The sequence below is a fragment of the Pelodiscus sinensis genome, chromosome 5 (assembly GCF_049634645.1).
Source record: "Pelodiscus sinensis isolate JC-2024 chromosome 5, ASM4963464v1, whole genome shotgun sequence".
NCBI classification, from domain to species: domain Eukaryota; kingdom Metazoa; phylum Chordata; order Testudines; family Trionychidae; genus Pelodiscus; species Pelodiscus sinensis.
The window spans coordinates 107,990,522-108,134,700 of NC_134715.1; the positions used below are offsets into that span (position 1 = coordinate 107,990,522).

General features: G+C 42.3%; 2 long non-coding RNA genes across 4 annotated transcripts; one reads left to right on the forward strand and one right to left on the reverse strand.

Moving 5' to 3' along the window:
- Nucleotides 1-22,931: 22,931 nt before the first annotated feature.
- On the reverse strand, nt 22,932-37,293 carry LOC142829478 (uncharacterized). The gene is made up of 3 exons (XR_012903903.1): nt 37,253-37,293; nt 26,236-26,456; nt 22,932-24,721 (listed from the first exon to the last, which is right to left on the reverse strand). It is a non-coding gene; the product is annotated as an uncharacterized LOC142829478 (long non-coding RNA).
- An 81-nt stretch (nt 37,294-37,374) lies between these two features.
- LOC102463868 (uncharacterized) lies at nt 37,375-82,485 on the forward strand. Of its 3 annotated transcripts, none has more exons than XR_012904362.1 (8): nt 37,375-37,411; nt 47,430-47,543; nt 48,504-48,580; nt 60,967-61,068; nt 64,207-64,354; nt 66,330-66,404; nt 66,945-68,459; nt 82,013-82,485. It is a non-coding gene; the product is annotated as an uncharacterized LOC102463868 (long non-coding RNA). The 3 variants fall into 3 exon arrangements; XR_012904361.1 differs by lacking the exon at nt 82,013-82,485 and adding an exon at nt 68,966-70,625; XR_012904363.1 differs by lacking the exons at nt 64,207-64,354; nt 82,013-82,485 and adding an exon at nt 68,966-70,625.
- The last annotated feature ends 61,694 nt before the right edge of the window (nt 82,486-144,179 follow it).

Here is a 144,179-nt window from a genome sequence, read left to right on the forward strand (position 1 = left end):
TCTTGGGCCACTGTGGAAAATACTAGTTATCTTCCTCACAGATGAATACAATGTTCAGCTAATATCTGTGATATTATTTCAAAATAATAGGTTTGCTGTGTAGGTGCTCACTTTGTTATTTCAAAACAATGCTGCTGTGTAGATGTGCCCAAATAGAGGTTTTGCTCATACGTAAGTTAATGGAAAAATTGTTCTTCCTGGGCCTGATCCAAGTGCCAGTGGAATAAATGGCTTTCTGTTAACTCTGAAGACTGCCATTCAACTTAGTGGGCTTTGGATTAGGTCCCAAGCATCTAGCTCTGGTTGCATGTGAATGAGTGTATTCATTCATTCATTCATTCATGTGAGCAAGTGTATGTGGTGGGCAAGTGTATTTTCTAGTGATAATTTACCACATTCAGCTAGTGGCTTTCTCCTATCTAGGCCTGAGTTTCCCCATGATTGTGATATTTACCTTTCTTTGCAACCAGCTTGATGATCCTTGAATGAAAAGTGCTCACTCAGTAAGAGCAAAGTAGTATTGTTAATTACTAATGGTTCATATTTTTAAAAAAATCAGTCTTCCACTCAGAGAACAGAAACATTACCATGTGACCAGTCAGATACCACAAATACAGAATAATCAAGCTCAGGGGAGCCTACAGCATGCATGGACCCCTGGGGAAGAGGTGTGTATCTGTGTGGTGCAGCTCTGCACTCTCGGAAGGTGGTAGAGGTTGACTGGGTACTGTGGCATGTCCCTTTTTGAGCCCTCAGAGCCATCTAGAGCGTATGGTGCTATGCTGTGGTGGCAATTTAAAGATCCAGAACATCAGCCACCAACAGCCCTGGTTCCTTTTGAATTGCCAGACACTGGGTTAAACGCTCCTTTTGTTTCTCTTCCCCTTCTGGCGGGCCTGATCAAAGTAAAGATTTTGTCAACAACCCTGAGGCTGAAATATATTTGCACGAGCTGTAAAACTATTATGAATAATGTCAACAGACCTACTATATTTAAATCTGCTATTTAAAAATGATCATGGAATTTGGGAGACTGTCTTGAACCCACACTGTTTCGTGTTTGCTACTTTGTGTATCTCAGTTTTTACTGTAGTACCTTATACCTCTTACTGGAAATACAATCAATCTAGCAGAGCTGCTGTTTCATTTCAAAAGGTTTCAGAACAGGATTCCCCATCTATTAGTAGAAAGTCAGCTATCCCACAGAGTCATTCTTTAATCAATTCAAAAAGGGCCTTCCATAGAGAGCTAAAAATGCTTTTGATTTTATTATAATTAATTTCTCCACCACTGTTGAACACATTGAATAAAAAAAATCACCTTTTAAGGCTATGGAAGGATTTTTAATATTTTATACAAATTAACAAAATCTGCAGTTTGGAGTATTTTTGGTGACAAAAATTTTAAAAAGTAAGCACCGAAATGGTATAGAGATGGGCATTTCCATGGTGCTAGATTTTAATAATTTTTAGTAATTTTCTTGCCCAATAATCTCTAGCTTTCAGATCACTGCTGCAAGGGCAGATCAGAATTCCCTAAGGGTATGTCTACAGTACATCACTATTTCAAATTAACTTAATTCGAAATAGTTAATTCGAATTAAGCTAATTCGAATTAATGCATCTAAACACAAAAACTATTTTGAAATAGCGTTTTGCTATTTTGAAATAGCATGTCCACACTGAGAGGACCCTGAACCGAAGTTAAGACTGGCTGGAACCAGTGCCGGCAGAGCATCAGGTTAGGACTTAGCGTGTGGGGCTGCTGCCTGAGGCTAACTGAGCTCCATGCTTAAAGGGACCCTACCCCCACCCCGGACAGACAGTTCTCAGGGTTCCCCACTTGCTTGTCTACCTCGATGAGGGACAGCAAAGCAGTCCTGTGTTGGAGTGCCCTGAGTGCCTGCACTCGGGACACCACAGCACTCAGTCACATGGAGCCAGAGCTGCTCCTGGGCATGCCAGTGTGTCTTGTGTTGTCTTTGCCATCAACCCGGCTGCACTTGCTGAAGGCTGCCATCGGAGGGGGGGGGGGGGGTGAAGTCCATCAGGGGGCTGTCAGGATCCAGGAGGCCCTGCAGGAAAGCGTCCACCCCGAGGAGCCCTCAGATCCACCCAGGTCCTTCCTACCGGGTGCTTGTGCCCCATTCCTCCCTCACATCCTTCCATTTACTCCTCCCTAGCCCCCCTTCCTGATGTCAAATAAAAGACACGTATGTTCAAAAATAGAAACTGGGTTTATTGAACAAAACTGGGGGATGGATGAACCTCTTGGGAAACTGGGAAAAGGAGGTGGGAGGGTGGGAGAGGGGAGGGGGAAACCTGGGAGGAGGGAGATGGAAGGGGGAAGCAAGGGGAAGAAGGGGGAGGGGAAACTCAGGGCCCAGGATTGAGGGTCTCGCCAGACCAACTTGATTTTCATGCAAACCTGCTCCTGGGTTTGCATGTGGCCTTTGGTGACCAGGCTGGCAGGTATCCTGCCATAGACGGCCACATTCCTCCATCTACTGCGGAGATAATGGACATTGGGGGCATCCCCCCCAAACCTGAGTAAGGTCCATGATCTCCACCTTGGACCAGGAAGGCGCACGCCTTCTGCAGCCCCTGTCAGGCTCCTGGGAGCTGGCAGACTGCTCCTGGGGAGTGGTGGAGGGCTGGCTGCCAGTGGCTTGCTGGCTCATGTTTTGGGGCCACTTGGTCAGGGGCCCCAGTGGCCACTTCTGGCTCTGGGCTGGCAGGCTTGGAGCTGGCACAGGCACGGTGGCCAGGGTCTACCCCTTTAATGGCTCTGGAGCTGGGGGAGAGGAGAGTAAGTTTTCCTGGTTGTGCCCAGAGTGGCCACCATGGCTCCCTCGGAAGGGCTGAAGGCCCCCTATTTTGAATTAAGTGTCTACACAGCACTTAATTCGAAATAGCTATTTCGAATTTGGCGTTACTCCTCGTAGAATGAGGTTTACCAAATTCGAATTAAGAGCTCCGCTATTTCGAATTAATTTCAAAATAGCGGCTTGCATGTATAGAAGCTATTAAAGTTAATTCAAAATAATGGCTGTTATTTCGAATTACCTTTGCAGTGTAGACATACACTAACAGAGCTCTGGTCAAAACACTATCCACTTATTTCTGTGGCTACAGTTGGGTGCACTACAACTTGGCAAAATAGACACTAATAAGGATACGTCTAGACTACATCCCTCTTTTGACAGAGGGATGAAAATTAGATACTTCAAAATTGCAAATGAAGCCGGGATTTGAATTTCCCGCACTTCATTTGCATATTCACGGGTTCACCGGATCTTTCGAAAAAGGCTTCTATTTTCAAAAGAACCGCGTATAGACTGTGATTTCACTTTCGATATAGCGATTTTTCGAAAGAGCGCCATGATGCAAATATGCAAATGAAGTGCGGGAAATTCAAATCCCAGCTTCATTTGCAATTTTGAAGTCTAATTTACATTCCTCTGTCGAAAGAGAGATGTAGTCTAGACACACCATAAATCTGAACAAATCTGATGTATATAACTATGACAGCAGAATCAAAAGGAAACTTTTCTTTTGAAGATAAAAATGTCACCTGAGTGACAGTGGGCCACTGTGTAGCTCTAAGCTGCTTGAGTAGCATTCTGTCAGCCCTGCCAATGGGGAGAGGGGAGACGACAAAGGGGCAATTGTACCAGGGGCTGGCATTTCAAAGGGACCTGGATGTTCTGGCCACCGCTGTAGCTACTGTGGCAGGGGTGACAGATGGAGCCCCGGTCTCTTTGAATTGCCTCAGGAGTGCTGCGCCACCCTATGCTACAATGTGCTGCAAAACACAAAACAATACTTCCTAAAAATAATACCTTCCCTATCATAGGACTTGGTGCTGATCCATGCAGAAGTCCCTTAGTATAAGTTGTGGGAACTGAGCACTTCTCAGGATATGCCCCTCTCCTACCTCATAGGATTAGGCCCTGCATTTTTTTCCAAGACTAAAAGTGAATGTATATTATTTATAACAAATGGTAACATTTTATTTGGGGCCTGGTTTTGTTTTATTACACAGTACCAAAAACATTTTTTTTTAAATCAGCAAGTACTCTGTTTTACATTATAGCTTTGTTATAACATATTTGCCTGTCCCTCTGGAGAACTAATCCCAATATTTACCAGCATCCCAAAACTCACTTTACCTACTTAAAAGAATGATGTGAGTCACATTTGGTGGTATGGCAGGAAGAATATGACCTGAGAACTTTAGTACCAGGTTTAAAAACAGAACAACATTTATGGTTGATTTACAAACACTTAAAAATGCAGTGGAAACGCAAGTGCAACTTTGGCTACCAGAGCACTTTTGTTAGCGTTTCCTTTTATGTTATCATGCCTAGAATTTAGTGCTTTTTATTAAACTGGGAGAGCTGTTACATTTTGACATAGGAAAGGAAAATAATGTACTTTATGGCACTGGTATGCACATGACCCGCATTCCACAATAGCCTGGATGACAATAAGAAAATGATGAAACTATAATCCTATTTATTGTTATCTTATTGATGTGTGCAAAGATGCTGCCAATGACACCTAATTTCTCTCTGCGTCACAGGATGATCCCTGTTGTATTCTTTCCCAAGCAATGCTTTTTGTTAAAACCCATGCCAAGATCTGACTGTACTACCAAGCCCACAGAAAGCCTAGATTCCCTGCTGCGAGATGTGCTCAGTGTTGACAAGTGCTTGGAAGTAAGCACAGAGCTGCAAGTGGATACTTTTAATACAGAAAGTTAAAGTTATGGCCAAGTTTCTGTTTAAATTTCAACTGTTCTAAAAGATGTAACAGCCATATGGTTAATCAAACTGCTTTGGTCTGCCTCATAGGGACAGTCAGCGAGAGAGATTTTGGGTGCTTTTGACCAAGAGATACAGCACCTGTGGAAAAAACAGCTTTGATAAATTTTGGCATCATGTTATGCTGACTGACAGAGATAAAACCAGGGCTCAGATCATTACATCGGGAGCTCAAATGCTCAAGGGCAACCACCAGCCTTCAGGGGAAATAAAATGATAACGTTACAGGCGGCCCCTGACTTGTGACACGATCGGTTCCTGGGGAAGCATCGCAAGTCAGGGCTTTCGTATCTCGGGTGGTTTCCTGTATTTGAAATAGAGTTGGATTCTTCTGTTAGGTATGCCAAGGCTCATGTGCCTAATGGATTACACTGAGCATGTGCAGAGCGAGGGGACAACTATCTGGAATATTATCTCTACATCAGAGTAGCTGGGTGGCTTCTTTACTCATCTAGGGTATGTCTACAGTACCCCGCTAGTTCGAACTAGCGGGGTAATGTATGCATACCGAACTTGCTAATGAAGCCCGGGATTTGAATTTCCCGGGCTTCATTAGCATAAAGCCGGCGCCGCCATTTTTAAAAGCTGGCTAGTGTGAACCCCGTGCCGCGCGGCTACATGCGGCATGGGCTAGATAGTTCGAACTACGTAGCCATTCCGAACTATCTGTACTCCTCGTGGAACAGCTAGTTCGGAATGGCTACGTAGTTCGAACTATCTAGCCCGTGCCGCGTGTAGCCGCGCGGCACGGGGTTCGCACTAGCCGGCTTTTAAAAATGGCGGCGCCGGCTTTATGCTAATGAAGCCCGGGAAATTCAAATCCCGGGCTTCATTAGCAAGTTCGGTATGCATACATTACCCCGCTAGTTCGAACTAGCGGGGTACTGTAGACATACCCTTTCTCTGTACCTGGCATTATATGCACAGACTACATTCATATCCCACCTCATGACTGTATCATGGCAAGAAGATCCCAGTAATCTGTGTTAATGACAAGAACAATGCAACTGAAATGATGCAGACTGGAACCTTATGGTACACATGCAACTCTTTTATTTGATAACATACATGGGCAGGGTGGGCCTCAGACTTAGGTCTCTTCATGTCACAATCACAACTATTCCAAGCTGCTGTACTTTATTTCTTCACCCTCCAGTACTGCTATGCCTACCACAGTGAATGCAGCTGGCGTGCATGCAGATAATTCCCAGCGCCTAGTGTCAGCTCCAGGGGTCAGAGTTAAGATGTTTACCGTAACTCTATTTTCTGGTTTTTTAAATTTTGAGTTTTGCTGAACTTAGAGTTCTGACAGAGCCCAAGCTATCCCTCGGCAACCTTAGCTTTGAATTACTACAGGTTTTGGCATTTAATATGTATATTTTGAATCAGGGAGCTGTATTTCAGAATCCTTGTTTACTTGTATGGCACAGGGGTGACATGTGAACGAGGTCGGAGAGGGCATAGATTCCCAATACTGTGGGTGGTGGGGCAAGTGGCCAAAGCCTCTGGGCAGCCCAGGGGACTAGCAGGGAGCCTGGTGCCCACAGCAGAGGAGCCCCCCACACACACACCCCCCTTGCCTAAGGGTTCGCAGAAGCAATGTGGTTCCACTCCCCCAACTCCTAGCTACATCACTTGGGCACAGGCAGGACTGCAGCCTCCCTGTACTCACTGGCGGGAAGTGAAGCAATATACCTGACAGCTGGGCAAATGAAGCAGTCTGTGGCCATGTCACTCCACTTCTCCGGCTCTTACCATTGCCAGTGAGTATGGGGGGCTGACCCCTGCTGCTGGTGTCAGGCCCCTGCTAGCCCCCTGAGTGGTGTTGGGGCTGGGGACAGAGGCAGAGCTGTGGTGGAGCAAGGGTGGCAGAGGCAGAGAGAGGGTGGAGCAGGGGAAGGGGTGGGGCAGAAGCTGGGGCGGGGGTTGTCTCAGCCTTCCCCTGAGGTAGGGGTAGCACAGGGAGGAGTCATGGGGGGAATCATGTGGCCAGCGTCCTCTCCATATCCTTCCTCCCCAGTCAATCCTGGTGCTGCACACTGGGCCTGTGTCTAGACTACACCTCTCTGTCGACAGAGAGATTTAGATTAGGCACGTCGCAATTGCTAATGTGGCATGGATTTAAATATCCCACGCATCATTAGCATAAATATGGCCGCCACTTTTTTTCAAAACTGAGCTTTTTCTAAAAGAAACCTGGCAGTCTAGACACGGATCTGTTGAAAATAAGATCCCGTATTCCTCACTGCATGCTCTGATTTCAAAAGATCCCGTATTCCTCACTGCATGCTCTGATTGCCCTAGTGGAAGCCATAGCATGCATGCCACGGAGCCGGACCTGTTGCACCCCAGTCACTGGCTCTTAGACCTTCTGCTTCTCCTCCCGCTGCAGTTAATGCAGGCTGCCCACATGGCATTGCAGGACCAAGACCAGCAGCTCATTCTGAGGCACCTCCTCACCTCTCTCTGTATGCTGCTCATGCAGCACAGCCCTTCCACCCTCTCCTGTCCACCCTGCTAGGGAGAGAAGCCTAAGAGATGGGGGCAGGAGTGGGGGCAGGAGCAGAGGCTGGTGCAGGAGGGACTTGGGAAAGAGTTGGTGTGGGGTGGAAGCTGCTAGACTGTTGAACTGAGGCGACCATGTGGTTGATAGTGGAATTGTATGCTCCAGGTCTGCTGTGACAGCTCCTGCCAGGTGGTGCAGCACAGCTCCAAGTTGGCATCCCACCTTTGCTCCTTCTTCTCAAGACACCACTGCAGGGCACACAAAACATAAGAACATAAGAACATCCATTCTGGGTCAGACCAAAGGTCCATCCAGCCCAGTATCATGTCTGCCAACAGTGGCCAATGCCAGGTGTCCTAAAGGGAGTGAACTGAACAGATAATGATCAAGCGATCTCTCTCCTGCCATTCAGCTCCACCCTCTGACAAACAGAGGCTAAGGACACGATCCCTTACCCATTTTGGCTAATAGCCATTAATGGACTTAACCTCCATAAATTTATCTAGTCCTCTTTTAAACCCTGTTATAGTCCTAGCCTTCACAACCTCCTCAGGCAAGGAATTCCATAGGTTGACTGTGAGCTGTGTGAAGAATTACTTCATTATATTTGTTTTAAACCTGCTGTCCATTAATTTCATTTGGAGGCCCCTACTTATATTATGGGAACAAGTAAATAACTTCTCCTTATTCACTTTCTCAACACCACTCATGATTTTATAGACCTCTATCATATCCCCCCTTAGTCTCCTCTTTTCCAAGCTCAAAAGTCCTAGTCCCTTTAATCTCTCCTCATATGGGTCCCATTCCAAACCCCTAATCATTTTAGTTGCCCTTCTCTGAACCTTTTCTAATGCCAGTATATCTTTTTTGAGATGAGGAGACCATATCTGTACACAGTATTCAAGATGTGGGTGTACTATGGATATATAAGGGCAATAAGATATTCTCTGTCTTATTCTTTATCTCTTTTTTAATTATTCCTAACATCCTGTTTGCTTCTTTGACTGCTGCTGCACACTGCGTGGATGTCTTCAGAGAACTATCAACAATGACTCCAAGATCTCTTTCCTGAATAGTTGTAGATAAATTAGCCCCCATCATATTGTATGTATAGTTGGGGTTCCTTCCTTTTCCAATGTGCATTACTTTACATTTATCCACTTCTTACTTGGACTCCTGTACCCCTTATTATATGAGGAGTAAGGGAAGTCAGAGTTAGAGAGCTTATTTCAAAATTGGGAGCATCTACACAGCACTTATTTCGAAATTGAGCAATTTCATAGCTTATATCAAGTTAATCCCTGCTGTGTAGATGCACCCAATATCTATATCTATATCTATATCTATATCTATATCTATATCTACACAGCAGGGCTTAACTCGAAATAAGCTATACAAATTGAGCTACATCAATTGTGTAGTTTATTTCGAAATAGCTTATTTCAAAATTGGGAACATCTACACAGCACTTATTTCGAAATACAGCACTCTTTGTCCAACTTCCCTACTCCTCGGACTATGAGGATGACAGGAATCAGAGTAAGAAGTCCTCCAGTTTGACAGTATTTCAACATTATTTCAAAATAACTGCCTGCTGTGAAGACATGGATTAAGTTATTTTGAAATAACACTAGTTATTTTGAAATAATGTTGCTGTATAGATGTACCTAGAGTGTGTATAGTGATCAACATGCAGCTTATGTGCTAGTATATGAATGTTTTATATATTACTTTATCTACCAGTGCAAGCAATACTATAAACCTAATTTATCTGTTAATATTGTGTCTGGCAGGTCATTGTCCAGTTGGTCCTCCACTAATTTCTCATGCTTTTTAAAATTTTATTATGCCTTACAACTATTGAAAGTACCATTTGAGAAACATATTTCAGTATAATGGATAATAAGGTAGAAAAACCCTTTTCAAGTCAGATTTGCACATAACCAATTTCATTCTTTTGCAGATTTGCCCTGAAGCAAGTCTCTTTAGCTACGGTCTTTGTCCAGAAAGAAAATACCACAAAATTGTTCGAAGTACTGAGGTTTATGGAAGTGATCTTGTAGTCTTGACTTATTCTTATATACGGCCTTAGTATGTCATTTAAAATATTGGGCAGGCAGAATTATTTTAGGAGACAGGTAAACATATTTTGCCTGAATGCAATTAGGATTCATAGGTTCCAAACTGGACCACATATTTGAGGTTTTCTGAGATTTTCCTTATATTTTCCTAATCTTGATACAGTCCACACCTAGTTCTTGGATGAAAGCTTGTGTTTAACTTCCTGTTTCAAAGCACAAGCTCCCTCCTGGAGTGAAACAACAATTTGTCCTTTCTGTGATAGAAATTATTTGAGAACTGCTTGCTGATGAGCATTCTAGTCCATATACATTTTCAGTCTGGATGACAACAAGTACTGAAATTATCTCGAAGGAAAGAGGAAAACAAGGAGTAGGGTGGCCAAAAAAAACCTTTGATAACTTACACATACATATACTCACACAGGCTGTGCAGAAGGCAGAGGGAGGAAAAGGAAAAGAAACAGCCTTTATTAAACACAGGTGTTGTGGACATGGATCAGAAAGGAGGACATTATTAAACTCAGGGGGTGTTTAAAAAGTTATAAGGCTATGAGAAAAAATCCTTTCCAATTAAAATAAAAAGGAATCTAGGGGTTGTGAAACAGTACCGAGGGTGCCAATGACAGAATTTTCTATTTTTGAACTTTTTGAAGTCATGTAATGTAGTGTTGCATCAGATTCTTCATTATCACCTATTCTTTCAGCATAGTATAGGAGAGTCACATAAAACAAGCCCATAGTGTCCCGGGCTGCACTTGCTGCAGAGTCCTGTTCCGTTATCTACAGAACCCTGCTATCGTGGTTAGTGATCATATGATGCTTCAAAGTTGAACAGCAAAATGTAATTGATAATTACAAGTGTTGGATTATAAAATCTTTGGAAAGGATCCTGAGGCTCCCATTTGTGGGTGACCATATACTAATGACATCTCTTGTATTATTCCTTCCAGCTGATGCCCTGGAGAGTAAGAGAGTTGCAACTAATAAGTTAGCAATTTTTTTGGTTAATAAGAGCATTCCCTTGAGCAATTTCTGTTTCTGATGGCGGTTCCACTACACATTTGCAGTGCCACCTGTTCTCTTGCTGTTTGCTGCTGTGCAGTGGGCAGAAGGGGGTTCAGTTAATTACACCAACTTGTGCTGTCATTGTTTTTGAGGATGCCTTGTCTAAAAAGTGATTGTGCTGCTGTTGTGATGTTTGGTGTGTCATCCTCACCAGGCACAAAAGGTGTCAGAGGTGGTAAAAAAGTAATAGCTCTTCCCATTGACACGCTGACTCCCAAATTAGGACCAGACCAATTAAAAAAATGTCTGATGGTGATGTACATTGTCCACCACATCATCTGTGTGAAGTACAGTACTGCAATAAAGCTGATTCTCTAAGTGAGCTCTGTGCATATCTTGTTACCCACTTTTCAATGTATGATACACCTCCCTTTCAGAATCTGATGCTAGATTGTCTCCAGCTATAGAAATTAGGTTGTTAGTTCAAGGTATAGAGACTTGAGCTTTTAACTCTGGAGGTCCTCAGTGTTCAACATTTGGTGTCAGCCAAGATTGGCGTGCATCACAATATTACAGCAACCTAAGCTGGGGTAGAAACATTTACTATTAAACACATCATCCCTATGATGTCATTTCATAACTGTTCAGTCCAGCATAGACATCTGCTGATAAGAAAAATGTTGGTGACACTGTAGATGATAATAGTGATAAGTCTGAATTGTCAGTTTATAACCCTCTTTGATGTCAAAATGACACCCCAGTAACATCAGTACTCAACTAGGCACATGCCATGGTTTTCCTTTTCTGCTTGGCTACGTCTAGACTGGCATGATTTTCCGCAAATGGTTTTAATGGAAAAGTTTTTCCGTTACAATCATTTGCGGAAAAGAGCATCTAGATTGGCATGGACGCTTTTCCTCAAAAGCACTTTTTGCGGAAAAGTGTCCATGCCAATCTAGACGCTGTTTTGCGCAAGAAAGCCCCGATCGCCATTTTCGCCATCGGGGCTTTTTTGCGCAAAACAGTTTTTAGCTGTCTACACTGGCCCTCTTGCGCAAAAACATTTCCGGAAAAGGGCTTTTGCCCGAACGGGAACGTCAAAGCATTTGTGCAAGAAGCACTGATTTTGGACAGTAGAATGTCAGTGCTTTTGCACAAAATCAAGCGGCCAGTGTAGACAGCTGGCAAGTTTTTGCGCAAAAGCGCCTGCTTTTGCGGAAAAACTTTCCAGTCTAGATGCAGCCCTAGGCAATACTGATTTTATGCTCTCTGCACAAAGATTGCTTTTTAAAAGACTTTGAAACTTTTTCTGTTATGACAGAAGATTCTGCTTTATAAGGACTCATAATGAACATAGGTTGATTTGATCACATCAGGCATTGGATTCTAAAGACACCTCTGTTTCTAGGAATAAAGCTATGTAGCAATTTTATCAGAATTATACTGATTCTTAGAACAACATTTTATGGAAGAGATTTTTGAAGGCTGGAGAAGAGTGTTTTTCTCTGCTCGGTGAAGACAGAATTGGGGGTCTGAAATTTCTCATCAAGATGTTTGCTCTTGAAATTCACTTGATAATTACTTGGAAATGGGACTTTGAGTTGGAATAGGTTAAGAAGATGGTATTTGGATTGGGGAAAAAATGGCTACTGTCAAAGTTTAGTAATGCTAGTTGCTGGTACCTATCCATATATTTGACCAAGGTGTTTCAATTTGTGCTGTAAGATTGGTATATTTACATTTCATGGTGAATTAATTGTGTAACATCTTGACATTATAGAGCAAGATAAATAGTAATTGGAATAGCACCAGTGAACACAATTCTTACTGCCTATCAGTAAAGGTAGAAGAATTTCCATAGACTCCATCCAGTTCCTCTTTGCATGCTATGTCTTCTAGTAAATGGGTAATTCTTAATACTTCAGAAATTGTATCGGGAAGTGGTATTTCCTTGGCACCATGTAATAACCAATCTCTTAGCTCTCTTGGCTCTCCTTCATCCAGATTTGCTTCCTGAATGGATACGTTGTACAAAATCAGATTGATTTGGCATACAGCAAGGTACTCCTGTAGTCTTAAAGAAAGTCAAGTGCCTCATTAAATATTTTGCCAGTTCTTTTTCTGAAACAGCACTTAACTGCATGGTTACTACAGCCATTACAGTCCCTGTAAGTGCTGCAATAAATTCCCTGTCACCTGAATGGGAATGTTTATGTATTAGAACAAAAATTAAGTTTCTATTACTGCTCTTTGCAAAACAGGTATGCTAACACAAGTAGCTTAGGTTTTTGGGAAAAAAGACAGTTGATATATCTTTGAAAATGATGCAGCCAGTCAGGCTTTTGCAAGGAAAAGGTAATATTGATGGTAGCATTCCTGAATAAAAGGGTGTTTTTTATGGCTGGCCTAAAGTGAATATCGATGTTAACTTCTGTATCTGAATACTTTCAACAGTATGGAGCAAGGCAAACTTATCTTTTCTTTGGCAACCTCTGCAGTGAGTATGAAGTGTTGTTGGAGTTGTTTTGGTCCCAGTACAATAGAGAGAATAGGGGCATGTCTATACTTACCAAAAGATCAACACTCCAAAGGTCAATCTAGCATTCAATTTAGCAGGTCTATACTGGTATAGACTGACCTGTTAAATCGAATGATGAGGGCAGCCCTCACCAGAGTCCAGTACTCCTCCTTCTGCAAGGAGTGAAGGAAGCTGATGAGAGCATTTGCTACTATTGGCCTCCTCCTGTGTGGATACTGCCATGGTTCTGCTTAAGGTAAGCCAACTCAAGCTATGCATTTTGTGTAACTGGAGTTACATACCTTAAGCTGACCTTCCTATTCTAGCATAAACCAAGCTAAGGTACGTGAGGTAATATCGTTTATTGGACCAACTTCTGTTGCTGAAGGAGAGGGACAAGCTTTTGAGCTTACGCAGAGCTCATCTTCAGAAAGCTTGACACTCTTAACAGCAGAAGTTGGTCCAAAAAAAGATATTACCTCACCTATCTTGTCTCTGTATAGCAAGTAATCAGTTATATGTGTGGAGCTAGATTTCGCTTCCTGCTAATCTTCTTTTGTGACTATTCTGTAGCATAAATAAATGTAAAGGAGCAGGAGCAGCTTGCTGGGAAAAAGTACTTAGGCATGAATTTTGAGAGGCACAGCATGGAATCTAGCCCACAGACAACAGATCACAAAACAAAATCCAATACATTTAGACCATGGTATTTTTATAATGGATAATAATATGCATAGTGCTCATGGATTTTACAACAAAAATGTTGACTCAATAAAAAATGTACTGTGAAACTGGAACCATTTTTCATGGGGAGACAGTTTTCTTTTAGGCAGACAGTTACCAACCCAATTAGAGCTTTGTAGGTCAAACCTAACACCTTAAATCAACACCAGAACCACAAAGCAACCAGTGATTTTTTATGGAAACTAGGTTTGATAATGCACTTAACAAGTGGACTATGTGACATTCTGCAAGAGTTTATGTTTCTGAATGGATTTAAGGAGTTCAGAGAGGCAATTATTAATTAATTATGTACTTCTATAAAGCCCATCATGATAGCATTGGAGTGCTTTACTTTGCATATAGCCTGGCAAATCTGAGGGTCTATGGAAATGAACCTCCATTTCCATTTAATTTCAAAGCTTATTTTTCATCACTGTGGAGGTTGTAAAGACATTTTAATATAAACATTATAAATAAAGCATTTTTGCAAGGCTTTTGAGAACTTATTTTGTAGCTTTGCCACTGAAAATGAATGCTTTGTCTTAAAAACAAAAAAAGATTTAAGGGTCTATTTGCAGATTGCTTGTTGGACCTCCCTGCAAGTAACCCTCTCTATATAGCCAAAGTTAGACTGGTGGCTGCAAAAATCCAGCAGCCAACATTCTAACTAGCCTGTTTTGGCAGAATTGCATACGTCAGTGCTTATTAGTGTATCATGATGCTAGCTAACCATACAGCTGTTATTGAAATTCCTAAAGGGCTTCAAAAGCAAATTAAAAATAGTAATTTGAACTCAGAATTCATTGGCTTCATGAAGATTCCAGATAAAACATACAAGAGAAGCAGCGTGATTCACTGCTGCTTTACTATAGTCTTATACAAAGAAAGCGGCGAGGAGACCTGTGGCACCTTATAGACTAACTTTCAGTTAGTCTATAAGGTGCCACAGGACTCCTCGCTGCTTTTGCAGATTCTGACTAACACAGCTACCCCTCTTTATACAAAGAAGTTACTCTAGGTTTGAAAATGTTTGGACCTTCCAATAAAATACACCGTGCTGTAACTGCAACGAGCTGAGTGTGTTTAATTTCATTTGGCTTACTATTCACATTTTATCTTCTATTAGTTTGCTGTATGTACAGCTGTCAACGGCTATGCCCTGTACTGTGGATATAGACAAAAATATGTCTAAACGTATAGTGGCATGTAAAGTACAGACATTGTATGCCAGCCATCATGAGTAGAAATAGCATTTTAAATGCTGAGGAATGGCTGAGGTGAGTAGAATGCTCTACATACCTGGACCGTCGGGGAGATATCCTATACAGCTTGCTACATGTCCAATTGGTGTCGCCCCATTTGTACTGTTAGTTTTAGCAGAATGGTATCCCATTGCCTCCACATTGTGAGATTTTTTCCAGTCTGGTACAGTGAAAGTCTCATGGGGGAGGCAGTGGGGAAAAGCTCATAGAGCTCCTGCCTGCCAGAGCCTTTCCCCATTGCCTTCCCTCTGATGTAGCCTTTCACTGTTATATATGGCTGCACACCACAGTGAGTGTGCACACAGCTTGCTTTTCACTGTGGTGTGAAGCTACGTGTCCCCTGAACCCTGCTGCAAGTGCAGACAAGGTCAAAGCTGGCCTGTTAGCCAAGTTATAAGGCTTACCTATTTCTTCTATTAGAAATCAGTGTCTGGATTTTTAAAACATAAACTCTGCAAGTGCTACAGTCTGAAAGGTAGCAAAAGAAAGTTGTCAGTCTGAATGAACATACATTTTGGGAAAGACTATTAGGAGATGAGCAATGGAACTACAACAGTTATATTCTTTAAAAACCCTCATCTAAATTAATTTCAGATGAGTTCCTTTCCTCACCCAAGATGGTATTTTAGTTAAGTGGAAACTTTGCAGTATCTGTCTCTTTAATTTATCCAGGAACTTATATAGTCTTTATTACCTTAGTATCTGAATGCTGCACAGCTATTTCCCTATCAAATTTCTAGATATATAAGATTTAGGACAGAGAGCTATTTTTACCATTTTACATATAGGGATCTGAGACCCATGAAGAGTAAGGGCACACCTATACAGCAGAGCTAAAGCAAAAATAAACTACGCAATTAGAACTACGTCAATTATGTAGCTTAATTCAAAAAAGCTTATTTCAGCTTTTGGTATTGTCTACACAGCAGGAAGTCCAAGTTAGAGTACTCTTCCTTTGACTTCCCTTACTCCTTGTAAAATGAGGGTTACAGGAGTTGGAGTAAGAAGTCCTCCAGCTCAATATTATGTTGAAATAAAAGCTTGTAGTATAGACATGGACTATGTTATTTTGGAATAACTAATGTTATTTTGAAATAACGCTGCTGTGTAGACGTAGCGCAAGTGCTTTGTCTAAAGCCACAGAAGTAGTCATGGGCAGAGTTAGAAATAATGCCCACATGTGGTGAGTCCCAATGTAAAATCTCAGCCTCAAGACCATTCTTTTGTGAGCACTCCTTTCCATCTTTTGATAAACAGTTTTACTGACATTATTACTTTGTATGATACAATCTACTGAGCAAATACGGTAATTTATCATTCCCTCTTTCACTTTGAATATACATAACACACATACTCACTTATCCCTCATTCACAGAAACTGAACTTAATGTCATCCATTATACCCCATTGTCCATGGAAATCAAAGGACATTATTATGCTTAGATTAAAGAAAATTGTCACTGTAAATCAAGAAATATCACCATAAAATGTCAGGACAGCAGCCAGATTTCTTTTCCTGTTTATGGAAAAGATATTAGCATGTCAGCATTAAACAAAACGTTGTCAGTATATATCTGCAGAAATAATACTGGTGTGAAGCTACATCAACACATCTTGCATCAAGCCTGTGAAGTTATGTGGGATATAAACACGGAGGCAAAAGATCTACCGTAACTACATATCTATTCAGAAGACTGGAGGAGGCCGATAGACTTGCTGGGCTCCTGGGCAAGAGGGGTGAGGGATGCTCATGGAAGGGGAGAAGCCTCAGAAGGAAGAGGCAGGGCTGGTGTAGCCAGTCCTCAGTGCTACCCCAAATGTACTGCCTGGGGCTCTGATGGTGACTTAAAGAGTGTGTGGCTCTGGCCACTGCCACTGCTGCAGTACTGGTGGCCAGGAGCTCCAGGCTCTTTTGAATTGGTGGATCCTGTGGCAACGGCTCCTTTTGCCCCACATGCTGACAAGCCTGCAGATGACTGGTGAAATAATGAAGATAAACTCTTATCAGTATGAGCATGTTCCACCATTATAAGTTGAATGTGTGTAACTATTCTGTACAACATTTGAACTCTGATATTGCTATTCATTTATAATGAACCATACGAAGTAATAGGCTTTATAGTAATGGTGTAATTGTCAGAAAATCATGTGCCTCCATCAAAACCCTTAATAGTTGTGGTGATGGCTCATCATTTCTGATTATTTCTATGCTGCTGACCCTGGTGATAAGCAATGGGAGTTAATAGAAAATGAAAGTTACAGGAGAAACTTTAATATCATGCAGGGTTCAACCTAACAGTACCTACAGCAGCTTCGATAAAAGTGCTATAGCAACTTCAGCTCAGAACTTTCTTGCTTCTATGGGTTTATGGCAAATCATTATTATTTTGAGAGAACTTTATTTTAATAATCATGCTTATACATCTGCTAGACAAGTATAGCCCAGCCTCAGTCATCCGTGAGTTTTCGGTGCACAGACAAGACAGCATATAGCATGCAATATTCAAATACTGTGGCTCAAACTGTGATCTCATTTGTGCACGAGTTGGAGTTACTTGTGTCTATCTGAAAGCAGAATTTGGCCTTAGGTGCATAGTAACAGTGGAACACTATAACTAGAGAAGGTCCTTCACTTAATACGGGCAGTAGGATTTCATAAACTTATGACATTTGTTCAGTCTCAACCTGCCTCCGATGGATTTCTGTTGGACTGAAATAAGCCTTCACCTCTTCAGAAACTGTTGTACTCACTCTACCATTCACACACTGGGTCTGTAGAGGGAAGGGATTCTGGGAACTATACTCTTGTTCTGTTTCTTAAATCCTGAGGGTCATTTAAAACATATATGATGTGCATTTGAATTTAAACTAAATAATATAAATTGGAATTGGATTGTCTTTCAGTATTACCCTTTTGTTTGTAAAATTGGACATTCTGCGATGAAGTTGTAAAGAGAGAAAAAATCTGGTACATTGTCTTTGGCTTTGTGATAGTGTGGGTGTTTCTTGGTTTCAGCCCATCTCAGCTGTCATCTCCTGGAGTTTTGCTCTAATATTTGGCTTTGAACAAATTAGATTTCAAAATGAAAAGGAACCAATATGAACCAAATTTCCCTTGCTTTTGTTTTGGAGCCATGCATTCCACCCAATTTTTATATGGTACTCTAAATGAACATTAGGTACTCTTGAAAATGGATGGGTTCACAGGGAAGGTTCATGAACCTTAGTGAACTATTTGAACATATTCTGATTTTCCCATTTTGTCCTGAAAGATAAAATTGGCCAAGTTTCTTGAGTTTTCACTGCAAACATTTCACATGGTGATCTTTCATCTCTTCTCCAAAGAAGCATCCAAAAGAAACAAGTGTATTGCTATATACATTGTCATAAAGGCTCATTCAAAGGAAATTAAAGATATATTATTCAACCTTCACAAAAGTAGAAAAGAAACTTGAATATTGTATCCTCTTCTGGGCACTGCATTACTAATGATATCGATGAGCCGGGAGGCGTTTAGAGAAAAACAATGAGATGGAGGTATTTGTTTATGAGGAAAGATGGAAAGAGCTTAGGAACTGAAGTGGATGAGAATGGAGATGTGAGTCTACAAATATCTTAAAGATGTAAACACCAAGGAAGAGAGGAAAAATAATTTGATACATGGGGATATAATTAGAAGTAATGGAATTCAATTAAGAAAATAAACTTTTCTGAACAAACATCATGAAAATCGTCCTGTTCCTAATATGCATGGGGCAGTGGAAAAGTTTCTCAAGGGAAGTAGTGGAAGCCTCCTTAAACTAAACAAGACAAATTCCACACAGTAACGGCATATCTACACCAGGAAATTATTTTGGAATAACTTATTTTGAAATAATAACTCCTGAAATAATAATTTTGAAATAGCATGCCTACACTACAGGATAACCTCAAAATTATTCCAAGGTGGGCTTCCCTAATGTAGATGTCCTGTCTTGATTTAGAGCCCCTGGAATCACTGGAAAGCATATAACTTAGAATGGCCCTGATTTCAAAATAGCAGAAGTGGAGCATCTACACATGCCTTATTTCGGAATAAAACACAGGACTATGTAGCACTTTAAAGACTAACAAGATGGTTTATTAGGTGATGAGCTTTCGTGGGCCAGACCCACTTCCTCATCACCTAATAAACCATCTTGTTAGTCTTTAAAGTGCTACATAGTCCTGTTTTTTGTTTCAGCTACACCAGACTAACATGGCTACATTTCTATCATTATTTCGGAATAGGCATTATTCTTTGTAGAATGAATTTTACAGATTTTGGAATAAGCGTCCCATTATTTTGAAATTATTTCGAAATAATGGAATGGCTGTGTAAACACTCGCATAGTAATTTCAGAATAACAGTCGTTATTCCGAAATAACTTTGCTGTGTAGACATATCCTTAATATGGACATGCTACCTTGACTTAGAGCCCCAGGAATCACTGGGAAGTAATTACTTTGAATGACTCTGGGGAGCAGTTATTTAGAAATAGCAGCAGTGTAGCATCCACACTCCCATTACTTAGAAATAACTATTTTGAAATAAGAGTTATTCCTTCTGACAAGCAGGAGTTGTTATTTTGAAATAATCATCCCATTATTTGACGCTCGGCTTGTTATTTCTAAATAAAGGAAGTTATTTTGAAATAACTCCTTGAGATAAATCAGGGCTCAGGGAGATGGACAGGATGATCTTATTGTTTTTATTTTCTCCATTATCTGATAGGAACTAGAGGGAAATAAAAGACCAATCATTGCTAAAATATTTTGTTCACATGTGCATATGTGTGTGTGAGGGGTGTGCATGTGAACATAGACTGTCTTATGAGAAAAAAAATTGGAGAGGTTGTGTGATTCCCTTTAGATTTCATCTTACTAAATCCCCCTTGTTAAATTTTCAAACAAGCACTTTTGTGTTTTCTCCCAATCTGCCCCTTATGCTGGGGATAAGCTCCCTGTGAACAGTCACATAACTAACTCATTATTCACCTACAAAACCCTCCTTACAATTCTCCTTTGCCATAAGGTCTAAGCACCAGACCACTACCTGTTGTATGGACCATGGTATTTCTACATATATCTGTTGTCTCTTGGTTAAATTGTATCAAGTCTCTCTCTCTCTCTCTCTCAAATACAAAACAAAACAAAAAACAACAACAACAACAAAACTGGGACTCTTTTTGTTCTGTGTTGGTGCAGAACCTAGCACAATGATCTCCACGTTCATTAATGGGGCTCCCAGGCACTATGATAATAGCAATAACTATAATCAACTCCCTACAAATGATATTTTACAAACAATTCTTCGTAAGTTTTCCTGTTATCAAAGCACAGCTTAAACATTCTGCCTGAAACTGAAGTAGTTCTGTCAAGGCTGTTCCCCACTCTGGCATTTCAAGTGCAGAATGTGGGGGCCCACAAGAGACCTTAACTTCTGCTTAAAAACACAGATTCCCTGAGCATGGGTGGTTTGCTAGCACCACTCAAGTAGGGGGAAAAAAAACCTTTTCTTTTTGAACCCAGGAAGATTCACTTGGGAACTTCTTCCAGAGAGGTACCCCAAATTCTTTTACCACTAGAGAGCTTAAAGACAAAGAAAACAAACTGTAATCACTGCTAGCTGACCTCTCAATCTTAAGCATGCATACACAGAGCTCCTATTACCTTCCAGGACACATAAATCAGATCATAGTCTTAAAAAGGTGGTTGTATTAACAAAACAAAAAGATATACTTGGTAAAGCATACTTGGTTGCTAGGTGATAGAGAGCCACTGAGGAAAACACAGTAAAGCACTGTGACGGGGCACTATGGCCCCGCACTCGCACCAGGGAGGATCTTGCCCCGTGGCCCGAATGAGTGCCACCTCTCCAGCACTGCTGCACATGCTCCCCCATGAACACCAGGTGATTTAAACCCCAAGCTTACGGCTGCCCACGCCACTGGGAGGGGCTCAGGACAGGAAATGAAGCCCCAAGGCCCTCCCCCTGTGGGAAGAGGCAATCACTGGCACGAAGGGAGAACCCATGATAGGGCTGGACCGTGTAGGCTCTGGGACGTGGGAGCCCCACGACATCCCATCAGGGATTGGAGAGATGCCCAACATACCCAGACCACAATGGGAGCAGAGCTGAGGATGCCAATATGGGTGAAAAGGCTGCACCCCGTCGGATGGTGAGCAGCAGGTGGGGTGTCAGTAGGAAGAGGCCAAGGGTGGGGTTAGCCAAAGCGTTTGGAGGGTTTCAGTGTTTCCCCCCACCAACCAGGTAGTGGCTGTTGTCCCTACCCTTAGGGCCCGGGACCAGGACCCAGTGGCGTGGGCACACCCAGGTCCCCCTACCTCACCGTGGGTGAGTTGAGAGTGAGAAGCAACTACCCCGCAAACTTGTGGGGAAGTGGTAAGCTAGTGAACTCCTTAAGGGAAAACTAACCTGACAAGCACAGAAAATTGCTTTCTTGGGATTCAGCGTTAGTTACACTGTCATGGGGGGACACATGGACTCAGTACAGAGGAATTTAACCAAACTACCAAAGAAAATCACCTGATCTAATTAAACATTCCCTATCTACTCACATATCCATACTTCGAAGATCCAGTCAATTTCTAGATATGGGTATTTCTTCTAGACATGAATATTCCTGCCTGGTTTAATTCGTCTTCCCCGCCCTCCCCCCTTTCCCCCCCAGTTCCAGGTTTAAAGTCTCTCTCTCTCTCAAAAACAAACAAACAAAACCCTAAAAAACAAAACACAACGATAAAGCAATACCCCTTCTCCCCCCCCCCCAAAAAAAACAACCCTTCAGCAGGCCTACTCCCTTTCAATTCAGATCTCAACACTTTACACTTTCTTCCCATTGGTTCTCTTGGCTCCCTGTCAACACTTTCTGGTTGCCTATTTTTCTGGGTTTAACCCTTTAGTTAATGAATGCTGGGATGTTTAGAAAAGGGTGGTACCAAGCATCACAAGCTCTTAATAAAATCTACATGTATTTGGATAGAGAAGTTTTCTAAGAACAAGTGAAATGTAGTTTTATTAGGATCTGAGAGTTTTTAAAAAGCTTTTACTGATACCTTTTTAATGATTACTTACTGTTTCCTCCTCCAAAGTTTTAAAATGTCATCACTTTTGCTGAAAAGGGAAGATGTTGCATTCACGTGTCTTTTGACAGCATATACCAGGGATAGGCAATAAAATACCGGCAGTTCATTAGAATTAATTTCTGGTAGGTCATATTTACCTGAGCCTTCAAATCGCAGTTCTCTTTGGCCATGGATTGCCATTCCTAGCCAATGGGGGTGGTGGGAAATGGTGTGGACTGGAACACTGCTTCCCACAGCTCCCATTGGCCAGGAATGGTGACCCATGGCCAATAGGAGCTGTGATCACTGGTACCTGCAGAGGCGCAAGTAAATACAGCAATAAGGGCCCTCCAGGAGCTGAGCCTGGAGGACCAGATCCAGCCCATGGACCAGTATTTGCTCACCCCTGGCATATACCATACTGATTTGAAGAGAACGCAGCAGCAACAATACTTTGCAAGCCTCATAAAATAACAAAATTATACAAAAGGGTTTTTCCAGTCAGTGGTTCCTCATCAAACATCTCTGCAGCTTTGGAATATATAAGAATAGAAGCAAGACATGAAAACAAAATAATCAGTTGTGAGGCTATAAAGCAGAATACATCTCTGCTGTATATGTAGGGAAGGAAATGTCACATCACTATGCCAAGTTAGCATGGAAAGCAGATCATCGATTAGACCAGCCTTCTATAGAAAGTGTCCACTTGTGGCAAGTTGATATATACTGTTCTGATTTGTGGAGATAGGAAACAAGAACAGTTCAGCATCTTAGCATGAAATGAACTGGGAAGATCTGTCTAACCTCATTCCTTTTCCTCTTCGAAAAAAAAAATACAGTTTAAGCAGGAATAAGATGCAACATCTAATTTGTTTTTTAAAATAAATTTAATTTCTAATAGTTCAATAGATCTTCATTTATTTGTTTAAGAAGAAATGTGTTACCTTTCACAAAAAAGCATATGAATTTAATGAAAGTGTAATATTCCAGATACAATGTTGCCAGTGTGATCTTATGCAGAGGTCATACATTTCAAAGTAAATTTAACCTTCATTATGTTAGAAATCTCTGTAGATTTTTTAAAGTAGCTGCAAATCCTCAGTGCAGAATATAAAGCAACACACTTCTTATTAGGGAAACACATTGTTAATTTGTTAAACAAATCACACCTGGTTGCAACTTAGACCTCACTGGTATGCTGTTAAAACAGATCTCTTCACATGTAGTTAGACATTATATCAAATAACTTGCCAACATAGATTTTTTCCTTGGATCTTGAAAGATAATAACTTATACATACTCAGGAACAACAGTATTTGAATGACAATTATTTTCAACATTGGTTTTTGACAGGGACTCCTAATTATTATTCTCAGGCAAAAATCTTCATTAAGCTGGAGTTAAGGTTATAAATATTTATCAATTATTAAGGGGAAAAATTATTGTGAGAACACTAGTTTCACACTAACCCAAACTATAAACAGTAGCCTGGTAATTCAAAACTAAGGTTACATTCAATGCAAGCAAAAAAGTCTCAAGCAATTTAAATCCTGCACAATTTAAAACAATCATATAATCTTAACTATGTCCCTGCCCCTTCATGTGACACTGTGGGTATGTAAGATCAAAGCATTTTGCTAAAAGAGATTTAATGGTTGTTAAATTCTTTGAAGACAGTTGCATACTCAACTCCACCAAATCGAGTGTATTTGCATAATTTGTTTGGAGAATCGAGCACATATTGAATCCTTGTCTTAATTTAGGACATATATTTCCAGGATCTGGCACTTATAACCTGCATCTCTAAAGTATAAGTTATCTAAAAGTAGGCTCTTGAGTCCATAAGCACCTAAAAACGTGGCCTGACTATTAAAAATACCTGTGTGCTCAATAACTTCCCGTGTCTTAAGTGACAGCTGTTGGGGCTCAGTGCTTTTGAAAATCATGACACTTATTTGGGCTCCTGAATTTAAACTCCTACTTTAACTTTAAGGAATTGTGCCCCCATTTAAACTGCATTTCCTATCTCTTCTCTGTTACACAAAGCTTCTCCTCCTCCTCCGCCCCCAACAAATAACTAAGGTGAGGGAAAAGATACCTGTTGTACAGAATGAGAAATTTACAAGCACATAGGAAATAAATAAATAGACACTGCAAAAGCATGATGTTTCCAGGGTAAAGCTAATCTACTTTATCAGACCGTGACTGAAAACAATGAGACAATTGCTGAATGATATATAAAATAAAAATGAGGGGCATATTTAGGGTATGAAATGAATTCAGTTTTGGGATCTTAGCCTATTTTCATTTAACTGAACTGATTAGCGCATTATCCATTCAATCATAGAGTCTCCAAAAAGAACATTAAAATTTCATTATCTTGCTTGGGTATTTTGCTTGCATATCATTGTTTTATGCATTGATTTTCACAGAGTGAGATATCAACATTTTTGATCTAATCTGAAAATATGGGAAGTGTAAAATGGTAATTTTTGCAAGACTGACAAAAATATGAAATTAGAAAACTGCTAAAATATTGCATCCAGAGTAGCATTCTATTGAACAAGATACACTAGTTTACTATGGTATCTTATCATAGTTCTCCATATTTTGGGGTCCTTTGGACTGTCCTTCACTTCTGTCCAGTCGGGATGGAACAAATCCAATAGCTTAAGGACTGCAGATAGGAGTTAGCTGAGGAGAAACGTACAGGTGACTGAGCTGGTTTCTATATTGTCTCTACACAATGTGTAACAGTTGGGGGGAAGGACTGTGGACTGTGGGTTCATGGGAGCTGGACTAAAGCATAAGCCCATGTTCAGGGCTCCAGCTCCTGGAACGATATGATTACATCATCTTTCGTTAGGGATAAAAAGTCTGCATGCAGCCCTCATGCTTGTGAAGGAAAGCTTGAAAACAGAACTGAGTGCAGAGTCATTTTCTTGAGTCTGCAGACAGCCTGGAACATAATAACTCTGAAATGTGTGCTCCTCAATGAAGTAATAACTCTAAGACTCACAGCTTTGAGGAGTCCTACCCACTCTAGCAGGAGACTATGGCTATGTCTACACTGCACAGTTATTTTGGAATAAGCTATTTCAGAATAGTTATAAGTTATTCTGAAATAGCTTATTTTGAAATAGCACGTCTACACTGCAGGGAAGCCTCAAAAGTAGTCTGAGGTAGGCTTACCAAATGTAGATGTGCTATCTCTATTTAGAGCCCCACAAGGAATAACTTAAAATGGTCCTGGTGAGGGGCTATTTTGAAATAACAGAAGTTGTGCGTCTACATCTTATTTCAAAATAGCTATTTCAGAATAGGCGTTATTCTTCATAGAATGAGGTTTACAGAAGTTGGAATAAGCCATCTCTTATTTTGAAATTAATTCAAAATAATGGAATTGCTGTGTAGATGCTCGCATAGTTATTTTGGAATAATGGTTATTTCTGAATAATGGTTATTTTGGTAGACACACCCTGGCTACGTCTACACTGGCCCCTTTTCCGGAAGGGGCATGTAAATTTCACCAGTCGTCGTAGGGAAATCCGCGGGGGATTTAAATATCCCCCGCGGCATTTAAATAAAAATGTCCGCCGCTTTTTTCCGGCTTTTAAAAAAGCCGGAAAAGAGCGTCTACACTGGCCCCGATCCTCCGGAAAAAGCGCCCTTTTCCGGAGGCTCTTATTCCTACTTTGAATAAGTAGGAATAAGAGCCTCCGGAAAAGGGCGCTTTTTCCGGAGGATCGGGGCCAGTGTAGACGCTCCTTTCCGGCTTTTTTAAAAGCCGGAAAAAAGCGGCGGACATTTTTATTTAAATGCCGCGGGGGATATTTAAATCCCCCGCGGATTTCCCTACGACGACTGGTGAAATTTACATGCCCCTTCCGGAAAAGGGGCCAGTGTAGATGTAGCCCCTATGTGTAGCCAGAGCATAAGAATGCAGAAGACCTTGTTCACCCACCAAACAGACAGGCGTATGCTGATAGGCTAATAACTGGCTCCCCATCAACATTTCCTGGTAGTAGACGAATATAAAGTCAATAAATGCAGGCTTTGTGCATGGCTGTGCAGAGGTTGGGTGAAATTCACCATTAAGAAATACGTGTTGTCTGGTTTAACACTTTAATTCAAGGGTTAACACTCCTAAAATGCACATGCAGCAGTGCATTCTGGCTGATGGATCTTTGCAAATCCAGGCTATTTACCTGTGCTGATGCTGAATGTTGTGTCCTGTGCAGCTGGTGGTACAGCACAGCAGAATTCAGGGAAAGAGGTATGGTCAGCCCACGCAAGAAACCATCTGTCAATACTGTACTTGCGACTGCCTGCAGAAATAGCATGTGCGCTCTGGGAATATCCATCATGCATGACCTCTTGATTGAGGGGGAAAATCCATGGTAACTGATGGCTTTGGAAATTTTACATCCTATAGTGAGAGAAAAGACTCAATGATCTTTAGCTTTTTGAAATTTCACCACCTCTTCTGTGGATGGGGCAAAAGCCAACTGACTAAAGTAACAATCACTCTACCCCATTCCAGAGTTCCTCAGCGCTACCGGAGTTTCCAGTTCACAAATCCTTTGCACCCAATGCTTATATGCTGTTCTTTGGCACAGCTGTAAATTATGGTTTGATCAGATAGTAATTAATCTCACCATGACACATCCTCGATAAATTGCTTTTCTGTTCCCTGGTAAAGAAAATAGGCAAACAGAGCTCTGCATGAAGTTGCATCCAGGTTATCTTCTAGGCCTGTATTAATGCAGAAAAAGCAGGATTCTTGAACTCCCATTTTCACCCAGATTTCAGGTAAAGGTGAATTATGGACAATGAGATTTTTAAAAATAAGACTTTAGGAGCAGATTTCAATGAACCAGATGATGTACAATGGAACAAATCATATTTAAAACATTGATCAGTATGACTCATAACTTTGTGCAGGACTCTAGGGGTACGTCTACACTACAACATTAATTCGAACTAACTTAGTTCGAATTAGTTAATTCGAACTAAGCTAATTCGAACTAACGGATCCATACTAAAAAACTATTTCGAATTAGCGTTTTGCTAATTCGAACTAGCATGTCCAGACAGAGTGGACCCTGAACCGGGGTTAAGGATGGCCGGAAGCAGTGCCGGCAGGGCATTAGAGGAGGACTTAGAGCGTGGAGATGCTGTCTCAGGCTAGCTGAGGGCTGTGCTTAAAGGGTCCCGACCCCCACCCAGGACAGACAGTTCTCAGGGGTGCCCCGATTGCAAAGCAGTCCTGGCTTGGATTGCCCGGACTACCCACACTGGGCACATCACACCACTCGGCCATCAGACCGGCTGCACTTGCCGCAGGCTACCATCTGCGGAGAGGGGGCAATTGGGGGGCTGCAGGAGAGCTTCCATCCCCAGAAGCCCGCAGAGCCAGCCCAGTCCTCCCCATCGGGGGCTCGTACCCCATTCCTCCCTCACCTCCTTCCACTTACCCTTCTCTAGCCCCTCTTCTTGATGTACAAAATAAAGATAACATGTCTTCAAAAATGGAATCTGTCTTTATTGAACAAAACCGGGGGAGACTGGGAAAAGGAGGTGGGAGAGGGGAAGAGAGAGGGTGGGAGAGGGGAGGGCAACTACAATGATGAGGGGTTGGGAACAGGTCCCATATGAAGAGAGGCTAAAGAGACTGGGACTTTTCAGCTTAGAAAAGAGGAGACAGAGGGGGGACAGGATAGAGGTCTCTAGAAGCATGAGTGGGGTGGAGATGGTGCATACAGAAAAGTTCTTCATTAGTTCCCATAAAGAAGGACTAGAGGACACCAAAGGAAAGGAATGGGTAGCAGGCTTCAAACTAGTAACAGAAAGTTGTTCTTCACAAAGCAAAGAGTCAACCTGTGGAACTCCTTGCTGCAGGAGGCTGTGAAGGCTACAACTAGAACAGAGTTTAAAGGGAAGTGAGATCAAGTCATGGAGACTGGGTCCATAGAGTGGTATTAGTCAGGGGGTAAGAGTGGTGTCCCTGCCCAAGGTTTGTGGAAGGCTGGAGAGGGATGGCACGAGACAAATGGCTTGGTCACTGTCTTCGGTCCATCCCCTCCAGGGTTCCTAGGGTTGGCCGCTGTTGGCAGACAGGCTACTGGGCTAGATGGACCTTTGGTCTGACCCAGGACGGCCATTGTAAGCTCATGGCTCAGGGTCGGGGGTCTCAGTGGACCCCCTTGATTCTCTTGCACACCTGCTCCTGGGTGGCCAGGCTGGCAGCTCTCCTGCCCTAGACAGCCACTTTCCTGTGCCTAGTGCGGAGATCGTGGACGAGGTCCACGATGTCCGCACTAGCCCAGGTGGGTGCCCACCTCTTGCGGTCCCGGGCAAGCTCCCGGGAGCCGCCAGCCTGGTCCCGGGAAGAAGGGGAGGGCTGGGGGGCATCGGGTGGGTGGCTCGATCCGTGCCAGGTGCAGGGTCTGCTGGCTGGGTGCTGGCAGGCTTGCACCTGGCACAGGCACCGTAGCCAGCCCGTGCCCCTTTAAGGGCTCCGGGGCCGGGAGGGGAGCAGACGAGTTTCCTTGGTGTTGGCCAGAGTGGCCACCAGGGAAACCTGGGAAGGGTTAGCCTCCCACTAGTTCGAATTAAGGGGCTACACACCCCTTAATTCGAACTAGTAAGTTCGAACTAGGCTTAATCCCTCATGGAATGAGGTTTACCTAGTTCGAACTAAGCGCTCCGTTAGTTCGAATTAAATTCAAACTAGCGGAGCGCTAGTGTAGTGCCTATGAAAGTTAGTTCGAACTAACGTCCGTTAGTTCAAACTAACTCTGTAGTGTAGACATACCCTAGGATATGGAAGAAGGATTAACAGGAAGGCAATTAAGATGGGCCCTAGCTGTGCAGTTCGCATACCTTCAAATATCAGGGTTAATAGGAATCCAAGGATTTGGTTCAGATAATCAGAGGGAGAAATTCTTGACTTAGTTTTCCCTGAAAGAAGAGATGTCTGGTTTGGGCACATGTAGCTTAATAATTTTATGGTTTGTTTCTATTTTGGAGCATGCGGGAATACTGCAACTTTAAATGTCTGACAACTCACCTTGGACCCACAGATAGCCTCCATTTTGTTATCAGACTCACTGCAGCTTATTTCGGAGGAGGTACATGTATTGTGCACTAGTGTTCATTTATTTTCTTTATTGTTGTTTTCCTTACTGCAAAGTAAGTCACTCAGATAAAAAGCATCTGTCTGCTCTTTCTCTAAGGAAATGCAACAACTGGAAACATAACAGTGTGGGAGCAGCTAAGCAATATATAGCTTTTTCATTTAAGATGCTAGCATTCTGCAGAGCAGTATTTGGAAAAACAAAGGGAATGACAAATGAAAATTAAATGGAGGGGGAAGGCAGAAAAAGGGAGGGAATAGGACATGTTGAAAGATAAATGGCTATAAGCCCAAGGGTTATGAGCACCATCTAACAATAAATATACTAGGAATTAAAAAGGTCACTGTGAATAAGAAAGTGCAAAAAGTAATCAAGGATTAGAGAGTCAGACATAGAATTGTGTAAAGAATGAGGTCCTGGAGTTAAGGGTATAAGTACTGATAAGGAAATAAAAGCTTCAAAATGAAGGGCAGATTGAACAAGAATTTCAAATGCTTGCATAATAAAATATGCTACAAGTATATAAGGACAGAGAGGTCATTGGGAAAGAGTGGAGCTGCTAAAAGCAACAATGGTTGACATAAGGGGTCAGATCCTTGGGTACAGACAAACTACAGACAGTGCAAGTGAAGCTTCATGTGCAAAGGTGGATAAAAGTTCACCTATGTACGCCCCTGCTCCCAGGGTGGTTGGGTGCAGGTGGACTGCCTCTGAATTGGGAGGACTCTAGGCTTTGGGGATCCATTGCTCTGGACTGCCTGGGTGTGTCTACACTGCACCGTTATTTCGAGATAACTAGCATTATTTCAAAATAACAGTGCGAGTGTCTACAGAGCCATTCAATTATTTTGAAATAATTTCGAAATAATAGACAGCTTATTCCGAAACCTGTAAACCTCATTTTACGAGGAATAAAACCTATTCCAAAATAGCTTTTCAAAATAAGGCATGTGCTCACATACTACTGCTGCTATTTAGAAATAGCGCCTCACCCGGGCCATTCTAAGTTATTCTCACCAGTGCTTCCTGGGACTCTAAATCGAGATCGCATGTCTACATTGGAGAAGCCTGCCTTGGATTAATTTGGGGTATGTCTACACTACCACCATAGTTTGAACTAGGGTGGTAATGTAGGCAACCGGAGTTGCAAATGAAGCCCGGGATTTGAATCTCCCGGGCTTCATTTGCATATTGCCGGGCGCCGCCATTTTTAAATGTCCGCTAGTTCGGACTCTGTGCCCCGCGGCTACATGAGGCATGAACTAGGTAGTTCGGATTAGGCTTCCTATTCCGAACTACCGTTACTCCTTGTTCCACATGGAATGAGGAGTAACGGTAGTTCAGAATAGGAAGCCTAATCCGAACTACCTAGTTCATGCCGCGTGTAGCCGCGGGGCACGGAGTCCGAACTAGCGGACATTTAAAAATGGCGGCGCCCGGCAATATGCAAATGAAGCCCGGGAAATTCAAATCCCGGGCTTCATTTGCAACTCCGGTTGCCTACATTACCACCCTAGTTCAAACTAGGGTGGTAGTGTAGACATACCCTTTGAGGCTTCCCTGCAGTGTAGATGTGCTATTTTGAAATAAACTATTTTGGAATAACTATTCCAGAATAGTTTATTTCGAAATAGCCGTGCAGTGTAGACGTACCCCCTGAAGGTTCCATTCCCGTTAAAAGAGAATGTTTAAATTTTGGAGCTTTGTTCCCAATGGGAATAAAATCAAATTTCAAAATGTCAAAATCCTCTCTGGAAACTGAGTTACTTTTTCTTTCCAGGTCTAATGATATTTGTCCAGACAAGGGACAGGTTCAGAAATCTAGGATTCCAATCAATCATATCAATTAATTTTAATGGCAAACGGTCCTTAAAAACTTCAGAAAAAAACCCTAACCAAAAGCCCTCTTAATATGAGGAGCTCATAGGTATAATATTCTGTCCTAGGAAAGTTTTTGAGGTAGTACCCCATGCAATTAGAGTTGAGTGCATAAAAAACAGGCTTTGAAACTTCATGTCTCAGTCCTTTGTGATGATTAGTATAGAATGGAAGAGAAGCAACAAATGGTGATTGCCCAAGAGCGACTCCTGGATTAAGTTTGTTCATTCGATACATCAGTGACCAGAAGTAGGAAATATACAGAAAGATAATACAATTATTGATTACCTGAAATAGAAAAAAAGTGGTGGAAAATACTTTGATGTGCAAAAAAGTAGATATAAGATTTCTTATATCAGGAAAATGTGTCTAGCACCGCACAAGGGAAATAAGAAAATGAGGCCACATTTAGATTCCTGTATTATGAAGGAGTGTACAGACCACCTCAATTCTAGCATTTCTTACCCATAGGCTACATCTACACTGGCCCCTTTTCCGAAAGGGGCATGCTAATTTTAAACTTCGTAATAGGGAAATCCACGGGGGATTTAAATATCCCCCGCGGGATTTAAATAAAGATGTCCGCCGCTTTTTTCCGGCTTGTAGAAAAGCCGGAAAAGAGCATCTAGACTGGCCCGATCCTCCGGAATAAAGTCCTATTCCGGAGGATCTCTTATTCCTACTTCAAAGTACTTCAAAGTAGGAATAAGAGATCCTCCAGAAAGGGCTTTATTCCGGAGGATCGGGCCAGTCTAGATGCTCTTTTCCGGCTTTTCTACTAGCCGGAAAAAAGCGGCGGACATCTTTATTTAAATCCCGCGGGGGATATTTAAATCCCCCGTGGATTTCCCTATTACGAAGTTTAAAATTAGCATGCCCCTTTCGGAAAAGGGGCCAGTGTAGACGTAGCCATAGAGTGTCTCAGCCAGATCTAGTGCTCAGGACCACAATCCACAGTCATGAGTTGAGAGCCAGCTGGGCCCAGGATACCAGGAATTAAACTGGGTCAGGATGGATCACAGCTTCCAGTGCCTTCTCCTAGCTTATGTAGGGCCTGCAGATCAGTCACCTGATCTGGGATTCTGCCAATAGGACCTCAGAGCCAGAGCCTCAAATTGAGGCTGGGCTTCATGAGTCCTGGGTAAGCCAGTGTCAGAACAGAAAGTTGCTGAGTGGAGAGTTGGAGCATGGCTAGTCCTATGTGCTCTGAAGGCCTGAGTATGTGGTCCATGGGTATCATTGGCTTGCTTGACTTTGCAACCTTGACATATTTCTTTTACTGTAGTTTTTTGTGTGTGCACTTTACATTAAAGGCCTGATTCTGCACACATACATTAGTGTAAATTAAGTAACTCGTCTAAGGTCAATGGATTTACTTTGATGTAAGTGAGAGGAGAATTGGGCACCTAAGTAAAGTTGTGCTAATAACTTTTTTTTTTCAGTTTGGTGGCCAAATAGGTGAAAAAATATTCATTTAAGTAAAATGACTAGGGTTCTGGCCAGCTGAAATCAAAAGGTTTTAAGTTGTTAAAAATGTTGTTAGTTTTTAAAATAAAATTGAAGGAATTGTTGAAACAAAATACCTTTCCAAAATGAGATGTTGAAATGTTGAAATGTTGTGTTTCAAAAATACCAAAATAAGCTCATTTGTCACACATTTTTTTCCTTTTTGTGGCTGAAATAATTTGAGAAAATTGACCTCAAACTGGGGGTATGTCTACACTACCCCGCTAGTTCAAACTAGCGGGGGTAATGTAGTCATCCGCAATTGCAAATGAAGCCCGGGATTTGAATTTCCCGGGCTTCATTTGCATGAAGCCAGCTGGCGCCAATTTTAAATGCCGGCTAGTTCGAACCCCGTGCCGCGCGGCTACATGCGGCACGGAGTAGCTAGTTCAGATTAGGCTTCTAATCCGAACTAGCTGTACTCCTCGTGGAATGAGGAGTACAGCTAGTTCGGATTAGGAAGCCTAATCTGAACTAGCTACTCCATGCCACGTGTAGCCGCGCGGCACGGGGTTCGAACTAGCCGGCATTTAAAAATGGCGCCGGCCGGCTTCATGCAAATGAAGCCCGGGAAATTCAAATCCCGGGCTTCATTTGCAATTGCGGATGACTACATTACCCCCGCTAGTTCGAACTAGCGGGGTAGTGTAGACATACCCTGGGAATTGCTTTGGCTGACCCTAAAGGTTGACCTTTAAAATGAAAAAGTTTTTTCACAAAAAATGTCTCCCAGCTCTATGTATCATGTCTTGTGCATTGACTGGGACAACAGCAGGGCACCTATTTCAACTAAAGGTTTGAAAGACTTGCTCATTACTTTGAAGGAAACAAGGATAGAGAAGTACAACTATATCATGGAAGAAAAGGGCAAGACCTACAGTAAATAGGTCCTTGACCTTTTTCTTTTTGAACTGTCTTTCTTTCCCAGTGAGACCATGACAAATTTTGGCTTTTCCTATAAAAGCCATTCCTCTTGTTGCCTCTCCCTTTCCTCAGTTACTGGGATTTGATGTTATGTTCATTGGCTTGTGATGTGATGTAGTCCCTAAAGTAAAGGTTAAACGGGAAGATTTTTTTTCTAAGTCTAAAGAAAACAGAAGGAACAATCCTATATAGAAACAGAAGGAACAATCCTATATAGAAACAGTGTTTGGTATGAGATCACCTTAATATTCTTCTTGAAGAAAGGACCCTTTTATTAGTGCTATTCTACATATGAATCCAAGCCTGACGTGAAAAAGACAAGTATGGCAGAAAAGAGTTTTCAGAGGTACCACAGAACAGAGCCAGGAGATAAATAATCACTATATTATGATAGGACAGTCACACTTGGAATATTGAAGGGTATTTGTGTGAATCAAGCTGAGGATAGAATCAAAGAACAAATCAAGGAAGTATCATCCTCTCAAAATAGAGCCTGCAGATGATCTCTTTTCCACATGACTCTGACTTCTTCAACACATTAGCCTTGGTGGTGTTCCAGGGGCCCATGGTGGTGGAGCCAGCAGAGCTCCCCACACCAGTCCAGCACTAGGGTTGAGAGCTAAGGGGGAAGGATTTAGGGGGGAGGAGGGGCCCCTTACCTGTGTCGGTCACTCCCTTCGATGTGTGGCTGCCCCCAGTGGCCACTCTGCAGTACAGCTATCCTTCACGCTCATTGCCCCCAATGGTAACTGCATAGTATTGTGTCCCTCTGATCAGCCCCCTCCCTTTCCATGTTATGGAAAACAATCAAATTCCAGGTATATCCTGTTTTCCTGCTACAATCAAATCTTAACCTTGTTTTAAGTTAGGACAAGAGGAAGCTGCACACCAAATTTGGTGGTCCTAAGGGTTACTGTTTAGGAGGAGTTCTTGAACAAAAGGACTCGCAGACAGACGGATGGACTCACAGCGAGCCAGACACCTCTAAAATATAGGCAGACAGACAGACAGATATATAAATGTGCTGACCCTGTATTTTTTCTTCTTGACAGCTCAGCATTAATAACACTTACAATGCACTCAGAGTCAATATAGTTAAGGTTAGTTTACATTTCATTGATACTTTTCAGAGTTTTATAATTCAGTTTTTTAAACATTTCAATTTAGTTTGTGATTTCTGTATGTGAGTATTAGAGTACTTATTTAAAGTACAAAATATTGGATCATAGAAGTTAAAAGGTGAAAAAGACCTATTAAATTGTGTAGTCCATTCTTCTGCCGATGGAGGATTGTTTGTTCCTTATTGTACATTTTCAGCATTGGTGTTAATATTATGTCCCAAGTGTGAAATTCTAAAGGTTTTCATATTATTCAGTTAAAATGTTTCCATTAATTCTACTGACATCCTTAAACACACCTAAATTCCTCTCTCTTCTTGGTGTTTAAGCTGAAGTTATTAATAATGTTCCCTGTGACATTGTTTAGTGCAGGGCAGCCAACAGGGTGTGTGGGGGAAAGGGAGCAGTTGCCCCAGGGCCCAGCAATTTTAAAAGGGCCTGGGGCTCTGGGCTACTACTATCACAGCAGGAGCAGTGTCTGGAGCCCTGGACCCTTTAAATTACTGCCAAAGCCCTGCACAGCATGGTCTGGGCATTGCAGAAAGCTCGCTGGGGGAGTCTAGGCACTAACCCCACTCCTTCTGCTCTTTCTGGGGCCCCTGGAGCTGAGACCCTTCACATTGTCAAGGCCTAGCAAAGTCTGTCACCAGCCCTGGTTTAATGTCTATACATATAATACACATAATCTTTCCTTGTAAGTCAGTCAAAGATGTTTCAATGTTGGGGAGATATTTTTCTGATTTTGTTTTGTTTTTACAAAAAATTAGCAACTTTGTGAAATCAACATGTATTCATCAAATATTTAAATGTTGCCAAATTTATATCTCCTCTCCCCCAAAAAAGTTTCAGTAAAAAACTTCATTCAGGTCCATTCCTTACACTAATATGCAGTCCCAACCACTTACTAAAGTATCTGCACATCGTTAGTCTTCTATTAATTTGAAGATTTTTTACTGTCTTCACCTGATACTATACCAGCAATGACTTTACAATGAAAATTTTGTACATTACTTTAAAAAAGCAAGTTAGACAACAAGGCTAAGTCCTTCTAATGGACACAAATGGGCAGACTCGATCGGTTTTTGGAGCCCCATTGATTTCAGTATGCCCCTGTTGATACTTTGAAAGGTCAGGGACTATGCTAACAGTCTGCTGTAAACCTACATACACAAGGAAACTGGGAAGTGTGGTGGAAAATCCTGCCTTTTACGTTTGTGCCTTTCCCCCTGATGGCATGTTCCTTGCCCTTAACAGAGTGTGAGCCTGGATATTTTAGCCTTTGCTGTGATTTACTTTAGCAGAGTTAATGATACATAATTAGTATTTTGTTGCTTGCTGAATCTCTTGTCTTTTTGTTCTTGTCAATATTTTAATGAGTCCAATTAACGTAAAATTTTAATCTATTCTGATCTGAAGTTTCAATAGTCAGAGAACCTTTTTGATTGCTGCTATTCTGACTATCTGGTTGTATTGTTCTCTGTTATTTGTTGGACTTTCCATTTTGATATCAGCTGATAAATGCAGTTCAGGGAACAAAAAAAAAGCACTTTGTTGATTGTCAATGGATACAATAAAAATTGATTGTGTTCTTATGCTATTTTAACACATGGAATTTTAAAAATATTCAAAAAGTCAAATGTTCTATTAGTATTTGGCAAAAATATTGAAAAGAAGAAAAGGCAGCATGGCCCTAGTGTTTTTATGTATGAGGTGTAGAACAAACCATACAGAAATTTCTCTTTCTGACCTAGCCAATGGATCTTAGAAAGGATGAAAATAGGCATGACTTAAATAATTTGAGTACCTTTCAGGCCATCATCTGCAACAAGTATTTCTCCAGTACTTTCTACAGATAGCAGAGCTAAATTATGTATTAGGAGTTCAGCAAAGGGCACTTCTCTGATCCAAAGGCATCAAATGCCTGCTGCAAAAAATGGAGGTGATAAAACTCTTTGGAAAAGATTACAAAAATATTATAATGGGATGTATTAGGTAATCTAAATGTAGGGGTTATTGTTGCTCACCGTATGCCTAATATTTATGTTAGGATAGCATGCAGAAGAGAAAATTGTGATGAGTGCCCCTTTGTATTAGGTACTCAGGTCTGCATGGTATGCCCACATAAATCCCATGGATCCAGAGAATGACCCATTCAAATTCCCTATGCACTCTGGCAGTATTTTGAACTGAATTGCCTGTAGAAAGAAAAATCTTGGGAGCAGATGAGATTTTATTAGGTGCTTTAATATATAGATTAGATATGACACAAACTTTTCAGAAACAGCATCTTTCTCAGATTAGAACTCTATGTTTTAATCTTGTTTTTGAAAACAATGCGGGTACAAAAGAAATATTTATTAACTTTGTAATGGGATTAAAGAGAATTGAAAGAGTGTGATCATTAACCCAAGGGATAAACGTTATATATCCAGCCAGCATTATCCAAGCCATCATTCACTTGGAAAACCAATTTAAGTTAAGCCTTTTTTAATTGCTTCTCTGTGTACATTAACTCAAATCAAGGAAGGGGCAGAAGCATTTATTTTCACTCTGCCAGATTTTTGTTATGAATCTCTATTTTTTTATGAATATAATGGACCTGAACAGATATGTCAGTCTCCCAATCTAAATGGCCATGTCTGGTCTAGGAAAATAAGTACCTGTATTTCAGCAACAATCTTGAAAGATGTAATTGGGTTGTTAGACAGGATTCTGGAATTTTTAACGCCATGTCACAAAGAGATTAGTAGTAAAAATACCTGTGTTCTGTTTATACTGTTGGCTTAGCACAGTGCAGCTGCACTGTTGCTGCAGTACAGGTATGAATTTTTCTTGCATAGCTATTTGCAGTATGAAAGTCCTTGACTGTTCACCCAAGCGAGACTGTTCACGTGACAGAAGCATTGTAGGGTTAAGCTTTAAGCTGATAAATATTGGGACTATTTTTAAAAATATTTCAACTAAAAGCTAAGTCATTAAGTGGGAGGATTTGCCTCTCCTTGCCCCCCGCCTCCTCATTTTTTCATCAGCCTGACAATCTGATAACAGAAGCTACCCCTGTCCCAATAATGCTGGTGATTCTTCAAATCTTTGGGTGTCGTTGGGTACATTTTAACATCTTTATAATAAGACCTGGCTAGATGAGAAGAGGCAAAATAACTAAATAGGAAGCATTATTGTTAGTATCATTAGTAACAGGGCAGTGCTTATGGTAGTGGTGGGCAGCCTGCGGCCCACGAGCTGCATGTAGCCCATCAGGGTAATCTGGTTGTGGGCTGCGAGACATTTTACTGATGTTGACCATCCACAGACATAGCCCCTTGCAGCTCCCAGTGGTTGCAGTTTGCCATTCCTCACCAATAAGAACTGCAGGAAGCGGTGGCCAGCCTGTCCCTGAAGCCCTTTTGCCTGCAGACACCACCCCAACAGTTCCCATTGCTGGAAATGATGAACCATGGCCACTGGGAGCTGCGGACAGTCAACATCAGCAAAATGTCTTGCTGCGTGCAATTGGATCACCCCTAATAGGCCACATGTGGCCCTCAGGCTGCAGGTTGCCCACTACTGACATACAGGATCCAACAGGTATCAGGGCCACATTGTGCAAGGAATTATGCAAACACATAGTGAGAGACATTTCTGGCCTTGAAGAGCCTGCAGTCTAAAATCAGTTATGTCCAACCTTATTATACTGGTGGGCCTCATAAACCTAAGTACAACATTGTGTGTGGGCCAAACAGATTCTATGGATTAAAATTACTTGTATTGATTTATATTTTATATTTAGCTTGTTTTGTATGTATTTAGATTGATTGTTTCTATCCATGGTGACTATTTACATACTTGTTTAAATGAAATTGATGTAAATGTGAAGACAAAATGCTGGTGAATCAGATGAATGCCAGTATATTGTGCAAGCAGGCTGAGAGCTTTCTGAAATGTTTTGGTGGTCTGAGTATGGTCCCTGGGTAATAGGTTGGGCACCTGCTCTACATATACCAGTGGTTTCCAGATTTTTGTATTGGTAACCCTTTCCCACAGTAAGTGTCTGAGTATGACCTTCCCTTATAAATTAATTAATTTAAGTTAATTTAATCTATGTTGATTAAGTGAATTTTATAGAAGCTTGGGACTATCAGCCCCATGTAGGTGACAAATTATAACACCCCTGTAACCAACCTGCAATTCCCCTATGGGATCATGATCCCGTGCCCAGTTTGAGAACTTCTGTCAGACAATGTGACAGGGTGCATTTGCCCCACACTGGATAAGACAGGGTTAATCTTGCAATTAAGGTTGAGAAAGCCCCACCTCTTCTGTCTTACTGGGTATGATCCAGATGCACACATATTAAAGAGAATGGCTTAGCTCAGTTGGGGCAGACAGCCAGAGGGAAAAGATGTGCACTGCCTGCTCCAGGGAAGTTACCACAGAACCCAGGATGGAGATGCCAAAACCCAAACTGAATGCAGGATGCTTCCAGAGGACTTATGGAGTTGGGTGGCAGTGAAGAGTGGGCAGTCCACTGACCAGGGAGGAGAGATGGAGGCCTGCACTACAGATGTGTGGATGGCACCAGGAAATAGCCTGGGGAAGGCGACAACTAATCTGGAGAATCAGCATGTTTTGTTAGGAACTTTTCCCCTTTGATTCAGTAGCTGGAGGTACAGCAACTAGCAGGACTCTGAGATATTGTTTGGTGGAGAGGAAGGGCTTGGCCCCTGCTGCCAAGGGGATGTAACCCCGTCCCCTGTCTCCTGCCTCCAGCCATTGAGTCACACTGCTATATGAACCAGAGTAAATGTATTGATTCTGGCTATTGGACCACACTGCCCTGTGAATGGGGAATGAATTTACTGACTTTGTCCATTGGGCTGCACTGCCCTGCATTTTACTGACTGGCTATTAGGCCCTACTGCTGCACTACTGAACCTATGGAAGGGACTGGGGAGAACAAAGCACGGAAGCATGGAATTGTATGTGCACTCCACAAGGGAGATGGGTCCACTTGCTCTGTACTAGGTGTGGTGTTCCCCAGCCTTGTCACAGACAGACTCAGGGTGCAAGGGGAAACAGAGGCACAGGGAGGAGATATGACTTGCCCAAGTTCACAGAGTGGTAAGTGGCAGAGCTGGGAACAGAAACCTGTAAATCTAGAAACCAAAAATTGAAAAAATGAAAGTTTTAGTTTGCAAAAATTGAAACAAAATGTCATTTTAAGTCAAAGGTAAGGAAGTTCTTCTATTTGCTTTTTTAATAATCCATTGGAAAATTCAAAGTGTTTTGACCATGAAGGAGATGGGGTTTGCAATGAGCTCCATTGTGTAATTTCATTGCATGGTTCTAAATAGCTGCTGTAAAAGCTTCACTCTGCATTTCAATCATGGCTAAGCAATCTTATATGTATCACTTGTAAACTGTTTTGGGGTCCTTTAAGGTGAACTGAGCAATATAAATATAGTGAATCATTTTCATATTTGGGTGGAGAATATTGTGGACCTTCAGCTTCATCTCTTTCTTAGTGTACATATTAGGCTTTGAGACTCAAAGACCTATTTTCACAGATGCAATAGCCTTTCCTCTTGTGGTAGAACTGGGAAAATCTTCCAGGTATTTAAATTAATTTTTTATCTGAGAAAAGAGACAGTCAAAAAGCTAAATTTTACCAGTCTCTTTTAGGTGCAAAAGGTCCCACAGACCTCTGCATAAACTATTTTCCCTTTGTCAGCATATCAGAAGGTAAATGCTGAGAGCTAAATCTTGGAACTGCTTGTCTGTGGAACTTTATGGAATGCCTGTCAGATGTTCTGATTCATTTTTAGGAGTCTGAAGTATCACAGCTATAAAAGATTTAAAAGTTCAGAACAGATCTATCCACTCCATTCAAAGCACTGCATCCATTTCTTAACAGTTTACCTGCCCTTCACATGCCCTCTGAGCTCAAAACTGGAATTGGCATGTTAACAATGAGCAATGCATCAGCATTATGCTAATCTTCTCCTGTATTCACCCCCACCCGACACCCTATGCCTTTCTGCAGAAGTTCTTTGATGGTATACTGTTCTTAAAGAATGCAGACAGGTTAAAAGTGAGGTAGAGGCATCTGAAAGTAGCAAGGAACAGCAAACAGATTGTATCTCACACACAGACACATATTTACAAACTAGCCAATTAGCCCAACATAAAACAGGATTTTCAGGTCTCTCCTCCACGTTGGTCTTCTCTCCTGAACCTCCGGTCTCTTGCTCTGTCTGTCTGTCTCTCCTCCTGCTGCCTCCCCCCACTCAGCTCTCCTCTGCCTCCTGCCGCTCTCTCTGTCTCTCTCTTTCTCCTCTCCTCCCCCTCCTGCCTCTCACTTGGCGGACCGCGGAGCCCAAATGCCGTTTGGGCTCCGCGCTCCCCGTGCTGCATGGGGAGTGCGGAATCCAAACGGTCGTTTGCGCCACTTGCTCCCACGCGGCAGCCCGGCAGAATGGCGCAGAAATCAGTCAAGGGAGGGCGGGGTGGTGATATTCATGTCCAAGGAGCGGGGCCTGGAGCTGCTGTCACGCTACACGTCGCCACTCCGCCCCCCTTCACCTCCCGCCATGGCGCTTGGTTGACTTCTGTGCCGCTCTGCTGGGCCGCCGCAGGGGAGCAAGCAGCGCAAGTGGCCGTTTGGGCTCCCCCATGGTGGCCCGGCTGAGCAGCGCAGAAGTTAGCCAACTGCCACAGCAGGAGGCGAAGGGGGCCACGAATAGAGGTGGGATGGTGATGTACACGGCCGAGTCATGCTCTCTGGCCTTGTACATCACCACCCCACCCCTCTTTGCGTCCCGCCATGGTGCTTGGCTGACTTCTGCACCATTCAGCCGGGCCGCTGTGGGGGAGCAAGCAGCACAAGTAGCCATTTGTGCCCCCCGCTCCCCATGCAGCGGTGCTGCATGGGGAGTGAGGGGCCCAAACGGCAGCTTGCGCCTCTTGCTCCCACGCGGTGGCCCAGCTGAGAGGCGCAGAAGTCAGCCGAGTGCCACGACAGGAAGCGAAGGACGTGACTCAGGCAACAGCGCCACCCAGAGGGAACAGCCAGGGAGGCAAAGCACCGCCCAGAAGGTCAGCCAGCATTTCAGCGTTACAGAGTCACAGACATTGGGCTACTATATATATGATGCAAAATACTCCTGCTTGGGGTAGTGCAGGTTTCTTGTAATCCTTTTAACCATTGTTTCTCTCATTGCAACTCCATGATTGTATGAGTAGCCACAAGTATGGTCAGGTGACCCTAGTCTTAAAAGTGCTATTTCTGTTGTTTTCAGGCTTTTCATTTGAGACTCTGAAAGGATTTCAAATGCAGATTCAGTCCCCCTTAGAAATCTATTATCTGCATATATTGTTGAATTCTGTTCAATTTTCAGACTAAGTCTTTTGCAGACCCCTTAAACATAGTCTTCAGGCCCCAAGGTCCACAGGTAACAGGTTTAGAATCACTGTCCATTTTATGACAACAAGGCTGTGGGCCAAGTTAGTTTTCCTTTCATGGTGCAGACATCTGTCCCGCTTGCAAGACTGCAGGATGTAAATTTGATCCCTTTACTTATCTTTAGAGCTGTTATGGATTCTTCATAAGAAATAATGAAAGTCAATTAGTGCTAGAAATCGGTTAAAAAGGATGCACACAAATAATTAGCAGGCCCCCTTAGCCTTTTGCACAAGAGCTGTCTTTTATTTAGTGTGAAAGTTGCTGTAATTTCTGGCAGTCACTCCGGTGATGTTGAGTGCCTGTATATTTCTGTTCTCTATTCACTTTGTGGGAGATGTTTTGGAATGTGAGCCTCCCTAATGACAACCCCTTTGAACCAGTCTTGTCAAGTTTACTTTTTTAATAGCGGAGAAGTAATCTTGCTGCTTTCAATGGCAGCAACTCTCTAGGCAACTGCTGAATTCATAACGATACAGATGGTGCCTGCCATTTCTTTTTTCAGCACCACACTGCACTACTAGTCTGACATGTGGTACTTGTTTTATACCATAATGCGGCAGCTGGAGACACTTTTCTTGGAGGTAAAAGCAGTGTTGCTTTCGTTTTTTTCTTAGCAGCATTGAATTTTTATCCACCTGCAGGCAAGATTTATTTTTCCTTCTAAGGTGGTGGAGCTCATAATCATGATCTGATTTGAATTTTTTGGCATGGTGCCATTCCCTCTCTGACACTATAAACTGGCATGGCTAAGCAGCCTTCCCGTGATAAACAGCAAATAGTACAAACAGGCACCTAGATAGCCCTGGACAGACTGCAGAGAAGCCATGTAAAATGTTTAAACAGAAATATCACCCTTTGGATTGTGCGTCTGTCCAGTGATGTGGCTAATATTTAATTATACCAAATTAAACCAAAATAGTCCTAGCTACTAAAATAAATAAATTAAACTTAATGCTTCTGAGCAGAATGCATTTTGTCCTTGTCTAATCTTTCCTGACAATCTCTGATGTGCTGTTGACTGCAGCTGGAAAATAGACTGAAGCAAGAGACTCATGTGACTGAAGTCCAAAGTGCAAGCATGTAATAATTATAAAGAAAATTCTAGTTTCTTAATCTCTTACACACAATCCCACTGTAATTTCTTGGTCGGAGGTTGTTTGAGTCTCTGGATGTTGCTGCAGTGTGTTTTTCAATAGTTATTATAACAATGTGATAGCATAAGCCAGCTTTTTATGTTTAAGTTCCTATTTGTTGGAAATTTTCGAGGTAGTCTGGCACTAATGAATGGAACGAGAAAACAAAACATGACACAGAATAAAACTCGTAATAGAAATACCAGTCCTCATTCTCAGTGATGTACATGTGTTCTCATCAGGTTACATGATGATCTCCAACAAAGACAGGGCCAGATTCTGATCTTAATTGTATTGTATGGAGCTGGACTGACTCCTTTGTCTTAGAATTACATTCCATAAGATCTGAAATCAGCACTTCAGGCCATGACTTTTAATATGTGGAAAGGATTTCATATTTAGCACATCATAATAATGTTCCTTTGGAGCTCAGAATTCAGAACAGCACCGAATTCTGGGATATATTTCCTCCGGGGTATGGCTGTGAGTAGACCCTGAGCAGTGACAGTGGGTCTCAGCACAGAGCTTAAGAAATACTGCTCTTACTTGCAGCCCAATCAGCATGAAGCTGTGGTCCATGTGATATTCTCAAAGCCATACAGGAATAGGTTGAACCTCTCTCATCCAGCACCGTTGGGACCTGATTGGTGCTGAACCAAAGAATTTGCCGAACCCTGGGAGGTCAATATTGTCTTGCAGCAATACCAACACTTCCACTGCTTACTGGGCTCTCAGAAGACATTTGGGGTAAATTAGAGCAAAATAACAGCACTGAACACCTAGAGCCAGGACTGGAAGCTGAAAAGAACATTTATGAGTACGGGAAACTTGGCCACACCCATGGTAAGTGGACATCTGACTAACTAAAATCATGTCAAACTATGGATGTTGCCAGACCAGAGAATAGAGTGCTGGATTAGAGAGGTTCAACCTAGGGTATGTATGTGGCCCACATAATACACAAAGAGCTGTATATGAGGCCCAAAATGGTATGCAGGTTGAGAATCACTGATCTAGAAGACCCTTCCAGCAACTGCCTTAACCCACACCAGTGGCACTCCTTCCTGAAAGTTTCATAACTTGTCAGATTTGAGCAATATGCATCTTAACATAGATTTGTTCTTGGAGCAATTAAAAAACATGTTCACCAATAGTTGTCTTCAGTACATGTGCATTGGAATATTTCAAAAGCCTGTTACTTAACTACATATACGAGTACAGAACTTAGTTGAAGTCTTCAGGAAAGGAGTGGGTGATCACATTAGCCTGTTAGTGCTAGATCAGATAATTTTCTTTGTTTTTGTTGCATAAATAGAAAAAAGCAAACACACAGATCTTTGTTGTCAAATCAGATTCAGACTCCAAAATGGATTCCAAGTCCTGCTCACATCTCAGCTTGAAAGGTTATGCTTTTATCCCTATGTATAAAGTGAGTGCAGTCAGCAAAATAGCACGTTTTATCAGTTCTCTGTGAAAGCCCAGTGTGGTGGCTGCTTGTACGTGGAGGTGCAGGAGGTAGAAAGGTGCATTTCTCTGCTTGGTCATATGCTTTGTCTGAATGTAAGCTACATGATCATTCTAGCACTACTCACTGCCACAGAGTGACTTTTGTGTGAGCTCAAATCAGAAATAATGGTTAAGGAGAATTTCCAAAAAACCAACCATTGCTTATTTGTCCCATTCCCATACTACTTTCAGAATTCAGATGAACAAGTTTATAGAATTATAGACAAGGGTAACAGGTCGTTTCCATCTAGCATTTAACAACTGGACAGGCATGTTACACTGAGTTGGATTTTTTTTTACCGTTCTCTGAAGCACCATGCTTCAGCTGCTGTCAGAGAAAGGGTCACTGTAAGACTTGATGGACCATTGATGTGATATGAGATAGCAAATCTGCACTTCTCAGCTTCCTCCTCTTTTTTGCTGGAAAAGGAGAATAACGAGGGTGACTGAGAGAGAAACAACTGAGGAATCCCTGTGAAATTAAGAAAAGGGGAGGTCAAAAGAGCAGAAAAATGGGGGGAAATAAAATGCAGGGAGCAGACAAAACCCCCTCTTCTATCCTTGTATTTCCTGTGTAAGAGATAGGGAGTGCAATAGGGTAGGGACAGGGTCACGTAAGTGGAGTCAGAATAAGTTATTTTTATACTGGGGGCTCAATTTTAGCACCCTTAATTTGTGTAGTGCCTTATTCCACACAGTTCTAGAGATTTCAATGGGACTTCTTCTAGAGTACGGTACCATTCAATGGGAGCAAAGGCAGCAGGAGCTAACCTAAAAGTACATAATGGGCAAGTGCAAAAGTAAGGACTCCACAGGATGTTATGTAGTGTGTCTGTGTGCACACGTACATGCATATAAAATGGCAGCGACCTCTGAACTTATAAGGACAGTATACACCAAATAGGTCTTACATTTTACAGGCTTTTTTACTGTGAGCAGACTTGGGAATACACATATTTGAGGTCAGTAAGTATAGCTTCCAGACAGATTTGGAAGCCTTTATCTCACATTTTTACCAGGCTCCCAGAGTGGCAAAATTAAAGGGCTACAGGCCTTAGTGAAGCTGAAATACTGATCCAATGGAATGTTAATAAGCAAAGTCAGAATATTGTTCAAATCAAGAAACATCATTTGCTGTCGGGAAATATAAGACGGAGTCTATGTCAGCTACTATTAGACTATACCCATTTGTATAAGAAATGTGATTTGTGGGGAAAAAAAGCACTCATGTCTGTAGTTTAAAACTAGTGATGTGATTAGGTTAATGCTTCATCTACCAATGGTCAAATGTGCTTTTTGAAAAAAGGTTAGGTCCTCTGAAAATCTTGGTCATTAGTTTCAAAATCCATTATAGCAACCAACATTCCCTTACCATAGCCAAGATATTTTTAAAGCTTGCTATTCTTTTAACTCTTTAATTAGTGTTAGTTGTCTTTTAAATTTTTCAATCCTTTCACTTAGATTCTTATCTCTCCATGTAGTTTAGTCCTGTTGTTGTGACTTCAGGCTAGCTATTCAGCACTTGGAGGCCATGCTTTATCTTCATAAATTGTGTATATATATATAATTTTATTCTGATGTATTATTTGTTGAGCACCAATCCTGTGCTGAGCATTGTATAAGAAGAAAATGGAAAAGTTTGTGCCCGAAGAAAGCTAAATGGATCGACAACATGGAAGATCCACAAGATCGTAATAGCATAGTTTAGTTACATATATATGTCTGAGTTAATGTTTTTCCTATATGTGATTATTTAATGTTGCTGTAGGGCTGAATTAATGAGCTACCTGTATATAACTATTTAATAATGTTGGGTGGTATTATTGAGTTACATTAGGTTTAATAAATTTTAGAGCATGTAGATCTTTCTGAGCAAGTGTCTTTTATGATATGTAATCTAGAAGACTTACCCAGATTGCTCAGTCCTTCAATGCAGTGGGCTAGTGATGTGGGAGGTGCAAAGGTCAGAGCAGGGCTTTGGGATTCTTAGTGAGCAGGAGGTTGGGGATCTGGGTGGTGCAGGAGTCAGGGTGGTGGTAGAGGAGAAGCTCAGGGCAAAGAGCTTGGAATATGGTGCTTGAGGAGGGCCTCAGAGCAGCAAGTCCGATCCAGCATGGCTTTCTCTCCACTCTGCATGGCAGGGGCTTTCTTTCTCCCACCATTGTACTTGGCTGGCAGGTTCTTCCTCCCCACTGCCAGGACCTTCTTTCTTCCCCACTATTTTACTGACTGGCAGGGAACTTCTTTCTCCCACCCCATTCTCCCTGGCCAGCAGGGGCCTTTTCTCTCCCCTATCCCTTCCCCCCACTCAGCTCCTCTGGCCAGCAGAGGCCCTCGCCCTTCCCTACCCCCAGCTTCCCCACTCAGCCCAATGGTCAATTATATTATAGTTTTTTCTGGACTCGCTTCCCTCAATGGCTACTCTCAGTATTGCATTTCTCTTCTCTGTGCCCCCTTACTTTCCATGTTAAAGAAAACATTCCCGTTCCCGGCACTTCTCATTTTCCAGACACAACCAAACCCTGACTTTACTTTAAGTTATGATAAGAGGAAGCTGTATACCAAATCTGGTGGTCCTAGCTCTTACCTTTTTTTAGAAGGAGTTCTGGAGCAAACAGAATCACGGATAGACAGATGCACATTTCTAAAATAGAGAGATAAATACAATATTGTTTAATTTTTATGCATTTCTGTTTTTTTCTCATCACTAAAATGGAATTTTTGAATCTTGTAAAACAGTGAGAGTCTTCTGAAGGGATGTGAACAAGTTGAGGATGCATGGCTGGCTTACAGGAATAGAATGCCTTCCACTGGTTTATTGACTTCAGAGGGAGTAAAGTTACGCCTTTAAAAGTAAATGTTTTAAGAATTTCACTTTCATTTTTTTTCCTGCACTTAAAAATGAGTAACTATATTGTTCAAGCTTTAACAAATTACTAGAAGTGCAACCTTTCCAGTTGCTGGTAACGGGACATAGAAGGCCCCATTCCTGCCTCATGCCTTCCCTCCAAGTCCCCATTCCTTCTCAGCCTCTTCCCACCTCCATCACTCATTCCTCTTCCCCCTTCTCCATGCTCACTGCATCATCTTAAGGAGCCTGCCCACAGATAGAAGGTGGCCCTGACTGATCAGGGGCTGCGGATTAATGATCCAGCACCTCCCCTCTGCCCTATGGTGACCAGACTTTTGGTTCTGGTACCATTTTAGGATTGCAAAGCCCCTGTCTGACCAGACTTTCAGGTAAAAAACTGGGCACCTGGCAACCCTTAATGACAGTGGGACACAGAAGCCAAAAACCTGTGGGTATGTCTACACTACCTTCCTAGTTCGAACTAGGAGGGTAATGTAGGCATACTGCACTTGCAAATGAAGCCCGGGATTTGAATTTCCCGGGCTTCATTTGCATAAGCGGGGAGCCGCCATTTTTAAAACCCCGCTGCTTCGAACCCCGTGCAGCGTGGCTACACGGGGCTCGAACTAGGTAGTTCGGACTAGGCTTCCTATTCCAAACTACCGGTATACCTCGTTCCATGTTCAGAATAGGAAGCCTAGTCCGAACTACCTAGTTCGAGCCCCGTGTAGCCGCGCTGCACGGGGTTCGAACCAGCAGGGTTTTAAAAATGGCGACTCCCCGCTTATGCAAATGAAGCCCGGGAAATTCAAATCCCGGGCTTCATTTGCAAGTGCAGTATGCCTACATTACCCCCCTAGTTCGAACTAGCGGGGTAGTGTAGACATACCCAGACTATCTGGGAAAAACCAGTGGCTACCTTACATCTGACATCAGCTGTGTTCTCTCCTCCATAAATTAAGCAAATGTAAACCTGTGAGCCGGAACATCAATCAAAGGAGTTTTCCATTAGAAAAAGGTGCAACTACATGGCCTTCAGGTAAGTTTGTTGTCTGCTAGTCTGTGTGTGTTGTGTGTTTGCTGGCTTGCTTGTTACACATCTGCTTGACCAAAGTTTTTAATGTGGTCTGTTTTGAGGCTGTGTGTTAAGCCAATTGGCCTGTTATGCTAGGCTAGGCTAGGCTGAGATCTTACTGAAGAGACTGTAAACTTCTATGCTTCCATTCCTAAACCCTTTAGAATCCTTTGACAAGATGGTGTACTCACTCAGGAAGAATGGGGGTTTAAAAAACCAGCTCCTAAACCAGCAGAGGAAGTAACAAAGAGAAGCAGCAAGCAGGAGAATTCTGTAAAGCAGTTTAGAGAGGTCAGAGTCAGATACACCTAGCTAACAAACTCTCAGCTTTGGCCAATAACCCGAAAGAATAAACAAACACAAATCATTCAAGAGTAAAAATAATGCAGGCATAAGTTCAGCAGAAGAGTTTATTACTTCAAAGTAGGAATAAGATCCTCCGGAAAAGGGTGCTTTTTCCGGAAAATCGGGGCCAGTGTAGATGCTCTTTTCCGGCTTTTCTAAAAGCCGGAAAAAAGCGGCGGACATTTTTATTTAAATGCCACGGGGGATATTTAAATCCCCCGCGCATTTCCCTATTGCGATTTCAAAATTACCATGCCCCTTCCGGAAAAGGGGCCAATGTAGACAAGCCCGTCCAGTCCCCTGGCCTCACAGGAGGATCCAATACCATCTAGACCATCCCTGATGTCTATCTAACCTGCTTTTAAATATCTTCAGTGATGGAGATTCCACAAACCCCTTGCCCCCAAGTCAATGTATTCCAGTGTTTAATCACCCTGACAGGAAGTTTTTCCTAATGTCCAACCTAAACCTCCCTTGCTGCAATTTAGGCCCATTGCTTCTTGTCCTATCCTCAGAGGCCAAGGAGAACAATTTTTCTCCCTCCTCCTTATAACACCCTTTTAGATACTTGAAAACTGCTATAATTTCCCCTCTCAGTCTTCTCTTTTCTAAACTAAACAAGCCCAGTTCTTTCAGTCCTCCCTCATCGCCCATGTTTTCTAGACCTTTAATAATTTTTGTTGCTCTTTTCTGGACCTTCTCCAATTTCTCCACATCTTTCTTGACATGTGGTGCCCAGAACTGGACACAATACTCCCACTGAGGCCTAATCAGGGCAGAGTTGAGCGGAAGAATGACTTCTCATGTCTTGCTCATAACACTCCTATTAATGCATCCCAGAATCATGTTTGCTCATCCCTTCTCTTCGCCCCACTCACAGTAGCTGCCCTTGGCAAGGGCAGACTCAGAGTTCAGAGATGCATCCACAGAGTTTACCTCCCCTCCTGCTCACTGATCTCTGCAACTTGCTGGCCACTCATTATGGTTCTCCACCACCAACCTGCTGACCACTTGTGCTGCTGCTGCTCTGCTGGCCATTCATCGCCTCTCTCTGCTGCCACCCTGCTGGCTGCTCATCACATCATCCACTTCTTGGCTGTCTCAAATGCTCCCAGTGATTTCAACTCTTAGCAAGCAGGGTAGGAGAAACACACTCCAACACAATTAACATAAGAAAAAAGGCACCTAGGATGCCTATTTAGCTCTGTTCTTCAAATAGGTCAAACCAATCCAGGCAGAGAAAGCCATTTAGCCTCCTGACCAGAATAACCTTCCTTTACCTCTCATAGGGCTCTGAGCCCCTGCATTTGAGAGATTCTTTCTGCTAACTGTGAGCTCTTTCATTTAGAACAATTTAGCACAGTCCTACTTTTCTGTATTCCCGCAAAATTACAAACACTGGTAACCATATTTTAACTACCCCTGCATTTAATACAAACATAGCTGGTGTTGGGTTACAAATTAAGTTGACTACAATGGGCAAAATACCACTCTATCTGCTGAATATCTAACACATCTCAGAAAAGCTGGAGCAAACTAAATTTACATAGAAAATTGTATGGGTTTCGCCCCCATTCCAGCTAGATCCTTTAGATCCCTCTTACATCTATTAGAATTCTTTGATGAGTCAACAATCGTGAAGACAAGGGAGATTCAGTGGATACATACTCAGACTTTCGGCAAGCCTTTCATAAGGTTCCTTGCCGAAGGCTCTTTAGCAAAGTAAGCTAGCGTTATATGAGTGGCGGTCCTCTCATGGGTCTGTGACTGGATAAAAGATAGGAAACAAAGGGTAGGATTAAATGGACAGTTTCACAATGGAGAATGATAAATAATAGAGTCCTCCAAGGATCTGTACTGGGAGCTGTACTTTTCAACATATTCATAAATGATCTGGATGGTGCAAAATTACTCATAATTAAATCCAAATCGACAAGAGTCAGGGCACGTCTTAACTATGGGGTTTTTTTGAAAGAAGATCTTTTGAAAGTGAAAGTAGTCTGGATGTGGTTTTTTTGGGGAAAAAAACCTTTCAAAAAAACTGCATAAACCACCTTTTTATAAGGAAGAGTGATTTTTTTCGAAAAAGACTTTTTTTCCTGAAAAAAACCCCCGTATCCAGACTAATTTCACTTTTTAAAGATCCTCTTTTAAAAGTGAAATTGGAAGAAGATATGCAAATTCCATAGGAAATTCTATGTAGTCTAGACAGTCTTAGAAATGGAGCTCATACAACTGGGTAATAGAGCAAAAAATGGCAGATTAACTTTAATGTTGATAAATCCAAGGTAATGAACATTGGAGAAAAAATAATCCCAACTATACATATAAAATGAGTTTAAATTAGTTGTTACCATTCAAGACAAAGATCTCAGAGTCATTATAGCTAGTTCTCTGAAAGCATCTGCTCAGTGTGAAGTAGCAGTCAAAAAAGCTACCAATATTAGGAACTACTAGGAAAGGGATGGCTAATAAGATAGAAGAAATGAAAAAGCTACTATATAAATCCATGTTATGCTCACACCTAGAATATGGCATGCAGTTCTTGTTTCCACACGTGAAAAAATATATTAGAATTGGAAAAAAAGGAGAAGGGCAACGCATAACAATTAGGGGTTATGGAATGACTTCCATATGAGGATGCATTACAAGATTGGGACTGTTCAGTTTAGAAAAGAGATGACAAGGTAAAATATGACAGAACTCTATAAATCATGAATGGAAAAAGTGAACAGGGAAATGTTATTTACCCCTTTTCACAACACAAGAACCAGGGGTCATGCAATTAAATTAGTGGCCTGCAAGTTAAAAAAAAAAACACAAGGAAGTATTTTTTCACATAATGAGCAATCTTTTGTAAATGCCAAAAAGAATTGGCTAAGTTCATGGAGGACAGGTTCATCATGGGGTGTTGGCAAAGCTGGGCAGGGAACAATCACCCGATCTGTTATGACTCAACTTCTGACTGCTGAAAGCTGGGACTAGACAACTGGGGGTGGATTGCTTAATGACTGCCCTGTTCCTTCATTCCCTCTGAAGTATGCCTTGCTATCAACATCTGGAAAACGGGGAACTTGGCAAGATGAACAATAGTTCTGACCAACTAAGTTGCACTTATATAACAACAAATTTCTGAAGTTCCTTAATCTGCCTGCAAAAATCATAAAAGATGGTGATATAACTCCCACCTTTTACCTCCATGACATTGTTATATATTAGACCCTTAACAAGAGGTTAATTGTAGGTACTTACACATGGGAAAGTATAATCAGTGTTTCTCTTTGACAATCTTGGCAGTCTTCCTTTCATGAAAGAAAATAACCTTCCAGCTGGATATAAAAACGTCTTCTTGTGCTACTGAATAGAACAGGTTTAAAGAATGACTATCGTGTGATTCATATGATTTCAGTCTGTAGCTCAGTGTCAAATTTGGATGCTCTGGCAGTGTACACAATTCTTGTCATGGTGCTTACCAAGCTCATTGAGGCTATCGATTGGTTTGTGTCAAAGCTATTTTGCTTGGCAAGGTTGTGTACACCTGCCGTGTGTAATTTAAAGTCTGTGGTTTCTGTTATGGAATTCCTTCCTTCGCTAGCTCTGGGAATATTTTGTGCATTCTCCTTAAATTGTTTTTAAAATACATAGACCATCAAGTGGTTCATAAAATATAAAAACAGTTCATTGTGCTACAGCCCCAATAAGAAGATGTATATTAGTAAGGTAGCTGAAGAGAGTGTGTTGAAGGAGTCGGAGTGTTACTCTTTAAGACAGCTGTTAAATCACCTTCCCCATTAACTGGTGACATTTGAGTTAAACTAATGAGAAGTACGTCTGCTGCAATGTAGTGTACATTTATTCTTGGAGATTGGTTTTTCAACTTACACACTGTTTTACCAATACTCTTAGCAACCCTAACAACTGTATAATGATGCCATCCATTAAAGCCAAACTGTTGCAGAGAACCTTATTTGATCCAGTCTGAAACTTTTCTATTTCTGACCATCATTTTCTTTTCTCTTCCTCCCTTCTCCTCCTTGTCTTTCATTGGAAAAAGGTAAGCGAGACAAAAGAAAATGCATTCTCATCTTTTGATCCACTGGAGTATATATGCTATGTGAAGAAAAACAGACAAAATGCCGAAATAACGTTCTTGATAAAATGGATGTTTCCACACTCATATATTGCTACTGTCTTATTGCCATAAAAATCCCAAGTATTTTGGCATAAGCCTAATGCTGCTTGCACAAGAGGAGTGTTTAAAGTACAACCTTAAATCTCATCTTTGATACAATCTGTGCTTTAATGAAATTTGTTCCATCAGAGATGGCTGCAGGATTCTTTACTGCTGGGAGTACATATATGCTTGCTTTAGATATGCCTTATTTAGGTTTTTTTGCTATAAATCCTTTGTGGTACTCTAAGAGCACTACTCTGAGTTCTGATCTTTTGCATTAGTACAAACACATGTAGGCTCTGGATTTCCTTGACTGTTCTAGTAAACTGGATTGGTACATAGTCTGCACAATATGTTGCTTCTTTGACACAGATAATGCACTATTCTGTTTTGTAGCACAGGAGTTTCATTTCATTCAATGGGAAAATTGGATTTCCTCCTCTTGGTTACAGAGCTGTCTACAAGAGTTATTAGAGTGTTTCAAGACAGTGGAGTGGAACCAACAGAGCTGCAAAGATGGAAGTACGGGAATAAGCCAGTTTAACAGTGGGAGTTTTGGCCTGGACTCTCCTATTTTGAGGCAACCTGCAGAGAGAGGACATTAAGTGTATAGTAATAGGCTGTAGAATAAGGACCCTGGAATACCGGGCAGGGGGGATTCAGATCCTAATGTAAAAAGCTAAAAAATACAGTCTTCTAGTAACCACTGGTGTTCATTTAAACATGGTTTAGAGTACACAATCTCACTCATAAATAAAGCATTTTAAAATCATAGTCCTCTAGACCTAATTCCACCATCTAGTAACTTTGAAGCAAACATCAAGAAATAAAAGCTACATATGTGTCAATAAACATAAAAATCCAAAATGTTTTTCAATCACTGATTTTATTATGAACACAGCCTGCATGAGTTATCCATTTACATACATGAAACCTCCATGCAATGTTCTGGGTGCTGTACAAAACCAATAATTACTCAATAGGTCAGAAGGACTACAAGGAAAAAAGACCCAGAGGGGTAACCACGTTAGTCTGTATCTTTAAAAACAATGAGCAGTCCTGTGGCACCTTAGGGTATGTCTACACTACAAAGTTAATTCGAAATAACAGACGTTAGTTCGAATTAACTTTGATAGGCGCTACACGTACAAACGGCTAGTTCGAACTTAATTCGAACTAGTGGAGCGCTTAATTCGAACTAGGTAAACCTCATTCTACGAGGACTAACGCCTAGTTCGAATTAAGCAGTTCGAATTAAGGGCTGTGTGGCCACTTAATTCGAACTAGTGGGAGGCTAACCCTCCCCAGCTTTCCCTGGTGGCCACTCTGGGCACCACCAGGGAAACTCGGCACCCCCCCTCCCGGCCCCGGAGGCCTTAAAGGGGCACGGGCTGGCTACGGTGCCCGTGCCAGGTGCAAGCCTGCCAGCACCCAGCCAGCAGACCCTGCACCTGGCATGGCTCGAGCCACCCACCCGATGACCCCCAGTCCTCCCCCTCTTCCCGGGACAAGGCTGGCGGCTCCCAGGAGCTTGCCCGGGAACGCAAGAGGCGGGCACCTGCCTGGGCTAGTGCGGACATCATGGACCTCGTCCACGACCTCCGCACTAGGCACAGGAAAGTGGCCATCTAGGGCAGGAGAGCTGCCAGCCTGGCCACCCAGGAGCAGGTGTGCATGAAAATCAAGGTGGTCCACTGAGACCCCCGACCCTGAGCCCTGAGCTTATAATGGCCGTCCTGGGTCAGACCAAAGGTCCATCTAGCCCAGTAGCCTGTCTGTCAACAGCGGCCAACCCTAGGAACCCTGGAGGGGATGGACCAAAGACAGTGACCAAGCCATTTGTCTCATGCCATCCGTCTCCAGCCTTCCACAAACCTTGGCCAGGGACACCACTCCTACCCCCTGGCTAATACCACTCCATGGACCCAACCTCCATGACTTTATCTCACTTCTTATAAATTCTGTTCTAGTTGTAGCCTTCACAGCCTCCTGCAGCAAGGAGTTCCACAGGTTGACTCTTTGCTTTGTGAAGAACAACTTTCTGTTACTAGTTTGAAGCCTGCTACCCATTCCTTTCCTTTGGTGTCCTCTAGTCCTTCTTTATGGGAACTAATGAAGAACTTTTCTGTATGCACCCTCTCCACCCAGCTCCTGCTTTTAGAGACCTCTATCCTGTCCCCCCTCCGTCTCCTCTTTTCTAAGCTGAAAAGTCCCAGTCTCTTTAGCCTCTCTTCATATGGGACCTGTTCCCAACCCCTGATCATTTTAGTTGCCCTCCCCTCTCCCAGCCTCTCTCTTCCCCTCTCCCACCTCCTTTTCCCAGTCTCCCCCAGTTTTATTCAATAAAGACAGATTCAATTTTTGAACACAATTGTGCTTTATTTTGTACAACAAGAAGAGGGGCTAGGGAAGGGTAAGTGGAAGGAGGTGAGGGAGGAATGGGGCACGAGCCCCCAATGGGGAGGACTGGGCTGGCTCTGCGGGCTTTTGGGGTAAAAGCTCTCCTGCAGCCCCCCAATTGCTCCCTCTCTCCAGATGGCAGCCTGCGGCAAGCGCAGCCGGTCTGATGGCCGAGTGCTGTGATGTGCCCAGTGTGGGTAGTCCGGGCAATCCAAGCCAGGACTGCTTTGCAAGCGGGGCACCCCTGAGAACTGTCTGTCCGGGGTGGGGGTCGGGACCCTTTAAGCACAGCCCTCGGCTAGCCTGAGACAGCAGCTCCACACTCTAAGTCCTCCCCTGATGCCCTGCCGGCACTGCTTCTGGCCATCCTTAAGCCTGGTTCAGGGTCCACTTAATGTGGACATGCTAGTTCGAATTAGCAAAACGCTAATTCGAACTAGTTTTTTAGTCTGGATCCGTTAGTTCGAATTAGCTTAGTTTGAATTAACTAATTCGAACTAAGTTAGTTCGAATTAACGTTGTAGTGTAGACGTACCCCAAGTTATTATTCTTCTTTCCCAGGAAAAGCTTAGAAATATAGGTGAGTCTTGTAGCATATCACTGCTCTCTAGCAGAAAAATAATAGGGTCCTTATGACCAGCTTATTCCAGGAAGGAGACTGCTATTATTTATTATTTGTATTACTATGATATATAGGAGAACTTGATATAGATCAGGACTCCATTATGTTCGTGCCTCAGAATGATCTCAACTGTAGTAATACCACAGACCATGAAGGTGGTTTCTTTGGTAGATGAGACACAATGTCAAGACTGCATTACATTTAAAGTCATATCACTCTTTTAATCTACTCAGCTTTAACAAGTAACAAAAGTTTATATGGGCTTTGCTTCTCATTTGTGTCACTGCTCCATTCAAATAGCCTCAGGACCAGTATATTTTTCGGTAGATGTATCAAAGCCTAGATGTAGCTTGTTTAAATAAAAAAGCATATAGTCTTCTTTGAGAGATGCTCCTAATGTGTATTTCACTGTGGGCATGCAGGCACTTCATATACTTGAGAAGATGTTCTGCGCCTAAACACTTTTTCTTCTCTTGCTCCAAACTGAGAGTGTAGTCCAATTACTTCTCCAGTTTCTTTCTGGTACCCTTGATCTGAGATGGAAACTCTTCAATGTCTGCAATGTTAGTATGGTTCTTCTAAGTCTATCTGTAATTACCTGTAAATGGTTGTAATTAATTGTCTGAAACAGATTTATAATCAGTTCAGTGTAGTTTGTAGTAATACCAGAGCAAAATAGAAAAAAAAATCGATCTGGTGCAAACATCATCAGATTACTCCCAAAGGGTATGTCTACACTACCCCGCTAGTTCGAACTAGCGGGGTAATGTATGCATACCTCACTTGCTAATGAAGCCCGGGATTTGAATTTCCCGGGCTTCATTAGCATAAGCGGGGAGCCGCCATTTTTAAATCCCCGCTGCTTCGAACCCCGTGTAGCGCGGCTACACGGGGCTCGAACTAGGTAGTTCGGACTAGGGTCCTATTCCGAACTACCGTTACTCCTCGTGAAACGAGGTGTACCGGTAGTTCGGAATAGGCACCCTAGTCCGAACTACCTAGTTCGAGCCCCGTGTAGCCGCGCTACACGGGGTTCGAAGCAGCGGGGATTTAAAAATGGCGGCTCCCCGCTTATGCTAATGAAGCCCGGGAAATTCAAATCCCGGGCTTCATTAGCAAGTGCGGTATGCATACATTACCCTCCTAGTTCGAACTAGGAGGGTAGTGTAGACATACCCAAAGATGCCAGCACCCATGCCATGTGGGAATACTTTCTCTCCTCAAAGACTTCAGAACTATCCCTTAGCAGTGATATGCTACAAGACTCACCTGAGTAATTATTGGTTTTGTACAGCACCCAGAACATTGCATGGAGGTTTCATGTATGTAAATGGATAACTCATGCAGGCTGTGTTCATAATAAAATCAGTGATTGAAAAACATTTTGGATTTTTATGTTTATTGACACATATGTAGCCTTTATTTCTTGATGTTTGCTTCAAAGTGACTAGATGGAGGAATTAGCTCTAGTGGGTCCAGTTAGGGGCTATCAGTGTCTCTCACTCTGTGATGGTCAACTATTTAATCTTCAGTGAACCTGTTACAGTAAGTTTTCTAAACTGTTTTGTCAGAGACTTTCCTCTGACAGTGAAATCTACCCTAGTATGAGATCTCAAGCTAGTCTTATCAGCATTAACAAAAAAATCATTTTGAACCCTTAATCTCATGTTTCTTAGCTGGCCTATCAATGAAGGAATCCTTTCTGGTTGCTATCACCTCAGCCAGAAGAGTAGGGGAAATGGAACCCATATGGCTGGTTGTGGTGGGCTCCCCAGCCCCACCTTCTTCTCCCCTAGGCCTGGTCTCTTTCAATGCAGGCCACAGTGGCCTAGTCCAAGGTCAAATCAGGCCCTGAGGCCTAGTCCAGCAAAAATGCAGGCCCAGCAGCCTAGTCCACGCTCTGGGTGGATGGGGTAGGAGGGTCCGGGCCCTCCCTCTCTGCCGGACCCCAACCCAAGGCCCTATTAGTGGTGAGTGGTTCCCACCACTGGCTTGGCGGGGAGTTCTCCCCGAAACGCACCGAGCCCACGAGGGGATTCCCTGCCCCTTGTCCTGGGTTGCTTCCTACTCCCGCCCTGTGGCCGGTGGAGACCCCACCTGCAGACGCTGGGCTGGCGGCAGCCATGATGTTGGCAGGTCCGGCGTCTGGGGCAGCTGTGAAGGAGTTGTCTACCGCGGCAGGGCGGGCAGCCCCCCCGGGGTCAGCATTGCGGGCGCGCTCGACTCAAGGATGGTAGCAGCAACCGCAGCGGTCCCAGCTCTTGCTCTGGTGGCAGGTCCAGCTGTGGCTCTGGAGGTTGGGCAGGAGCTCCTCCCTCCCCAGAGGCCAACCCCAACTGAGCAGCCCAGCAGCCTTTTATACTGCCTTTTATACTGGGGTGGCACTGTGAGCATGCCCAGCAGGGCTGTTGGGGAGGGGCATATTCCACCCAATAGGCAGGCTCTCCGCCCCCCTGTTCAGTGCGGGGCAGGCCAGCCCCGTCACACTGATCCATAAAAATAAAATGTCCAAGATCATACCCTAAATTTATATCCAATATCGCATGAGACTACCATTTATTCAGACCATGCACTTACCAGTGAGGGAAGGAAACATCATTTTGGGAAGTCTATCAAGCCTTAGTATTCTATCTACAAATGACAAAATCCTTTAGAAGATCACCTACATTGTTGTATTATTTGTGGGAGGTCTGAAAGTAGAAACAATAACTTCTCAAAGAGATTCTCTATGCAGATTGGAACCACATATCTTAAAAAATTCTTCTTACATGTAAGTTACATTTTTTCCAGACCTCCACCCAATCTCTAAAAAGTCTGAAACCACATCCATTTATATTTAGGGAGCATTCAGCCGATGTTTAGAATAAGTAGTAAAGGGCACACTATACTAGAATGTAAGATCTAAAAGCAAGAATTAAGGAAACATTTTGTAAGTACGGTATTGTTCTAATATTGAAAAGAAGAGCTTTTTTTCTCTTCCATTAAAGACCCAGATACAATACATTACATGTGAGCTACTTCTTAAATCTAATAGAGCATATGAGACCAGGAATACAAGTGCAGAGAATGGCTTTTCAAGGATAGGAGCAGTGGGAAGCATTTCTAGGCTGTAAATACTATTCCTATTGCCCATTAGAACAAACTAAATGAGGAGTAAATGTGGAACTTCAGAAATCAATGCAAGAAGAGGATATGGAGCTCAGTGGACTGTGATATTAGAAGAGTACTTTATTTAAATAGCTCTGAAGTCAAAATCTTTTTTACCCTCATCCAGAGCAAAAAGGAATGTGCTATATGTTTTGTTGAGATGGCAAAATGTATTCTGAGCTTGCATGTTTGGAAATGTTTTCAAGTCTGTGTAGCTCTTGTATATTCTGTTTATAGGTTTCCCCCCCATATAATGTGATCACAGTCTCCTCTAGAACATGGAGAGTCTAATAAATTGCATATATCTCATAAATGGGAGGGGAAAAAAATCTATGTTAATGCGGTGTTATGGTTCCATATAGAAACACAAAAACTGAGAAATGGCACCTTAATGCTACTATTACAACACCTTTTTATTGTCAATAGAAGCACTTTTTCACAGATTGTACTATGTCAGAACTTTGTATGACCGTAAGTTCAGAAGAAGGGAGAGCTGCATGGGTTTTGGCTGGCCGTTTTACAGATACCTCCTAAGTTTAGGCATGGGGAGCCTGGTCAGCAGTTTGAATCATTCAAAAAACAAAACTTCCCTCCTCTAATAACAACAAACCTCAACATGCTAAGAAAGTTTACTTTTGGTATCCAATACCGAAAAATGATAAAAAAAATAAAGGATTTTAATCCCCCAAAAAGATTGTTTTTAGGTTGTAACCAAGCATGGAAAATTTCAGCCTGAAAGAGAATTTTTCAGTTTTGAAAGAGTGTCAGCTTCGGGGATTCGTTTCATTGTTTGAGCGGAGAGAATTCTACAAGCAGGCTGCAGATGCTAAAATATTAAACAATAGAATTTGGGACTTTTTGAACAAAATGCTTATTTATTTTTGGTCAGAATATGATAATTCATTGAATCTGGAATGGAATTTCTAGTTAACACTAACGAAAGAACCACCATGCTCCTAGAATAGCCAGTAGCCCAGAGACTGTGGCTTTCACCTGAGATATCTGGGTTTGAATCCCCATTTTAAATCAGGCAGAGCAGGAATTTGAATCTGAATTTCCAACATAGGTCATCACCCTAACCATCAGGAGCTATTATCTATTCTGGACATTCCGATCCCGGTCTTTCCTTTCTGGTGTTTTGTTACACACCTTGAAGGATCTCAATTCATTCTGATCTAGAATCAGAATATTTTTCACAGAGTAGCATAACCTTGTCCTACCCAGCTCTAATTCACATGCCGTTATGGCAGCAGGCCTCCTGTTCGCAGCCTACCTTAGTTATGAGCAGAGAGTTCTACATTACACATTCAGAAAGAACTATGTTTCTTTTGTAGCTTGTATTGTAGCCTCTGATAGCTTTGCTCCTATGTATCAGTACCAGTACTTTGGTGTTTTCTATGCATATTCTTGATCACCATCTCTAATTTTAATTAAAAGCCATCATGCTGATTCTTTGTACATCACTGCTATTTGCATCTTTGTAGATACAAACACAAATGAAATGGAGGCATAAAACATTGATTCCTATAGCCAAAGGCCTTGATGTTAGTCTGTACCCAGAATAGTTGAGACCTGGTTTAGCACATCTCTGAAATTCTCTGCATTACTCACATATATTCCATTACATATTAACTCAGTTTATGCTTGTTTTTCCCCCATCAGAGAATAAACATGTTACTTTCTAAGCATCAATTATGGTTTTACACGTTGGATCTACTCAGTAGTTACTTATTAAATGGATCTGTGGAATTACAGGAAATACTTGTGAGTACCTATATTTGTATCAAATATGTAAATCATTACTTTGTATTGATGAAAGGGATGGGGAGGGTGTCTAGATCAAAATATCTACTATGGATCAGGATTCATTCTGCTTCAGAAATCTCAGTCAAGTACGTGGGAATTTTTGGTATAGCTCAATAGCAGAATGAGACTAATTTTCTCTCTAGTTATTCCTTGGGCTTTAATTTTGTACAGGAGGCTTATTGGCAGCTTCTTTGGCATAGTAAGTAAAGTGGTGGCACTCCGGTAGCTAAGGACTTTATTCAGGTTCTAAAACATCATCTTCAGATTGCTCTGTGTGGGTATGTCTACACTACCCTCCTAGTTTGAACTAGCGGGGTAATGTAGGCATACCGCACTTGCAAATGAAGCCCGGGATTTGAATTTCCCGGGCTTCATTTGCATAAGCGGGGAGCCGCCATTTTTAAAACCCCGCTGGTTCGAACCCCGTGTAGCCGCGTTCCACGAGGTGTACCGGTAGTTTGGAATAGGAAGCCTAGTCCAAACTACCTAGTTCGAGCCCCGTGTAGCCACGCTGCACGGGGTTCGAACCAGCGGGGTTTTTAAAATGGCGGCTCCCCGCTTATGCAAATGAAGCCCGGGAAATTCAAATCCCGGGCTTCATTAGCAAGTGCGGTATGCCTACATTACCCCGCTAGTTCAAACTAGCGGGGTAGTGTAGACATACCGTGTGTGTGTGTGTGTGTGTGTGTGTGTGTGTGTGTGTGACAATAGTTGGCTTTCTTTTGGAAAAGTTCATCTCACAAGGACATAAAATTTTGCATCTAGGATATAAAGTGCAATTTCTCCCAGGCCATGTCTACACTACAAATGAGATCGAAGCAGCCACAGTCGATCTTCTATGGTTCAAATTAGTGGGTTTAGTGAAAGGGTGCTTCTATCAATGCTAGTAGTTCTGCTTCTACAAGGATTAAAGCAACTTGAAGGGAGAGTGTGCTCCCTTCGATTTCCTACAGTGTGTAGGGTGCCAAAATTTGATTTAAGATACTTTGACTTAAACTATGCAATTAAACGTAGCTGAAGTTGTGTATCTTAATTTGAACCTATCCTCTAGTGTAGACCAGGCCCCAAAGCAAAGTGCTCAAAGTAGCGAAGACTAGGAAGTAGGGAATTCTAAATAAAAATCAAATATTTCATCTCCCAGGATTTGAAATGCAACAGATTCTTTTTATTTTTGTCTTTTTGTTTTTCTCTCACTTTTTTTTCCTTTTCAAAATTAAGGCTACATCTAGACTGCACTCTAAAATTGAAAAAAGATATGCAATTTGCACTACGCAAATTGTGAATCTTTTTTTAATTTAATTTAGAAAGAGAATATGCTGAAATTTGGCACATCTACACGGCACTAAATTTCAAAATAAAGTGCTCTTTCAAGCCATCCCTTATTCCTTGTAGCATAAGGTTTACAGGGATGGTGAAAGAGAGCATCTGTTATTTTGAAAACATTTTCGAAATAGTGAATGTGTTCCTTGGACATGGCGTTGCTATTTCGGGATACTTCCGGTATCCCAAAATTGCAATGCAGTCTAGACATACCCTAAGAGCAATAAAATGGACGACCTTTATTCCCCCATACACACACACTTTGTCAATTTTTCTTTTTCTCAGTGTTTATTTTACTACTCTGAAACCTGTTGAAATTTCTGTAACTTTCCCAACAATGAGAAAAGTGAGATGGAGTGAAAACCAAACAAAAGCAAAAGAAGTATGGAGGGTGAAAAATCTGACAGCACTAGATCTCGTCCACCCTACTGCATTCTGTGGCACAAAGGAGTAAAAAAAAGGGGGGGGGGGAGGAGAGTAAGAAAAGGAATTCTCCCTACCCCCAAACTCTCAAAACTTTTACCTATGATGTACACACAGAATTTGGTTTCAGTGAAATCTTTTAATGGCAGATTCCAGTTTCAACATATAGCCATTGTTAATCAAAAACGAATTTCTGAATGAAAAATTGCTAACCCGGAAACAGTCGAGATATTACATTCAGAAAAGTGTGCCTGTTCATAGTTAAATAGCAGTATTGTTTCTGAATAATAAGCTGTTACTCAGCATGAGTAAGGTTGTAAGAATTTAGGGCCAGCTTTTAAAGGCTTTTAGGTACCTAAAGGTGCAGATGTGCATCTAGTAGAATTTTTAGAAGTTACACTTAACCTCACTAACCACCTAGCTGCATCTTTAGGTTTTTAAATGCCTTTTAAAAAACTGGTTCTTATCCCTTAGATTGTAAATCTCTTGGGACGGAAACTGTCTGTTATTCCATGTGTGTACAGCACTAAGCAACATAGGGTTATGGTATTGTTTGAGGATTGCAGATTTCAATGAAGATTGTATGTCTCTCGATCAGTTTCAGTGTGTGGAGGAAGTTGCTCTTTCAACATCCTTTTTTTTGGACCAGGCTATACATGCACTATGTGTATACACATGTCAGACACCTGGCAGGTTTTTTATTGTGTCAGCAGTAGAGCGCCACCTCTGTCATTCTAACATCTCAATTTTAGTGCATGTTTCCAGGAGAGCGTTCCTTAATTGATTGAGTTTATACCTTTCTTGGAGGACAGTGTGTCATTAAATACCTCTGCCTAGTCAGAGTGGCCACTAATAGCTTCAATATTGATAATGAGTTACAGGCATGACAATGAGTAAGTATTCTGGTCTTATTCATAAATGTAAATTTAAGTGAAATTTGATTTATATGACATTGGCTTCCTTAGTAAATCAAATTTGATGTCTAAAAGATTGACAATCCTATAGCTAAGCACACTCATAATTCACTTCTTCATACTAGAAGTGGAAGTGGAAATGCTTTGTTACCATCCATTCCCTCTTTATTATTATTTGAATAGCACCTGCAGACTGCTAAGGGTACTCTGTTAGCTTGAGTCCAGACACTCACTGATCTATAAGGGACTGATTCAAAGCCCAATGAAGTTGATGGAAGGACTTCCCAACATTCTTAATAGCAGAAAATATGGTGCAGACCTACAGGGATGGGGGGTTGCTCCCCTTGGGTGAGGACAATATCCCATTTTATCATATGTCATCATTCATCAAATCAGGCCCATTTTGAAATAATTCTCTTCCCATTTTTTATATCCTTAGCATGCTTTTCCATAACTGCTGCAATTCAGGTACCTGGTTTCTATCATAAACGGGGATTACAGTTTGGCTGCTATCAGCACGCCCACTATACAAATTGTTCCAACAACCTTGCCTTCTTCTTGTAAGCTGCAGCCTCCCTGAAATAAATGTGAGTTGCGCTTTAATAAAAACTGCAGGATCAATCTGATACATTATCTTACAAGGCAGAAAAAATGGTTTTATATATGTCCTTCAACAGAGCAATATACACATTTAACTACTTAGTTTACCTTAAGCCAACACCGAAGCTGAAATACAAAGAACCAGATTCTCAATTGGTGTTAAAAGTTGAAACTCCGTTGATATTAATGAAATTATGCCAGTCTATCCCAGCTAAGAATCTGAAGTGTGCATAAATAAATTTGTAAGTAAAGAGTCCTAAAGAAGACAAATCATTGAAATATTATGATATACTGTGTATATGTGAGAATCCCTGTAGAGGCACAGTCTGAAAATTTACAGCAATTATAATATGGATTAAGGGAGATAGTGAAATCATCTAATTTTAAATTTATGAAGTCAGATGATAGACATTGAAGAGTTTTTATTTTACACCTTTGTAAAACACCTGTTAAGAAATGATACAATGCACAATACTAACAAGGAGTGAAATTTGCTGCATTGCATGCACAATCTCTTATAAGTTAATATTTTCAGGTACTTAAAGAAACAACAATGCAGTGTTAATTCCCAAAAAGGTTTGGGCAGAAGTTTGAAAAGCTGAGGTGAGACTTGAAGTAAAGCTGAATATTTACAGCTTCACTCAGCCTTAATCCTAATGCTACGGCATCAATACATTTTCATAATCTCTGTGCTTGTGAGTCATCCGGGCGTCTGTTGCAGCTCAGACTCACACTGGGCTAGGTAATTATTTTTAGAAAATGGGAACGTTGTCATCTTTGCCGTGCAGAGGGATCGGGCAGTGCAATTGGATCCCCATTGCTTTCCTGAACTTGTGACAATGAGGAACAAGTTCATACTGGTGATTATTCATGAGCTTTGTCATAATCAGGATGTGTATTTGTAGATAGAGAGTAGCTGGGAACAGTTTCAATTAGAGTTCTGTGTCTGGGCCTGGTGATGCTTGCTACAGGTTTTGCAAGCTGCTGAAAATAACCTTCCAAATACAATATATCAGCCCCACGAAGCCCCAGGGGCTGCCAAGCCTGAAGGAAAGATCATGGGGGGGGGGGGGGGGGGAGGGAGAGGGAGGGAAGGTTCTACATGACAAATGAGAAATCTTTCTTTCAGGCCATAGGAGGTGGGGGAAGAAATATTTGGATGGCTGAGGGGATGGATAATGAGATGTGTCGACTTTCCCCTTTAGGTCACCTGTGACCAAAAGTCATTACCATCTGTCAGCTATTTAGTGGTCTGTGTGAAGTGAGTCTGTTCCTATCCGTTCCATTTAAAAGAGCATATGCCATAAAACCACAGCCATAAATATGGTGCAAATTGATACCTTTGCAATGGCAGCAGCAGTGTCCTGCACTATAGAGAGATGGAGACTGACCACTCCCACCTAGAGGTGGAGCATCTTTCCTGATTGTGTCCCTTGTGATTTTAAATTGCAAGCACTTCAGGGCAGGGACCTGTCTCTTTGCTTGGGTCTGTGAAGCAGGTAGCATTCTTGTGGGCACTCTAAAATAGGAAGAGCAGTGATCACAGTACCCTATGCATTACACATGGGGAAGCTGAAGTTAAGAGAGACTGACTTGCCCAAGATCAGTCACTGAGTCAGATTCAGGAAAAAAGCCAATGAGGCTGACTCCCAGTTCCCTGATCACAACATTTCTTGTATTCTAAGGCTGACTTTTTCATCTCCCCTTTCTAGTATTCTTACATTTTGTGTCCACTCCAGTTTTCACCTTCTATTGCTGTTCCCAAGAAAATAAGCTGGGTGTGACCCTAAGCACTCGGGTATTCTCACCCTCTACACTACTGTAATAGTCTTTTACAAAATGTGTCTTAAGAAGAATCATTTGAAATCTAATAGCTCATTAATACTCCTGTGTGATGTATGTATGTGGTGTGTATTAAGAGTTATGGATGTATTCCCAAATTATTATGTGTGTTTAAAACAGACATGTCAGGGGTTGGAGCTGTCCCTTGGATATGGCAAACTGATGAGACTGTCCCAGGCAAAATCAGGCAAGGAGGTGAGGCAGGAGGCAGACAGGGGTGCAGCAAGGTAAACTGAAAAAAAAATGGTAGGCACTGAGCATCGTCTGGCTGCCCCCCCTACAAAAACCTTCCCCTGGCCTTCCTGCCCGTGGGTGGGCCCCACCAATCAGTACCACCCCTTTCTTCCCAGCATCACGGTTCAGATGTTGTGCAGCATTGGGAAGTGCTAGAGGGGAGAAAAGATGAGCACGGGCACAGGATGCTCAGAAGACAGTCAGAACTGGGGGGGGAGAGGTGAGGGAAGAGGTGGGATGAGGATGGCTCAAGGGTGGGAAGAAGCAAGATGGTGTTGGAGCCTTGGGGAAAAATGTAAACAGGGGCAGGGCCTGGGCAAAGCTTGGGGAGGTGCAGAGTAGAAACTCAGTACCTATCTCCTGGGACTTGCAGTCTCCTAGGGATGGCCCTGTCAGGGGATGTTGAAAACTGATGTGCCTTAAACAAGGGCATATGTATTTGCTTCCTCAACCAGCCCCATCATGAGGCAGAGACAATGAAGGTCCATTTTTATATTTCAGGTAACCAAGTTATCAAGCAAAGACATGGGAGAAAAGACAGCACGGCATTTACACCCAACAGGAGAGAGAATCTTGGTCTGGGCCCAACTTCGCAAAGAATACATTGCAAAGATGTACTAGTCTATTGAGATAAGGAACTGAACCTCAAGTTATAACCAATTGAATCAATGGCTTGTATGAGGCAATTTAGAACCTCAGCATTATGAAAACCTTGGGAATGAACGTTGTTCATAACTCTGGACAAAACATCCTGGTTGATCTTTCTAAAGTTTGCAACTGAACATTGACAACACAGTTTCAAAACTTTAATACACAGAAGAAAAATGCTGCTGTTACCCATCTTAATTTAAATGAAACAAGCACAGAAACAGTTTCCTTACCTTACCAAATCATTTTTGAACATTCCCCCCTTTTTTAATAGTTTACATTTAACAGAGTACAGTGCTTTTTGGTTTTTTTATCTGCTGCTGCCTGATTGTATAACTACAGTTCCCAATGAGGAATGTGGTTGATCAGTCAGTCCGTAATACTGGCATTTTTAACTATGCGGTTCTAGTCACAGTATTATTGTATTATGAAAACACATAGAGTGAGCTATTTCTGAAAGCTAATAGCACACTGCTGATTAATATTATTGTGAAATGTATGTATTAACACTATCTGAGGAAATATGGATACTTAATGATATTATGCTTTAAAGTCTTTGGTCAGTCAGGATGAAAGAGATTCCTGCCCAGACAGGAGCAAAGGCAACTATTTACTTGTCTCTGGTGAGATTAAGCACAGTGTGACCAAAACCAATGGAAGCTCCATTTAAATAGACATCAGCAAAGGGATGGGAGGTCCATAGGAAGGAAAGAGCAACATGAGTTCAGACCCGCCAACGGTGGAGGAAAGAGGAAAAGAGGGTAGCTGCAACTCAAACGGGCCTGTGGCAGCAGCGGCCAAAAACTCTAAGGGCTGGCGTGGCACACCACAGTCTGGGTGGCACTGAGTGAGGGCTGGCTGCCCCTAGTCCTGCCCCTTCTGCCTGAGGTCCCACCTCTTCCAGAAGCATGGAGCTGACCGCCCCCCCCCTCACACCCACACCCCAGCTTGCCCATGGTCCTCAGAGTCTGTTGGCTCCTCTGCATGAGTTCTCACAGACATTTACCTTTCCCCCTCCCCATTCCCCTTCTGTTCTGAAATTTGATTTGTCCTTTTCATATGTGTTCTTTTTTTTAATTGTATCCTTTGGTATATATGGTTGTGACAATTTTCTTCCACTATTTGATCTGAGGAAGTGGGTCTGGCCCACGAAAGCTCATCACCTAATAAACCATCTTGTTAGTCTTTAAAGTGCTACATAGTCCTGTTTTTTGTTTCAGCTACACCAGACTAACACGGCTACATTTCTATCACCATCTTGAATCAAAGACTTTGAACACTGGAAATGTAACGTCAAAACCAGACACAATCTTGGACTTCCATCACTGGACACACACAAGAAGCTAGAGCTTTTGCAAGCTGAGAAAGGTGGGTCCTTCAACGTAGGCAAGGAGATTGAAGTTTCTATGAATGGAATGTAGGTAGGAAGCCTGCTCAAGCTAAGGTCTTTCCTAGGAAGGCAAGGTAAGCTCCTAACTAGGGGAAAAACAGCCATGGTTGGGAAGAACGATTGGTGAGAGAAACCAATGAGGTTTACAGATCTGTTGAAAAAAGGGTTTATTTTTCGACAGAACCGCCTCCAGACTGCAGGTTTGTTTGTTTTTTTTCAAAAAAGCTCCGTTTAAAAAAAAAAAGTGGCGGCCATATTTATGCTAATGAAGCACAGGATATTTAAATCCCTGCTTCATTAGCAATTTCAAAGTGCCTAATCTACATCTCTCTGTCCACAGAGAGGTGTAGTCTAGACACAGCCCCCCAGTGTAGACCTGGCCTGAGATTTACACTTGAAGCACTGGTATAACAATTGAAGTAATTCTCAAGTGTGAAGGTTGGGAAGAGTCAAAGAAAGATTTTCTTTCTGTGGTTTCTTTCAGATGAGAAAATGACAGCAAAAGGAAGAGTAGAAATGAGAAAGCAGCAGAAAAGACAGGAAGTGCAAAAGAAGCACATGCTGAGCTCACCAAAGAGTGGTCAGAAGAGTGTGCACAGTGAGGTCTGGCAGCAGCTGGTCAGACATAATCAAGCACTAATGGCCATGCTATATTCATATGCCATGAGCCAGGCTGGAACCTCTGCTTCAAACTGGGGATGAGAAGGAGTTGCTAGTTTTACCAACTAGTGGACCTGAGCTCTAGGAAATCATCAAGGTGCACTTCTTTATGATGGTTCAGATTGTTTCCACATTCAAATTTACCAGTAATTGATTCATTTAACATTCATTAAATTGGATCTTTTTGAATATTCAATAATCCGAATTCAGTTTGGAATGAAATAATGATATAGTTCACATATAAAAGCAAAAAAGCACCTGCAACTATTGTGCCATTCCTCCAGTATTTTACTACTTCTACTACTACTAATAGTATTAGTAATAATAATAATTAATAATAAACAAAAAGAAGAGAGGCTCAGAAAGCACTTCAGGGTACAGTTATTCTCTGTAACGATTATTGTTATGTACAGTTTGCAGGCACTGAAAAGCTGTCACGCAATAACTAGCAGGCAGCTCAGAAAGTAAATTAAAGTAATTGATTAAATAGATCCAGATAAAAAACAAGTAATCGAAGGCACACTGCATAAAATCACAAGACCATAAAGTCCACCACAGCGGAACTCCCCTGTAATGCATTCTATAAAAGTGGCAGGACTTCTCTTATGTTCCTACCGTATTTGGTACATTGCTTGAGTCTTACTTATACTGTTCACAGCAAATGAAAGCCATGACAGTTGTTGGAATTGACTATACCTTGCAAAGAACTTTCTTAGAGTTCTTTTATAGGTTAGCAGATAAAGTGATGGAGCAATTTGATTTATAGAGGCCTTTACAAAGAGAGTGTGTCACTGAGGACATTTTAAGTGCCTTCCAAATATTTCAAGGCAGATGCTGCACATGCCACTTCTGTGCAAAAGCCTAGACTGTACTAAAGCCTAGACTGTACTATACATTAAATCATTATTGTGTTCCTTAAAGAATGCTATTGACAAATTTGAGAGAAGTTGGAGAGGCAGAAACTTGGTACCGATAGCTCTGATGAAACCAGTATCTGAGCGTTAAGTGCCAGGCTATTATTTTCTTGAACAATAAAGAAAAATACAAAAACTGAAGATTTATCCAAACTACAATATTTTGATTCAGATCTAAATGTTTCATAGATCCTGGATTTTGCTTCAGGACCATCTGTATTAAAAACCATGCTTCCTATAAGATGCTCTGAATGCAATCACTTTTTGTATCAATCAGGAAAAGAGCACACAGCCATGCAAAGCATTCCAAGGAATTTATCCCAGAATATTTCACAATGGAGTTTTGCTCCAGAGACTCAGATTATTATCTGAATCACACTTTTGGACATTGCCTATTTCTGAATTTGCCAATTATATTTATATTGTAAAATCTAAAACATTTTCTGAATGAGATTATATATATGTTTTTTGGATAAAGAAAATTCTGCCTCATAAATATTCATCTATATGAATTTCTTTTACAGCTAAGAAAATAATGAATTTCTTTTACAGCTAAGATGCTAAGGATTTAGGAAAAAAAGAAAAAAAAAGAATAGCTGGAAGATGAGGTTCAGGAAAAATGACCAGAAATGAAATTCAGAGTAAAATAAATTACATCAGTTTAAGTAAGAATAAAATGGAATACTATGCATTCATTTGTGCATCTAATCTGCATGCACAAATACAATTATTCTAGGAGCAAATGACCAATTCAGAGATATTTAAATAATTAAAATAAGTAATAACTGGCCATATACATGTGTATTTTATCATATCTGTATAATGAATAACATGCATATTTATATTTACATGGCTGCAATTCTCAAAATTTGACTACTACCACATGGGTAACACTATTTATCAGATAGGGATTAATTTGACTACTACTACATATAGATATACCTGATGTTAGTGTAGATAAATATAAACACAATGGAAAAAACCTCAAATTATCTTAATTTAAATTTGAACACTTGGATAAAAATTCATATTAAAGCAACTGTTTGACATTTTTGGTCTTTCTTGACATATCACCATTGCAGATAATAGGATGCACTTTGTACAATCTCAACTTCCAAAGTCACCGGGTTAACATTTAATCAATAGTTCTCACTGTTACGGGCTCTACTGGGAAATATTAGGTTGTGACATGTGCTATGCATCATGAGGCAGGAGTTGGTGTGCTTGAAAAAATAATATGATTGCTGAGTTTCATTGACTCTGCTCTTGCATGTTTAATTATTTCTTACTAGAAGATGTACCTAGCATTGCCTGGGTCCTTCAGGGCAAGGGGGGATGGTGTGGGAGGTGCAGAAGTCATGGTAAAGCCTTTGGATGAAGGTGGGAGGGGGCAGGGCAGAAGTCTGGGAACATGGAGGGTGCAGGAGTCATGGTGAGGAGTTGAGAAGGGGCTTTGGGATGGAGATGTAGGGAGGTATAAGAGTGAGGTTTCAGGGTGGGGGAACCATCCACCTTTCTTTCCCCTCTCTTGCTGGTAGGGGACTTCTCTCCCCTTGCAGCCCTCTAGCTGGCACATACCTTCTGTCTCTCCCCCAGAACATCCCAGCTGAAAGGGCCTTTTGTCTCCCTGCAGCTCCCTGCCCAGCTGCCAGGGGCCTTTTGTCCCCCCCAGTCCCTGATGTCAGGGGCCTTCTCTCTCTTCTCCAGCCTCCTGCCTCACAGGGACCTTCTCTCTCTCCCTAGCCCCCCCCCCCCCCGCCCAGCAGGGAAAGGGATTTGAGACAGGGGGCTACTTACTCAGTCTGATGGTGAGCCCCAGCCCCAGCAGGCCACTGTCTTGGTAGTATGGCTGCCTCTAGTGGTCCCTCTGCAGTATAGCTGTCCCCTACACTCACTTTCCCCAGTGACCACTCTTAGCATCATATCCCTCCTCCCTGAGCTCCTATCTTTCCATGTTGTGGAAAACAGTCCCATTCCCAGTACTTCCCATTTTCCTGGCATACCAAACCCTGACCTTGCTTTAAGTTAAGATAAGAGGAAGCTACATACTAAATTTGGTGGTTCTAGTTTTTACTGTTAGTAGGAGTTCTTGAACAAATAGACTCATGGACAGACACAAACAGGTGCACATTTTCTAAAATGTATTGCTAGATAAAGTCCACCTTAAAAATTGATGTAGTTCTCTCTGTATAAAATGTAAAGGAGACCAGATCAGTGACTGTTATTGCAATCTCAAACATGTCTTTTCTCTCCTCTTTAAACATGCATATGTTTTCCATTGGCAGTTCAGGCACACTGAAGGTAAGAATGCCCCATGAAGTGCGTAGCCTGCATTGAGGTGAATCAGAGCTTACCTATCCCAAAGAAAGCTCTGTAATGCGGTGCTATTATCAGGTGTACTGAGCCCTTTAAGGACCTCTTCCGGAGGCCTTGTGGTCCTACAATACCCTGTCCCAGCGAAAGAGCAGTGAAGGTAGGTCCTCCAGGTTTTCCTAGAAGATCTGCAGATAAGTGCCCAGTCAGAGTTCAGTAGCCCCATTAGAAAGGAGTTGCCAGAGCCTGAGCAGGTCAATTGCTGGCTGGGACCAGAAAGGAGAAAAGGACTAAAATACTGTGAAACTCCATGGGTAAAGAGACTGGTGAGAAACCCTACTCAAGCAGGGATAGCACTGGGAAGCTCAACAGGCACAGAGGCCTGGGAGAGAGAATCCTGAGTAAAAAAAGACCAGGGATGATTACAAACTCTTAAGACAAAGAGATCTGAGAGAAGACCTTGAGTTCAGGAATGAAGAAGCAGCAACTATTAAAGAAACTATTGTAGGTTTGTTGGCTTGGGACCCAGAGTAGTGTGTGGGCACAGGTCCCACCACTGGCCATGGGAAGTTGCCTAAGCCCAAGGAAATAAGACTCTGTTGTATTAAAAGCCCAGGAACGGGACTGGGAGTTTAAACAGGCCAAGAGATGAGGCTGAAGACTCTGGAGACAGCCACCCATTTGTTGGATTGTATTACCCTGGAAAGGGACTGGACTTAAAAAGTGACCTGACTGGAGACCTGGGAAAACATGGAAATACAAAAGACAAAGAGGATCCAGGGAGAAAGACTTGGGGTCATTGTTCTATGTCAAGGCAGAGGCAGACTTCAGGCTAATCAGAGGGGCTAAGAACTAAGCCCAGAAACAGGGCTGCAGACACCAACAAAGGGCTGATGTGGTTGAGTTCAATGATGAAATCGCTTGTGTAGATGTGTGGATAGAGTTGGCATCTGGGCTCATTGCAGAGGTGGGTTCCTGAATGATTATGATGAAGGTGTACTTCATGGTTACTGGAAATAATTTGTTTGAGGTTAGGGAGTTGTCTGTAGGCAAGGATTGGCTTTCCCCCTGAGGCCTGTGAGAGTGAGGGGCCATTTTCCAGGATAGGTGATAGATTGTTGATAATGCATTGAAGGGGTTTAAGTTGTGGGCTATAGGTGATGACAAGTGGAATTCTGTTGTTTTCTCTTTTTGGCCTGTCTTTAAGTAGTTCATATCTGGGTACTCTTCTGGCTCTGTCAATCTGTTTTTTCACTTCTCTGGGTGGGTATTTCAGTTTTAAGAATTCTCTGTATAGATGCTGCAGGTATTTGTCTCTGTCTGTGGGACTGGAACAAATCCAGTTGTATCTTAGGGCTTGGCTGTAAACCATAGATTGAGAAATGTGTCTTGGATGGAAGCTAGGGGTATGAAGGTAAGTGTAGCAGTCAGTAGGTTTCCAGTATAAGATGGTGGAAATGTGTCCATCATGTAATTCTACTGTATTGTCAAGGAAGTTGATCTCCCACGTGGACTGATCCAGGCTGAGGTTGATGGTGGAGTGGAAGTTGTTGAAATCCCTGAGAAATTCTTCAAGGGTCTCTTTCCTGTGGGTCCATATGACGATATCAATGTGGCATAAGTAAAGTAAGGGTGCTAGAGGGCGAGAGCTGAGTAAACGTTGTTCAAGGTCAGTCATAAAGACGCTGGCATATTGTGGGGCCATGAGGGTGCCCATGGCTGCGCTGCTGACTTGGAGATACAAATTGTATCCCAATCGGAAGTAGTTGTGGGCAAAGACAAAGTTGCAGAGCTCTATAACCAAGTGTGAAGTGGTATCATCAGGGATGGTGTTCCTGATTACTTGTAATCCATCTTCATGTGGAATGTTGCTGTAAAGAGCTTCTGCGTCCATGGTGGCCAAGATAGTGCTTTCAGGAAGATTAATGACGTTCTATAGCTTCCTCAGGAAGTCAGTGGTATCTTGAAGATATCTAGGTGTGCTGGCAGCATAGGGTCTGAGGGTTATTGCAGGGCAGAGGGAGGCTCCAGATCATTCACCCATGCCAGACTCTGTTCAGCTGGGGCCTCCTTCTGCCTGCAGACAGGTTCCTTGTCAGTTGCAGCAGCTTCTTTCCCAGTCCAGGAGCAGAGGGAGCCCAGCTTCTGGTGGTTATGGGGTGGCAGACAGATAGCGATGATCTAATGAGTGACAGAGGAAGAGGGGAGGAGGCAGAGCAAGGAGAGGAGCTTTGGAGGTCCAGTAATTAGAAGCGGTAGCAATCCTAGATTTAGCTGAAGGTCTGAGCCACTGAAGACCCACCAGATCGGATTAATAGGTGACATAGGGATGCTGAGACCAGAGCAAGTACAGGTTTGCACCTGGCTGACAGGAGGCACTCACAAGAAGTGAGTATCTCCCAACAAAGGTGAACTTTGATTGGTACTTGAAGCATTATGTTGTAGGTCTAAACAGAAATCCTAGCTCTGCTCTGAACTTGGAAATCTTCACATCCAATTTCAGTAGATTCAAACAATTTAAACCAGAATCAGTCATTATGGTCCATTCATCTGAGAAGTAGGCTAGCCCTTATTTGTAGGATTGGCTACTCTCTATTTCTAAATGAGGTATGTGCTCCAGGGATGTGCTATTCATCTACAGTCATTTGGAGTTGTGAGTGCTTAGCACCTCTCAGCAGCTGGCTCCAAAATCCTAAATCTGATACCTAATATTTGAAGGTATTCAGATCTACATTTATGTCCAAATCTCGGCCCTCATCTCATAATATGACTCATCTAGGTCGCCCATGCAGGGCTTTATTAGAATTCCAAAGCAGCACAATGATCTGTCTACATCCCATAGATAGTTGTTATGAGATCTGATTCATAGCAACTTACAGATTTCGGACTCATCCTTTAAAATATTTGAAGAAAGTCGTGGACAATTGATGAAAGTCCAGAGCATACCAATGATTAAAGTTTGAGAAAACATGACCTGTGAGCGAACATTGAAAAAACGGTTTGTTTAGTCTGGAGAAGACTGAGGGGGACAAAATACAAGCTTTCATGTATGTGAAAGGTTGTTGCAAGGAGGAAGGAGAAAATTTGTTCTCGAAATTTTGAGGATAGTATAAGAAGCAATGAGCTGAAATTGCAGCAAAGGTAGTTTAGGTTGGATATTAGGAAAAACTTCCTGTCAGGGTAGATAAGAACTGAAATAAATTGCCTCAAGAGGTTGTAGAATCTCCTTCACAGGAGATTTTAAGAGCAGTTTAGACAAACACCTGTTAGGATCAAACACCTGTAAGATTGGGCTTGGTCCTGCCATGAGTGCAGGGGACTGGACTTGATGACCTCTTAAGATCCCTTCCAATCATATGATTATATGATACTGGAGATTGTTTTTTATTAAAAGTAATATTATTCCCCTTGTCTTAGAAACAGACTAATAAATAATTAAAAAGACAGCAAAACATTATTTCAGTAGGATAGTCACAATATATGCATGGTAAAGAGTAATGATAAGTATAAATGTATGGGCAGGTATTTCACTGCTTGGACTACTCAATTAACTTGAGGGAATTCTTGTTCTAACATTTTTCTTTAATATTTTTCCTTAAAATCACCTTGTATAGTATGCATTTCTTTTTCTTTACTGATAGTTTACAGAGTAACAGAACACACAGAATAATTCTTCAACAAATGGCTGTATAGAGGCAGTGTTAGGATTGAAAACGGGTTTAATTGGATCCCAGATAACATTCAAAAACAGTATTAAATTTTCTTGACAAAAAAAGATTATGCATTTAAAAAACACATTTTAGATTTCCTGGCATGAACAAGTTAAGGAATTCAATGAGGGGGAGAAGTAGATATGTTGGACAGTAGGGATAGGGTCCAGAGTGAAAACTGATGAGGTTCAACAAGTACAGAAGAATCCCAAGCATCGTTACAGGCTGAGGACCAACGGGCTAAGTAACAGGTCAGCAGAAAAGGACCCGGGGATAACAGTGGATGAGCAGCTGGATATGAGTCAACAGTGTGCCCTTGTAGCCAAGAAGGCTAATGGCATATTAGGGTGCATTAAGAGGAGCACTGCCAGCAGATCTAGAGAAGTGATTATTCCCCTTTATTTGGCACTGGTGAGGCCACATGTGGAGTATTGTGTCCAGTTCTGCCCTCCTTCCCCCCCCCCCCCACTATAGAAAGGATGTGGATGCATTGGAGAGGGTCCAGCGGAGGGCAACCAAAATGATTACGGGGCTGAAGCACATGACGTACAAGGAGAGGCTGAGGTATTTTGGCTTATTTAGTCTTCAGAAGGGAAGAGTGAGGGGGGATTTGATAGCAGCCTTCAACTTCTTGAAGGGAGGTTCCAAAGAGGATGGAGAGAGGCTGTTCTCAGTAGTGATGGATGGCAGAACAAGGAGCAATGGTCTCAAGTTACAGTGGGGGAGGTCTAGGTTGGATATTAGGAAGAACTATTTCACCAGAAGGGTGGTGAAGCACGGGAATGGGTTACCTAGGAAGGTGGTGGAATCTCCATCCCTAGAGGTTTTTAAGTCCCAGCTTGACAAAGCCCTGGATGGGATGATTGAGTTAGGGTTGATTCTGTTTTGGGCAGGCGACTGGACTCAATAATCTCTTGAGGTGTCTTCCAGCCCTAGGATTCTATGATGCTATGAGTTTCTTATTGTCTTATAATCTTTAATTGTTCTCTGTCCCCTTTCACCATCTGTGCTGTGTTTGACTGTTGCTTGGGCTAGAGTTACAGGTAGCAGGAATGGAATGGCATTGGGGAGAAAGAAATATTATATCCTGCCTCTTTCAAATGCACATGTCCAGGCAGTGTTTCCCTGCTCTAGCCCAGTGTATGAGAACCTAAAAAAAACAAACTAATCAAAATGTGAAATGACAAATATGGCCTGGTTGAAATGGAAGTGTGTGGAGCACAAAATTGTTTAGAATTAAATGGCAAACAATGGTATAAGCAGTTGTGAAGAAACCACCCCTTTTGAACATTTCTACTGTTTACATCTCTGTGCAGCTCTGTTGTAATTAGGTGATTATATAAGTATCCACTTTCCCCTGAATTTTACTGCTTGCATCAGTGAATAAGAATTAAATTTTACTGAGACTAGGTAGTATGCATGGATCCCTGTGGAAATGGTCTCCTTCATAAGCTATAAATGATGATCACAAATGATGTGTGGCTTTGAAATATCTTATGCGGTGAATGCTTTAAATGCTGAGCATAAAATTCATGGTGTAAAAAGTAACCATATTTGCTTTGTTGAATTCATACGGAACCATTTTCCAATCAATTTGTGCTCCATCATGCTTCTTATGTGGTAATTTTTGGTGCCTAAATACGACAGGCATGGTTGAATGGCCTAACAGCTAAGTCTGAAACTACAGATTTAAATTCAGACATGGCCACCTTATCCCTTCCTCCTGTTGAGAGAAATATTGTCATGTCTTTTTATTGGGTAAGGACTTAGGCACTGATTTTGCTTTTATTGAAGTAAACGACAATACCCTAACTGGGTTTATTTAGTTAGCAGAAGAGAAGAGGGAGGGTTTAATAGCAGCCTTCAACTACACAAAGGGGGATTCTAAAAAGGATGGAGCCAGGCTATTCTCAGCAATAGAAGGTGACAGAACAAGGACCAATGGTCTGAAGTTGTAGTGGGGGAGATACAGATTCTATATTGGGAAAAAGTATTTCACTAAGAGGGTGGTGAAGCACTAGAATGGATTACCTAGCGAGGTGGTGATATCTCCATCTTACAGGTTTTTAAGGGCTGGTTTGACAAAGCACTGGCTGGAATGATTTAGCTGGGGTTGGTCTGCTTTGAGCAGGGGTTGAACTAGATGACCTCTTGAGATTTCTTCCAACCTAATCTCCTATGAATTGACTTCAGTTGGGATCAGGGTTTTAAACACTAAGGTCTTGATTGTTCTTTACAGACATTAAAGATATCATTGTATTTGTTGAACAGTGTTGCTAATCAAATCTTTTCATGCCCTTGTTGTACAATGGGGCTGTGTCTAGACTGTCCAGTTTTTCCGGAAAATCAGCTGCTTGAATTTCCGCAAAAGCACTGACTTCCTACTGTAAGAAATCAGTGCTTCTTGCAGAAATACTATGCTGTTCCCATTCGCGCAAAAGTCCCTTTTGCACAAAAGCGCGTCTCGATTGGCCACGGATGCTTTTCCGCAAAAAGTGCTTTTGTGGAAAAGCGTCATGCCAATCTAGACACTCTGTTCCAAAAATGCTTTTAACGGAAAACTTTTCCGTTAAAAGCATTTCCGGAAAATCATGCCAGTCTAGATGTAGCCTGGGTGTTCTGCCTGGCTATTGCCCCTAACCTCAGAAATGGCCGCATTTCTCTAGTTTTTAAAATTAACTATTTTTATAATGTATACCAGGCACAAAGCAATACATGTGTTTTTTATGTGGTGTGTATGGCCCATATATGGCCCCGGCTTATACCTCATGCAATGCATTGATTACAGTAGTGCTCTATGAATTATAGACTAGGGAAGAATTTGGCTCTACAAAGCAAAAGAAGGAATGTCTTTTCTATGTAGTAGAACAATACAACGCCTCTAGACCTGGTGTGTCAATTCATTGGTATGTTGTTTTCTCAATAGAGTTAAAATAATTTAAACCCATGCACATTCAGTTAATAAAGTTGTAATTAACCTTGATTGCCAGTTATAAATGACTGGTTTCAAATATCTTAATATTTAACTATATACATTTATCTCCCTGAAATGTACAACAGAACTGCTTCATAAAAAAAAATAACCTTTGGCCATTATTTACTTGCTATGAGAAGCTGTTTAATTGATTTTTTTGTGCCAAGTGAGATCAGTAAAGTGATCTGAAAAGGATTTGAACTGTTATGTAATCACATAATAATTTTCTGATCACTCCTGTAGTATAATTATATTTTGTTTACTGATTTTCTATTGATTGCTTATTAGGTACTTGCAAGTATCTTTTGGCCACCCTAAATTGTTTCTCTAGTTGTAATGAAAAAAACTTGTAATCTGTAAAATTCTTTTGTAACAGTGTATTATAGTCCCCTATGTATGTAAATTTGGCATTAGATGCTGTATATCAAGGCTACTCAATATGTGGCTCATTGGCCTCCTGTGGTCCACAGTGCAGTTTGGATTTACACAGGGCCCAACATGTGTCCCACAGGTGGGATCCTTTGAACATGGCCTCCACTGGGAACACGCTCCACAACAGTGAGTCAATATAATGGTCTTCTGTTGATATGCGTTTTAGTAGTTAAATTCCTGGACTGTCATTGCTCATTAAAAGTGCTGTCATATGGGTGGAAATTGGGTAAATATTGCATTTTATTAATATCAGCAGAAGTGACTTAAATTGACCCTGAATGTGGTGTAGTCTTCCCTTAATCTTTGTATTTACGTCCATCAGTGAAAGAAGCTATTTGCATATATTTGCATATATATTTGCATGTATATGCAACCACACTTAAGTTGCAGCCCTCAGCATGTGCTGTGAGTATCGTTGTGGCCCCTGGGGCTTCCAAAGTTGAGTAGCTCTGCTCTATATAGTTTATGGACTATTTTGGGACTATTGCATTGGAGGAATATGCTTTTGATATTATTACAGAGAGAATAAGAGTGTACTGTTGCTCTGAGAAAACTGACTTCAATCTGAGTTGCTTATTCATAACACTTTGACTGCAACCAGCATAAAAGAATGGTATACAAGTTTTGTCTGTAGTGAAAAACCATTGGTGGATGCTTTCAGATATGATTGTTACCAAAAAGCATAGGATCACCATGCAATATAAGTTATATGAATTGTTTAGCACAAATCTCTGAAACACCAGTCTTTTGCTTAAGATGGAATATTATGAAGGAAGAATATACTTTCTGATCCACCAAGCTTAGCATTTAAAGAGAAGAAAGGAAACTTAGAAAGTAAGATATGTGGTGTGTCAGTCTGGAGCACAGTAAATGAAAAGAAGTCTGAAAAGCTGAGAAGTAAAAAGGTTAAAATCTATGTTTCAGCAATAAGCTTTGCAGAAAATGGTCGCTCTGATGTGGATTAAGCTGTACTCTGACCTTTCAAAGAATAAGCATTTTTTTCAGCTGTCACTATATCAACCCACAAAGCAAGCAATATCATTAGGGAAAGCATCCAGGCTGGCAGACTTTGAAGACTGTGTGTCGATGAGTCATGACCCCCAATTCGGCAAGAGAAGTGAAGGTTAAAACATATATATTATATTAAATTGACCTAATAACTGCAATTATATTGCTCTCTCAAAAATTATTTGAAGGGAAGATGTGAGATTGCTCTGAGTTAATGTGTTTTTAAGTATTTTTAAGTAGCAGTGGGCCTGAACCAGTCCCTGGATCTCAACATACCAAGTATGTGTGTGAGTCAAAGCCTGGATCTGGATGAATTTGGTAGCTAATACTAACACTATATTGGCTTGTGTTGCAAATGAGCTCCCTTCCAGATGAATTGTAAGGAGCTGAAATCTGGATTTGACATATAGATATAGATTGCTGTAGTTTAGCTGTTTTGGGGTCCATCATCATTATACCTTTTTTTTTCTTTTTGCATTGTTATTTACAAAACTTTGTCTAATGCCTTCTCTGCAAAATTCTCAAAGTGCTTCACCAACATTATTAATAAAATGAACCTCACCACATTGTTTGACAAGTAGAAGAGTTCTGTGTAAGCTTGAAAGTTTCTTTTACCAACAGAAGGCATTGAAAATGAGACAAGGGAGGTGAGACAATATCTTTTATTGGATCAACTTCTGTGTAAGCGTGAGTTCTCATCTGTCCCACCAACAGAAGCTGGTCAAATAAAACATATCACCTTATCCCCCGCTCATGCCTCTTTGATAAGGTAGGATCAGCATGACAATAACAGCACCGCATACAACTATGTAAGTCTTGTTCTTAGTTTTTAAGCATAGAGGTCAAGGACTATGCATAGAACTGACATGAGACCTGTGGCCCCAGAAGCAGATGAGGGACTAAACTGACTCAGTTAGTTCTGATCCAGTTCCTGATTCCCTCTTGCTCACAGAGAAAGCAAGATATTTTGGCTGGCTTTTTGGTGTCAAGCTAAGTTAAGGCTCCACCCACTCTCCTTTTGCTTGTCTACTGTCTACCCACTTACCTGGGAGTGAGAAAGGCCCTGCAATAGTTGAGGTTTTCTTGCACATGGACTAGCAATTCTGTTAATTTACACAGCGCACTAAGGGCATGTCTACACTGCAGTGTTATTTTGAAATAAGGTGAGTGTCTGCGCAGCAAGTCCTTTCCCTGTGGGATGCCACCATTGCCAGACCTGGAGTTTGTGCAGCATTGAAGGAAGGTGAACTGCCTTGTTACTCCCTCCCACTTGCAGGCTCCTGGCATGACCGGCACCTTCTCATGCCTTCTTGTCTTTGGGACATGGGGGTAGCGAGGCTCCCCTGGGACATCTGTGCTCTTGCAGGACAGTGCCCGCTGTCTAGGCCACAGATGGCCTTGCTTGAGGCACATCACCATTGTGTGAAATGAGACCTTTTAGTGTTGGCTCACACATGAGGGCTAGGCTTTTCAGGCTCCCTGTCTCATGGGATGACTGCCCTTCTCTCTGTTCTTCACAGCAGGACCAGCTGCATGAGAAGCATGTCCAATACTTCCCGCACCAGCTTCATGACCCTGTGAGAGCTGCCACTGCAGATGATCCCAGGAAGACCTGCAGCCGGAACATGTTGCCTGCCTGCATTCCTTGCAGCAGTTTTTGGAATGGAAGGACTGGAGGGTGGCTGCCGGCCTGGAGGAGTGCCATGCTGACAGGGAGCTGCACCGCACCATCTAGCGGGAGTTGCCCCAAGAGACCTGGAGCATGTGTGTGGCCTACACCGCCACCGCCTGGTGACTGCCATTGAGCAGTCCCCTGACCTCCTGCTTCTGCCCCGCCCCTCTGACTTCTCCCCTTCATCTCCCCATGGCTGCTGAGGACCCCACACATGAGGTGGTGGGACCACCTGAGGCAGGCAACAGCCCCAGCCCTGAGCACCTCCCCCCTTTCCACCTCTCTTCTCCCAGATTCTTTCCCCGGTCCCTCCCCAGTTATATTTACCCCAAATAAAAACTGGTTATTCTTTGAAAACAAAAAGTCTGGTTTATTGCATCTGCAGGAGAAGGGGGCAGGGAGAAAGGAAGGCTGGGGAAGGAAGGTGCAGAAGGAAAGGCACGGAGGTGCACTGCAGAAGCCCCTTGTGGGGAGGCCCAGGGGAGAGTGTCACAGATGTCCTTGTATGAAACTCTCCTGCAGGGTCTTCTGGATACACACAGCTTTCTGGATGGGCCAGCCAGATGGCAGTAGTACATGTCTGTTCAAAGGCCCTTTCAAGCTGCTGAGCCCCTGACCCCCACCCTGGCAGGAATGTCTCCCCATTGTTCTTTCACAAGTTGTACATGACACAGTAGTCTGATACCATCTGGGAGACGTTCCACTTGCAGAGGTTGTGGAGGGTGAGGAGACAGAAGAACCTCCCCTTCAAACACCTGAAAGTGCCCTCCATGATGATGTGGGCCCTGCTAAGCCTGTCATTGAAACATTCCTTTGTTGGGGTCCAGGTGTCCCGTGTAGGGCTTCATTAGCCAGGGGAGCAGAGGGTAGGCTGTGTCCCCCATGATGCACATCAGCATGTCCATGTCCCCAACCCTGGTTGTGTGGTTGGGGAAAAATGTGCTGTCATACATCCTCCGGAACAGCCTGGAGTTCCTGAAGATGTAGGAGTCATGTGCCTTCTCTGATTCCCCAACGTTGATGTCAGTGAAGTGGTATAGGTGGTCCACGAGGGCCTTCAGCATGATTGCAAAGTACCTATTCTAGTTGATGTAAATCAGAGGCCAGGTGGTTGGGGGCCCAGATGGGGACGTGGGTGCCATCAATGGCCACCTTGCAGTTGGGGAAGTCAGCAGGGTCCATGTCACCCAGGATGATGACCTTGCGCAGCAGGATGGCATTGATGGCCCTCACCACCATCGTATGTGAGAGTGTACAGAAAATCATCAGGTTGCCAGAACCCTCACGAGTTCCCCAAGCCCAAAAACCCTCCCAAAGCAGGAGCAACCTCAATTAACTCCATCTCCGCCAGGGTTCTGGGAAGATGGGACTGCAAAACCTCCATGGAGGGAGAGTCCACCCCGCCTTCCCTAGGCAACGCCATTCCAGTGATTCACCACCCTTCTGGGACAATAGCATGAGAGCGTCAAACCCCCCATGCCAAACTGATTCCCAACGGAGTGGTAGCTGTCCGGTGAGCTTCCAAAGTACAATGGCGACCTACTTCTGGAGGGAGATGGCGGGTCACATGTGACTATCATCTGAGGGCATGTGCCATCATCTGAGGGCAGGGGCGAGCCACTCACACAGCTCCAGGAAGGTGTCCTTCTGCATGTGGAAGTCCTGGATCCACTGCTGATCGTCCCACCGCTCCATGACAATCTGGTCCCACCAGTCAGTACTGGTGTCTTGTCACCAGAAGCGGCAGTGCACGGTGTGCAGGGGAAAGCAGGTGAGGCTATGCTGCACGAGCACCACATGGACAAAGGTGAGGAGATGCCTCACAGGAAGTGATGGGTCCTGTTCCTGCAGAGCCAGGAGGGCAGCCTCCAGTAACTGCACAGGCGGTGCAGCAGGAGGTGTAAGAGCCGGTGAGTGCTTTGCAGCAGGTCTAGCTCCATGGCTGGAGTGCTGTGATGCCTAGAAGGGCAACCAGAGCAGGCAGTGAGATGAGTTTGCTGTCCCCCAAGGAAACAGGCAAAGGTGAAGGGCCTGCGACATGGCCGTAGAGGGTAACCCCTTTAAGCATGAGCCCCAGGCACAGCTGTAGGAAATGGCTGCTGTCTGGATGCCCAGCCCACAGTGCTTCCAGGTGACTTTATATGTGATTCAGCCTCCAATCAGTGCAGATGTGCAATTTCTCTTGCATTTGTCTTGTGGATGCAATATTTTGAAATAGCTATTTCAGGAGTTTTTATTCACAGCTGTGAAATACACAGCAGCATTATTTGGAAATGATTGACGGTATTTTGAAATAACATAGTCCGCATCTACACTACAGGCAATGCTCTTCCTCAGACCTCTTGCTGTGTAGACAGTGCCAAAAGCTGAAATAAGCTATTTCGACTTGAGCTACATCAATTGCGTAGCTTAGTTGAATAACTTATTTTGGCTTTTGCCTTGCTGTATAGACGTGCCCTAAGAGGCAACTTTATACCCATTACTCCCCTGTGCAGTGCATAAAGCAGCTCATAACTGAGCCCTAAATGCCTGATCCAAAGCCCCAAAAAGTTAATGGGAGTCTTTCTACTGCCTTCAGTGGGTTTTGGGCCAGGCTCTCAGATATGTCTACACACATGGCAGCTTGAAGGAAGCCTCCCAGCCTAGGCAGACTCATCCTACTGGGGTTTGAAATAGTGCACTAAAAATAACAGTAGAGTTGTGGTTCTGGCTGATGCTCAGGATGTCCAGCCCAGCCCCCTAAAATTTCAGTGCCTGAGCACAGGGTCCACACTGCTGTTTCTAGCACACTCCTTCGAGTCCACTGGTGCAAATGGCGGACCACACTCTGAGCTGCAATGTAGACATTACCTCAGTGATCTGACCAGAGTCACTGGCAGTATGTGGTAAGTTTAATAATAGTACCCGGATCATTTGCCCTCCCAGTCCTGATCTTCCTTGTGCGGTGCCAATTTTCAGTAACATAAGCTGCCCTCGAGGACCCTCCTAGCTAGAAGCCTGTCAGAAATGGAAATATAACTTGATTTTTGGAGGTTCAATAATCAGATGTGAAGATTTTCTCTGCATTTCAGCTCGGCATCCCATAGCTCAATCTTGCTCATTTAAAAATGAAACACATTAAAAACATTCCCTGTGGTTTTTTTGAGTTAAAAGTTATCCACCCTTTCATTCAGTGGAAGTATATTGAATTTTTAAAGCTCATCTGTCTTAAAGTGAATTTTTAAATGAAAAAGTCAGGCCTTTCCACTGAGACTAAAAGACTAGAGGCAATTTCCAAACACTGAGGCTACGTCTACACTGGCATGATTTTCCGGAAATGCTTTTGCGGAAAAGCGTCCATGCCAATCTAGACGTGCATTTTCGCAAAAAAGCCCCGATCGCCATTTTCGCAATTGGGGCTTTTTTGCGGAAAACAAATCTCTGCTGTCTACACTGGCCCTTTTGTGCAAAAGTTTTTCGGAAAAAGACTTTTGCCTGAATGGGAGCAGCATAGTATTTCCGCAAAAGCACTGACAATCTTACATGAGATCATCAGTGCTTTTGCGGAAATTCAAGCGGCCAGTGTAGACAGCTGGCAAGTTTTTCCGGAAAAACTGGGCAGTCTAGACACAGCCTGGGGGTGGGGGACATATATCTGATAAATGTTGCAATGACAATTTATTTAGGGAAGCAACTCCACTGCATCTGCTCCTGTCCCATCCCCATCCTCTTGCTAGAAAAATCTATGTATATGGCAGGCTAGCTGATTATATTCATATTTACACCCCACTCAGCATTGTTGCAGTTGAAAAAGTCAGAGTGGCGCGCACTCTTGACTTTGAGAATCCATTTCTCAGAGCACAGCTTAGAGGCCTGAATCTAGTTCAATGAACACAGTGGGAGTTTTATAACTGATTTCAGTGGGAGGATGTCTCTGAACCACAAGTGTTATGGCAGCACAGATGAAGCTCATTGTAGCATTGTAGTTTTGACCCTTGCTACAGCAACAAAAGGGGTTTTTCCATCATTCTAGTAAATCTACCGTCTCATAGGACAGGAGCTAGGCTGATGGAAGAATTCTTGCCCTGGCCTGTGTTTAGAGTAGGGGTAAGGTTGTCCCAACTAGGATGTGTAGATGTGAAATTTTCACAACCCTAAGTGATGTAGCTAGGTCAACCTAAGTTTTAAGTGCAGACCATGCCTAGGACTAGGCCCTTAGGGCCTGATCTAAGTCTCCCTGAAGTCAATGAAAGTCTGTCCATTGACTTGAAAGAGTTAGATCAGGCCCTCAGGTAGCTAGGAAGCCAAAGGTATAAAAGCAGACTCACTTCTGTTGGACAGCTGGAACTATCCCCTAATCTAAATAGTAACAAGTGAAGTAAAATAGCAGGTGAATGGATTCCCCATGAAAAGAATAAAAAAGGAATTCCTGGAGATTCAGTCTACTAGAAACCTCAGTGATAGTCCTCACTGCATACTTAACTCTGCAGCTCAACACCCAGGTTAGTCTAGTTCAGGTCTGAGCACCCACACTGCAAATTCATACTTGACTGCATTCACTCAACAATGCTCCCCGGTATGTGTTGCTATCACTTGTGGGACCATATGCCAAGTTTCTTAGAGCTGCACTAAAGTGAGCTGTTCTATAAATCTTTCCCAATGAATTCATAGAATCATAGGACTGGAAGGGACCTTGAGAGGTCATCGAGTCCAGCCCCCCGCCCTCAAGGCAGGACCAAGCTCTGTCTACACCACCCCTGACAGATGTCTATCTAACCTAATTGTGAGTGAGCTTGTCTGTTCTTCTGGGCACACGGGAGAGAACTGTGGGAAGGCAATGAAAGAACGATCAGCATGTGAGTGGTCTAGCTTGCATTTACTGCATAGTGAGTGGGTTATCAGCCCAAGAGCAAGCAGCTCTTATGTGTTAGCCTGCAGTTCCAGTTTAGTCAGCCAGCTCAGGTGCGAAGCCTTCGGTGTGAGGTTTCTCTGTGTGGATGGGAACTGGATTAGGGACATCACCCAGGTTTTTAGATGATTCTGCAGCGAAAGCAGGCCTTCAGACTGTAAATGCAACAAACTGCATATAGCATAATCCTTTGCTTCCCACAGCACAATCCTTTGTTTGACTGGAGAAAGCTAGTGAATTGTTACTGTTAATGCTCAGCCCTCCTCCACCAGGCTCTGCAAACATGCTACCTGTTCCCATTGGTACAGAAAATACAAATAAGCAAAAATCAGCTTCCCCTGTCCAAGCCTGTGCATGAAACCCAAGATTAGCTTAATCTCTTGTCAATCATGGCTAGCCAAACCACTTCAAGTATGTCACTCAGGTTATGCATGCTAGAAAATGCACACTGCTGAGAGTACTGTAAAACTCGACTCAGTTACCCAATTTCCTTATACAGTGTAGGAGTGTTTATTGATTTGGGTGATATGATCAGCACTTTTTTGTTTGAGCATGTCTGGAAAACCACAGTAGGAAAAAAAAAGGCAGTACAAATCTCCACATTTCAAAATGAGACCAAAGTAAACAAAACATGGAGAAACTATATATACCTTTATGCTAGTCACTCTTTACAATGTGCAATCAAGTCAGCATTCAGTGCGACGGAAGGCCTGAGAGCACTTTGTTAAATCAAAAATTGGCATAAAGCTTTATCGGTGTATTATTCATGCATTGAGAGGGAGGAGAAATGGCCTTTTCTTATTAATGTATTTTGCTCGGCTTAGTCACACTCTCCTGTGATTCAGGGCTCTTTCAATTGTGGACTGTTAGCAAACAATATTCCATCTCTACTCACTTGGATATTTATTGTTGAGGCTGGCCACATATGGGGAAAAGTGTTACTGTGACATAAGTTGGTTGTGCAGTTGTTGATCTAGTTTCAAAGTAACCTACCCATGAATAGCATTACCCTGACTGTCTAGCTTGGTGAGCACACCCTATAGCTTTACGCTATTGTGCACAACTGCCGAACCAACCATACTGGCTACATGATCTAAATATGCTTCTGTCTGGAGTAGACTAGCCCCATTTGGAGAAGAACCTTTGCAAGCACAGCTACAGACCAGTTATAGAAATTTGGACATCTATGAAAGATTGCACAAGGGATGCAGGAGAAGGACTATGCCAAAGATGAGCATCAGTGCCACATGGAAATGATAGAATGGCAGCAGGTGTACCACAAGGCTAGGAAGTACAACAGAGGATCCAGTGATGAGCTGCTTTTAAGCAAGCTGTATGTGGTACCCCACAAGTACCAAGGGGTATGTCTACACTCGCCCCCTAGTTCGGACTAGGGAGGCAAATGAAGCATGCCGAAGTTGTTAATGAAGTGCGGGATTTAAATATCCCGCACTTGATTAGCATATTCACAGCCAGTTGCTGTTTTAAAATGCTGGTCGCCCAATTTAACTTGCCGCGGTAGGCCGATCCAAAACCCTTCCCTCAAATTAATTGTTACTCCTCGTGCACTTAGCAACTTCGTTATGCTTCGTTTGCCTCCCTAGTCTGAACTAGGGGGCAAGTGTCGACATACCCATGCAGAGCACTCATGGATACTATGGTAGACAGAGACTCCTCCCGTGAACAATATTTTTCTTTGTCTATTTGTCAATTTTGATTATTATTAGTGGAAATATTTTGTTGGTTTGTGTGTGCACAGTGAAATAGATGTTTGGCAATGTTAATAAAAATGTAAACATTCCAAGCTTAACTATCATGAATAGCTATAGTTGTAGCACTCACTAAGAACAATTGCTCCATGCTGATCCACCTCTTGGATGTTCACTATTAGTTTATTTGACTGCCAGATCCTTCCCTCAAAATTGCCATCAGTATGATGTTATTGTCACTTTTTTCCCCTCCTCTGTGTTGAGTCTAAAGGGGGTCTAATTTTGGAGTTCATGCCATACAGCCTTTGTCCAAATACTTCCTTTCTTCCATTAAAATCCACAACATGGGATTATTGAATGATTCTTCTAGAAGACAATCTGCCAGAAACCATTGTCAAAATGGCATTCAGTCTGGCAACACTGTTAATCTTGCCAGTCAAGGTTCGATAGATTCTGGATTTAGAATCTTTTATTTTCAGTTGCTAAACAATTGCCTACACCTATAAATTCACTGAGGATGAGATGCTTGTGGTTCTGCAGCCTGAAACTAGTTTTTACTGGATTGTCTGGTGTCCAGTCTCAGTAAACAAGGACCTGGCCATCGTATTATGCCTGAGCACTGCTGGAGATTTTCAGAATCTGTAACACTTCAGGGAAAAGCTGGTTTGCTCTCCACTAAGGTTAATAGCTTTGCAGAACTCAGAAAAGCATTCACAACTGTTCTTGACTGAATCATCATAACAGCAAGCAGGTGCTTATATATAATCATATCTTTTGGGAACTGTCTCAGATCATTTGTCTGTCTAAAAGGATGTTCCTCATTGCTACTCATCTGAAAGACACAAAAATGACTCAGATGGCTTTCATTACAACCAAAAACAGTGTGCAATTCAGGATCCCTTTGTTGTATACACATTTTAAACAAGAGGCATGAAAATAGCACTTATGTCAGGAGAGGTTTCTTTTATGGTAATGAATAAAAATGCCCTCTGCTTTTTATTTTATTTATTTATTTAGCTAAGTCAGATATGTAATTTTGATTTGTCTCATGGGATACATCGGGCTGAAAGGAGAATTCATCCACAAATATTGCTTTTCAATAGAGTTTAAGCACCTTGATACGCAGATGCTATTGGTCAGTAGAGCCAAACAAAGAGAATGCAATGGGCCTTAAGATAAAATACACACACTAGTATTAAAAAAGTATTGATTACTCCCAACTGTCCAATTTAAAAATAAAGTAGTTATTAGCTTTTTTAAGTTAAACAGGTAATAACATTGCACACATTTCCTTTTAACTATCCAGATAATTAAAGTTAACTTGTTTTCTTGCCCTGCCTGTCTGTTGCATTTGTGTTTAGAAAGTGTTCAGAAGCAGATATTCTGTATATACATTTTGCACAGAATATCAGATTGGCTTGCTGTGGCTTTGTGGAATAATTTGTGAAAGCTTCCCCATTTGTTCACTTTATGGTTGTGGCACTTTTCACTGTTAGTATTAAAGAAGTGACAATGGGTACATCTAGACTGTGGGCTAAATTTTACTTAAGATACATAACTTTGACTACGCTAATTGCGTAGCTGAAGTCAAAGTACCTTAACTCAACTTTTGGTGAAATCTATACAGCTGGAAGTCGAAGGAAGAACACTCTTCCTTTGACTTTCCTTATTCCTCGTGATATGAGGGTTACAGAAGCCAGAGTAAGAAGCCTGTTATTTCAAAATTTCTTTGAAATAACGGGCTTGCTGTGTAGATGCACACTGTTATTTCACAATAAGCATGCAGTGTAGACATAGTCCTTGTGAGCTGGGAACAGAACCCAGGAATCCTGACTTATACTATTCCGCATTGTTTGCCCTTTGAGAAGTCAGTTGCACCAGTTCAAACGTAATGTCAACACACAGAACTGAACCTGGGACTTCTGGAGCTTAGTGTAGGAGCCACTACAACTTGAGCTAAAAGCCAGCTGGTTGTCAGCTAAAGCCACAGAACAAACTCATTCTTTCTCTTTGTAAGTGATCTAAGTGCCACTACATGGGACAGTACACCCCACCCAGATCTGTGGGTTACACAGCGGGATTGTAAAATAGGTATATGATTCCATCAAATCAGAAAGGTAGAGCTTTATTGTCACTTAGCACTTGTTTTTCACAGATGTCACTGGCTATACATGGGGCAAAGAAATGGGAATTACGTCCATGGTCCCCTGCTTAACTCACTAGACCACACTCCCTTCTAGACATTTAGGCTACGTCTACATTGGCAAGAATTTGCGCAAATACTTTTAACACAAGAGTTTTTGCGTTAAAGTATTTGCTCAAGGGAGAGTCTACACTGGCATGTGCTTTCGCGCAAGAGATGTGCTTTTGCGCAAAAGCATCCGTGCCAGTGTAGATGCTCTCTTGTGCAAGAAAGCTCCGATGGCCATTTTAGCCATTGGGCTTTCTTGCGGAAGAAATTGATGTTGCCTATCTACACTTGCGCAAGAGGGCTTATCCATGAGTGGGAGCGTCATAGTTCTTGCGCAAGAAGCACTGATTTCTTACATTAGAACATCAGGATTCTTGTGCAAGAACTCACGGCCAGTGTAGACAGGCGGCAAGTTTCTGCGCAAAAGCACTTGCTTTTGCGCAAAATCTTGCCAATGTAGACACAGCCCTTAATATTGCATTGTTATAAAAAACAATTACAAAAATTAATAATTAACAGCAATCAAATGGAAAAGGCATTCTGCTCTCCCCGTGACTAAGGATCATTTTAATTGCCTACCACTTTTTAAAAAAAAAATTCATTACAGCTTTCATTTTATTGCATTGCCTTGAACTGAGCAGTCTTATTGGTGAATCAGGCTGAAGGGCTTTTCTTTCAAACCCACTGCATCAGGAAAAATGGTGTGATCTTCAAGACTATTCCCTGGACTTACTGACCCTGACTCCCTTTCAAAAAGCATTGAAAGAGAATTGACTGACTCTCACTGACTTCAATAAGCTTTGGATCAATGCCTCAATTTCCCAGACTGTAAAATGGAGACAGTACCCATGTACCTGCTTCATAATGGTGTCACCATATAAGGCTCACCCGCTGAAAGTTTGTGAATACACAGTTGAGCATTTCAGAGCAAGTATAAATAAGTATTCTATTACATGGATATTAGAAAGCTGATAATTTAACAGTTGCAACAATTTCATCCTTTGCCAGAAACAGAGGGGAAAAGGTTAATTTCATGCACTGACAAGAGTAAGCTTCATTAATAATGCTTCTCAGTGGAAGTAACTATTTTTGGAAGGGGAGATATTCTTAAGCTCTACCACAGGTTAACTTCCTTCAGCCTTGTCTGTAGTAGCAAACATGGGATCTGGGGTTCACTACTGGTGCAAATGTAGAACAGCATGTCCAAGCATTATTGCCCTGACCCCTGTAAGAATGGTGAAGACAGTGGTAAAAAGGCAGTACAACTGTCTGCATTAGGTTTCCACTGTGTGACATAGTCAGTCCCACCTATGGGCCCCAGAACTCTGTTCAGTCCACAGTCTAGGTACTGAACTGATCCTTCTTGCCCTGCCTAGTGTTTGGGTTTCTATCCCTTGGCTAAAAAAAAACATTGGGGCAGAAGCCCTTCATCAGCCTGGGCAACCAGTCCTCTCCAGTTACCAGCTGGACCCTCTGGCTACTTGGAGAAGGAAGCCCCTCACCTTCCCTGTTCTCTAACAAAGCTACTGTTCTCTTTAGCCCTGCCTGGGACTCTTTACCATAGCAACCATACCACCTCTCTGCCTCCCTTCAAACTGCTCAACCCAGCCGGGAAGGTCTTTTAAAGGACCCCATGACACCCTGAAGTACACTAAATTGCCCCTTAATTGATTTATAGCATCCCTGTTCTCACTCCACCCCTAATAATTCTGGGTCAGCTGTTCCTGGCTGCCCTGAAGCAGGCTCTGGCTAATTGAGAGGGGGTTTTCTGTTTCTTAGAACTGCTTCTCTCCCCTTCTAATCAAACCTTCTAACCTGACTTTGTCACAGCTGTTGCTCCTGGAGCTAGCAATGGTAATTTATGGGTTCCATTCCTTCCAGTGTCCATGCACTGTGGAGGCTAAAACTCTTGCAAATATTTACAAATGTCACTTGCATGTGCAGTTCCATGGAGCTCAGTGGGACATCTCAGGTTAGCAAAGGGAAGTGTTTGTAGCACTGGGGCCTAACTTGCTAAGAAAAAAGACACCGGTGAACTGATTATGTAGTGAAAGCCCTAAGACTTTAAAAGAGTTTATTAGGGAAAAAAAATCAGTTGAGGGTGTAGTGGGCTAGCCATCTTTCATGCACCTGCTCTTGGTTTGAGGGGCATGCTCTAGGTAGCTTGCCTCAGTTTTCCCTCTTGGAGTGTTTGTATAAACATTCGCTCAGGCCTTTTCTTTGTCAAAAATACTCCTCCCTCTTGGGTAGTGGGTTTATTAATGTAATGCATTGCAAATAAAGTTCAAAATCCCCCAACACTATGTAAGTCCACACAACAAAAAGTTTCTCTTCCTCCTGCCAGGCCTTAGGCAACTCCCCCAATCTCTGGGTCTTCTCTGCAAGAGGTTTTTCTTCACTCTCTGCAGACTCTGACACACCGCCTCAGCTTTCCTCCTTCATTGCAACTTCCTGTTGCTCCTGTAGAGCAATCACGCTGATCTCTCCTAGGCATGGCCCATTGTGTAATCATGACTGGCTAATGCTTACCCTCAAGGGGTGAGCCACTGTGTTATAGAAGGCTATAAGTTATCTTTTCCTGGTTAGAACAGAGCTCTAGGCAGTAGTTGTTTTTTCCTCCCCTTTTTGCTGCACTTGGCTGCAAACTAAAGCCTGATTCAGACATGGTCCCAGGTTTTCCCTATTCTGTTGTTCTGGAGTTTTATTTTTTTATCACACCCATCTCCTTTAACATATGGCCACCACTGCAGTCATGCTGTGAGGCAAACAGGATGTGTTGACCTCTCCAATGCTCACATTAGTGGCTCTTTGTGGATTGGCTGGGTGTGTGTATATTTACAGGAGATGAATCTAGACTTAGATGAGATCTAGACTACCACATGAAATAAATATGACCACTAACTGCAACACATTAGGAACTAATGCTCCTATTCAGCAAGGCACAGAAGAACTGGTGCTTAATGTTAACTATGTACTTAAGTGCTTTATTAAATAGGGATGGTTCACTGAATCAGTGCCTAAATGCAAAATTGATTGATCCAAATTAGCTTCATCTCAATAAGTTCATTTTTTACACTTTGGCTGTGTCTACACTGGTGGGTTTTTGTGTGAAAATGGCAGCTCTTTGCACAAAAACATGCCACCTGTCTACACTGGCCGTGTGTTCTTGCGCAAGTAAACTGACGTTGTACTGTAGAAAACCAGGGCTTCTTGCACAAGAACTCTGATGCTCCCTCTCAGGAAGAAGCCCTCTTGTGCAAGAGCTCTTCTAGAAGAGGCCAGTGTAGACAGGCAACATGAATTTCTTGCGCAAGAAGACCCTATGGTTAAAATGGCCATCAGAGCTTTCTTGCGGAAGAGAGCGTCTACACTGCCATGGATGCTCTTGCGCAAAAGTACCTCTCTTGTGCAAAAAGCACATGCCATTGTAGATGCTCTCTTCTGGAAGAGTTTTTGCACAAGAAGCTGCCAGTGTCGGCGTAGCCTTTGTGAAAAAAAAGCCAAGTCCTCTGTTAATTAGAAGTGAGTTACTTCAGGTCAGGCAGGAGCAGCTGACAAGGGGTTGTCTTAGGCAGATTAGGATCAGCTGGGACAGGGTTATCTTGGCCCAATTAGGGTCAGCTGAATCCACTTCAGGACAGCTGAAGACCTTTTTAAAAAGCCTTCAGGTGCTTTCTGAAGGAGGGATAGATAGACAGAAACACCAACAACCATTGTGCTAAGAGATTGCAGGGGAGTGAAGTACTCCTGAAGGGGAGGCTGGAATCGCTACTCTAGGGAAAGACTACAAGCCCAGTCTCTTGCTAAGGGGAAGGCTGACTGCAGATAGGGGAGGGTGTTTTATCTAAGGTTCTTCTTGCCAAGGGGGTGAAGTGCAGAGACTGGCAATGGAAAGAGGGGGCTCAATAGGCTTGGCTTTTGTAAGGCATTTGAGTTAGTACCACCTGATATCCTTATTAAATAATTAACACTGTGCAATAACAATTAAGCACATGTTAAATGCAGTGAGAATGGACTGATGGATTTTTAAAAACTAGTTATAAATGGGGCGTCTCAGAGAATAGGGATGTTTCTAGTGGGGTGCCACAGGCATTAGTTTCAGGACTGATGCTATTCAATATTTTTATCAGTGATCTAGTACTGACAAAAATGTGGGGATGACCCAAGACTTGGGGAGTGGTAAACAGTGTTAGCTACTGTATAGTTATATAGAACAACATGGTTCACTGGCTAAGCTGGGCCCATTCAAATAAAATGTGTTTTAATATAGATTATTGGAAGGCCATATAGCTAGGACAAAGACTGCAGGCCATACTTACAGACTGGGGTGGTCTGTATCCCAGAAAGCAGATTCATATATTTTTACGGCCAGAAGGTACCATTAGATAATCTTGTCTGACTTCCTCTATTATCCAGCCCATAGGGTGCGTCTTGACTGGCAAGATTTTGCGCAAAAGCAGCTGCTTTTGTGCAAAAACTTGCCAGCTGTTTACACTGGCCACTGGAATTTGTGCAAGAGCACTGACTTTGTAATGTACAAAATCAGTGCTTCTTGTGCAAATACTTTCACGCTCCCGCTTGGGGAAAAAGCCCGCTTGCTCAAGAATACTTGCGCAAGAGGGCCAATTTAGACAGGGAAGAACTGCTTTGTGCAAAAAAGCCCCGATGGCTAAAATGGCGATTGGGGCTTCGTTGTGCAAAATTGCATCTAGACTGGCCACAGATGCTTTTGCGCAAAAGCATCCATGCCAATCTAGATGCGCTTTTGTGGAAATACTTTTAACGGAAAAACTTTTCTGTTAAAAATATTTCGGCAAAATCATGCCAGTCTAGATGCAGCCATAGAGTTTAACCCAGCTGACCATTCAACGGAGCCCAGTAACTTGTGTTTGACTAATGTGTATCTTCCAGCAAGATGCTCAGTCTTGATCTCAGTACATCAAAAAAAGGAGAATCTAACACTATAGATAAATATAGTTGTGGCAAAAAAGGCTAGTATACTCCTTGGATGCATAAACAGCAGAATTAGTGAATAGGTGTTCTTACCTCTAAATGCCATAGTTGAGAGACTAGTACTGTAACATGTTGTCCCTTTCTGGTGTACACACCACTTACAATGTTGAACAATTAGAAAAGACACAGAGAACAGCCACAAAAATGATTTAAATGTTGAGAAAAATGTCTTGCAGTGACAAAATTAAAGAGCTCCAGCTGCTCAGTTTATTATAGAGACTTTCAAGAGGTGATTTGAATACAATATATAAAAACCTTGATGGGGAGAAAATATAGAGCTTTAAAGACATCTTTAATCTAGTAGAGAAAGGCAAAATAAGAATCAATAGCCAGAAGTTGAATGTGACTCATTTTAAATTGGAAATAAGGCCATATTGTTGATAGAGTGATTAACCATTGAAACAAAGTACCAGGGGAAGTTCTGGATTCTCCATTTCATGAGATCAAGACTGGATACTTCTTTGAAAGATATGCTTTAGCTGAACACAAGTTATTGGACTCAATACTGGAATAACTAGATGAAATTCTATTGGCAGGAGTGTACCTTAGGTGATCTAGTGATTCCTTTTGGCCTTTAACTCTTGTGAAAGAAGAAAGAGTAGATTATTATTTCTGTTTTTAAATTCTTGGGAGGCACTAGGACTATGATAATGTAGGCAGATAGGGAACACATTTCTCTGTTATCTATCTTAAAAAGAAATAATCTTAAACATGAACTATAATAAAAGGAACATAAAAAATAACACCAATTATTTTTTCCTTTAATTGTAATTTCTACAGCTGTCAAGTGAATTATAACCTCTTAAATATGCCGATTTTGAAAGTACTTTAGAATACAACCAGAAGATGACAAGGGAATAAGAATAATTGGAATTAAATTTATACAGTAGTGAATTCTCAGTTTAATGTTGTCTAAATGGGATCTAATATATTGAAACTGCCAGAAACTTACACAAGATCATGAATAAAAGTAGTAAAAATGTACCATATTATGTAAGTAGCACTGCACCAAACTTTCGTAACATGAGTCTGACCCAAATTATAGCCACAAATTCAGCCATTGGTTCACACTGAGTTCCATTATGTTTCATGAAACCTTTGGTGAACATGGCTTGAATGTCAAGTAAACAGGGAGCATAATATGTGGCAGGATGTGGGTGTTGTGGAGGTTTTGATTTGTTCTGCAGTGACATTAATTCTTTAGTTCTTATGAGCTGAAAAATATTACATGAGATTGGCAAAGAAAGGTTATATGTCAGCTCTCTCAAAGAATAATGGGCCAACCTGTTTCACTGTGATTAGTTTATAATCATATATCATAGCAGCGCCCGTCAAATCCAGTGCCCCATTGTTCTGGGTACCTATACACTCACAGTTGTGTGTGTGACTGTGAGACTTAATAAGGAGGTTTGGTTTTGCCTTTTTCCATACAGGTAAGCAAATTTGCAAAGAACCTCACATTCCTTATCTGTCCCTCTGTATGGGAATTATTACTATTTGTCTATATTACTTTAGTGTCTAGGAGCCCTACCCATGGGCCAGGGTCCTTCTGTGCAAACATAGAACCAAAAGAATGATTCGGGCTCCAGGAGCTTACAATTCAGATAAAAGACAAGAAACAACCAGTGCCTACAGATAGATGGAGGAGCTTAAGGAAAAAAATGGGTGAAGGCTTAAAGATTTTACTAAGCAAATATTAGGGTAAAATACAATACTTATTAAGCCTAAGCAAACCTCAAAATAAAATACAATGCTTACTAAAACAATACAATACTTATTAAGCCTAAGCAAACCTTAGAAAAAAATGCAATGCTTATTAAGAAAGTACAATACTTATTAACAGGGCTCGACAATTAGGGAAATCTACTGACTCGTGGAGAATAGATTTTAGCCCGGCACGGTGCCGCAGCGCAATCAGTGCATGCGCAGCGTGCCAAACTGCGTGGCTGGTGAGGAGGGCTCACTGCTGCTTATCAAGCCCTGGTTATTAAGCCTAAGCAGATCTTGGAATAAAATGCAATGCCTATTTCCCTTTTGCTGCCGGGAACCCCCTGAAGAAGGACAGCGGATGGACCCCGGTGGCCAATGCATAGCACCTTCTGAGGCTTTGGTCTACACTGAGGTTCCAATGTTAGGAATATCTCCGGTACTTATATACTGTTGGAGCTACAGTAATTTTGAATTACACCTGGGCTGTGTCTACACTGGCATGAATTTCCGGAACTGCTTAAAACGGAATACTATTCCGTTTTCAGTTTTTCCGGAAAAGGAGCATCTACAATGGCAGGCTGCTTTTCCGGAAAAGCCCTTTTCCCAGAAAAGCGTCTGTGGTCAATGTAGATGCGCTTATCCGGAAAAGAGCCCCGATCGCCATTTTCGTGATCGGGGCTTTTTTCCGGAAAAGACTACTGGGCTGTCTACACTGGCCCTTTTCCGGAACAGTGTTCTGGAATAAGGACTTATGCCCGAGCGGGAGCAGAATAGTTTTTCTGGAATAGCGGCTGATTTTGTACAGTAGAGCTATATGCTATTCCGGAAATTCAAGGGCCAGTGTAGACAGCTCGCAGCTTATTCCGGAAAAGCGGCTGATTTTCCGGAATAAGTGGCCCAGTATAGACACAGCCCTGTTGTTTTGAGAACCTAACAAGATCGTTGATACATTGCATATCTTCCCAGATCCAATAATTAGCTTGTTGATACTTTGCATATTTTCCCAGGCCAAATAATTAGCATTATCAGATGGGAAACATTCAGCAAAGATAGCTATGTGATCTTCCCAAGCCCTCCTGCACTCCCATACCAGGTGCATGGCCTTGAGACCTGTCCCAGAACTTGTTGAAAGTCAACAGTGCATTCCTACAATGTACCATCTTGAGCAAACAGCTAACTCTTTGAGAATAACAAAAGAATAATAAGAAGCAAAAAGCACAAATGGCTGCCTAGAGCATCCAAGCCTGTAAGAAAATGCAGGCACAAAAGGAACGCTTGTGGTACATCACCTAATTTCCTCGACCTCACAATTGTCTTCCGCATTTCCACTACAATGCTGTCAAGCTTTTTTTGTAGGCATGATGGCAAAGGAGAGCTTTGAGGAGGGATTAGAAGGTGGATAATGAGGTAGCTTTGTGGATGTTCATGGGGTGGTCCTTCCAAACATGTGGGGCAGCACAGGAGAAAGCATAATAGGTGTTTTTTTAATGATTTTGTTCATAGTAATCCAAAAAGCAAGTAGGAGGGAAGGAAGATTAGGAGCTCTGTTTTAGCAATATTTAGCTTCAGATAACAGCAAGACATCTGAAAGGCTGTAACCGAGAGTCCGGCTAACATTTTAGTCTGAACAGGAGACAGTGGGGAATAGAGAGATAGGTCTGTGAGTTTGTCAGCAGAGATGCCAATTGAATTTGTGTTGTGAATGAGATTACCAGAGGTAAGGTGTAGAGGGAAAAGAGAAAAGGACCAAGGACGGAGCCCTGTTGAACCCCTACAGAAAGTCAGAGAGTCACAGTTCTGGCTCTTTAGCATTCCATATACCTCTCCATAGTTATGGAGTCCAGGGAATGCAGGGAATGCATCTGGTCTTCCACTTTTTTTTGCAGAAGAGCAGATGCACTCTTTCAGAAGCCCTGTTTTTCTCCTGCCACGAGGAAGAAGGTCTCTTCCAAAAGGGGTTTTTCTCCCCAAAATTTGGCCCAGTGTAGATGGGCCAAATTTTGGAAAAATCTCTTCCAAAAAAACTATCAGAAAAAGGCTATCCGATAAAGCCCCATAGGGTAGACATAGCCCATAAGAGAGAGAATTTATCTCAGTGCTGTATCCTACTACATGTTGTGTTATAAAGACACAGTTGAGCCAGAAAATTCAACCAGCACTCTGGGATGTACCAGAGATGTTCTCTCTCTAATTTTAAGTCACCTGTATGCCCCAGAACTGTGATCCCAGAGATAGACATAAAATAGAACAACCTCATGGCTGCTCTAATGTCTAGATTTGCACAGACTAGAAAGTCACTGCAACAGCTGGAGTCCAAGGCATAGAGACCTAGCACAAAGCGAGGTGTCAGTGTGCTGTAGGCACCTATAATGGTTCTGTGCAACCTAAGTATTCCCCTATACCAAGGAATCATCAAATGGCTGTTTAAAATGGTAACGACACAGAACGTAGCTTGTCAGGGGTCTGGCCCTGGCTGAGGACAGAGGCTATATCTAAGCTGTGGATTACCTTGAAAAATATTCAACTGGTGCTACAACATGGATTCCAGCAGATGACTGTGAAAAGAACCTCCTTCCATATCCTCTGGTTTGCCAGCTACCCTTTGGCATGCACTGGGTCAGACACTACCTCAGCTCATGGCCTCACGTTTTTCCAGCCAAAATCCTGCTGTCATTTATACAAGATGCAGATGAGGAAGTTGACTTAAGTTACTATTGTATATATTATTTAAAAACATAGCTTGAGACCTAATCAGGGACCAAAGTTGCCTGTCTCTCTAGTAGTGCATATGCAAGAGTAACATCGATGATTAATATTTTATACTTAGCTAAAGTATTAATAGACACATCAGCTGCATCACTCTGGATTCACAGTTCTCTCAGCATTTTTATTTCTAAATTAAGGTCAGTAAGAGTTCAGAATGGAGTGAAAGAGCTAACTTGAAATTACATGATTTCTGGATGGCTGCCAAATGTCAGGATAAAGTTGACAATAAAGTCCCTGGTCACAGTATGCTCAGAGGAATAATGAAAATATGATTTTATGAAATTATATTTTGAATCAGTTGTCATGAAAGGTGCATTTGTTTTCTTTATCTTAGATTAATCTAGAAATATTTAAAGCTTATAGGCTTGAAAAAAATACACATTTTAAATGGAATAAAGATATACCTCTTTTACAGAGCATGGGTTTGAACATCTAATGCAGAGCATCAAAATCTTTGTAAAATGTTACTGAATACTTTTGTTACCATTTTTTTTCATTCACGGCCTCAGAACAAAGGCAGGAATAATAGTCTGATCCCATTAACCTTTGCTAGTATCAGGCCTGTAGAGTATGGGACCCTGCTAGTAGTTGACTGTTTTTATGTTTTAAAGATAGAACTGATTTTTACTTTCTAAGCCTGTTTAGAGTTCTTACTGGGCAGGATAAGTATTAGAATGTGAATTAATGACAGTGATGTTATACTTATATAGGACTTTCATTCAGAAGGCTCAAAACTTTTTACAAAAAATACCCAGGGATTACTTTAATCTACCAATGAAATGCATCTGCTTTTGGAGTGAAATGCAGAAAATAATTAACAGCACACGACAATATCTGATAGTTTAAACAGTGGGAGAAGAATAGTTTGTCTTATGGAAAAAGGGGAAGGTAGGCAGAATGGAATTATCCAATTGGAATTTGGCTGTGATGTTGTGGTCAACATTCCTTCTCTTGCTGAGTATGCAATGGTATCTTTGGAGTCTACAGAGTTGCATACTGTAGAAAAAGCTCAAATACATTAGTTAAGTCCAGGTCTATACTTCAGGGTAAGGTCGGCTTAAGGTATGCAGTTCCAGCTACATAAATAAAGTAGCTGGAGTCAATGTATCTTAAGCTGAACTTTGGCATCATTCCCACAGTGGGAGATCAGCAGGAGAATCCCATGAACTTCCCTTACTCCATGCAATAGCAACAGAGAGGAGTGCCACGATCAATGGGGGCACCGTCAGCATTTGATTTAGCAGATCTTTACTAGACCTGCTAAATCAAATGCTGGAAGATCACCACAGCATTGATGGTCCTGTTAGTGTAGCTGTGGCCTAAATCAAGGTTTTGTTTTCACATCTCATTTGAAAGACATCCTCTCCAGTTGTACAACAGCACTGTATTAACACCAGGAAAAGACTGGTTCACTAACAGCTCAGAAGAAAGAGGGTCACATTCTCATTTATGCCCTAATGCGTTATTGCTAACTGTGCCAGGCATCTTATATCATACTAAAGAATAGTGCAGTGTAGTCCTCATATTATCATGAATGAGCCCTGTCTTCCTATCAAAAGGAGCATCAACCGATTAAGATGGCCCCCTTGTGCTTTGTTCCTGTTTGGATGGCAGTGCTTTTCTGGATCTATTTACTACCACTTCCCTTGGCAGATTGTTCCCTATTTCCCCACAGTCTAGGACTTCTCAGACTTCATTGCACTGCGACCTCTTTCTCACAACAAAAATTATTATACAGCCCCCGAAGAGGGGACTGAAATCTGAGTCTCTTTGAGTCTTGTTGCTTGGGGCGGGAGGGGGCAAAGCTGAAGCCTGAGAGTGGGACTGAGGCTTTTGGCTGAGTCTAATGCCATCCCTGGCAACTCTATTAAAAAAGGGTTGTGATCCACTTTGGGGTAACAAATGGTAACAAATCCATCTGATTATTATTATTATTATTATTTTATTATTTTATTATTAAATGTTGAAATAAAGAGAAATCAGAACTGTCCATAAAGCTGATGTATGAGATTAACATAGAAAAGCATAGTGTCATATAAGGTAATAGATAAATTAGTTTAAAAATGATAAATCCCTGTTATATTAATAATTTGACAGAAAACGTCTCTTGTTCGAGACTGATGATGATGACTGGCTTTTCTAAGTTCAAAGGTACATTCCTGGTTTGAACTGCTGTTTTATTCCTGGTTTTGGATTGCTCCAAACATGCTCCCTGATTACAGTACTGTAGGGCTCTGATTTCACTACAAGTGACAAACCTATTAATGGAAATGCCTTTTATTAAGCTTTTGCAATCTGTAATGTTAATTACTGCAATTAATTAATGAAACTGAAAGTAGGGTTCAACTAAGGGTTTTCTAAACTATTAATGGGGCTTTATTAATAACGTGACTGTCTATCTACTGGGAATTAACTGGCAACCATAAGAATTATTACGTCGGCCCTCAGTTTGAACCTGCATGACTACTGCTCAGATAAATCACTCATGTCGCCCAGACTTTAATGGTCAGTTTCTATGCTGTACCAGAACTCTAGGGCAGAGTCAACTTTAAAGCCATCTTACTAACTTGAGCAGTTATAATGCTGAAAACACTGCAGGAACAGATCTTTACAGTGTAGACCCTATTTTGAGGTTGAAGTACTGGCTAAACAACAAACCTAAAGTATGAGTACAAAATCATGCACCTCTTTTGGGTAATTAGAATGGGTAACTACTCAGCCTCAAAAATATTACACAGCTCAGCAGATATACCTGCTACTGGTATTTCAAGTGATATCCAATGTGTAACTTTAAGTAAGCATATTAAAACAGCTGTAATTGTTTCAGGACACAGCAACATAGGCACTTAGGTGTTTGCAGGATCAGAACCTACACCCACACTTAACTGCAAGCATTGACTCTTTGTTACTGTTCATGTGAGAAAAATTAAGGAGGCGCCCATGCTCTTGCAGGTTTGAGGTCTCATCTAAGCAAAAGGGGCTGCTGAGAGCACGGGTGTGTCTAGACTACTGAGTTTTGTCGACAAAAGTGGTCTTTTGTCGACAAAACTATACCTGCGTCTACACTACCGCTGAGTTCTTTCGACATAACGTCGACAGAAATCAGCAGTTTTGTCGACGCTGGTAAACCTCATTTTACGAGGCATAACACCTTCTGTCGACAGAGTTCTGTCAACAGAAGGTGTTATTGCCTGTAGGGTTGCATCTAGACTACAGGGTTTTGTCGACAAAGCAGCTTGCTTTGTCGACAGAACGGAATGTGTCTAGACACTCTATGTCGACAGAAGTTTTGTCGACAGTATCTGTCGACAAAACTTCCGTCGACAAAACCCTGTAGTCTAGACGTACCCCACATCTCTTGAATGTTCTGCTCTCTTTGTTGGCTTCCCTTTGAACACTGGATCAAATTCAGTGTCTTATTCCTCTTTTTCAAAATACTCCATGGGAATGGCTCAAGTTACCTAAGAAACTTATAATGCCCTGTGAACAAGAGCTCCCATGACAGCTAGTTCGTTGTAACCATGAAAATGTCAACCTCAAGAAGTGAGATCTGTGTGTGCAGCACACAGCTTTTTTTGTGGGGGGGGAGGGGAGGAGAGGCTTTTAGAAAAGATCAGAATGACCATTAACCTTCGTGTACTTTCTGAATGAAATCTAATACAAGGTTTATCTGCCAGCACTGACCCCATCTAAATTGCATTTCCCCTCCTAACAAACCCCATTCCAAATATTTAAAAAAAAGTAATGAAACTAACAGTCTTTGCAAGCCATCACCTTCTTTACTTTTTTTGTATGTTACTTCCTACCTCTGCCCCACCCATATATCTGGTCTACTTACATTTTAAGTATTTGGGAGGTTGGAGGGGGGGGGGAGGGGTCTATTAATTTGTTTCTATAGTTCCTACCTCACTGCAACAGGGCCTCTGTTTATGTAGAATATGAGCTCATTGGCATAAGAAGTATCTTTATGTTCTGTGTTTGTACAATAAGGCCCTAGTATATTAGGAATACTGCTCCTAAGTGGTACTTTAATAGAAGTTAATATTAACAAGTGTAATTTAAGGCCAAAAGGAATCATTATAATCATCTTGCCCAACATCTGGCATAACACAGACCAACTTACCAAGTAATTTCTGCATCAAAAATTAATAATGTTCTTGTCTGAGTTCTAAGCGCTCCCATAATACAAATAAAAAATAATGATAATCATGATAACATGTTTTTAAACTTGACAGAGAATGGGTAAAGGAGAAAGAAGTACAACTATCTTCTGTTCACTTGATGGGAACACTGTAATTAGACAGAGAAATCAGTAAATCAGTAGAACATTGGTCAGTGCAGACCAGTCTGACACACATAAAAAATCTTTGCAGAGGAAAGACTTCTTGAAGTGATGAAACTGCTCTGGCCGCAGGTAACTTGTATACTCAGGGAAGCATTATCAGCGAAATTCTAGTTCAGGTAAACTCTGGGTTTTTTTATACTTTAAAACCTCTTGAAACAGTATCCCTATAAGATCTTGAGGAAAAAGGAAATTGGGACAAAAAATCCAAATATTGGAATTTTCAGCAATATTCAACAATATTTCCTTTTAATTTTATCAAAATATTTTTCAACTTTAGTATTGTATTTTATTTTGAATGCAAATACTAAAGTCAAAACAAATTATTTCGATGATTTCCCTTCAAAAATGTCAGTGCAACTGATACATTTCTGCAAAAAGGTTCAATTTCTGGAGTCAGTATTTTCTAATGGAAAACTGGTTGGAACATTTTCAGTGAATTCTAATAGCTACTATTCACTCTTCATACAGCATCATACTGTGTAATCATGAAAGTGTGTTCACCTGAGATATTTAGGTGTTCAGAAGCTGCAGAGACATAGTGATACAAATGTTTACAAAGAAACGCTGATAGACCAATACTAAGTAATGTAATGTTGGGATCAACCTAGCATTTGTACAAGATGACTGAATGAGTCTTTTCAGTTTTTAGCTACAAATGATTATAACATTATATCCAGCAAATAAGAAATGCTAACAACTATTAAAGCTTGGAGGTTTTTTGCACAACAAATCTCCTCTGAGTTATGTGTTACTTTCTGTGTCCCCTGATTCTTCTAGTTGTGCAGTCTGGTAGCAACCTCTTATTTAGTTATGATTCTGTTTGGAGCTATTCAGTGACATGAGCATTTAAAGAATTATGGGCTAAATTATGCTCAGTTTACTCATAAGTGTACAGGACAGAATCGAGAAGAACTGGTCCCTATAAATGAGCTAGGGGAAAAAAAGAAGCTGTAATAAAAGGCAATGCTGGATGAGGAAAGTCATGTGAATGTCAGTAGGTAGCTTAATGAAGTATGGACCCCCTTAAAGGTTATATATGCATTCTCTTCATTCTTCTTTGCTCTCAAAATGAGAACTTCATTCCTAGGCATCTTTTGCTAATGTTTCCAGAGAGGATGTAATGAATGTGACTTGGGTTTCCACTATGGGGAGTAGCTCAGGTCTTTACTGAGATGGCAAGATGGGCTTATATTAATTTACTGTCCCGGGTAGCATTACTGCGTCAATAGTGTTCCTAGCCTTTGGCTTATTTTCTTTCTGGATAAATCAAATCAGCACCATTAACAGAGGCCTGATCCACATATAACTGGAAAAGTTTATTCGTCACATGAAATACTACCGCTATGCTGGTATGACAAATGGACCACTTCCTTCTGATTTGTGCCATGTTAAATGGCATTACCTGTCAAATTGCAAAATAGGTATCTACAACTAAGGATGCAGAGATTTCCCAGAAGCTATGATGGGAAATATGATGGCCATGATATCATTGTTGACTGGAACACACAAATAAATGGATTACCAGCCTGCTAATGAATCTGACCAGAAATAAGACAGAAATAAGATGAATGAGGACTAAATTAGAATAAAGGGTTATGTGACTAAACTGGTGGCCACCAGGGCTTAATATTGTCCTGAATCATTCAGGTGGTACAGGTTATTTTCTATGGTTATATGATGCACTGAGAACTCAACCGAGGCATTTTCCTTTAAGCCTGTTAATTTATCAAGATCTTTGTTGTTATATATCATTAGAAGGATGGTTTGTGGTTAATATATTGGAATAGGGCTTAGATTTCCTCTATTACTTCAGAAATGTCATATCATCGGTCTGTGTCCTACTCCCAAATCTATAACATTGAGACAGTTCCTTTTTTACAGGTATTGTGAGGATTACTTCTTTAATGTACATCAGGTAGTCAGATAATGTGCTGGAGACCATAAATGCACTGAGAGAGACAGAGAGATATGATGGACACCAGGGAAGATAATTTTGTATTGGTATGGAGTGAGATGGAAAACAGGAGGCCAGATAAGAGAAGGATTTAGTGGTTAAGGTGTAAAATGTTCAGCATGGAAGGGATTGATTAAAAAAAAACTTGTATAGAAATAAATTGCAGGATTTGGCTAATGTGCTATTTTGGATTAAAATACCAGTGCTTTCTAAAACCACCATGTAATCTAGCATTTAAGGTTGCATGTGGGGGGAAGGCTACTCACGGAATAAGATGCTATGAAATGTGACTAAGGGAAACTGAACTTGGCCCAGCATTAATAGTCAAGCCCACTTTTGCTCTTGTCACTTAGATCACAAATTTCAACTAAGTTCAATTACTCACAGGTCTAAAAATTCAACATTAGATGCCTCATTTTAATCACTTATGTTGGAAAATGTTTGTCTAAATTTTTTTTAGTTTATGAATTTTATTATATCAAGGTTGTATTTTCATTGCAGATAGTAGTGCGTATTAGGTTGAATTCTTCAATATGTGTTTGGGAAAGGGGGAAGAGTGTACTGAGGGGAAATAGGAATAAGAACCCAGTCAATGACATAATTCTAACTTAATAGTCACAATGCCTCTTCTGGTAAAATCTAAGTAGGGCTGGATTTCCGATGCATTGGTTGTGCTGATTGTCTTAATACCAGAGCCATGTATACTATGGCTTTGCAAACAGGTAAAGGTTCAAAGAGCAGGTGTTGAGTACAGTATATTATGTAATGCCCAGCAGGTGCTCAGTATTCAAAGGGACAAGCTACAAATCAATTATCTCAAATACCATGGCAAAATCCCCCCTTCTCTTCCCATTTACCAGCAACAGATTTATTTAAATAACACCCAAAGCACAAAAGCAACGTAAAGCCTAGTGAAAGTCTATTTGAAAGAGGATTGTGCATCATCACAATTTTTTCCTACTGTATGTCTTCGATAAATTTGTTTTCCCTGATGTACAGATCAAGAACTAATCATCCTGTTATATAAAATGCATACTCCATGGGGAGGAGTCATAAAGCATACACAAGACGGATGGATTTTTCTAGGGTAAGGTCACCCTGAGGGGGTGAGAGTGTAGGGAAAAGAGCTCACTGAGTGATTACCGTTTCCAGGACCACTGGAGAATTTCAGGCTTCCTGCAATGCTAGAGCCTGCAATTTTCAATTAACTCCTTGTGTCTGTGGATTTTTAATTATTTAAATGTACATTGGGATATTGCTTTCATGATCCTCAGCACTGAACCCTTACTTTGGGAATCTTTTGTGTTTGACAGATGTCTGTAGGTGTTTGGCTTTAGGCAGAGCCTCCTAAATGGTTACCTTAGTAAAGGAGAAGATAAGATTGCTGGTTCCAGGTGCATTTTACATTTAACAAAAGAAAGGAAAGGGGGGAAGAATACTGGGAATAAAAATATAACATAGGAGAAGCTCTGATTGGAAAAGATATGGGGAGAAGAATAAATAGAAGGATACAGAGGTCTGTATTCTGATCACTATTACAATAGTGCAAATACAGAACAAAGCCATTAACAACAATGGATTTTTTTTTTTGGATTTACACTGGTATCAGTATGAATAAAATGAGAATCTGGTTCAAAGAGAGCTAAATGAGAAAAGTTAAAAAAGAAGAGATATAACAAAGCTGCAGAAAGATAGAGAGAAAAAGATGGATAGAGGAAAGAAAATAAAAAATAAAAGATAATGTTTTGAGGCAAGAAAAAGTAGAGGGAACGGGAAAAGAAGATGCATTAAGGTGCACCAGGCAACTACAAAGACTTCAATGTGTTTAATTACTTCAAGTTTAAATTTCTGACAGCCTGCAGTAGTATGTTAGACACATACTGTAGTTTTAATTAAGTAATTAAGGATCTTGATGAGGAAGGCAAGGATTTGAAAATTTAAAATATTCTGGAGAGCGTGTAGACAGCTGAATCTTTTTCTCAGGTGCATCTGATATAAATTACATAATGATTAACCTTCAGTGAAATCCCAACTCCTCACACAAGTCCTCTGTAGATAATGGAATTATGACTAAGTTAAGACTGAGAAAGAACTGCAGGATTTTACTCCTACAGACCAAGCACAGAGATTGTTCTTATAACCCGTAAGCAGGAAGGACTTAGACTGAGAGAGCTTTGCCTATGTAAAGACTGCAGGTTTTAGGCTAAAATATGCACACGGGAACCAAATAGATTCAACTGAAGAGCATTCTTGTCATGGAGGCAAGGACAGGAGAACCAGGATCTATAGGTTGAATGGTTTGTGGTATACCCCAAAGATATTAGTCAGATATGCCTAGTTTTTATGAAACAATAAATAGGCCTGATTTTCAAAAGTGACCTGAGATTTTGGGTCCCTTAATTTCTGGGCACACGACTTGAGGCCCCTGAAAAAAACTGATTTTCAAAGGGCAGATGCTCAGCACTGCTTGCAAATTCAATTCTTTCAAAGCATGTCAAGTTGGATGTTGAAAAATTAAGGCATTAACATTGTTGGTTACTTTTGACAAACTTGGCTTTTTCAGCATTGTTTATGGAGAAGTAACTGTATTTATTTCATTCTGTATCAGACCCGCAGAAGATCTCTTTTGTGATTTATCAAATCTAACAGTGTTTCCAGAAAGGGAAATGTAGGTAAGTGAATGAATGATCCAAGTACATTTAGGCTATGTCTACACTGGCGGCTTCTTGTGCAAGAACATCTTGCGCAAGGGTTCCTGTGCAAGAAGTCTTGTGCAAGAAAATGTCCACACTGCCATATGCAAGCTGTGCTTTTGCACAAGAGCTCCCATGGCAGTATGGACACTCTCTTGCGCAAGAAAGCTCTGATGGCCATTTTAGCCATAGTGGTTTCTTGCGCAAGAAATCCCTGCCAAGTGTCCACACTGCCCTCTTGCGCAAGAGCTCCTGTGCAAGAGGGCTTACACCTGATAAAAAAAGAGCGTAGCGCTTGTGCAAGGAGCCCTCTCTTACCACTCCGTACTGTAAATTTCCTTGCGCAAGAGCGGGCGGGCAGTGTGGACGCTCTGCGGATTCTTGCGCAAGAATGGCTGTACTTGTGCAAGAAGCCATGAGTGTAGACATAGCCTTACTGTTGTACAACTTTCTTGCTCCTGTCACCATTTCATTTTTTTAGCTATTGTTCCTTTTGGTGTGTGAAGTCACTGGGAGCTAGCTGTATATGAAGCTCTTATTACAGGCAGTTTCCCTTGGGGGGAAAAATGGTTTCATTTTTGGATCACAATAAAGAAAGCGTAGAATTTTTGGGTTCCGATGCTGAGTATCCCTTAGTGGTAAGGTGATCATATTTCTGTACTACTAATAATAAAAATTAGAATAATGTAATAATTGCAGAAATAATAGCACAGAATTTTTAAAATGTATATTGGTGTCCCTACTGCCAGCTTTTCATTCAGCAGTAACATGTATATGTTTCTCAGTGTGGAACACTTGTTTCCAGTAATTTAGGGTATGTTTAGACTACATGGTTCCGTCAACGGAGCCATGTAGATGAGTTTACTAGACATAGCAAAATGAAGTGACTATTTAAATAATCGCTGCTTCTTTTACATCAAAATAGCCGCCACGCTGTGCCGACAATCAGCTGATCGGCACAGTGGGGCAGCCTAGACGCTCCGCGGTCAACAAAGGAAGCCTTTGTTGACCACTCCGGTATGCCTCGTGAAACCGGAGCAATCAACAAAGGCTTCCCTTGTCAACCGCAGAGCGTCTAGACTGCCCCGCTGTGCCAATCAGCTGATCATTGGCACAGCGTGGAGGCTATTTTGATGTAAATGAAGTGATGATTATTTAAATAGCCACTTCATTTTGCTATGTCTAGTAAACTCATCTACATGGCTCCATCGATGGAACCATGTAGTGTAGACATACCCTTAATGCCCTGAAAGAGTTTGTCATGAAGCACTGAATACAAGCATTTATCATTCACGTTGAGCAAATTAAGAGCTCTGACAGTGTCTACATCCATTCAATTTTTTCTTTGCTCCAAACATTGTTCAATACACTAAACACTCATTCCAATGAATTGTTTGTTTTGTAACTCAGAGCAAATTCTACTTGATATAGCAATGTGATGTGGCATCTGACCCCCATTAGCCCATAAAGGGTTAATGGAGTCCTGGGAATGCTGTGCAGGAGGCAAGCAGTTGGAGGGGCTGCAAGGAGCAGCTAATCAGGGCCTGACTGGCCCATGTAAGAAGTGCTGCAGAGAAGAACAGCTTCAGTTGCTCCCTGGAGCTCAAGGAAGGAGACCTGGACACATCAGTGCTGCTAGCAAAGACCAGGGAGCTAGGGACAAGCTCCTGGCTGGCTGTGGAGATTTGCAGATTGAGGCAGGGATCAAGAAGGTGGTGGGGATGTAGGAAAGTTGCCCAGGGAAAGAAACTGAGAGATTGGAGGGACATGGCCTGTGACTCATCTATAGGGTGCCTGAGCCAGGACCCAGAGTAGTGAATGGACCTGAGTCTCCCCCCTTGCCACTGAGGCAATAGCTGGGATACTGTCCCCAGAAAAGGGGAAAATGGAGCATGACATGGCTGGAGACCTTTGCCATGAAGATGATGCCATGGTCCTGGGAGTGATGTGGGTCCAGGCACAGAAGTGACAGCAGGCAAGACATCACTGAGTGTCGGAATACCAACCTGTGGAATTGATCTGCAAGATGACCAGAAGGAGATGCTAGCATGGTGAGTCCCATCACATCATAAACAATAAACCCTGAACAAAAATTTTGTAGTTATAAAAATAACACTAAGTTTTGGCTGATGAAATGAAAAGCTAGGACACTTCTGGTGTTACTAAAAGAGATATTTGGGGATCAGGACATCATATAAAAAAAGCACAGAGATCCAGTAAAACCAGGACACATGACTTGTTTATTTGCCGGCCTTTGATAAATCTCTTAACTATACTTTCTCAATTATTCCATGTACAGCAGGGAAAATAGAACATAGGTGAGAATTCGGAGTCATTAGTTAATGACAGAAAAGGGAGATATTATGTAAATAGTATTTTCCAATATTTGATAAATTGGAAATTTCTGCAAGAACCTAGAGTGATGCATGCCCCATAAAACTGGTTTGTTAATCATTCTACGTATTGTTTTTCATAAGAAATTAATTAGAAAAATAAAGCAGTGAATTGAATATATTTTTTCAGCCATGTTGTACTTGGATTATGAAATTAATACTTTCATTTCCAAAAGCATTGATTTTTTTTCCAATTTTGAGACTCTTTAGCTATAGTATCCATCTTTTTAGAGCAATGTCTTTATTACAGAAAACAAAAGTCACTTTAGCTTTTTCTTTTTTGTAGAAAGAAATGCTCTTAAAAGGCAAGTAGTCCCTTCTGAGCTCTAAACCTCTTCCATCTAGTTCCTAACTCCCACAAGGTTTTATTTTTCTCCATCAGAATCAGGTATTCTCAAGTGGGGAGCATTGGGCTATGATCTCACACATTTAATAGTCCTCTCATATCTCTAAGAGTCTGCTACTGTGGAGGGCTCTCAGCAACTCACAGCAGGCACTCAGTACCTGACAAGATCGTGCTTTTAGATAGCCCCTTAGAAACCAGCCTTTGTGCATGAGATTCTGGAGGTAAGGGATTTGCGAGGTCTTCAGGGCCTGGTGAAAACTTTCAAGATAATACATTGTATCTGCAATATTGGGCCTGCAAAGTCTTTCAGGTTTCTGAGGTACCAATAGGAATTTCTAGCACCTTTCACAACTAGAATATGCTTCTAAAATTCCTCTTAAATGCATAGTTGTTTAACAGTGTATGTACAACGATATATTTATGTGTCAGTGAAATGTGTTTAATGGGAATCTAGTTTATAATCACTGTATCAACTAGGTGCAAAGTGGGGTATGGAGACACATTGAGTCTTGTAGTGTCATCTATATTGCATTGAAGTTGTGTTGTGCATCATCTAAAAGGTTATCGTATTTGCTTTATCATAAGTAACAGATTCAGTCAGCTAAGACTTCCTCATTAGAATTCCATTAAGAAGAGTTAAAAATTGTGCATATTTAATGAAAGTTTCTATGTGATTTTTAAAATGGGGTTAGATGCATTGGAAATGAGGGCAGTTTGAAAGAGGGTTTAAAACAAAGGAAAAGACGTTTTAATGAGGACTTGATGTGCTGGAGCTAAAAGACAAGTGAGCAGTCAGAAAAAATATGTCTATGACTGTGAGAAGTAGTTGTTTTAGAAATATCATTTAAGCAAATTATGAATTTAACATCTAAAACCAGTATTATTATTGATTTTTAATAGTTTCAATTACAAATGTCAAGGTACATTGAGAAAATATATGGTTTGCTTCATTTTCCCGTTTCTGGGGTGGGATTAACCTTGTAGTATAGATACACCAGCGCATTAAACAACATTTTTAGTACAGAAAAGAAAACGAAATATAAATACTGAATGCAAATGAAGAAAAATTGGAGATAGCAGAATACTGCAGCTAGTCTATGATGAGGGAGTTAGCCAAGCTTTTGTCACCAGATGTGCCACAGGAACTTTAAACCTTGCAAACGGGTGCAGTCCTGGGTTCCTAGTCTCATCAAAAATTAAACATCACAGGTTTAAAATATGCCAGAAAGAGTGCACCTGGGGATAGGTTATACAATAAATCAAACAAAACCACATGAGTAGTGGCCATCATCAATCCAGTCACTGAACCTGTATGTTTTAACCTCTCACCCCACACGCCTTCGCATCAGCTTTTATCTTTTTTTTTTAATTGTAATTCTTCTAGCCATGGACTGTGTTTTCTGTCTTTGGAAATAATTCACAAATATTTTTGAAATTTGATGTAAGTTGTCTGAGCAGTTAAAAGTGCTGGTTGAAACATGCTAATTTATTTTCCCAGGGAACATTAATTTGCCTTGAAAATTCTCCTATTTCCCATTTTTTTTTCAGAAACCAAAGATTAAAACATATTTGGCTCACAAAATAAAAGTTTTAGTTAAAGAAAAAAGGATTTTTTGTTTGTTTTTGAAAACAAACAATCCAAGCATTCTTACCAAAACACAAAATTTCTCCTCTCCCCCTCCCTCAATTTTCAGTTTTAAAAAAACCAAACGTGTTTTCCTGAGAATGTGTTTTCCTGTGGGAGTGTGGCAGTCCCTTACAATGCCCTTTAGAGCATTCTTCCATGCCAACCTCCTGCAATGGGAATGCTGTAGAAACTAAACCTAAGGTACGTCAGCTCCAGCTACATATCTTAGGTTGACTTTCTCCCTTAGTGCAGACCTGGCCTGAGCTAGTCTTCTCATTTGTATTCCCTGCCTCTAGATGGGACTGATGCTCCTGCTACAGCCAGCTTCCACAGCTGTGCTCCAGGTCCACACAGTCCATTCCTCCTCCAAAGTGGGCCTCTCGCCCACATAGCCATCCATCCATCCATCCTGACTTGACACTTCACTATTCATTTTCTGGATTTCAGAAGTTTAAATCATCATAACTTACTCCCTCCCCGTGCCATATTCCAGCTGATATGAAGGAGAAGGAAAAAGGCTCAGACACCCTAAGAAATCAGGATCTCCTACATCCCAGGCCATGCTGGGATCTGGGAGAGGGTCTGGACACCTAGAGCGGACAGGGCTCCTTGTTCCCCAAGTTGGATCACTAACACATACCTGTGCCCTCAAGGGCCACACCAAATGTCAAAGCAATCCAAGAAAATATGTAGATTTTTAGAGCACTTAGAAAAATCAAGCTTTGCATAGAAACATGATCTTAACCTTATCTAGAACTGGGCTGTGAGCCTGCTCTAATACAGTGGAAAAAATATTCACCATCCGAATGACACCACATTGTCATATTTCTGCCAGGAATTTTTATGATTGAATTATAATCCCTATTGGCATCAATCTCTTGCTCAGAATATAAAACTTCCATTAATGTCAATGGGAATTTTGCCTATGTAAGAAATCCAGGATCTGGCTCAATATGAGCTCTTATATGGGAAACTTTGATAAATCTTTAACTTTAGCACTGTTACTGTGATACAGTAATGTAACACACTTCCTCTTTGGAAGAAGTAGTGTTTTGGACTGTCAATGGCCCTAGTGGCCTACGGACGCTTGTGGGGTGGTGAACCCTCCTGTGGCGGATGAGGGCACATCACCCCAAGTTATTCTAGCCCTGTTTTGGTGGTCGCGAGGCCCAATCCCTGGCGATGAGGCTTATTGCTGGCGTCCAGGGGGTTACGGTCTGCAGGGCTCTCAGGACCTACCCCTGTTGCCCGCTTTCCTGCCGCAGACCTCCCTGTCCTGTTGCGAATGGGACCGACTCCTGCTTGGTTCCTCAGCCTACCCTGGTGGAGCAGACAGAGGCTCGTGTCAAACAGTCTGTTGGTGCTAGTCCCAGCCTTCGGCCTAGCTCTGTGTGCATCTCTGTTGGCGGAGGTGGGGTAGGGGAGCCCGGGCCCACCCACTCCACTGGGCCCCGACCCAGGACCCTCAGGACAGGGACTAGTTCTTCAGAGTGTTTGATAGAACCAGTTCTGGTGCTGTCCGCGGCAACTGCTAGCTCCCCTCTGTCCAGGGCCACTTCCTACCCCACTATAGGCTCTGCCATCTGCTCCACCCTCGACCGCGGCTTCCGTGCCTCACCACCGCCTCCCATCCGTTGTCGCTGAGCCAAGATAGGATCCTTGTCTGCGAGGCTCCCGTGTCGTGACTCACTTCAGTGGCCCCCAGACCTCTGGCTCTGTTGCTTGCCTATGAGTCTTCCGCTACGGGGGGGCCAGCAGCAGTCCTGCAGCTTGCCTGCCTGCCCCGAGCTGCTCTTCTCTGTTGGCCTTGAGAAGCTTTGTACTCCCTCGGGACTGCCGCTGTGTGGGGGTTCTCTCCCCTATCGCCCTTGCCTCTACTTCTCCCCACAGGCCCTTCTGGCCATGTTCTGTCTCTGGGCCTCCCAGTGGGTCTGGCTCCCTTCCACTCAGCCCCATTCCCCCAGACTCCAGACACTCCTCTGCCTCTCCCTTTCTCCTCCTCTCACCCTCCCCCGTCCCCTCCTGGGACTCTCCTCCCTTGTTCTGCCACTGGATGCCCATTGCTTTCAGATTCCCGCTGGCCTCCCCCACCGAGCATGCCTATGCCGCTTTTAAGCATTCCGCTGGGCTGCTTGAGCATGCACCGCAGGGTTTTGGCACATCGCATTGCTCGCCCCCGAGTGCCATGGCCGGCTTCGAGAGGTGGCGGGGCGAGGGTGCTCTGTCACACAGACACTTAATTTAGCAGACCTTCGTAACTTTACAGCTGTGCTATATTGGAAGGAATTTTAACATGTGTGTGGCTACTGACCATTTGTTAGGGTATGTCTACACAATGGGGCTATTTCAGGATACCGGAAGTATCCTGAAATAGCTACCCTGTGTCTTTTGAACATGCCTGCTATTTTGAGAGAGGTCTTGAAGTAGTGGATGCGCTATTTAAGCATCCTTGTAACCCTCGTTTCATGAGGGTTAAGGGATGTCTTAAAATAGCACTTTATTTCAAAATTTGACACTGTGTAGAGGCGCCAAATTTCAAAATATGCCATTTCAAAATTCAATTGAAATCAGATATGCAATTTGCATAGCACAAATTGTGTATCTTATTTTGAGTTTAGGGTGCTGTGTAGAGTCACCCTTTCAAACGGTGGTGGGGAAGAGAGAGGAAATATATATATATATATATATATATATATATATATATATATGTATATGTATGGAAAAATGCTATTTATTTTCATGAATTTGGATTGACTACATAACTCACTATAACTGCTGAAGTCTGTATAGTCTACTAGGTTGATAATGCACCACATCACAAAGAACTTGTTCATAACTCATGCAAAGCTCAGATTGATATTACTTGACTGAACAGACTTCAGTTGGCGCAAAATCATTTTTTTAAAGAAATGGAACATTGACTGATGTCCCTTTGGCAGATTTATTTTTCTTTAAGGGCTGTGAGTTGCATGGGGGTAAGCAAAGATAACATTTGGCTCTAAATGACTCTGAATGCTATGCTTCCTTGGCTGAGAGACATATAGGGAGCACATAAATTTATAATGGAGCATTCAAGCTTTAAAAACTGCAGAAGGCGGGACCGGAGCCAAGAGTTTGCAAAAGGTCCCCTTCACCTCTGAGGCTATGGGTACACTGGCGGGTTCTTGCGGAAGTACGGCCGTTCTTGCGCAAGAATCCGCAGAGTGTCTACACTGCCCCACCCGCTCTTGCACAAGGAAATTTACAATACGGAGTGGTAAGAAACGGCTCCTTGCACAAGAGCTATGCTCTTTTTTAACAGTGGTAAGCCCTCTTGTGCAGGAGCTCTTGTGCAAGAGGACAATGTGGATGCTCGGCAGGGATTTCTTGCGCAAGAAAGCCCTATGGCTAAAATGGCCATCAGAGCTTTCTTGTGCAAGAGAGCATTCACATTGCCATGGGCGCTCTTGCACAAAAGCAGAGCTCGCACATGGCAGTGTGGATGTTTTCTTGCGCAAGACTTCTTGCACAAGAACGCTTGTGCAAGATATTCTTGTGCAAGAAGCCGCCAGTGTAGACATAGCCCATGTGAATTCTACTCATTAGATTCTGCATATTGATGAAGAGATATGGGGCAGGTTTAGGGAGCAGTTGCTTTTTAATGGCTGAAATAGCTCCAGCAAAGCCAGAACGAGTTAATCCTGCTGGGAGAGGAAGGAGCTAATAGAGTATTGGTATATGTCAGTAGTGCCCAATACCTCAGCTCTTCAGTGGGATAAATACATGAACTTATATGGGGTGCTCAGATGCTATGGTGATAGGCCCAAGATAGATTGACTAGCTATGAGTGAGCCCTGCATTGCAGGGCTGGAGGACTGTTCACCAAAGAATCCACTGGACTCAGAAGCTGTAGTCCTGACTCTTTCCCAGCCTGCCACTCCACACCTCTTCCCTTAAAGGGAGGGGTCACTGAAGACTCCTGTATATTCATGCTGCTGTTTTCTAAGCACTTGGTTGTGGTACTGTAGGTTGGCCAGCTACAGCCCTACATTTCTGCACACTGGCAGTATACTCTGTGTGAGCACAATCACTACTGCCAGCAGAGCTGTGCAGTATAGTGTGACCAGTGCTACCTCACTCATTTTCTGCCTAGTAAAACATTTCTGGTTTTGGTCAACATAACTGGTGATGGTTTTATGACATTTAAGATCAACTGAGTTGAATAAGTGTCAAGAAGCAGAGTTATGTGCTGTGTAGAGAAGGGCCAATTTCATGCGATAAAAACGAATACTATAGCTCTTCTAAAACACAATGGAGATGTACAGCATGGCCTCCTGGACATTTGAGATGTATCTCCTGTTATTGTTCATATAAGTTGCATCTCTAATAATTCTGTTCACCCCTCTGTCCTTTGGTGCTAATGAATCATTAAGACAATGAATGTAGCCTTTTTCTCTGCTCATGAAGAGCCCTAAGCTGATTGCAGTTTCTTCAAATTCATATGTTGTTCAAAGATATACAGCAATTTGCATTTATTTTTTGTAGGTGCAGACTATGATGGGACATGCCTCCATCCCACCCAGCAGCCCTTCATTACCACTTGGATGGCTTTTTACCAGGTTCAGTGTTTTACTAATAGGTCTGGTAGGCTTTTTAATTTTTAAGTTAACTAAATCCTCTCTGGAGGAAGCACAGCCACAGATGAGGGATAGGAAAAGGCAGATCAGTGGACATTATGACCCAGTGGTACTCCAAATTTGTGGGTGTCCTACTCAACTATATATTTTGCACATGGGTAAGGACAGGTCTGGGAATAATGATCTTGCCCAGGAGTGGAGGTTTCTGATGGTGTCTCAACAGCAAGAGATATGAGATAATGGCCAAGTTCAGGATGAGAGTTGGCTGACTTCAAGGATGTTTTTTAACTGTCATTCAGTAGTAAAAACTTTCCCATGAGAATTTGCTATTCAAGTTGTGTTGATAAATTGTGATTGGTCCGATAAGTCACATCGTATTGTTTCTGTTCCCTGTCTGGATGAGCACATAAACACTTCTAACATGTTTTGACAAAGCAGTAATAGAATCATAGAATCCCAGGTCTAGAAGAGACCTCAGGAGGTCATCGAGTCCAGCCCCCTGCCCAAAGCAGGACCATTCCCAACTAAATCACCCCAGCCAAGACTTTGTCAAGCCGGGATTTAAAAACCTCTAGGGATGGAGATTCCACCATCTCCCTAGGTAACCCATTCCAGTTCTTCACCACCCTCCCAGTGAAATAGTTTTTCCTAATATCCAACCTAGACCTCCCCCACTGTAATCTGAGACAATTGCTCCTTGTTCTGCCATCCCTCACTACTGAGAACAGCCTCTCTCCATCCCCTTTGGAATCTTCCTTCAGGAATTGAAGGCTGCTATCAGACCCTGCCCCCTCACTCTTCTCTTCTGCAGAATAAATGATCCCAAATCCCTTAGCCTCTCATCATAGGTCATGTGCTCCAGCCCCCTAATCATATTGGTTGTCCTCTGCTGGATGCTCTCCAATGCATCCACATCCTTTCTATACTGGGGGGGGGGGGGGGGGGGGAACAGAACTGGACGTAATACTCCAGATGTGGCCTCACCAGAGCCGAATAAAGGGAGATAATAACTTCTCTGGATCTTCTGGTAATGCTCCTTCTAATGTACCCTAATATGCCATTAGGCTTCTTGGCTGCAAGGGAACACTGTTGACTCATATCCAGCTTCTCATCCACTGTAATCCCCAGGTCCTTTTCTGTTGAACTGCTGCTTAGCCAGGTAATCCTCAGCCTGCAGCCAGGCTTGGTATTCTTCTATGGGGGTAGAGTTAAGGTTGTTGTACTGTACTGAAATATGCATTTTCCTGTGCTTAAGGCTTAGAACAGTGGTCTCCAACCTTTTTACACCCAAGATCACTTTTTAAATGACAGAACAAGCCAAGATCTACCGCCCCTCCCCTTCCTTGAAGCCCCGCCCTCTCTATTCTCCTCTTCTCCATCATTTGCTATCCCCAGGTCTTATACTGCTGCTTTTCTTTTTCAGTTCTTCTGTAGGAAGAGGTTTTTCTAATATTTGGCCTGTCGAGACTGGACCAAATGTCAGGAAAACCCCTTCTTTTGGAAGCTCCCTTATTCCTCATGGAAAGAGGAATATAGGGGTGACCAAAAGAGCATGTTTGCCCTTCCACTAAAAAAAGCAAAAGAACAAACGCATCCCTGGATGCAGAAGAGTTTTTCTGGGTTATCTCCGGAATCCTGAAAAACTCTTGGGCTACGTCTAGACTGGCATGATTTTCCGCAAATGCTTTTAATGGAAAAGTTTTTCCGTTAAAAGCATTTGCGGAAAAGAGCATCTAGATTGGCACGGACACTTTTCCGCAAAAGCACTTTTTGCGGAAAAGCGTCCGTGCCAATCTAGACACGGTTTTGCACAAGAAAGCCCCGATCACCATTTTCACAATCGGGGCTTTTTTACACAAAACAGTAGCACGTTGTCTACACTGGCCCTCTTATGCAAAAGCATAAGAGGAGATTACATGAGATTGTTAGTGTTCTTGTGGAAATTCAAGTGGCTGGTGTAGACAGCTGGCAAGTTTTTCCGCAAAAGCAGCTGCTTTTGAGAAAAAATTTGCCAGTCTAGACGCAGCCCTGCAGTCTAGCCATACCCTCACTGGGTTGAGACAGGATGTGTAGGCTCTGGGTTGGGAATGCGGGATTTGGGTGTGGGAAGGGGTGAGAGGTGCAAGCTCTGGGAGGAAATCTGGATGCAGGAGGAGGTAGAGACAGGGATGCTGGCTCAGGGAGGGGGTCAGATGTAGGGCTGAGCTACTAATCAAGCCACAGGCTTGTGGATGTAAGGGTTCAGGAATTTGGGTTGGGGTACGTGAGGGGCTCAGGGCAGGGGTTTTCAGTGTAAGATAGGCTCAGATCTAGGGTCTGGGGGAAGGGGGAGCGCAGGAATGTTATGATGTTGTGGCCAGAGGGGGGCTTGGCCCCAATTGGGGGTTTGTTGGCCAGGCTTCATTTTTAAATGAAATACTATGTCAAACACAAAAAGTTTCTGCCTTGTCTTTATTTATGAGAAGGGCGGGGAACCTGTTTTTAGTCAGGGATCACTGACCCACAGAAAAGCTAGTTGGAGCCATACAAGTGAGATGCAAAAAAAACCCCCTCCTCAACCCCCCCCCCCCCCCCCCCCCGCCCCGCTCCCAAGCCTCACTAATGTGGCCCCAACTGTGCTGGTGGAAGCAGGGGACATGGTACTGGGGAAGGGTGCTAGTGGGTGCTGGGGCAGGGAACAGGGTTCTGCGGCTGGGGTCAGGGGAGAGGGAACAGGGTGCTGGGAGGGCAGGGGACAGGTTTCTGCAGCAGGGGACAGGGTGCTAGTGGGGGCAGGGTTCTGTGGCTGGCAGCAGGGGAGAGGGAACAGGATGCTGGGAGGGCAGAGGACAGGTTTCTGCAGCAGGGGACAGGGTGCTAGTGGGGGCAGGGTTCTGCGGCTGGGGTCAGGGGAGAGGGAACAGGGTGCTGGGAGGGCAGGGGACAGGTTTCTGCAGCAGGGGACAGGGTGCTAGTGGGGGCAGGGTTCTGTGGCTGGCAGCAGGGGAGAGGGAACAGGATGCTGGGAAGGCAGGGGACAGAGTTCTGTGGCAGGGGGCAGGGTGTCAGTGGGGGCAGAGAGTCCCCTGCACCTGCCTCGTCTCAGGATTCCCCCCCCCCTCCACCCCGCAGAGGAAGGGAGCCCTGTCACGTGCCTCCTCCAGGCCTGACTCCCCCCTACCGTGGAGCAGGGAAGCCCCCATCGTGTGCCCCCTCCAGTCCCAACTTCCCTCTCTCACGGAGGAAGGAAGCCCTGTTGCACACCTCCTCTGGGGCCGTTGTGAGCCTCCCACGGAGCAGGGAAGCCCCCATCGCATGCCCCCTCCAGGCCTGATTTCCCCCTCCTTCAGAGAAGGGAAGTCCCAGCACGTGCCTCTCGGGACTCACCCGCTAAGTTCCCGGCATGCCACAGACCTGGAGCAAGGAAGCAGCCAGCCCATTTCCAGAACCCCCGGAAGTGACGCACAGCTGAAGAACTTCCATCCACCCTGTGGGAAGCTGCCACTACCACCATTGTCGCTGGAGGTAGGTAGTGGGGCTTCTTGGAGGTGGGGGGAAATGAGGGGCATGGAACGCCTCGCGATCAACTGGTTGAGGCCTCGTGATCGACCAGTCGATCACAGTCAACTGGTTGGTGACCACGGGCTTAGAAGGACTGGATTATTGGTAAACATAGATTTCACTAAAAATGTTTAAGAATAACACATAATCTAGTAGCACGTTAAAGATGTAGATGGTATCATGAGCTTTCATGGGTACAGTACACTTCTTCACATGACAGGAGTGTTAGAAGTCCAGATCCAAGAATAAATAAGGGAAGAAGGGAAGGGGGGGAGAAGGAGAAAAAAAGAGGGGAAGAAGAAAAAAGAGACAGTGAGTAGATAAGCTTCAGAGGGATAGCCGAATTAGTCTGTAACAGGAAAAACTAGTAGCACCTTAAAGACTAAATAGCTTATAAGAGGCTGATAAGAAACATTATTTTGCACCTGGAAAGGAAGATGACCAACACCAGATTCTACACAGACATCAAGAACCGTTAGCACCCTCATTGTTTGTTTTGTTAAGTCATTAAGGTGTGGAAGATAATGTGTGAGCCAGCCAATATCCCTGTTCATACCATATGCATAAGAATTAAACTTGTGAATGAAGTTAAGTTCCAACCCTTCTCTGTGTATTTGGCTTGTGGAATTGGACTGAAACAAAATGGCAACTTGGAGATCCATAATGAGTGTTCAGGAAGATTAAAGTGTTCTCCAACAGGCTTTTGTATATTGCTTTACTGTGCACTTACAAATGTACAAAGGTATTTCAATCAAAAATAATCAACATTTACAGATAGACAAGGTAAGAATGCGGCTTGAGAATTTTTTAGAGTTTGATGTACGGCTATTTACTTTTAATATTTTGCCATGTTACATTGACAGTTTCTATCTAACAGTTATGCAGCTTTAACATTCCGAGTCTCAAAATCTACTGCCATTCAAGAACTGTTTTCTCACCTCCTCCATTATTTTTCCACAACAGTGAAAGTTTAGATCAATGAAGATGCCAAACATATAAATCCTGTAATTTTACACAACTGAAATTTTAAATTGATAGACATCAAAATAACTACTTAAAAATAAACATTGATATTGTCCATCAAAAATTATTTTTAAAACTCCACAACATTCTGCCAAACCTAAATCATGTGTTTATTATGTAGACAATGTAAGAATGAAGTAGTATTAGGTCAGAGAACATTTTTGTCAAGAACATCATTACTGCAAGACACTTGACTTTAGGGATCTCTATGGATTAATTCAAGACACTCCTTCTCACCCCAAAATGAAAAGGTAGCTTTGCACCTCTCTTAGGGTATGTCTACACTACAGCACTAATTCGAACTAACTTAATTCAAATTAGTTAATTCGAACTAAGCTAATTCGAACAAGTGCATCTAGACCTAAAAACTAGTTCAAGTTAGCATTTTGCTAATTCGAACTAGCATGTCCACATTGAGTGGACCCTGAACCAAAGTTAAGGATGGCCGGAAGCAGTGCCGGCAGGGCATCAGGTTAGGACTTAGAGCATGGAGCTGCTGTCTCAGGCTAGCCAAGGGCTGTGCTTAAAGGGACCCGACCCCCACCCCGGACAGACAGTTCTCAGGGTTCCCCGCTTGCTTGTCCACCTCGATGAGGGACAGCAAAGCAGTCCTGGCTTGGAGTGCCCTGAATGCCCACACTCGGCACATCACAGCACTCGGCCATCAGACCAGCTGCACTTGCCGCAGGCTGCCATCTGGGGGGGGGGCAATCGGGGGGGCTGCAGGAGAGTTTCCACCCCGAGGAGCCCGTAGAGCCAGCCCAGTCCTCCCCATCGGGGGCTCGTACCCCATTCCTCCCTCACCTCCTTCCACTTACCCCTCCCTAGCCCCCCTTCCTGATGTACAAAATAAAGGACACGTGTGTTCAAAAATAGAAACTCTTTTTATTTAACAAAACTGGGGGGGGGGGGGGAGGATTATCCTCTGGGGAGACTGGGAAAAGGAGGTGGGAGAGAGGAAGAGAGAGGGTGGGAGAGAGGAGGGGGAAACCTGGGAGGAAGGAGCTGGAAGGGGGAAGCCAGGGGAAGAAGGAGGAGGGGAAGTATCAAACTATGGTACGCCATATCTTCAGTACTGTGTACAGATGTGATCTTCTCACCCCAGAAAAGATATTTTGGCCTTGGAAAGGGTTCCGAAAAGGGCAACTAAAATGATCAGAGGTTTGGAACAGATCCCATATGAAGAGAGGCTAAAGAGACTGGGACTTTTCAGATTAGAAAAGAGGAGAATGAGGGGGGATATGATAGAGGTCTATAAAAGCATGAGTGGTGTGGAAAGGGTGCATAAAGAAAAGTTTTTCATTTGTTCCCTTAACAGAAGGACTAGAATGGGCAGCAGGCTTCAAACTAATAAGCAAAAGTTCTTCTTCACAAAGCAAATAGTCAATCTGTGGAACTCCTTGCCGCAGGAGGCTGTGAAGGCTAGAACTATAACAGAGTTTAAAGAGAAGTTAGATAAAGTCATGGAGGTTGGGTCCATGGAGTACTATTAGCCAGGGGGTAGAAATGGTGTCCCTGGCCTCTGTTTGTGGCAGGCTGGAGATGGATGGCACGAGACAAATGGCTTGGTCATTGTCTTTGGTCCATCCCCTCCAGGGTACCTAGTGTTGGCCTCTGTCAGCAGACAGGCTACTGGGCTAGATTGACCTTTGGTCTGACCCAGTACAGCCGTTCTTATGTTCTTATGTTCTAAGCTCAGGGCTCAGGGTCGGGGGTCTCACTGGACCACCTTGTTTTTCATGGAAACCTGCTCCTTCAAGTCTTTGGTGGCCAGGTTGGCAGCTATCCTGCCCTAGACGGCCACTTTCCTGTAACTAGTGCGGAGGTCGTGGACATTGGAGGCCTCCCCCCAAATCTGGATGAGGTCCACGATCTCCGCACTAGACCAGGCGGGCACCTGCCTCTTGCGGCCCTGGGCAGGCTCCTGGGAGCCGCCAGCCTGGTCCAGGAAGAGGGTGGCAGTGGGTGGCTGGCTCATGCCATGCCAGGTGCAGGGTCTGCTGGCTGGGTGCTGGCAGGCTTGCACTGGGCACGGGCACCGTAGCCAGACCGTGCTCCTTTAAGGGCTCCAGGGCCGGGAGGGGGTCAGAGGAATTTCCCTGGTGGTGCCCAGAGTGGCCACCAGGGCAAGCTCGGAAGGGCTAGCCTCCCACTAGTTCGAATTAAGTGGCTACACAGCCCTTAATTCGAACTGCTTAATTCGAACTAGGCGTTAGTCCTCATAGAATGAGGTTTACCTAGTTCGAATTAAGCGCTCCACTAGTTCGAATTAAGTTCGAACTAGCCGTTTCTACGTGTAGTGCCTATCAAAGTTAATTCGAACTAACTTCTCCCCCGATGCCACGCCCTCTTCCTAGTCCTGGTGTCCCCAGACACAGGGTTTCATCTGCCGAGTTGGGCACACTCATTGAGTGGCTCAGAAAATGGTAAGGCAGGGCTACTAGAGCGTATATTTCTGCGGGGTGGGCCCATAGCTCCAGCCTGGAGTTTAGATGCCCAAATGCTGTTCCAGGTCTCCTGTGGCAACACTACACTCCTGCTGAGATTTGGGTGGGTCTGAATGCTAAGTGGGTAGGCTGTGCCCCTGCAGCATGTTGCCCCTCATCTACCTTCCCTGGGAGCCAGAGGTTGAGGGTTTGAGCCACGCCCACCCTGAGGTCAGCCACCACTGTCTCTCAAGGGATGGAGCTGGCACCCTTGGATGTAGGAAGGATGGGAGTGGGCTGAAGGTAGGCAGCTTGGGGGGCTTCTCTAGTGGCACAATGGATAAGGTACCTGCCTTGGGAAGGAGATTCTAGGGGGAAGTAGGTATACAGCCAATATCTGAAAATGCTACTGTTGTGACTACAGGCAGTCCCCGGGTTACGTACAAGGTAGGGACTGTAGATTTGTTCTTAAGTTGAATTTGTATGTAAGTCGGAACTGGCGTCCAGATTCAGCCGCTGTTGAAACTGACCAGCGGCTGACTACAGGAAGCCCGAGGCAGAGCTGCTCTGCCCCGGGCTTCCTGGAATCAGCCGCTGATCAGTTTCAACAGCGGCTGAATCTAGACGCCTGGGACAGAGCAGCTGGGGCACTGCCGGGTAGGTCCCCGCAGCGCCGCACCTCGGCGCTTCCTGTAGTCAGCCGCTGGTCAGTTTCAGCAGCGGCTGACTTGGGGACGCCTGGGGCAGAGCAGCTGGGGTGCTGCCGGGTTGGTTCAGTAGCGGCCAGGAGAGGCGCTGCGGGGACCTACCCGGCAGCACCCCAGCTGCTCTACCCCAGGCGTCGGTGAGAAAAGCCTGGTCTGCTGGGGGGGGGTGCACTAGCTGCGCCCCTCCCCCCAGCAGACCAGGGAGACACGGAGCAGCTTTTCTCGCCGCAGAGGACGTGGGCGGCGGGACCGCGGCGCGTCTGGGCGGTCCTGCCACCCCTGTCCTCCGTGGCCAGAAAAGTCCCGTTCTTATGTAGGGATCCGATGTAAGTCGGATCCACGTAACTCGGGGACTGCCTGTACTAGACATTTATTTGTTTAAATATCAGTTTGGGGGGAAACGTCAGGATAGTAAGAAGAAGAATCAAATAACATTTTATGTTTTATATGCTGGTCTTTTGATGGTTAGCTTCTACACCAAACATACCATGATGAATTAAATTCCTACTATTTGAAGATAAAATGTGAAACGAATGTGCAAAACAAATATATAAATTAAATTAAATAGTGAATGAGCTTTGGGATTGCTCTTTACAGCAACTTTTTGAAATGTATTAAATAGACATTTTCTGAATTTTTACATCAGAAGGAAAATGGCCTCTCTTTGCTGGAAGACTGCAGATATTTTGAGGATTTAAATAGTGTCATTGGCAGTTAGGCACCTAGGCCCTTAGTCAGATTTTTAGAAATTCCTATCTGAATGTTTAGTCACCCAAATACCTTTTAAAAATCTGGCCCTTGGAAATTTTCAGATGTGTAAAAGATATTTTGGCATTGTTTTGCTCAACGTACTGTCTAGCAGATTTAGAATCCTAAATCTCATTTTCAAAAGGGATTTAGGCTCTTAAGAGCCAAAATCTCATGTTAGGCTCTTAAATACCTAAATATCCTCTGAAAATGAGATTTAGGATTCCAAATCTGTTAGGAATTGTAATGCTGAACATAATTCCTAAGTACATATAAAATATCTGTGCCTTAGACCTTGGATCACTGTATAGGGAAATGCATAAATATCTTTAGAAATCTGGGTCAATTCAAATTTAAAAATGGGATTTGGAGTTCCTATTCACTTAGGCACATTTGAAAAATGTATCCCGTATTTCTGGTCTCCTTTGCTGTTTTCCCTTTATTTTACTTGATATAGCTTCAAGAAAGATATTGATAAATTGGAGAAAGTGCAGAGAAGAGCCATAGATCAAAAGCAATTGTTTTGTAGACATTCTATGACCTGTGTTGCATGTATGGTCAAACTATTGATCACAGTTGTCCCTTCTGGCCTTGGAATCTATGCATTTAGCTGTTATCTGAAATTTTTATCATACGTTCATTTATACTGGTTAATATGAAAGCCACTTTCCAGGAAGATAGTTAAAAGTGGAAAGCAGAAGGAAAAATATCCTAGTGGCTTAATACATTTCATGCATTAGATGAGTATGTGATCCACATTCTCAGATTGTTGGATCAATTTTTGTTAATGATTATCTTATTATTAAATTCCAGTAATTTTAAAACATTATTTCTTCTTACTTGTATTGGGAAGCCCCTCTGTCATTCTGTAAACAATCTACCATAATCCATAGAAACCACGGAAAGAAACTGAAAAAATGTAACTCTTACTCCAGACAATGTATGCAGTAGAATTATGCAACACTTGTACAGTTGTACTAAGTGACCTTATGAAATAACTGTCTCAACAATTAGCCAACATGACTGGCAAGACAGAGATAAATAAAAAAATTCAATACTCTATTTTGATGCCAAAAAATTCCAAGGCTTAGAACATAAAATTACTTCCTCATTTATTTTATTACATTGTCCTTTAATGTTCTCCAGTCTTTTTCAAAGGCTCATCAAAAGTTGTAGTCAGTTTTGGACCAACTATATTGTCTATTGCAAATGTAACTCCTAACATGGGTAGTATTGATATTATCACACTACCCCAATCCCCATTCTCTTTTTTCTTTCCTTTGAATACTCCAGGGTCTCATTAAACAAATCAATTAAAAAAAATTCACAAATCAAATGAAAGCAGAGTGGGTTTGATTTGCAGGCTGTGGTCTTACTCCCACTGGGCATACACAGCACTTGCCACTTTTATCTTAGTGCCTTAAAGCTATGGTGGTCTGTTCAGCCTTCTGTGGCTACATATGTCTGTAGGCCAGGATGATTGTTCTCAACATCATGGGTTTAAGTTTATCATCCCTCCTGGCTCTTGACTTACTGTAAATTAAATAGTGGCTCCCAGAAAAGATAAATAGAGGCAGCTAGCTTAGCTTGAGCTGGAAGGTTTCTATGGCTTTTTTTATGACAGAGCTTTAAAAAAAGCTTAGCTTCCTTAAAAAAAACACAACTGAAAAAATACAAGTTATTTCATTTGTTCTAAAGAGCTTTTCTCCAACAGTATCCACATCCCTGAGAATGAACTTGAATTAATTTAAATCTATGTTTAAAGTTTTGGCAAGGAATAATCGAGAACTAAGGAAGCCAGATATGAACATGGAATCACACAGGAAGCAACCTCACATTCTCAGTTTGCCAAATCACCAATATTTCCTCACTCAAATCAGTTCTTATAACTCACATTTTCTACAATGCCCATCAGAATTGAGTTAATAATACATTACAGTGAATTATACATTACGTATATAAAATGTACTAGCCCCTTCGAATCCTCAGGCAGGGACTGCCTTCACTTTTGTGGCTGGTATTGTGCTGAATGCACTGTCAGCACTGAACAAATAATAAAAGGTGATAATAGGCAGGGAGCTTCTTTTGATCACTGTGTCCCAGTTTTAACTGCTTGTTCTATGATCCCAGCAATGCAAGGTGCTGCCTTCACTGATGATATTTCCCTGATCTCTTTGGCATAGGTGTATACAACAATCATGTTCTAGCTCCTCGGGAACCCTCTGAATTTGTTGTTATGGGGATAAAGTGAAATCTTTTTTGTTTTTGGTGACATTTTAAGAAGGAAAAAAAATAGCCTGTAAGGAACAGGCTTTTGGATATATGAATCAAAACTCATGGAAAAGTTAAGTTTTGTCAACATGAGAAACATGCTAAGTCAAAAGAAGTAGGGTGAGGAACTTTATTCAAAATGCTCATAGAATCTGATGGTTCTTTATATTTATTGGATCAGCAAAGAAAATTAATAAACAATTATCTTTGGTATAGAATTTATACATTGGTTCAAGAACATTTATAAAAATAAGATCATTCTCTAGTAAATGTAAAGGGTCACAGTGCAAGTTCTACTGAATCCTATTCATTCTTTTTAGAAATCTATTTGATCCCTCTAGGATTTCTCATAAAGGAAGAATGGAATTACATGACTTTTGCTTGAAAGAACACACAAATGAAAGCCACGGAGTCACTGTTTAACTGTGAGAGGGTTCAAAATGGAGGATCATTCAGAGTGGGAGACATACTTTGCTCTCTTTTATTGAGATTTTATATTTATTCAGTCTCTATTTATTCTTTCCCTTACTCTATAGTAAAATGTACCCATGATATAGCTGCACTGCCAAACCCTCCCCTTCTGCCCTTCTCCCCCGGCAAAACACAAAGGGGTGTGTGGGTGTGTGGGTGTATTCTTAACTCAGGTTAAAATTGTAGTGAAGCTACAACACACTGGTTTTTAATTTGGCATCTTGAGTTCAACACCAAGCTCTTCCACAGGCTTTCACTAAACCTGCTTTCCTAGGTTAAAAGCCAAAGTGTCATGTCTTCATTGTTATTTTAATCTGAGTTAACACAGATTAGCTAATCTGAATTTAAACCTTTTCCCTCTCAACCTCTAGATTGCAAGAACATGATTTGATCATTGTATGGGGAGGGTGTGGTTTTTAGCAGGGTTCTTAGCCAAATTTTCTTGTCCGAAGGAACCCATCTTGGAATTCTGCTAGCAAGACTGTGTTTAAATAGTTATATTCAGTGGGATGCAAGAGATGGAGCACAGCCCTCCTAGTTCTGTTCCAGGGGTACAAAAGCCACAGTCACTATTAGGTCTTGTGTACACAGTGCAATGGAGTACAAATTCTAATGTGCTCCAATGAGCAGTGCACTGTGCACTAACTGGCCCCTGTAGAGCCTGCTGGTGCTCACTAAAAGTTCTCTGGTGCCAGTTAACATAGAACTGTTTGAAACGAGAATTTTTAGTGTGCATGAGGAGGGTACCAGTTAGCGCACAATACACTGAAATACCTTAGAATTCACACATCTCTGGTGTGCATTCCTGCTCTGTGTAGATAAGTGCTTTAACATCCTTGGGGTAGAGTGCCTCTCTAAGTTGTGGCGGCTTCCCAGGGCTGCCCTGTGACCTGCAATGCTCGCAATCTCAGTGGCACTGTTTCCTTCTGCACCACCATTACCTCGCTTTGCCTCTCCTACTTCTCCTCCCTATGAAGTTCTTCTGCTATCTCTGCTACAGTGTGTGGAATTGAAAGTTCCTCCATTTACTGGGGTTTTGGGCTCTTTTACATCACTTTGACCCTTTTACCAGCTTGTTAAAAGAGACAGGTTTGGTTAAGGATCTCAGCCAGTGTTTAAATCTGCAGTTAACACTTTTCTGATCCCAATGGGGAAAGGGTCTTTAGAGATACATCATTCTGTTTTTAAGTGGCACTTTGGCTAATGATTTTCTTCTCTCTCATATTAAATAGTAATTTGTTCACCAATGAATAAAGACAAAGAGTTAATCATCCATCACCTATGCAGTCTAGCTGAGTGGGCTGGTATCAGCACAGACAACACATTTCATTACTAGAAGTGTAGAATGAGCAGTTAAAATCCTGGCTCAGTGATTTCCCAAATAAATTAATAGACTTTATTGTAGTATTCTACTACACAAAATATACATTTGCTAAGAAATGTTCTAATGTAATATTAAATCCAACTGGGCAGTGAGATCAAATTAGGCTGTTACAGCATATTGTGTCCTTACATGTGCTGGTAGCAATCACTAGCTCCACAATGATTTTGGCAGATATATTGAGCTTGTTTGAGAATCAGTCTTAATAGATATTGGATGTAAAAAAGAAAAGGTGCAAAGAAATTGTCTGTAACCGTTGCCCTGAGGCTAGTTCTGTGTTGACTTGGTCCTTAGTATAGTCTGGGCTAATTTATTAACAATGTGAAGTAGTATAGTTTTTCTGGAAGTTGAGCTGGGCAATCCAGGAAACAGGACAGATGATATTAGGTAGAGCAGCTTATTTTGCATCCTGGGATCCTGTCAGTAAAAGAGCTGTTTGGCTTTCTATTCATCTGGCAAAAGGACACTGACTCCAGTCATTCTTCTAGACAGTGTAAATGCTAGTTGAACAAAGTGTCTGGAAATGGTCTGTGGCATGATGAAGCATCTAAAGTTCATTATTAGAACTGGGTGAACATTTTTGGATGAATAGTTTATCTGCTGAAAAAAATGCAGTTTGGGGTAAACCAAAGCTATTCACAAATTTTGGTAAAAAATGAAGAAAAACATACCATGAGGCACTGATACAATAGTAGTGAGAGCCATTTAACTACCTTATGTAGATTTTCATTATTCTTTTCCCGCATCTTCCTCACCTCAGAACTTTACCTCAAGAAAACATATTCTCAGAAGCACAGAGGAGGGCAGGAGAAAATTAACAGTGCTTTTAAGATATGGTACTGCAAATAACAAGTGATAAGGGCTAAAACCCATTTATTTCATTAACATTTTTACTTCCTTTTAGTAAAATTTAGGCTGGCCAATTTGCAATAAACTTTAAGTGTATCACTATACTATTTTCAGTAATTTGTGCATGTTCTAGGAGAAGGAGGAGTCTTTTTGCTGACTACATAAGTAATCTTTATTTGGCCTGTTAGTTAAAGACCAAAAACTGATATGGTGTGCCTTCAACACTACTCTTCACAGTCTGGCACTTGTTACCATTGTTACAGTAGTGTGTAAGGACCCTAGTATGGACCAGTACTTCACGGTACTAGGTGCCATACAAACAGAGAAAAGACAATTGCTGCTCCAAATAATTTATAATCTATAGTATTCTTTGCAATAGACAGAAGACAGGACTGAGCTGTGATGTATGTAAAGGAGATGCTTTATTAAACCCATTTGACCAAGTAAAGAACTTTCAGTTCCCTCTGGCCAGGTCTACACTACATGAGAAAGTCAACCTATGATATGTTACTCCAGCTATGAGAATAAAATAGCTGGAGCTGATGTACCTTAAGTTAAATTTCTCCAGTATCCCCATTACAGGAAGTTGATGGGAGAAACTCTCCCATCAACTTCTCTTATTCCTCATAACCACATGGAACACCAGGGTTGTCAGGGGGCACCAACAGCGGTTGATTTAGTGAGTTCTAGATCTGTTAAATTGAACCCTGGAAGAAAAATCTCCAGAGTGTCATCTCAGGTTAAGTGTAGACCTGGCCTCTGGCTGTCTGGCTCCCAGACTGGCTACACACAATATGTACTGCTTTGGGTCATCGCTAGGGATGTTAAAGTGCATTTAATTAAGTAACCATGTAACCGCTGAAAATTCTGCACCCCCCCCCCACACACACTGTTGACTCTATATCAGAGGCAGCAACTCAGGGGTGCAAGGAGCTCTCGATGTGTACTGGCTCTTGCCTGTCCCTCCTACACTGCTTCCTCTAATACAGAGGCAGCAGTGCGGGAGGCAGGCAGCTCTCCAGGAGTAGGTATGTGTACTGGGAGCCTGAGTATAACTATGAATGTTAACCAATGAGGTTAGGCTCATCAGTTAACCAGATACACAGTTACACTTTCACATCCCTAGACACCACTAGAGTTGTGAGGAAATCAGAATTTCCATTTTCTGGGAAATTTCAAATTTGTTTAATCTAAAACAAAGTGAAAATGAAGAAGTTCAAAAATTCTTGTGCAAGACATTTCTGAAAAATCACATTGTTTTCATATCAATTGGATCTTTTTGTTTCAATAAAACTGGCATCGTTCATTCTGATTTTGACATTTAAAAATAATATAAAGTGAGAGAAATTTCAAAATTAAAATCTTTTCAAAACAAGAGACATTAAAATGTTCCATGACAAAAATGTACCATGCCAAAAATGTCAAACTGGAATGTTTCAACCTTACTGACACACTTTTTTTAGGGTTTGTTTTGTTTTGTTTTATTTTTTAAACAAAATTTAATCCAAACAGTTTCAAAGACTGATCTAGAGCCAGATCTAGTTTAAGTCATTATAAAAAAAGCTGCTGGCTCCACAACATCTTTTCTTGCCTTTTTCCTAATTTTTACATGTTGACTTCATACTGTGCCATATACTGAAGATTTTAGGATCCTCAATTCCTTTTTGAAACACCTGTGATTTCTCTCTTTTTCCTCATTTTGGTGCTTCATTGTAGGCATCTCAGTTTGAAAATTCTAACCTAAGTCCTAAAATTCTAACCTAAGCATAAATATGTGGGCTCGTCTACACTGGCCCCTTTTCCGAAAGGGGCATGTTAATTTCACAGGTCGTAATAGGGAAATCCGCGGGGGATTTAAATATCCCCCGCGGCATTTAAATAAAAATGTCTGCCGCTTTTTTCCGGCTTTTAGAAAAGCTGGTTAGATAAGAGCGTCTACACTGGCCCCGATCCTCCGGAAAAAAAGCCCTTTTCTGGAGGATCTTATTCCTACTTCAAAGGGCTTTTTTTCCGGCGGATCGGGGCCAGTGTAGACGCTCTTATCTAACCAGCTTTTCTAAAAGCCGGAAAAAAGCGGCAGACATTTTTATTTAAATGCCGCGGGGGATATTTAAATCCCCCGCGGATTTCCCTAGTACGACCTGTGAAATTAACATGCCCCTTTCGGAAAAGGGGCCAGTGTAGACGTAGCCTGTAAGTATAAATATGGGAATAAACCCAACCTTTTAAGAGCTAGCCAGAACTTAGCCTCCAAAAAATCTTGAAAGTTTTACTATTGACTAGATGAGGCTTACAATGTTAAAATGAAAACAAAATTCCCGAGTTAGTTCAATCACATAGAAAAGAGGGCTTAAAAGTTACAAATCTGGGACGTAATGCAGAGGTTGAGCAGATAGTTAAAATGCTGTGCCTGTCTCTAGCAAGAAGCTTGACTGCATGCAGGTAGGAGCAAAATGTTCTTTCCAGGCCTTACTATAGCTGTGATGAATGTATATTTTGGAGAGATTTCTCCTTCTGTAAAAAGCCTGAATATCATTTAAATGATTAGTAATGCAATGTATTTACCACCATACTTTGATTTTAAAGAGAAGAAAAGACACAGACTAGTGCTCTGATCCTGCTTTAAGTCGGAAAAATGACAAAATGTTCCTTGTTCTTAGCATACATTACACATTTCAGGAGCATTTTTCTTCTTTGCAGGAAAGTGTCCTTTGCATAAAATGGTAAAAGTATATTTGAATACTATATTTGAGTTGTATTTGCATCCCTGTGTATTGCCTCATAGCAAAATGTATTTCTTCACCTCAGTGTATTGTGTTGGCTAAATAATGTGTTAGTGCAGTCAAGGATGCAGTATTTTTCATCTCAAGTGTTTTGAGATGATATTCATTCAAACAACATTCAGTAAAAAAAAAAATTGCCTAAGTCTGAACCTGCAAAATACATATTTGCTGGGCACATATTTATCATTTGTAGGAAAAGATGGGGGGTTGTATTTTTTTTAGATTAGCTTCTTATACCTACTGTTTGGGAGTTTTATTGTTTTCAGTCTCCAGATTTCATATCAGTAAGAGGTAATTACCTCCCAAAGAAAATTCTTTCTGTCCCTGATTGAGGCCGTGTTTGTGCACCAGCAATGATATTCAGCAACCTCTAGGCATCCTTGGGTGGTGACATCTGTTTGGCTGTCTGTTGAGGGATCAAGTCACATAGGTGTTGAGAAGTATTGGCTTTCTGACAGAATGTTGGAATAGCCAAAGCAATGGTTTAAAAATCAGTCTGTTTGTTTCTGCCACCAGTGAAAACATGATGATGGCGGGAGCCCAGAATTCATTTCAAGTACAAAATAGAAAAAATTCTTTGGGTAAAGAATATAAGAGCAGAAAAGAAATGCACTCTACAGAACAGTTCACCTTTCCTACTCGTGACTAACTATGGCTTCACTATTACTGAGTTATATCCCTTATCTTTTGTAGAGTTGCTAAAATGGATTGCAGTATTGGCTAAGACTTAGAGAAAGATAAGATGGAGCTACAGTGTTTGAGTTTCCATTGTTTTCAAACTGGGGAACATGCTGAAAGATAACAAGAGCAAAGATTCAGCTATGCTAACTCATGGGAACAATCCTATTGACATCTGTGGGACTACTCACTTGAGTAAGGGCAGGCAAGTCAAGCGCTAAGAAAAGTTGGGTCTACTAACTAGGCATATTAGGAAATAAAAAGACATGCTGCTGTCTCTTCTTCCACAAGTAACTTCTTTGCATAGCAACTCATTAGGAAATAAAGCTGCTTAAAAATAGGGGAACCATAATAACAGCATATCAGAAAAGATCAGGATAGGATGAGCCAAAAAGCTGCAGATTCATATTTAATTCCACATAACATTTGCAAGTTCTCACAGCAGTGATTAAAGAGGCACAGCCATTCACATGAGGTATGTGTGATGTTTTCCCAAATACAAAGTGTAAAATAGATCATTCATCCAAAATGACTGCTATTTTAGGTTATGGAAAATAACAGAGAAAGAACCAAGCTGGGGGCCTGATTCTCCTTTTGCTCACATCAGTTTTACACCAGTGTAACTCCACCAACCTCTGTGGAGGTACCTATGATTGACATCAGGGCAAGCACGAGGAAATCTAGACCAGTGGTCCCCAACCATTTGGGGTTGCTGGGCGCCAGGGGGCGTGGCCGTTCACCCGCCCCATAGCTGCATTCCCGGGGCCGGCGCTGGCGCTCTCGCCCCCCCCGCCCCCTTCCCCAAGCGCCGCGCGCCCGGGGCTGGCGCTGGCGCTCTCTCCCTCCCCCCATGCGCTGCGGGGGGTCAATCCACGGTGCCCCCGGGTCCGGCGCTCACAGTGTGCCACGCAGCCGGGGCCAGCTCCGGCACCGCGCATGTGCCACGTGCCCGGGGCCAGGCCAGCCCTGAGCACCTAGCGGGCTCAGACAAATGCCCCCGCGGGCGCCATGGCGCCCGCGGTCACCGTGTTAGGGACCACGGATCTAGACTGTTAGTTGCTGTAAGAGAGAAGAAAGTGATATCCTCTGCAACATTGTAACACTGAGCTGAAATCCAAAATGGCAGCTGCCCTACAGCTGTCCTTGCAGTACATAAGGAGGGATAGTCCTCTACATTGAAAGATGCAATGCACAGAAAATTGAATGACCACAATTACACCACTGCAAGAAATATTTATAGGAAAATAAAGCTTGTCGTACATTACTGAATTGTAGCTACCCCAAAATGTAAACACGGTTTAATGAAATCTAAATAGAGTAGCATTTTAGTAAAAACCGTTTTGCTAAATTATGCATCACAATCTGTTTACGCAAATGGAAATTTACTAACAACTGTCACAGTAGCTGCAAAAAAGTGTATTTTGTCAACAGCAAGCTCTGCTCATTTTGGGCCACATTTTATACTTGTGCCCTTCCATTGATTTCCGTGGGTGTGAGTAAAGAATTACCGAATGAGGGAGTGAAGAATTAATGCAGAAATAGCACTCAGCTACTGTGGTGTTCAGATATTATAGCTACTGGATCTGAGTTACTACAGTGATATACACCACAGACATAACTAACCTAAGACAGATAGCAGAAATATCATGCTTACCACAGATGACTTGAACACATTTAGGACCTATCAGGATCACTTTTAAGATTCAGACTATTCAGAGGTTTATAAGAATGGCTGATATTTTGTGACTTGCCTATCTTCAGGTTCAGCATGCACACATTCATGTCTTTTTATGCCATGCTGGAAGTACATCCCATAAAAGTACTATCATGCTTCAGGGAACCAGAAAGACTGACTAACTGGTTCTTTAATGCCATTTCTGGAGTTATTACTGGCTAAAGCAGTATATATCAAATGGAAATCACTGACTGGCTGTAGGCAGTACAGGAACTTTGAATTTGCTGTATGTCACTGTACACTGGTGTATGCCATTGTACACTGGTGTAACTTACATGACAAGCATGCTGATTTTTACATAACACAATTGGGAATTTGTATTTGGATGCCCTTTGTTTTTTCTTCTTTCAGTGTTCATCTAAAAATATTTCATGGAAACTGAGATTCATTATTTCCTTGGGCCTTTGTTTTCTAGCTATTTACCAAGTCTCCCCTGCCCTAGAGTTGTAAGCCTCCCCCCCATCAATCTTTGGTTCATTTATCATGTTGGCCTATTAATTCATGAAGTGATGTAACTTCTCTGATGACATATTTTCTTAGTGTAGATTGCTTCTGGGATTCCTTTCACATTTTTGTAGTGTTAATTCATGATCCTGTTATCTGTGAGGTCTTTTGAGACTGTGATAGAAGCCATCTGTACTGTGCTGTTTAGATTGTTTTTATTTTTCCTTTTGTTATGGGGATTTTCTATTTTCCTCAATCTTTTTATGTACATTTTAGGATTGCTGTTTTGGGAAGTGATAGAGTGAATTAGACAACAGGAGTATGAATATAAAAAAATAACAGGTTCCCTAACCCATGCTTTATAAAAAGAATTTGCCAAGTGAAAGATAGGTTAAATGACGTTGTTAGTTACATATTGGTAAATAAGATGTCACTGTACAGTAGGGTAACCCTCCTGCTACAGGGGTAGAGAAATGAATCCATCAGGAGGGATTAAAAAGGTATATGATAAAAGCACCCTGTAAAATCCAACATTCTGAATAACCTATGTGTGTTTGCTTTAAATATCATATCTTGCACTCAACCGTGAGAGATGCTTAAGAAAGAACTCAGAGTTTGAAATGTGTAAATAAATCTGCGTTAGATCCAAACACCCTTTTTTGCATCCCAGTATGTCTGCCTGATACACTTGGATTTATCTGATGTGCCTTTCACAATAAATCTGGTCCTGCAGGGCTCCTAGATACAGAGTTGTATCTGCTGTTGCTGCTGCTCTATCCATTCTAGCTTTAGAGAATTTTTGAAGCTCTCTCTCTCCATGATTCTGATGCAGATTATGGAATGAGAAGATCTGGTACTTCTTGCCTGGCCTACACTGAGGCTGTTTCTAGACTGGCCAGTTTTTCCGGAAAATCAGCCGCTTTTCCGGAAAAACTTGCCAGCTGTCTACACTGGCCGCTTGAATTTCTGCAAAAGCACTGACTTCCTACTGTAAGAAATCAGTGCTTTTTACGGAAATACTATGCTGCTCCCGTTCGGGCAAAAGTCCCTTTTGCGCAAAACTTTTGCACAAAAAGGCCAGTGTAGACAGCTCAGATTTGTTTTCCGCAAAAAAGCCCCGATCGTGAAAATGGCGATCAGGGCTTTTTTGTGCAAAAGCGCGTCTAGATTCGCCATGGACACTTTTCCGCAAAAAGTGCTTTTGCGGAAAAGCGTCTGTGCCAATCTAGATGCTCTTTTCCAAAAATGCTTTTAACAGAAAACTTTTCCGTTAAAAGCATTTCTGGAAAATCATGCCAGTCTAGACATAGCCTGAGAGTCATTGTGTGAAACATGACTGCCATGCCTGATGTTAGCTTTATCTAAATCACTGTGGTTTTAATTCTAGTGGCTATATTGATTATAAAATTAGGAGCTAATACCAGCTAAATGGAGAGTGCTTAATAAACTGGTATTACTACTTCTATCTAGGGGTTTATGAATCAAAAGGTAGTTGAGTCATTGGGTGTGATTCTTCTCTCACTGACATTTGGGCAAATAGGAGTAACTCCAGTGAAGTTCATTTAATTAATATACACCCAAATACACACACACACACACTCACTCTCTCTCTCTCTCTCTCTCTCTCTCTCTCTCTCTCAGTTCTTCCTGTTTCTTTGAAGTCTGCAGATCTCTACCTGTTTGGGGCAACTCTGTTTTAGAAAGACCATCACTAACAGGGAGAAGGTCTCTCTCAGGCATTTCTTTAAGTTGTTTATTATCTTTGGGGGGGGGGGGGGGGGTAAAGAGCAACATACAGGAGAGAGGATGGTCTTATGGAAGGGTACACAAGGTCTGGAGTCTATTCTCCCCTCAGTCACAGTCTTCCCATGTGACCTTGGGCAAGTTACTTCAATCATTCTGGCCAAAAAGATGTTCTTTGCTTTGCAAATGGCAAGGAGCATGAGTGGGTTGATCTCTTCTGGAATGCTGACTCGCCCTGTTCGGTAAGGACTGAGTTTGAGGATTAATGCCTGGGATCTGCTATCCTCAGCATTCTAGGGATCTCCAACATTGTTTTGCTGTGCATAATATGATTTTAATAGAGTTCCTCTTGGTTCTGTTCATGATCACATTCAGACCATACCCTTCTCCAATTGCATATCTTTAATTCTCCCTTGTCCTTCTGCCCCCTGGCTCCTCTTCACATGTTTCCATTTCTCCTGCTTTTCTGGATGCTGAAACTCCAAGCATCAAGTGATTTATGTGAGAATCTCAGCCTTCCTGTGGGTTTTTTTTAAGTCTTCATGGTTGTGGAAAAAAGCTAAAATACCCTAAAGTTTCAAAAGTAAAATAAAAATAATCTAAAATGTATTTTTTTAAAAATCTCATAATTTTCAAGCCAGTATGATGATATTTTTGGGCTTGATTCATGATTTTTGAATAGCTGGGGTTGGCAACACTATAATGTGCCCTCTGAACTAAGAGTTAACCTCAAAGAATTTCTTAGTATCTTTTGCTTCCTCTCAGAGGGACAATCTAACTTTAAATGTTCCCATATGTAAAGAGGGGAGAATACTTCCCTACATTTTATGAGCTTTAACTCATGAATATTTGTACAGTGGTTTGATAGCCTAAGAGTGAAAATGCCTTAATTAATGCAAAGGTGATATGATCCTGATTAGATCTGTCTTTTTGTTTTTATCTTTCACCTACACAGCATAATGCTTCTTTTTTAAAAATATAGATTTAACCCTTCTGCCAGGTAGGCCTGGTAGCGCAATATCTAGGACTATGTCTACGGTCTCGGCTTCTTGCACAAGTATGGCCGTTCTTGCTCAAGAATCCACAGAGCGTCCATACTGCCTGCACGCTCTTGTGCAAGGAAATTTACAGTACGGTGTGGTAAGAGACAGCTCCTTGCACAAGAGCTATGCTCTTTTTTTTAACAGGTGCAAGCCCTCTTGTGCAGGAGCTCTTGCGTAAGAGGGCAGTGTGGATGCTCAGCAGGGATTTCTTGTGCAAGAAAGCCCTATGGCTAAAATGGCCATCAGAGCTTTCTTGTGCAAGAGAGCATCCACACTGCCATGGGTCTCTTGCGCAAGAGCACAGCTCACACGTGGCAGTGTGGACGTTTTCTTGCGCAAGACTTCTTGCACAAGAACCCTTGCACAAGATGTTCTTGCGCAAGAAGCCACCAGTGTAGACATAGCCCAGAGGTCCATCTCACACAGAACTGGCTCGAGCCCCCACCCAGTAGCCTGGGAAATTCACCCACCCATGGGTGCTTCTGAGAGGCAATGCTTCCCCACTCGCAAGTACAGAGTCTGAGTGTAGAAAAGAAACATTTAATGAAATAGAGAGGTCACATGGCATTAACTTAGAAAAATACCACGAACAGAGTTCATAGCCCAAACCATGAGCAAAGTCCAACACCCCAAGAGTTTCTGTAGTCTAGAAGCCCAAAATCTCCCAGGCTATGTCTACACAGGCGTGATCTTGCGCCAGAGCTATGCAAATGAGGCTAAGCGTGGAATATCTCCGAGCTTCATTTGCATATCTAATGAGCCGCCATTTTGCGGAAGAGGCTCTTGCGCAAGAAGGATCTGTCTACACTGCCCCTTCTTGGGCAACAAAAACCCTCTTGTGCAATGCTGTTACGCTGATTATTTTCAGGAATAATGGCATTGTGCAAGAGGGTGTTTCTTGCGCAAGAAGGGGCAGTGTAGACAGCTCCTTCTTGTGCAAGAGCTTCTTCCACAAAATGGTGGCTCATTAGATATGCAAATGAAGCTCGGAGATATTCCACGCTTAGCCTCATTTCCATAGCTCTGGAGCAAGATCGTGCCAGTGTAGACATAGCCCCAGAGTCCGACACCCCAAAAGTCTCTGTCTCTGGTCAGTGCTGCCCAGAGTTCAAAAGTTCACCTGCGGGGTTCTACCTCCCAACCTGTGTGGAAAGGGTGGCGGAAGGGTTGATGGGGTACCTTATGTGGTTCGAGGCTGACAGCACCACCTCTCCACCTTTACCACAAGCCACTCTACCACGCTCCAACAGCTGCCTTGTTCTACTCCACCGGCCGCTCTGGCGCCACCTCTCTGTACGATTCTTCTGCAGCCCTTACCATGAGCCACTCTGCCATGCTCCAACAGCTGTCTTGTTCCACTGCATCTGCCGCTCCGCTGGCTGCCCGTTCCCACCGGCTGCTCCGCTGGTCTCCTGCTGCCGCTCCTACTGGCCACCCACTGGTCATTCCCACCAGCCGCTCTGCTGGCTGCAATGGGTCTGGCTCCCAGCCAAACCAGTGATTTCAGCTCTTAGTCATTTCAACTCTTTAGCCACCACCTAGACTGGCAAAAGATTCCAGATTCCAATGGACTAGCAAAAAGACTCCTCATGGAGTCTACTTTAGGTGTGTCCTTAAAACAAAAGGGGGAAAGAGGCAGGTTGGGCCAGTCTGATAGCACACACCTGGCAGGCATGATGCAGGCTGATGCAAGCCCTTTAGCTCTTCCCCCCTCAATTCCATTCACTCGACTCTGGAAGGGGGGAGGATTGTTCCTTGGAGACCTTTTATAGTGATGATGTCTCTCCTGCAAGCACTGGTGTCATGTTTTACAGTTCCCACAGTTAGCGGTAGCATGATTTGTGACCCCCACAACAACCCCAAATTATTTACAATACACCACATTCCATTCCAACACTGATCCTCCATCAGCCCTGGCTGAGTTGGATTTACATATTAACAGTTAACAGTTAATTATCTTGTAGATCTAAACAATTGGGGTATGTCTACACGACAGCACTAATTCGAACTAACTTAATTCGAATTAGTTAATTCAAACTAAGCTAATTTGAACTAGTTCATCTAGACCTAAAAACTAATTAGAATTAGCGTTTTGCTAATTTGAACTAGCATGTCCACATTGAGTAGACCCTGAACCGAAGTTAAGGCTAGCCAGAACAGGTGCCGGCAGGGCATCAGGTTAGGACTTAGAGTATGGAGCTGCTGCCTCGGGCTAGCCTGAGGGCTGTGCTTAAAGGGACCTGACCCCCACCCTGGACAGACAGTTCTCAGGGTTCCCCGCTTGCTTGTCTACCTCGATGAGGGACAGCAAAGCAGTCCTGTTTTGGAGTGCCCTGAGTGCCCACACTCAGCACATCACAGCACTCGGCCATCAGCCCGGCTGCACTTGTCGCAGGCTGCCATCCGGGAGGGGGGGGGGGGGTCAATTGAGGAGCTGTCAGGATACAGGAGGCCCTGCAGGAGAGCTTCCACCCCGAGGAACCCGCAGAGCCACCCCAGTCCTCCCCATTGGGGGCTCATGCCCCATTGCTCCCTCACCTCCTTCCACTTACCCCTCCCTAACTCCCCTTCCTGATGTAAAAAATAAAGAACACGTTTGTTCAAAAATAGAAACTCTCTTTATTTAACAAAACTGGGGGTGGGGAGGATTAACCTCTGGGGAGACTGGGGAAAGGAGGTGGGAGAGGGGAGGAGAGAGAGTAGGAGAGGGGAGGGGGAAACCTGGGAGGAGGGAGCTGATAGGGGGAAGCAGGGGAAGAAGGAGGAGGGGAAGTATAAAACTATGGTACACCATATCTTCAGTACGGTGTACAGATGTGCTCTCCTCACCTCGAAAAAGATGTTTTGGCCTTTGAAAGGGTTCAGAAAAGGGCAACTAAAATGATTAGGGGTTTGGAACAGGTCCCATATGAAGAGAGGCTAAAGTGACTGGGACTTTTTAGCTTAGAAAAGAGGAGACTGAGGGGGGATATAATAGAAGTCTATAAAATCATGAGTGGTATGGAGAGGGTGCATAAAGAAAAGTTCCTCATTAGTTCCCATAATATAAGGACTGGAGGACACCAAATGAAATGAATGGCTAACCTCCAACTAGTTCGAATTAAATGGCTACACAGCCCTTAATTTGAACTGCTTAATTCGAACTAGGCATTAGTCCTCATAGAATGAGGTTTACCTAGTTCGAATTAAGCGCTCCGCTAGTTCGACTTAAGTTCGAACTAGCGGTTTGTATGTGTAGCTGTTAGTTCGAATTAACTTTGTAGTGTAGACATACCCCAATTGGAGTGAGCACCCCCACCCCCAGAGCAGCTCCCTCATTTTAGCTGGCTGATAATAAGCAGAAGTTCAGCCCCTACTTTCACAGAAATTTGGAGAGCATTTCCCACCAGAGTAGCACAATATTTAAGTAGGTCAGATTTGGGATTTGAACCATTTGCCACTTGCCCCTCTTTGTTTCAATAACAGTTTGTGGGATTGCAGAGGCATTTACAGTTTGCTGTTATTTCTTCCAAAGCAAGATAGCTTTCCAAGATGTCCTATAGCTTTCCATTTTAGTGATGTGTTAGAAAAATAGTTCTACAACTTCTAAAACTATTGCCTTCCTGAATGTGGATTTACATTTATTTTGCTCTCTGTAAGAAAACAGGCACATAAGGAGATAATATCTTCACTTAATGTGTATGAGTGGCTAGTTTTAACCATGAAATCAGTGCTTATTACTAGAACAGTTTGTTATAGTTCTTAAGTAGATAAATAAGAAACAGGATTGCCAACTATTCTTTCAAATTTCACAAATGAAAAATATCTGTGAATTATCTCCTTTCATGAATCTAGCCCTTTGTATTACATTCTTGAGGCAGCAACACAGTGTTCAAGAGACGTAATTGTGTACTTCTCAAATTTAATAATGTTCTTCTCTTTGA